This window comes from Mesocricetus auratus, unplaced genomic scaffold (assembly GCF_017639785.1).
Source record: "Mesocricetus auratus isolate SY011 unplaced genomic scaffold, BCM_Maur_2.0 Super-Scaffold_100003, whole genome shotgun sequence".
NCBI lineage: Eukaryota > Metazoa > Chordata > Mammalia > Rodentia > Cricetidae > Mesocricetus > Mesocricetus auratus.
This window is the reverse complement of record NW_024429188.1, coordinates 103,841,644-103,985,822: the sequence shown is the minus strand read 5'-3', so window position 1 is coordinate 103,985,822 and position 144,179 is coordinate 103,841,644. Positions and strand designations below refer to the sequence as shown.

The 144,179-nt window shown below is 41.3% G+C and overlaps 2 protein-coding genes and 1 non-coding gene across 3 annotated transcripts; 2 read left to right on the top strand and 1 right to left on the bottom strand.

Moving 5' to 3' along the window:
• The first annotated feature begins 74,057 nt into the window (after positions 1-74,057).
• Gpr101 (G protein-coupled receptor 101) lies at positions 74,058-82,119 on the top strand. The gene is made up of 2 exons (XM_013123985.3): positions 74,058-74,242; positions 75,994-82,119. The coding sequence occupies exon 2, from the start codon at positions 76,069-76,071 to the stop codon at positions 77,578-77,580; it is 1,512 nt and encodes a 503-aa protein (XP_012979439.1). The 5' UTR covers positions 74,058-74,242; positions 75,994-76,068; the 3' UTR covers positions 77,581-82,119.
• Positions 82,120-86,626: 4,507 nt separating this feature from the next.
• On the bottom strand, positions 86,627-143,385 carry LOC101835978 (transmembrane 9 superfamily member 2-like). The gene is made up of 17 exons (XM_040743911.1): positions 143,089-143,385; positions 132,886-132,953; positions 131,559-131,652; positions 129,752-129,876; positions 129,459-129,588; positions 128,078-128,205; positions 126,935-127,043; positions 119,652-119,728; positions 115,471-115,579; positions 114,468-114,600; positions 112,262-112,381; positions 111,827-111,884; positions 99,906-100,065; positions 97,852-98,000; positions 93,030-93,141; positions 89,838-90,009; positions 86,627-86,818 (listed from the first exon to the last, which is right to left on the bottom strand). The coding sequence occupies exons 1-17, from the start codon at positions 143,284-143,286 to the stop codon at positions 86,751-86,753; spliced, it is 2,010 nt and encodes a 669-aa protein (XP_040599845.1). The 5' UTR covers positions 143,287-143,385; the 3' UTR covers positions 86,627-86,750.
• LOC121140141 lies at positions 122,465-122,571 on the top strand. Its single transcript, XR_005876960.1, has one exon. It is a non-coding gene; the product is annotated as a U6 spliceosomal RNA (small nuclear RNA).
• Positions 143,386-144,179: the final 794 nt, after the last annotated feature.

Below are 144,179 nucleotides of genomic sequence, written 5' to 3'. Positions count from 1 at the left end.
CTGCCATGATGGTCATTGACTTTAAGCCTCTGAAACTGTAAACTCTTGCTTCTATATGTTGCCTTGGTCATTGTGTCTTATCACAGCAATAGAAATGTAATTAAGACAGTTTACATATGTATATGCAAGAAAACAGTCAAATACATAAAATAAATACATCCTTTAAAAGAGTTGATAAATAGGACTTCATAAAAATTATCAACTTACTTCTACAAAAGAAACTCCTAACAAAAGATAGAATGAGATGGGAGAGGAGTGCATGTACCACATATAGACATGCATGACTATAAAAATCCCAGCACTCAGGAAGTAGAGGCAGGAGGATTGCCATGAGTTCAAGGCCTGTCTAAGCTACAAGACAAGACCTTACTACAAAAAAATTAAGTAAAAGTAGAGAAAGAATAAAAATATTCATAGATTGGATTTTGGAAACCATACACCTGACAAAGGGCTTTTACTAGAGTCTACAAAGAACCTTTAAAAATCAATGATAGGGACTGAAGAGATGGCTCCGTTTGCTACAAATCATGAATACCAAAATTCAGATCCTAGTACCCACATAATGAGCCCAGTGACCAATGTAAACATGTGAATATCCCTAAACACATGTTGGACAGGAAGGTCACTAGAGCTTACAAACCCCCCAAAAGACATGAACCTTAGGTTCTGACTCAGCAGGACACTCACACCATGTGGGTGTAGAGGAACACACATCCAAATATGCTCACCCCAACACACAAGTGTACACATACTCACACAAATGAAAATTTTAAATTCCTCAGCAATAGAGTTTGGTATGCAGTTCAGTGGCACGCACAAGGTCCTGTGTTCCATCACCAGTACCACAAAAGAATAAGAACACTCAACCTTAAGAAAATTTACAATATTTGTGACAGTTATTTAATTTTATGTGTATGAGGCTCTATCTATCTATTTATATCTCTCTTGCATGTATGTATGTACAACATGTACATGCCTGGTGCCCAGAATAGGGCACTGAACTCTTTGGAACCAGAGTTATGGACAGTTGTGAGTCACCATAGGGGTACAGGAAATCAAACCTGTGTACTCTGAAAGAACAAGTACTCTTAACCACTGAGTCATCTGTCCAGCCCTGAAAATTAAAAATTTTAATGGGTAAAATAGTTGAAAATACATTTCACCAAACATTTACTATCAATGACTACAACAAAACATGAAAATATGTTCAAAACTATGAGTCAATAGGGGAAAACACGAACACTACAGTGAGACATCACCACATATTTAATCAGGCTAAAATCAATAATACTGAAAATATTTGATGAAGATGCAGAGCAACCAAACTTCTGTCCATTGCTCTCGGTAATGTCAAATGGTACAGATGCTTTAACAATAATAAAAAAAATACTTGTCAGTTTCTTACAAAAAGAAACATGCACTATATAGCCTAGAAATTCCACTCTAGAGTATTCACTCAGATGAAATAAAATCTCCTTTTTCAACCAGAAAACATTTGCTAAATGTATGGCTTGATGAATGCAAAAATGAATGAATCTACCAAAACACAGAATGACTAAAAAAAGCCTGTGTTAGTCAGCTTTCCATTGCTGTCACAGAAATCTCTAAAAGAACCAATTAAGTGAAATGAATTGTTTGGATTTGTTTATGCAGTGTCCAGGCGACGGTAGGTGGCCACATTGTTTTGAAACCCATGACAAGGCAGAATATCATAGAGAGATGCCTGCAAATGAGACCGGCTTCTTCTTCCTCATGGTGGTCATGAGGCAAAGAGTGAGAAGAGGAAAAAGGTGTCCATACCCCCTTTAGGGGCGTGCCCCAGTGGCCCAACTTCTTCCCTTAAGGCCTACTTCCTAAAGGTTCCCACAGCTCCTGAAGGCACCACAGCCTGCAAGGCAACCCTTTAACACATGGGGTTTAGAAAATAATCAAGATTCAATATATAACAATGTTTCAAACCAAATTTTCTAAGCAAAACCCAACAGTATAAACCAACTTAGGAACAAGGAAGTAACTACCACAATGAGTAGTTAAGGGTTAAAACAGATCAACTCCCTCAGGGGCAGGGCTGATTTGTGGGAACCATTAGAAAGGACTGTTGTTTTTCATTATAAAACCTTCCAGGACTATTGGCTTTTTAACTATGTAAATATATTCCTTTCATAAAAATTTTAAAAGTAAAGCCATGCTGCGTGATTCTATTTCTATGGAGCACCAGAACTGGCTAAACTAATCTACGGTTATGTGCTGTTACTCTCAAATGACTCAGAAAAATATTCTGCATACCCAGAGGAAGCAAGTGTCAAATGAAATGAGTTAAATGGTGAGGAGAGGCGAACCTGGGTGAAATGCAGCTATAGAGTCATCATAGTGTTATGTTGTCTGCACATATTTGATCAGATTGAAAACAATCTCCAAATAAAAGCTAGTAAAATAAGCAGACGATGGTAGAAAATTTCAAATAATGGTTACCTATGGAGTGGTAATTGACTAGAAAGGAGGATGAGAACATTTCTGGGGTACTGACAGTGTTCTGAATCTTGATAAGGGTTGGGGTTATGTGGTGTGTGCATTTATAAAACCCCATGAAGGTTATGATTTATGTTCATGGATTTAGTTCAATAGAAATTAACAAATATTGAGCCCAACAATATTCATGTTAGAGGTTTCATAGGCAAAACTACAGATACTTGCAACTTACTTTCATATTCATAAGAAATACTTAAGATGAACTAATGGATGGAAACAGCATGGATACAAAGGGCAGATGTGTCAAAAAAGTAAAAACAGAAAAAAACTGTTTGTTGTAAAGTCAATGGACTGCTCATTGTAACTGTCTTTTAATTTTGCTATATAATTGAAGTTTTATAATAAAATATTAGGAAAAAAGAAAAGCAATATAAAGCGGTAGCAAGGGAGATATAAGATTTAAAAGTTTATGAAAATGGAACAAGTCTTTTAAAAGACTCTAAAGTACTGATAAGAAGAACATATGAGGTAAGGAGACTGGGTCACAGTGGTCCATATGGGAAGTAGCAGGAAAAGTTGGAGAACGTAAGCCTGTATAACATAAAACATGTAAAAAGTTTCTTGGGAGCAGTCCCCAGACATCCAGTATCACTGCCACATGACCAACCGTCCTTTGTTCAGCCCGCAATGTGCACAGGTAGATTGCATAAGAATAGGGGGGGCACATTTCCTTCGGTTTTGATCAAACTTCTACTCAAAGGGTTTTGCAAAGATCAAGATCTGGTCTTCATTTGTCAACTGAGGATTTTAAATTTCCCTTAGGACAGCTTGGAGCATGAAAGTTTCATTTCAGCCTGCCGTATGCCTATGGGGCACCACTTTCTCATCATTTTTGAGTCAGACACAAATATTATAGTTAAGTAAACACCCTGGAGAGAACTAGCCTTGCCTGCATCAATCTTGCTGGATCAGATTGCACATTTGAAAACACAAATAACCTAATGTCCATTACCAGGAGAAGAAATGAGGAAACTGTGGTGCAATCGTATAAGAAATTATTTGGATGATTAAAATTAATGCATTATATGACTAGCACAGAAAATGAATAAACTCCAGAGACAAAATGCTCAACAAAGCAAGTTGAAGATTACATAAAACAACACTATGCATTGTTTGAGGATGTAAAATGCATAAAATGGAAAAATAAAATTCAAAACAGTTCCCTCTTAGGAGAGAAGGGTTTTTTTTTATATTAGTGTTCTCTCTAGAGGAACTGAACGAATAGGATAAATAGACAGACAGATAGACAGACAGGGCACTTATTAAAATGGCTTAGAGGCTGTGGTCCAGCTAGTCCAACAATGGTTTTCTACCAATGGAAGGTCCAAGAAGCCAGTCGTTGTTCAGTCCATGATGCTGGATGTCTCAGCTGCTCTTCAGTATATGCTGGAATCTCAGAGAAGAGGGCTCTAATGCTAGTGAAGGAATGGACTTGCTGTCAAGAGCAAGAGAAAGCTGGCAAAGAGACCAAGTCTCCTTCTTCCAAGTCCTTCACAGAAGCTGCCAGCAGAAGGTGTGGCCCAGATTAAAGGTGGATTTTCCCATCCCAAAAGATCTGGATTAGAAATGGGTCTAGTCCTCACAGATGTGCCAAGATGCTTTGGTTTTAGTTGATTCCAGATGTGGCCATCACAATGAGGATTATATGGGCAGCTTCTGGGCCTCCTTGTTTTAGAGCTGAGACTAAATAGGTTTCCTTTCCCATCACTGCAGAAAAGACAAGTCAGAATCACTCTCCTCCCAAAGGAAACAATACAGAAAGAACTATTTTAAAGGACACATTCCCATAATTATTGATGAAGCAATTGAAAGGATATAGAATTATCATACTTAGACAGAAGCTTAGATCAGGAAACCCAGATAGGGCTTGGGCTCCCCATCTCCTCACTCTGTTTTTAAAGTGGAGCAGATGTACATGTAATAGGGAACAGTAAGAACAAACTTCGCAGAGTAGGAGGGGCTCCAGGAAAGGGATGACCTTGGTCCAGTTCTGTGATTAACCTTCAGAGTAGCTTTCTGACAGTGCCAGGGGGACACTGGCTGGGAGACCTGTATGCTGTCATTATATAGGGCACCTCAAAGGACTGAATGCTGATGAGTATCTGAATATGCAGAAAAGAAATCATACTTAACATGCATTTAACCCCTCCTTTGTTTCATCTGAATGATCCAGAATATCTCAAGGCCTAACATTAGAGCGAGGCAATACCAAGTAACTAACCTGGAGTTGAGAAGCTATTGAATTAATGAATCCCATAAGAGCTCTTAACTTCTGATCTCAATTGATGTAGCACATTTTATTACTTTCCAAGCTACTTTTTGTTAGATGTTCAGCTATTTGAAACCAGAGGTATCCTAACAGAAATAGTGAGTGATAGTTGACACAGTCCCTTCTCCACAGAGATCACAGGTAGGAAACTGAAGGAGTCAGTGTGTTAATATTCTAGGTCTTATTTACTTTTTAGCATGTCCATTTTTCCATTTTATTAAACAATAGATTATTTTCTCATATAATATAATCTCTGAATACAGTTTCCTCTCTCCCTCTACTCTTCCCAGTTCCTCACTGCCCCCTCTCCCATCAGGATCCACTCCCTGGTATACACTAGGTCCTCTGACTATACCATAGCTTTCAGCTTAGTATTTTTATAGGACTCCTGAGTGTGTGAAAGAGTGGGCCTCTGATTCTTGTACCTGCGTATGGGTTCTTTTTCTTCTGTTGGTGTGTCTTTGCCAACTGTGACATGATAGTTTTTGTTTTGGTATATTTTATTTTGTAATGTTTTGTTATCCCTTAGAAGGCTGTTCTTTTCTAATGAGAGACTTCACACTTTTACTCTGTTTTAACCTGTTCCTGAAATGCTTCTCGGTCTCCACCACTGAAAATCTTGGGCAGAAATCTGCTGCTCAACACCCTGAGATGCAGACAAGAATGATGGTCACTTACAAGGGAGACTGCCAGGTGTATGTGTGGAAGGAAAGAGAAGGAATCAGGAATGAGCTGGGCTGTAATACATTCCCAATAAAGACTTAGATCAACAGGGGGATTAACCCTCGGATGGCCTGTCACAGTTGTAGATAGTTGGGACAAGGGTACCAGATCTCTATAATACTCTTGTAGCAAAGAACTCTAGAACCTGTCTGACTTGTTCCTAATTATGTAATGTTATGTAATACTGTGACTTGCTACCACACTCATTGTAGAAATTCTCCTTAATGGTGTGACAAGGTGACTATGTTGGGATGCTAGACTCCAGGAACTAAAGGCAGATCCCCAACCATCAAATAGTTAAGTTTTTAAACTAGAGGACAGGGTTCCAGTTCTGCCTTCAACAGCAAGGGAATGAATTCTGCTGACCACCTGGCTGCAGAAATGGATCATTCCCCAATCTAATCTCTAAATGAGAATAAAGTCCGCCTGCACCTGTGAATATACCCTGGAAAGTTCCTAAAAGACATGAAAACAGTGTCACCACACAGTGCCCACCTCAATCCTAGCCATCCTTCAAATCATGGTGAGCAGTTTGCTGAGGTTGCCCAGACATATCACCACAGAGCTGGTGACTGAAATAAATGGACCCTGATCTGCTTGCCTTTCTGGGTGGCAGAAGTCTGAACTCACAGAGTAGGTAGGACTACATCAATGCTGCTGGGAGAAAATCTGTCCCAGTTTCTGGTACTCCTTGAGTTTTCTTAAACTGTGGCTTCAGTAATCTATTCTCTGCTTCTGTCTCCACATTGCCTTCTTCTTTGTGTCCCTAGTATTTTTCCTCTTTTGCCTCATAAAGATATGTCTTCTCCATCAATGAATCCTTGGTTGGCACCTCCAGGATGCAACCTCCCCTCCCATTGAACACTTTGCATTACAGTGTTAAACTTGCCAACCCTCACTCAACCTTATCCCATAAGCTCTAATCAGGTAACAGATTCAATTGTCTAATATGTCCACTGCTAAAGTCTCCCACTTGCTGGTGTTTATGACCTTGGGAAAAATCATTTATTTACTTACACACACTGAGTGTCTGCTATATTCCAGACACAGATGGGCAAAATCCCTCTTGGGGCTCACATTTTAAGAAGACAGACAATAAGCAATGCAAACGAGTAAATTATATTTTATATACTCACATATTTTGTGCTAAGGATTGGATGAATGAACTTAGGAAGTTTGGGCTGAGATGCAGTTTCAAATAGTTATTATTATGAGCCTTACTGAAAGGGCATCTAGTGAGCTAAAAGTCTTTGTGGTTTTTTTTGTTTTTTTGGTTTTTCCAGACAGGGTTTCTCTGTATAGTTTTGGAGGCTATCCTGGAACTAGCTCTGTAGACCAGGCTGGTCTCGAACTCACAGAGATCTGCCTGCCTCTGCCTCCTGAGTGCTGGGATTAAAGGCATGCGCCACCAACACCCAGCTTGTGAGCTAAGACCTTAACGGAGTGGTGAAAAGTTTTATTCAGGAGAAATGCCATCTCAAGTTAGCAGAACACTATGTGTGAAGGCCTGTGTTAGGGCCATGCTGGAAGTATTCAAGCATGGCTGGATGGAGAGGCAGTAAAGAGGAAGGAGAAAGGACAAATTAGCAAATGAAATAAGAATGGAAAAGGGAAGTATTGAAGCCTGTGGGGAATCGCAAGGACCATGGTTTTTCCTGAGTGATATGGGCAGCCCCTGGGAGGTACAGGGTCACACTGGCTGTTGAGCAGAGAAGAGACTGCCCAAAGATGTGGTTAAGTTCAATTCTAAATGTGTGCCCCTTCATTGCTCCCAAAGTTTCTGTCCTCTGCTTATTTAACAAAATACTACTCTATAACAGATGTGGCAAAAGTTTGTAAGTTCCAAGTCAGCAGAACTTAAGACAGAGGTGATGTAGATGGGCTAGACCCAATCAAGTGCATCTTTCCAAAGCAGAGGGTTTCCTTGTGATGGTAGAACTCTCATGCTGCTTTGGAAAATGGAGAGAATCACATGAGGAGGGAATGTATATAGCCTTGGAGAATCCAAGAGTGACTGAACCCTGGTCAGCAAGCAACCACTAGAAAATGGAACCTCAAACCTAGAGACACAAGCATCTGAACTCTGCCAACACCCTGAGTGAGCTTGGAAGAAGATCCTTCCCCACTGGAACCCTCCAGGTAAGATCTCAGCCCTCCTGGTACCTTCATTTCAGCCTGGTGAAATTCTAAGTAGAAAACTCACTCTACTGCTCCAGTCTTCTGATTTATAGAACCATGAGATAATACATGAGTGTTATTTCAAGTAGCTAAGTTTGTGGTAATTTATTAGGCAGCAATAGGCACCAAGAGAGGAAGCTGAGAGACCAATTAAAAAGATAAGGTAGTAATTCAAACAATAGAAGACAGCAACTTGGTCCAAAATAGTAGCCATGGAGACGTTTGAAAGATGTGAGAATATCAAATAAGAACATGAAGATGAAATTGCTTATCAGTTCATTCTGAGACTACAAGGGAAGCATTTGAGGATATGGAGGGGGGAGTTGGAAACTAACTTGGATGTGTCATTCTGGAGGTACCTATTTAATTGACAAAGTTGTTTCTAAATGCAGGAAACTAAATGAAACCACAGAGGAGGAAGAATATTATGACAAATAAATCCAGAAACAAAGCCTGAGGCATTCCAGAGTTAGGTGATCTATGAGATGATCTTGACAGAGGATGAAAGGGAACAGCAGTCACTGACTGTCTGGGCTTTGGTTTCCTTATTTGTATAATGGATATGCCAAGTCCACTTACTGATATAATTATTGAATTCAGCAATGATTACTTAGGTATATGATTATTTAGATTCAATAAATACCAGCTCTTACAGGAAAGAGGCCATTTCTTGCCTAGCTCCTCATTCTTGGTCCTCTACCACCCTGCCTCTCCCTCCTCAGCCTTTGCAAAACCAAGTGCAAGGGTTTTGCACACAATCATTGCTAGTTCAAGATCTGTTCATGTGAATTTAACAATCTAGCTTAGCCTTCTGAAGCTAGGATTACTCTGTCATGCTGAGCAAAATGAGCATATCTATATCTTTTTAGTCAATTGCAACTCCTCATTTGTGGATCCAAGGAAAAGGGGAAGGGGTGTTAGGAAATGAATTCCTTCATTCCAGCAGCCATTGAGACCTCCTCGCACATCCATCTTCTCGGTAGGTTTCCACTCTGAAGCAGCCATAAGTAGGAACAACATAATAACAGAGAATAATCTAATTTTTTTGACAAAGACAAGGTTGCATATACTTAATTTTCAGATGTAGTACCCTGCATGGAGTCATTTCTTTAGACTCTTAAGATATTTATAAACTCCTAACTCTGACAAACACTGCCTATAGCAAGTCATAATTCTTTCCCAAGTGTCTTCCTTGCAGTACCAAACAATGACCTGGACAGTGGCTACTGAGAATGTTAGGACATTTTCCTCCTAACGTCTCTTCTGAGACATATTTACTGAAATACTTTATTGCCTCTGCATTGAGAATAATTTTAAACTGCAGTTAAACCTGTAGCAGTTAAGTAAAAACATGCATCATTTGGATCAAATTGGTTAAGAAAGAATCAACTGATCACTATCTGCCATGAAATTTTGAAAATTCTGGGAATTTAGCTCCTTGAAAGGAAAAAACTGTTCTAATTTGCCCAGCTTCACAGAAATGCACTCATAAGGGCTATTCAAAACTTCAATTTTGGATGCCTGTGTAACTATTCAATATCACAAAATGTGTGAATTTAATTAATGGTACCCAAACAAAAGAAGCATTTCTAAGATTCTCTTAGTCTTTGCAAGACCAATATGTTGATTTGTGATGTGGATTTAATTAGTGCCTTCAAGATAACACCAAAAGCCCATTTTATCTAACCACCACATCTATATAAACCATTAGCACATAGTACTTGGTTTGAAATGGTTTTGCCACATGGTGTAAGCTTCTGTCCTACCCTGGGAGAGTGTCTAACCCCAGTATGTTTCCATAGAGAAACTTTTGTATCTACCATAAGTGCCTTTAAGCTCAATAGCTCCATGGAAAGTGACATAAAATTTGTTAAGAAATTAGAATGTGATGCTCTGACCAGTCTCAGGAAGTGCCCCCAATGAGTGACCAAAATGAGTTCCAGAGCTCCACATTGTAGGGAATAACATTGACTAAAGAAGCTAATTTGTTGGGCAACATTAGTTTGACAGCTTCAGGCTAAGAAATATTGTTCTGGGTGTCCTAAGAATGAGTTCCTAGTAATGAGAGCATCTATCTCTCAGATACTCCCAGTGAAAATAGTTCTTAAAAGGTCATTTCAATATGGTGTTCAAAGCTACTGTATTTCTATGAAGTTCTCAAACTCAAGTATGTTTGGGTGGTGATTCAACTCTTCAGGAAAAAGTAGTTATATGCCAAGTTTTTGTGAGTTTGGTAACAGGACAGTAGACACCAGGCTGTGAGGTCAGAAAGAATTGAATTCCAACCCCATAAAAGTTCCTGTTTATTTTATGACTACACACACACTCGTAGCTCAGTTTACTCATCTGTACTTTGGAGAAAATGTAATATTATCTTGGGTTAGTGTGCTAAAATTGCTATAAATACTGAAAGAGGATTAGTTCTTCTTCCTCCTCCTCCTCTTCCTTTTTCTCTTCATCTTCTGCCTCCTCCTGTTTTAAATTCTCTTTAATGGATTTGAACCTACTTTAACATATCAAGTACTTTTTATTTTTAAAACTCATTCAAAATGCTACTAAATGAGAAAAATTGATAAAACCAATTGTGCACACAGAAAATTTCCCCAGAATAAAATTATATATTTATATGGAAACTAATGATTTCAATGGTATCTTCTTTATTTTGAGATTTCATTTTAATTACAATATTTCTCCCTTCTCTTTCCTCCCTCCAAACCCTCCCATGTACCCTTCCCCATTCTTCAAATTCACGGGCTCCATTTTCGTCAATTGTTATTTTATGTATAAATGTATTTGTGTATACATATATGATGTATAATATATTACAATAATATATTACTAAATGTAACCTGTTGAGCCCATATAATGTTCCTTGTATGTACATTTCCCAGGAATTCTTAAAAAACACAACATACTACCTCCCAGTTCTAAAAGTTAGAAGTATGAAATCTAGCTATTAGCAAGTGTGTCTCCTGAGAGAAAACGAGGCAAGAATCTATTCAAGACCAACCCCTTGCCCTAAAGATGCAGGTCTTCATTCTCTCATGGTCTTCTCCTCAAGATATGTCTATTATCAAATTCTTCAATTTTATAAGGACAGTATTCCTGTTGAATTAAGGCTTAATTCAATTCAACAAATTCATCTTTATCTTGATTACCTCTTATGCTAGTTACTTTCTAATTGCTTCAATAAACATCTGAGCAAAGCAAATTAAAGAAATAGGGTTTATTTGTGCTCATAGTCTGAGGTTAAGTCCATCATGGCAATGAAAGCATGCATGATGATAGAGACATAAAACAGGTAATCATAGTCAGGAGGCAGAGAGAAGTTGGCAGTGTTGCTTAGCTACCTTTGACTTTTTATGCAGCCTAGGATCCCACCTGTAGTTGAATGGTTTTCTCTGTCCCTCTGGTACCCCTGGGCTGATTTCTCTCCTGCTCACCAGACCCTGAAGCTGCTTATGAAATAATCATTCAGATGCTAATATTAAATATAATTGTTTGGCCAATGGCCAGGCTTATTACTGGCTAGCTCTCTTACAAATTAACCAATTTTTAAGAATCTGTGTATTACCACATGACTATGGCTTACAAATAATATTCTGGCATCTTACTCCTTCAGTGCCTACATGGTATCTCCTTGACTCTGCCTTCTTTCTCTCCATATCTCTTTTTAGATTTCCCACCTAACTATATTATGCTTGGTCATTGGCCAAAACAGCTTTATTTATCAACCAATAAATGCAACACACATTCACAGCATACAGGACATCCCATATCATCTCCCCTTTCTAATTAAAAATAGAGATTTTAACTTTAACATAGTAAAAATATATGTAATAAACATTTATCAAGCAGGAATTACAGTTACAATTTTTAGTCTATTTGCATGGCAAAATTAAAGAAAATATTCTATCATCCTATCTTTGTGAATCAAAAATTGTATACCTAATTTATCTTTTTATCACAACTAAGGAAAACTGTAACTATCTTTCTTCAACTGCATCAAAGACCCAAGAAGGATATAATATTACCTATGTAAATATGAAGTACATTGTAAGAAACTTCCAAAACTCTAGAAATGACAGAGATATCTGGCTTCCTGGAGAGTCACCCAACAATCTTCGGTAACATTTGGGCATCCATCTTCAGCCTACAGGCCCATAGTATCTGGCAGACTTTTCAGTGAAGCAGGAAATTTGAAAATCTGTTCTGCCTTGTACTGGCAAAGTTCATCAGTTGCTTTCTTCTGTGTCCTGTAGAATATCTGGTAGTTTCCTCTGTGAAACAAAAACCTTGAGGGACCATCCTATCTTGTCTTGGCATGTTCAGCAGTCACTTTCGTGAGTGTCCTGCATGTCCAGTTTATAAAACATACTATCAAGCAGTCCAGGCAAGAGCAGTTTCTTGTCCAAATGGCTAGCCTTGCCACACTGAAGGCAAACTCCATAATACGTTTCTTCAATGACCATCATCTTCTCTGAAGTAATTAGTGCTGCCAGGAGCAGATGTGTCTCACTGTCAAGAAAAGTCTTGCCAAAATGTAGGTGAATCCATGAGAGCTTGTTCAAATGGATAATAAGGATTTATTAGAAAACACGCACAGATACACAGCAAGGTAGATAGCTGCTATGTTCTTCTGTTCTGCTCAGTGGTGAGTGGAACCAGCAGTCCTATCTCTGAGAGAGAGACAGAGAGAGAGAGAGAGAAAGAGGAAGAGAGAGAGAAAGAGGAAGAGAGAGAGAAAGAGGAAGAGACAGACAGACAGAGAGTGAGTGAGAGAGAGAGAGAGAGACTGCCCCCTTTTTCCTTTAAAGGGTCACATTGGCAGACGAAAAGCTCCACCCTAAGGCTCGTACCCCAAGTCTATTGGAAGAATGAATTACTACAATACCCATCTCAGAGATTGCTGCTGTCCCACTTTAGGGAATAGGATCTCCTCATCACTGTTAACCTAATCAAAATAATCAATCCTCATGGATATCTCCAGAGATCTGTCTCCAAGGTGATTCTAAATCTTATGAAGTTGATAATTAATGTTAACCATCACACCTCTATAAAGACTCTATCTCCTAATAAGGTCATACTCTGAGGCACTAGAATTAACTTTCCAAGATACAAATGGAGAAACAAACTTCAATACATCACAAGCTATGCATTAGTGATTGCTTTGAGCAGGTGATGAGCTGATCTGTGCAAACCCCTTAGCCTACTGTTTGGTTGATATAAGCACTCAGCTATAGGTAAGTAGTGCCAGGCACCGTGGATACTTATACTTCCTGATCCTTATGGAATTCAAAAACTTTGTATACCTGGAATTGGGTCTGTCCACACTATCCTTAATGTCCATTTCCTTAAAAATGTGCAGATGGTGAAAGTGAGAAAAGGTAAACCACTGTAGATAAAGTAGCAAAAGGGCCAAATAATGACACTAAAACACCATGAAAGTAGACTTTCCTAGAGGTTGTATGAAATAGCTTAACAATTGCTCATCTGCCTATGATAGAGTAGGAATCTATTGTCAGGTCACCAAACAATCTTGGAATCGAGGGAAAAACTTTAAAGGCAACTTCAATTCTTATAAAAGGGAAGTGTTTTAATATTCCACTGACCAAAATTCCAGGATACTAATTTTAAAGACTACATTTAGTATTTTAATATTGGACTGCCAGAAGATAGTGCAAGAATGGATTGGAGTAAGGGGAATTCTGAGTGCTTGTGAGAAAACTCCAAGAAAACAGTCTTGTGACCTCAGTTTCTTCAAAACGACAGAATTGATCTTGGAATGTGCTTTTGTGCTCCTCCCAGGTGTAATAGAGGGGAGTGAGTTTACTTCAGCTTTTGTTACTCTTATGCCTCTATGGAAAAACATGTTTTTGCCATATGTGGCTTGTCCTTGTGATTGCAGGATTTAGTCAGGTGACTCTTTTTTTGTTTTGTTTTGTTTTGTTTTAAACAACAGGTTTCATTATGAATCCTCACATGGGAATGCAGTGTGCTGTATGAGGTTTTTGATCTGCTACCTCACAGACTCATGATCAAGCAATCCATTCTGTATGCATGCTCTATTGAGCACTGCTGTGGGTCAGGAACTGAGGAAACTAGAAATGTATTCAAAACAGCATTGAATAGATGTGAAAAATTGTGTGTATGTACTAAACAACTCATGTACACATATAGGAGCTAGCACAGATTAGTAAGGTGACTTTTTTTTATTAATATTTTTTTTATTTTCCATTTTAAATTTAGATAAGAAACAAGGTTGCTTCACAAGTCAGTACGAGGTCCCTCTCCCTTTCCCTCCCCTCCTCCCGTGCCCTCCCCCCCATCCCCCCCTTATCCCCTCATTCCCCCAGGGAGGGTAAGGCCCTCCATGGGGGTGTCCATAGTCTGTCATTTCATATAGGGCAGGGCCTAGACCCTTCCCCAAGAGTTCAGGGTGAGAGTGCACCTCACATTGTTCAATGGGAGTAGTAAGGTGACTCTTAACCCTCAGCGTATACATTGTCTGATGCTCTGCATAAATTTGGCTGTTGCATGTGACTTTAGTCTGCCCCATTTTTAGGCTCCACTTTCCCTGGTTCATACTACTAATTAGAGTGGCCGACACTGGACCAACCAAAATCCCAGAATAATAATGTTAGAGACTATATTTGGGAAATTGAGGGCTCAAGTGCATCATGAAACACTCCCTATAGCTAAAGCAATGAATGCTTTTGTAAGGACAAATCTATCAAGTCACACCTCCTGACAAACATGCATTGAATATGCCTTTGGGGGTTAGAAAACAGCTATGAGTGGTGGCTCATGCTCATCATTCTGGAATTCAGCATCCTCAAGGAGGAGGATCAGAAGTCCATTATTATCTACATAGTGAATTGGAGGATGGCCTTAGGCTATGTGAAACTATCTCAGGAAAAAAAGAAGTTAGGAAAAGAAAGAGCAGTGATTAAATAACATACTATTGAATACTGGGTTATTGCAGAAATCAAGAAGGAATTTTTAAAGATCTCAACTATAATAATAATGAAATAGTCCTAATGGAGAAGTTTATAACTCTAAATGTCTACATTAAAACATCAGCAATATCTCAAATAAGAAAGCTAATGATGAACCACAATTTATTAAAAAAAAACAAGAACAAATCAAATCTAAAAAAGTAGTTGGAAACAATCACTAAAGACCAGGGTGGAAAATAATGGAGTTGAAAACAATAAAACAAATCAATAAAATGAAGAGTTGGTTCTTTGAACAGATAAAACTAAAAAACCCTTAGCCAAATTAACCAAAATAAGAAGTCCCAAATTCATAAAATTAGATATGACAAGGGAGACTCAAGAGAAGACTTACAAAATGTCTATTTCTCAGGCAATCATGTTGGTGAGACATTGTGATGACTATTCCTGGTTGTCACCTTGATTACATCTGGAATTAACTAAAACCCAAATGGCTGGGCACACCTGTGAGGGATTTTTTCCTTAATTAAATGATTTGAAGTGGGAAGACCCACTTTTAGTCAAGATCTTTTAATGTTGGATGATACAAATTTCATCAAGCCCACATCTTCTGGTGGCAACCTATATAAACGACATGGAAAGAAGCTTTTTCTCTTTGCCTGCTTGTTCTCACTGACAAGCCCATTACTTCACTGGCTTTAGAGCCTGTTTCTTTTGGGTTCTGGTATATACTGAAGATAAGCTGAGACATCTAGCCTTGTGGAATATGAGTACACAGTGGGTCGCTATGGGTGATAGAGACTATAATTATTACATTTGGACCCACAGATCCTAGCTATGGGAAAAACCACCATATATTGGATTGGATGCTGATTCAAAGCATATACTGCCTTCTGAAGAGTCGTGATCCAGCCCTGCAGACTGCTGCCACCTAACCAGCACTGTAAATGTGTCTTCAAAAGGCCAGATGCTTCAGGGTGGTGGGGAACATGGTAGGACCAGTGGATAACATGATCATGAGACTGCTGTCATACTTCTCAGGCTGTGAAGTGAGTTCATATAGATACAGCAACAACATGGCTGTCCAAATAAAACCTGAATAAGCACACTAATAGACATGCTAACATGGACAAGAGAAATTTCAAGGGTCCTACCCATAGGGGAAAAAAACACAAGCAACTAAGGAATGTTGAAAGTGGGAGAAATAGTCCTTCCCAGGGATAAGCTTTCTGCTTGGTCATCCAATCCCAAGTGTTCAGCCCTAAACTCATATACATGCAAAGTAACTATAGATGATAAATATAATCTAGTTATTATAAAGATATTAATATTGTAAATGTATTATATATTTATGTATTTTGGCATACACACATCAATAATAACTAAAGACTAAAAGAGTCCATGATTTGAAGAGGAAACAAGAAAGGGGGTACATGGTAGGGGTTGGAGGCAGGAAAAGGAAAATAAAAGTTAATAAACTTTTTAAAAAGAAAATAAAGGACTTGAAATTGAAGAAATTTTTCAGAAGAATAAATACAAATGGCAAAGAAATGATTTCAAGAGTGTTCACCATCCTTAATCATAAGGGAAATGCAAATTTAAGTTGCCATGAGATTTCATCTTATCTTAGTCAAAATAGCGAAGATTAAGAAAATTGACAACAAATTAGAGAGAAAATGTGAGGAACAGGAAACCATCATGCACTGTTGTTTGGAATACAAATTGGTGAAGCTACTATGAAAATCAGTGTTGCAGTGCTTCAAAAACCACATTTACTGTACGACCCATCTACACCATTCTTAGCTATATACCCAAAGCATTTTATATCTAACACAGAGGAACTTTCTAGATGTTTTAGTAGGGCTTCTATTGCTGTGAAGAGATGCCATAAGCACAGCAACTCTTATTAAAAAAAGCATTTAATTGGGGTTTGCTTACAGTTTCAGAGATTTAATCCAATATTGTCATGGAAGGAAGCATGGTAGCCTGTAGGAAAACATAATGTTGGAGAGGAAGCTGAGAATTCTACATCTGGATCTGTAGGCAGCAGGAAAAGTATGCCACACTGGGCATGGCTTGAGCATCTGAGACTTCAATTCCCACCCCCAGTGACTTACTTCCTTCAGCAAGATCACACCTCCTAAGAGTGCCACTCCCTATGGGCCCATGGGGACCATTTTTATTCAAGCAACCACATTAGGCAATGATAATTGCTGCTCTGTTCACACTAAGGAAATTGAAGCTCCCTAGATAGTTATCAACTATCAACTAATTAAAGTGTGGTAAAGCATGGAGTTTCACTTAGCTATAAAGAAAAATGAAATTTTTAGAATTTCTAGAAAGCATTTTAGTGATGGAGATAGTCCAGACTCAGAAAGATCAATGGCACATGTTCTCACTCATCTATGGATCTCAGTATCAAACCTTTATATGTGTGTTTAATGTATAATACCCGAAGAATCAAGAAAACTAGAAAGTGACTGTTGATGGTTAAGAGGAAGAAAGATCTTAAAGTGGCATGATTGGTAGAGCACGGTGTTATGAAGGTAGAGAGGAGAATAATGAGGAAGGAGGTATAAATAAGGAGAGGGATCGGAAGGGTAGGACAGAGGAAGGGCTGAGGGAGGCATAAGTAGTATCCCCTGCATTGTTGGTCAGATGTCCCAGGGACCCCCCCAAAAAAACACAAATCAAGAAAGAGGAAGACACAAAGGAAACTTAGAATACAGAGTAAACATACACAGAATGAGGGAAACTATCTGCTGTGTGTAAATTTTGTTTTCTAAGATAATATTTTTACTGATCTAAATACTTTTAATAGTTTCAAAGTTAAATTCTTAAGAGGCCATAGACTATTTTAATGTCATATATTCATAAATAAAAGATAAATGACCTGGTTATAAAGGAATAAGATGGAAGTTCTCATGCTTGTGCTTATGCAGAGTCCACAGGTCCAAGAAAAAGAGTAAAAGGCCAAGAACATAGCCAACTTTGATTCTATGATCCAGGAAAAACAGACAAGAAAGCTGTGAGTTAAAGACACCTACCTTTTATTTCTTGACTTACTACAAACCATAGCCATGGAAATCACATCCCCTCTTCAGGCTTCAATAAAAATAGCAATTTAAGAAATAAAAAAAATGACTCAGAGGATTCCTATGCTGCCATGTTTTGTATAACAGTTAATGCTTTTAGACAATAGAATACTAAATAATACACTGAAAAGCATTTGTGGTAGTTATGGGAACTGATGGCTGTGTGGTATACTTTTTCTGTAACCTCTCTGCATGACCAAAGACCAGGGAAATGTACATTGAGTTCCAGAGAAGTGAGATGAGCTGCAAATCAATTAACAGATCACTTGTCTAGGATATGTGAGTCCCCGGGCTCAATCTCTAGTACTGTAAAGAAAGTAAATACACAAAGGTATATGCTGATAAAAATCATTGCCAGCTACCATTTTCTTTCATGTGGTAGATCTCCCCTTTCTTCCTATGTGTCCTACCTCAGTCAATGTTCCTACCCTCTATCTCATTCTTTTACTCTATTTTATTCTTTCCCTGTTATAACCCCCTTAACCAGTCAATTGAAATTTCCTAAAAATTATGTTTCCTGTTTCCCAAGTCCATTTACTTCTACCAACTCTACTGCCACCAACTTACTCCAAGTCGTACCATCAAGAGTGTGGCAATAGTCTTCACCTCCCTACTTCTATCCATGCCCAAACTTTTATGCTCAATCCATCTTCCTGTAACGGCTCAAGAGATGTTCTAAGGAGGTACCAGCAGAAGATCGATTCCAGCTCCATAGCCTATGTCCCACAGTCACACATGACAAACTCTGTGGATGCTCAAGTCCCTCATACAAAATGACATAGGACTTGCATATAGACTACATGCATCCTCCTTTATTCTTTAAATCACTATCGACTCTTTACAATAAATACCTAATACAATGTAAATCCTACGTAACTAGTTACAGTGTATTGTTTACAGAATAATGCCATGAAAAAAATCTGTACCTGCTTAGTACAGATGCCATTTATCCTTATATAATACATTTACTCTGTGGGAATTTCATACAGTGTATTTTGAACATGTTTACCCCTACCTCTCCCCTTAACTTGTCTTAGAATCACTCTACACCTCCCAACTCTATGTCCTATTGTTCTTTGAATAACCCTTACAATTTTTCTCTTCAGGTATTTTTGATTCAAGCCTGGTTGAACCCATGAATAGGTGGGATAGACTGTATACATATATTTCAGACTACATTAACACATAGTACAATGTATTGTACAATTCATTAAAGCATTATGTACATAAATTATGATATTTGGTGTATTCTACTTAAATTACATACATATGTATATATCTCCCACTAAAGAGAAAGCTCTTCCAGGCAGAGACTATTTTTGCATTTTATCTCACAAGTTGAACTTAATTCTTATTTTTATTTTATTTTACATTTATTTATTTTCATGTAGAGGGATGAATGGGTGACTGAGAGAATGCCAATGTGACACAGCATACATATGCATATCAGAGAACAACTTGCAGAAACTGGTTGGACCCAGTTCTTAATATTTGTTTATACACATAGTATCTAACAAAATACACCAAACTATGGCTACTTCATAGATATATGTTCAATTAATAATTAATCAAGTATGGTATTTAACTTTCAGTTAAACAGACATAGATTCAAATTATAGTTAAGAAAGTTATTGACAAGCAATGGGAGGTACTATCTTCAGTTGCATGCCCATTGGTGTGCCTACCAGATTCCAGTGGAGACTTTAATCTCATGGTAGCACAGAAGGACTTCATCAAATCCAGAAGCAACAAACAAAAGACAGGAATCAAGGAAAGAGAATAAGAGGCAAATTGTGCATAAACAAGGGAGGGGGGCAGATGAGAGATGATGCAGATATGAGCAATTGAAATACATTAGATACACGTCTGAAACTGTCAATGAAAATTTTAATTAATAAAAAGAGATATGGAATCATCTCATATCAACTATTTTTTCACAGCTTAAGTTCAGAACAGTAATTGAACATGTGCTACTTAATGGGATGTAGCAAGAATTATTAAAGGACTATTCAAGTAGCAAATTCTTTAAGTCTCCTTATTGTTTTCTATACTACAAACAAAATAAGAGATAATAATGTCAATAAAAAAGTAAGTTATATACAAGCTACTTGGCTTCTCTGAACCTCTATTCTCATCTAGCAACTATAATAGTAATGCCTTCTTCCCTGGATGAAAGAAAGTAGTACATATAAAAGTAATCACTGACCTAAAAAGCTTTCTACACATATACACATAAGATCTTAAACATCACCACATATACAATAGGACATAAGGCATGAGAAATGCTAAGCACATGGGAAGTGTTCCTTGACAGTGAGCCACCTTGCAGATGGGCCTTCTGGCATTCCCCCAGTGTATGAGAAGTAGCTGATGAATGACCAGCCAGTACTGCCTAAGCATCAGATTGTCTTCATGTCCCAGTCCCATAGCTGTATGACTCTGTTGCTTACAAAATGCTTATACATTTATCCAACTATTCTAATTTTCTACTGCAATTTATGAGGCATGTTAAACCACTCCTTACTGCTGGATTTCAGGATTCAAGAGAGCCCCATAGCTTATCTAAGATGATAGTCAAGGCTAGAGAAACCCAACACCCCAAATTGCTTGGGAGAGTTCCAAGTTATGTTTTAGGGTCCACATAATTAAGAGTGTTATGTGTTACTTTTAAGTGGATCATGGTTTGGGCAGTAAGTTATGTGGTCATTCTAGTCAAGAATATTTGTTTTCAATGGGGAGAAGAAAAATTCTGAGAACCATCTTAATGCTCTTTCAATAAAAGCCTCTCTGTTTTGGTTGGAAAAGACATAAGTTATGCTTTTTTACCTTTCTCTCTGTGTATGTGGCTCCACATAGTGCACAAGAGTAAACCACTGGGGAAATTAAGAGTGGTACCAGCTGTCTCGCCTCACAGCCTCTAGGTTCATTTACATGAGGAGCTGGTCTGTTTCAGCATCTGCTCCTATAATTGCGTAAGCATGATGTCCTCCTAGACTCAGAGGCCATTCTTCCTGTAACTCTACCCCAACACTCTTTTTGGGCACATGGCAGGGCAATGCTTGCAGTTACAATATAGACAGATGTTCCCTATCACAGTTCTATCCTAGATTGCAGTTTTAAGGAGGTCAATTCATTCTACAGCTACTGCCCTTAACTAGTATACATACCAAGTCTTTCAGGCAAGACTGTCATTACTGCTAGCACCCTTGGGGTTTTCTAGGGTCACAGATAAGAACTGAAGGCCACAAACAATCATAATGAAGACGATTGAGCCTGGATTTGCCAATACTTTGATAAGACACATTAAGTATTCTGTTGGTCAGCCTAGACCATTAATATTTGCATCTACTGATTTAGCCTTCCCAATAGGTTTTGCCATTGTGCATTATAGGCAAAACCTCCTATCAACTGGTTCCAGTGAGAAGAAAGATAATTGTGTCATTGTGTGTGGGGATCCCAACCATCATTAATGATGCTTGGTTTATGTCTACAATGTCCATCAAGGAACAGGTGACAGAGTTAGAAATCTTGGCTTTTGTTCTATAAATCACAAGTTTCCATTGTGCAAAGCACAACACAAACATATGGTAGAAGAACTTACTCAGATGAGTGGAAAGTTGTGCTTATTCACCAAATCCATAGACTACCCATAGTGGACACGAAGAACAGACTGATACCCAAGATGAGCACTGTCCCTGCCTTTCTAGGACTTAAACATGAGAAAGAGGGAGACATCAAAGCTATTATTTTAAAATACACTTTGTTAGGAGAATGATAGCAAAAGGACTACATAAAAGAGGGAGTGAAGGGGGAGCTGAAGGGACTAATTCCTATAGTGAGTGACAGCTAACTCACCAGTCAGAAATGTGAATAGACATTTGCAATATAGGAGCTAGCCATTTTCACTCATTTTAAAATTTGGTGGGACTTTTTGTGTGCTAACTGTAGTACCAAGTTCTGTATGGAATACCAAGGAAACTGGAAATAAGACAGAAGGCATATTATGCCTCTACTTTTGAGGATGGAATACTAGAATAAAAATCTTTTGTGTCTTTCTACTTTCATTTGACATAGTTTTGAGATTTACCCACATCACCATATATCTATAGTTCATTAATGCTGTTATTTCTGACTTTGAAAGTATATGAAATATATGACTACCATTCTACAAATGCTAGAATTCCATTGCCTTACAAAGATTTCTCTGGGTTCTCAGGAAAGAGCCCATTGCCAGTGGCATCCATCACCCGAGGTCTGAAATATAGACAGACTTGAAAGTATGTTAGAGAATGGACCCAAAGAACCCAGAGACCAGGTGGGTAGAGCAGAAATACCAAGAAGAGAACCCAGAACAGGCAAAAGCAGGCAGTATAGAGACAAGGCAGGACCTTGGGGATAAACTTTGAGACTGCTCAAATCCAACAGTGTTTCCCCTTCCTCTCGCATTTGAAAACTACTGCAAGATTCTGATCAAACTCTGCCAATCAAACCCAGGGGCTGAGGCCAGTCAATCATGTGCGATTTTCAATCCTGGGCGGCAGCTTTGGTTTTAAATGAATATTAAAAAGATCATCTTACTTCTTACCCATTCACTTTAAATTCTATAAACCTCATCTTTTGTCAACGACATATTTGATGACTCTTGGCATTTTTACAGGGGTGCATAAAATAATTATCAATGTGCCATTTGCAGAACAAAGTCAGTATCTTTGGGGGAAATTGTAATTTGCTGTAATAATTATCCTGAGTTTAAGGATCTGAAGTACGTGATTGTAATGCACAAAAAGCTAAGAAAAATATTGAAGTCCAAAAACAAGGACTTTGGTACTAAATTAGACAACTTTCTGCCAAGGTTTTAATAACTGAATACTCTCCCTTGGCTTTGCCCCCTGTCCAACCCTGCTTCCACTACATTGAGAAGCCTTCCTTGAATTATCGGGAAAGATTTCTCAGTGTGACTACTTCTTGCCCAGAAATAAGAGGGATCTGTTTGTCTGAGGCCATACCAAGGCCTTTGTACATGCTAGGTAAGAGTGTCAAGACTGAGGTGACTCCTCAGCCAAGGAAGAGAGACCTTTAATTCTTTATCTCAAGGACAACTCTAAGCCAGAAGATCGAAGCAACACCCCCCCATCTTATCCTTGTGTCTCTCTTCTCTCACACCTCATAGGCCCAGGCAGTTTTATGAGGGGATAAATGACAAGTCCAGATACTTGTTGAGTCTAGACTAGTGGTTCTAGAGTTTCCTAATACCGTGATCCTTTAATACAGTTCATCATGTATTTTAGGCATAAAATTATTTTTGTTGCTACTTCATAAGTATAATTTGGCTACTGTTATGAATCATAATGTAAATATCTGATATGCGACCCCTGTGAAAGTGGTCCTGACACACGGGTTGAGAGACACTTGTCTAGACTGTTTTTTGTTCACTCAGGTGGAGTTGCTAGGTAAATACTGTGATTTCTAGATTTGTTGCTAAAGATGAGGGATGAGCCAGAAACTTGGCACTCATCTTAAACTCAAACTGCTAGAATATTTATGGCAGGAAAAATCTCAAGTCCCAGATGTTGTGTTTGTGTGACTGAATGGACAGTGTTGCTTTCACTGTGATACAAAACAGAAAATAGTTTTCAAAGTGATGGGTATGGGGAGCTAGAGAGCCCACAAGATATCCAGAGGAAATCATTAAATGAGCAATAGCCTATATAGCTTTGGAATTCAAGAGATCATAGCAGAGGATAAAGCCCTAGGCACCATTGACATTTACAGAATTAATCAAGAAAAGGGAAGAGTCCCTTCCCGGGATAATGTAACAGACCCTGAAAATCCCTCATGGAGGCCCTTGCCCTCCCTGGGGAGCAGGGGGAGGTGGAGTGGGGGTGATGGGCTGGGAGGACTGGAGGGTGGAGGAGGAGGGGAGGGAGAGGAAACTGAAAGTGACATGCGTAAAAAGTTAAATAAAAAAATATATGGAAAAAAAAGAAAAGGGAAGAGTAAGATAGGCCCAAGGAAAGTAACCCAATCTTCTGGAATCCAAGACATACTACAGGCAATTATAAAAAAACACAGCAGCTTCCAAGTCTTGGTGATTTTCTAACTTTCAACTCTTAGATTTATGGTTTGCATCCTCAAAGAAGCTAAACGAATACAATTAACCAGACCTTGGAGACCAGCTGATCCATAATATGGGAGTAAAGTTCTCAGACATTGGAGCCAGAGTGCCTGTTGGACCTTAGACCGGAAGCTTGTCCATCAATATACTTACCTGTAACATGGATAGTACAGTTTTCACAGCACTTTAATAAGAATTAAACAACTTAATATTTGTAAAGCGCTTAAAACTTAAGCACTGACATGCACACAGGCGACCACTGTTGGGGAGATTCTGGATTAGGAGAAATTGACTGGCATTGGGTATCAGTGTTTATCCCAAATCCTGGGTTATTCTAATGTGTGAGCAGAATTAAGACCTATGGTCTTAATGGTTCTTAAACCTTTGTGAAGAACTGTGCTTTCAGAGCTCAATTACTTAAAATGGGCTGTATCAGTCATTTTGGCAGTCCTACACTATTGTAATCAAAGTAGATGTGTGAGTATCAAACCCCAGCAAGGTGTGGAAGAGCAGATCCTTACTCCTCTTTGCTAGAAACCTCTAGAAGGCTCAAGTTTCTCCTATGGGCCATGTCCCCACCTTTCCCAGAGGTCTTGTACCCCACCATCTGCTCTACCAGCTATTTGATATTTTAAGTATCAAACCAGCTGTATCGATTAGCATTGGTCTCACCATCCAGAGCCTGAAAATAAATGAGGAGAAAATATAAAAGGATAAAGAGGCCCTTACAAAGTCACCTCCACTCCTATCCTGTCCACTCCTCCAGATTCCTGCTCTTCTATATCTTTAAGGTAAACAGGCTCTTTCCTAGTATTCAGTGGTAAAGACAAGGGCAATACATGTGTAACAGAAGGCAAATGAGGCCAGAAAAGACCTTAGTGAGATGCTCTTTTCAGGTTCTGTTGGGAAACCTTATGACATCTGATATGGCATTCACATGGTATTGGGGACTGGCAATAGAAAGCAACTTGATTGCTTGTATAGATTCATCATATATATCAAACAAAAATGTTGATGATAACGTCCAAATAACCCTTGGATTCTATTACAGATACAAGAAGTCACTCAGATTTCCTGTGGTGGCCATTATGCACCTCTATTTTCAGGAACTGGGTCAAACGGCTGCTTTATGACAGAAAAGAGTCTATACCATAAGTGTTTCAACTGAGGCAAATTGGTAATGCCATGCCAATGCAGCAAAATGGGGAGTGTAATTAACACAGTTACTTTGAACTCCAGTTCTTCAAAGCTCAGAAACACAGTCCACACCTCTTTTGGCCCTCCACCTTAATGAAGAACTCTTTACTCTGCCGCCAGATCTTCTCACCTCTAACAGCGGTGCTTAAGAGACAAAGAAATGCCCCCAGAATAAATTCTAGCAGTATGCTTGAGCAGACAGAGCTCAGGGATCTTGAAAAAAAGCAGAAAGATCATTGCACGTGATCTACCAGTGTGCAACTCACTAACGTCTTTGGCAATGCTTCAGTCTGTTTCCTCGTGAGTCTAATAAAGGGAGTAAATACATCCAGTTGAAAATCGCTTCCAGACTGTACCTGTGAAGGTTTCTCCATATCCCGTTTTCTTTCTCTCAGCTATTGCTGTTCAGCAAGATTCCTGCTTTCTACTAAAGGGCCAACGTCTCCAAGGCTTGAGATTGGTAAGCAGTTTTTAATTTGTTTCAGCCTTTTCAAAGCAACTCCCTGAAGGTCTCCAGCACTTCTGTTGTAATCATGCTTACAAGACCAAACCTTCCCTTAGCTTCACTAAGCAGATGTTAGTACACAACATGAAGATTAGAATCTGTGACAGAGAAAACATCATATTACTTCTATCTCAGACACTGTTCTATAGCTATGAGGAGATACCAGGACCACAGCAACTCTTATAAAGGAAAATACTTCATTGGAAGCTGGCTTACAGTTTCAGACACTTAGTCCATTATCATCATGGTGGGGAACATTGTAGCACACAGGCAGACATGATGCTGGAGAAGTAGCTCAGAGTTCTATATCCAGATCCCCAGGCAGCAGGATAAGAGAGAGACTCGGCCTGACTTGGGCTTTTAAAACCTCAAAGCCCCCACACCGTGACATACTTCCTGCAGCAGGCCATGCCTCCTACTCTTTCTCAAATAGTGCCACTCCCAGGTGATTCAGATATATGAGCATATGGAGGCCATTCTCATTCAAATTAGAGCAAAATCTAATAGAGCCAGCAGACCTGGACTTGGTTTCCATGACCCATGCCATCCTAGCTCTGTAACTTTGAGAATGTTGTTTAATCTCTTAGAGTCCTGGATTACCCTTCTAAAAATGAATATATTAATACTAGTACCTACCACATATGGTTCTGCTGAGGATTAAGACATAAATTGTATGCCCTTCTCAATGCATAGAGAACACATAACAGACAACTGATGATAAGGATTTTCATTTCGCCCTGCACCTGTACTAGGTGGAAGGCAGATGTCTCCCTGTCTTTCTGAGATTCTTATCCATTCATTTATTATCATAGGTCTCTCACACAGTAATGCTGGCAGATGCTCAGGAAAGGCCAGTGAACCACTTGTTTTGTGATTGTGGTTATCACTGTGCCTATGGTGGTTATCACTGTGCCTGTGATTGTTTCCCAGGAGGAAACTATTTACTTTTTTATTTTTCTTTCCAAGGGATGTTTGCAGAAAATGCTTGAGAGATGCCCTTTAGGTGAGAGCGAAAAAAGAACAATTGACTTTTCCTTTTCAGCACCTGTTAGAATCCATAGCACTTAGTCCAAAGAATACAGAAGGAAAAAAAATGTTTTGGGCATCCCACTGCCTATTTCCTGGGCTTTATGGCCCTATCATATTCCCTTTTCTGTTGCTATAATAAAAGTATCTGAAATCATGAAATTTAACTTTTATAAAGAGGTTTATTTGGGCTGCTGCATCTGCTTGGCTTTCTGATGAGAACATCGACTGCATCATGTTATAGGGGAGAAACAGAAAATGGAAACAGGCACCTAAAAAAGAAGGTTGTCTATGACATAAAGGGCAGATGCCGAGCTTGTTTGATATCCACTCTTTCTCCCAGGGTGCAATCCAGCCTCAAGAGACTTAACTTATTTCGAGAGACCCAATAGTCTTGGGAAATTGATTCAATGCTTGGAAGGATATTACTCCATTCAGCAAGGTAAGGTTGTACCCTATTAACCAATTATAACCTCAAAGACCTGCCTCTTGAAAAGTTTCATGAGGGGAAATTATACCACAAAATGAATGTTTACAAGGACAAACCATGTTCAAGTCATAGTGATGACTAAACTGAATTTAACAGAATGTACTTAGTGTGAAGTATTTGCCTTCTCACCCATCCAATTCTAAATCAAAACCACTTAAGTCAACCTTGCTTAAACGTCTGGGATGAGAACCACCCCCTCTCTTCCTTCACTTGCCCATCAAGGATTTTCTTAATCTCTTGTTGGGACTTCTCAGAAATGACAGTGCAGATTATTTATGCAAAGAAGCATTTTGTTCTGCAATTGTTTTCATTTTCCCGTTAAGTCAAATTATCTTAAAAGAAAAAAGTGCATGACCAAACTTAAAAAAAAAACAGAAATCACAAAATGTTCCCTTTTTTACTGAGAAAAACAAATCTATTATTTCTTTTCTTGGTGTCCCAAAGGCCTATACAGCACATGAAGTTAGAGCAGTTAACAAATAATTATGTAATAAGATGATGAAGATGATTTTAATGAGAAGAGCAAAATTCCCCAAGTATTTTCACCATCCTTTCTATAAAAGACAGCATCATTCTTTTCCTATTTTCTCTCGGTAAATGGCCTTTTCCAGGGAATGTTGTAGATGGGTTCAGATCAAGGGATTCATGGCCTGACTCTGCTGCTTACCATTTGTGTGTCTTTAGACACATTATATAACCTGTCTATGCTGCAGCTTTCTTCTGTCAAAAACGAAAATAGTACCCCTCTTTGTCACTTGAGCTGTGGTGATTAGATTGACTTAACTTGTGCAAGGAACCCGATGCATATATAAAGTACTTGAGAGCAGCCTCCCATGGTGACTTTCCATGCCAAGGACCATAATAACAGTTTGACCACAAAAACACAACCCAGCAGCTAACCACATTATGTGCTCTTAACATTTGATGATCTTTACTCTTTTCTTTTTTTAAATTTAGTTTAAGTTAGAAACAAGTGTGCTTCGCATGTCAATCCCAGCTCCCTGTCCCTCCCTTCCTCTCCTGCCTTCCTTCAACCCTCCCCCAATCCCCACTCCACTCTCCAAGGAGGGGGAAGCCCTTGTTAGGGGATCTCGAAAGTCTGTCATACGATCCGGGGCAGGGCCTAGGCCCTCCCCCAAATGTCCAGGTAGAGACAGCATCCTTCCACGTGGAATGGGCTCCCAAAGTCCATCTGGATAACAGGACTAAATGCTGGTCTATTGCCCAAGGCCCAAAGAATGCTGAGGCCTCCTCACTGAGCCCTCAGTGGGTCTGGATAAGCCCCATGATAGCCTCTCAGCTATCAGTCTGGGGTCTATGAGCTCTTCCTTGTTCAGGTCAGCTGATTCTGTTGGTTTCACCAGTCTGGTCTTGACCCCTTTGCTCATCACTCCTCTCTCTCTGCAACTGGGTTCCAGGAGTTCAGTTCAGTGTTTAGCTGTGGGTGTCTGCATCTGCTTCCATCTGTCACTGGATGAAGGCTCTAGGATGGCATACAGGTAGTCATCAATCTCATTATAGACGAGGGCATTTAAGGTAGCCTCTCCAGTATTGGTTAGATTGCCAGTTGGTGTCATCCTTGTAGGCCTCTGGACATCTCACTAGTACCAGATCTCTCTTCAGATCTTTACTCTTTGTAAACAGGCCCAAATTTCTTGTTTGTCACCATGCCACCAACACCATACACTGCCAGATAAACCTGAAAACCAGTTACAAAATTCTTTACCCCAACCTTCCTAGTCTGGGGGCATATTTGCAAATTGGAGGCAATCTGTGTGTTTTTTTCTTAATTAACTATAATGTACTAGCATTCCTTTCACAACCCTGCTGTAACAGTAGTGATAGCTACAGGTTTGTGAGTAAACAGCCTTTGTTCATTTTTCCTCAAATTTTTGTTTCTGACAGGAACAATAAATGGTGATTATATTGATTCATTGTTGTATTCCTTCCTCCAACTTGCAGACACTACTGAGTTTCTTTAGGGCCTTGCACATAGGAGGCATGCAATTAGTATGTATTGCATGGAATAATTAATTGTACACTAACTAGTATTTGTCCACTATTTAGTGAGCCTCTTATAGCCACTATGTTATATTTTACAACATAGGTTCTTTGTTTTTATCAAAATATTTATCAACTATGTCTCTACATATGTAGAAAGATCCTGCATTGTTTTATAGAATCAGTGTTAAAGAGAAAAGGGGGCTTGGTATCTGTGAAAAGTATACTTGGAGCAAACTCTGGGCCTACAACATTTCTGACTTATACTTCCGTTGATTAAGTTTCTGTCATTATAGTTTCTGTCATTATACAGGGATCAAAGTAAATTAAATAAAGAATGTTTTTTCTCTCTTTTCTTTCATTTTTTCAATCTTTAAAATGCACCTCACCTAACTTTGTTCAGCATCTTCTCTCTTTTTGACATGTAGGACTGTGTAGGAATGTAAGGCAGGAACAGTGAAAGAATATACATCTAAATGTCCACTAATGGATAAATGAATAAACAAAATGTGGCACATCTGTATAATGAAATACTATTCAGCCATGGGAAATTATTCTTTTTCTAGGAAATAACATCACAAGTTACAACATGGCTGAACCTTGATGACATTGTGCTAAGTGAAGTAAACTAGTCACAAAAGACAAAGGACTTCATTAATCCACTTCTGTACTGTACTTAAAACAGTTAAATTTACAGAGACAGAAAACAGAGTGGTGGTTATCAGGATCAGGGCTGAGGGGGACCGGAGTTGGTGTTTACAGATTTTGAGTTCTGGTTTTGTAAGATGGAAAGAGTTGTGAAAATGTCTTGTACCGCTGTGTCAATATATTTGACACAACTGAACTGTACATTTAACATCATCATTACGGAAAGCTTAACTTTGGGAGCCATAATTAAAAGGTTAAGAGATGCAGATTCCATGGGAACTCATGCATATACTGGGTAGCCCAGATGCAGCAGGTGCAATCCTCTCCCAGGTTGCAGCTCATTTCAGATGCAGGCATTACCCAACATGCATGCTTCGATTTCATTAGCATGATCTCTGTATTTTCTTATTTATGATCCTGCTAGTGAGCTTTGCTTCAGGGTAGGAGGCTAAGGAGGCAGAAGAGCATGAAACAAGCATTTCCCCCACCAATTGCCTGCCAATTGGTATTTAGAAATTTTCCACTCCCTCTAAGGAATGGCATACAGTAATTTGCAGCTGCTCATCTCAACCGTATCCTCTGATTACCGGAAGCGCTCTCAAAGTCATTCCACGTGAGCTTTTGGCTAAGCTCATAGATCAACTGAGTCACTCTACGCATATGAAACATATTCATAATACATATTCAAAACCCCAGAGCCTACCTTTAAATATCCTCATTACCGTAAAACTCATCAGACAAAAGGAGAGACTCAAAGGCAGAAGTGACCTAACAGCAGAGTAGATGGGGATGGAGTACCTTGGCGAGAACAGAAACCTCTGCTCTGACAAATATTCTCTTTGTTGAAGCTAGGATTTTGTTAGCTTGTTTGTTTTTGTGTACCGTTTCCTGGCCCATCTGTGGTGTTTTAATTTATCAAAGTGTTCATACACACATGACAATTAGTTGCTAACTGTTTTATATATTCCCTGCCTAATTGAGTAGAGCACCAATATGGCTTTGTAACCCCTGATCATTTGCATTAATAAACTTTAAATCAATCTCTCATTACTAACTTCCCTAACAAAATCAATCATAATCTGCTAAAAATTGAAAGACTAAAATACAGATAAAGCTGAGGGAGCTCAAATCACCTTTATTCTGTCCACAATGTCCTTAGTCTCATTGTATGCCAGTGACCTTTCCTGATTGTGCTCCATACACCCCCACACACACACACACTTTCAACTGTCAAGGCTTTAGTAATCTCATCTTTCTTGATCAGCCACTTAGTAATTGCAGTGATAGTGATAATGTGGTGGTAGAGGCTTCATTTTATTAAGTATCTAGCATATATTAGATGGACCTATTTTTTGTGTTTCAATTTCACATATAGCTCACTCTGACTATTCTCACCTCTACCTTCACTTATTTCCCTTCCATCCCTGTCGTAGTTCAATCCTCCCTACAGGTCCCTTCCCCACATTCATATTATTTTGTTTTGTGACCCACTAATTTTAACCAGGATTGTCTTATGTCCACAGAATTGGAGCTACCCATTGGATCCTGAAGGACTCACCACTGGGGCATACAACTGAACATTTCCTGCCCAAGAATCCTTCAGTACCTAATAATTCATCAGGAATGAGTAGGTCTCCATAAGCTGTCCCAAATCCATCATTTACTGCTGGCAAATGCAATCTCCATGCAGGACCAATGCAGACAATCTCAGCTGTTGTGAAATCATTTTTTCAATGGCTGCCTCCTGTCCTGAAGCCAACCTTTCATGGCCTTTCCCCTCTCTTCCAGCTGGCTCTTACATTCTTCCTGCTCTCTCTTCGGCAATGTTCCATGAGCCTTATGGTATAAATGTTCTGCTTATGACTTATCACTTAACTATCACTCACTCTTAGCGCCTAGAGCAGCCAGAAGTCTCTGTATTCATCACCATTCACTGCAAAGAGATTCTCTGATGAAGGATGTGATCACTATTTGTCAATGTGTATAAACATGAATATTTAGAATGTAGTTTGGCGTCATATCTGTTTAGCTAAATGACAGTAATGAGCTCTCCTCTAAGCTCTATAGCTTCACCAGTCATGGGTTGTTAACTGAGTTTACAGTACTAGCATAGATCCCCCCGCCCTTGTGGATTGGGCCTCAAATTCAAACTGCTATTGTCATACTGCTATTGCACCAGTGGGCATATCTTGCTTTGTAGATTGGCATTATAGTTCATAGAGTTCACAGCTGGGTAAGATCATTGATACTTTATTTTCCCTAGCAACCTGAATAGAACCATCAAGCATTCTGAAGCTAGCCAGCAGGAAGAAGGATTCCAGCTCAGTTCCAGCTTGATTTCTCTGTATCTGGCTACCAGGGTGTGTGCTGTCTTCAGTAGTACTATCTGATCACCTAATTACTGTAGGCAAGCAAGAGGAATGGAAATAGCCTACATTGTTTTGGAAGTCTCCAGCGTCTCCATGATCCTAGGCTTAGAGAGGTAAATGTCACATGTGCTTTCTCGTTTGTAAATACTATATTTGAATCTATAGGTAGGTGTGTGTGTGTGTGTGTGTGTGTGTGTGTGTGTGTGTGTGTGTATGTTTGACTCAAAGGATCTATAGACGCCAAGAAACTAGACAGAGGCCATTTGGGGAAAATGCTTACCAGGAAAGTGTCTTAGTACAACATAGGTGATATGAAAGTAGAGAAGCCTTTGTCCCACCTGGTCCCATGGCCCTTGAGCCCCAAATGGACACATGGAAACTATATTAATTATGAATCTGTTGGCCAATTCTTATTGGCTAGCTGTATCTTTTTACATAGATTTTATTTAAATTAGAAACAATCTTATTTTACATTATCAATCCCAGTTCCCTCTCCCTCCCATCCTCCCCTGCCCTCCACCAACCCCCATCCCATCCCTCACTCACTCCCCAGGGAGGGTGAAGCCTTCCATGAGGGATCATCAAAATCTGTCACATCATTTGGGGCAGGGCCTAGAGCCTCCCCTGTGTATCCCTCCATGGGGAATGGGTTCCCAAAGTCTGTTTGTGCACTAGGGACACATCCTGGTTCCACTGCCAGAGGCCCTATAGACTGCCCAGTGCTCTTAGCTGACACCCATGTTCAGGGGACCTGGTTTGGTCCTCTGGTGGCTCCCCAGCTGTCAGACTGTGGTCCATGAGTTCCCACTTGCTCGGGTCAGCTGTTTCTATGGGTTTTCTCAGCATGGTCTTGACCCCTTTGTTCATCATTCCTCCCTCTCTGAAACTGGATTCCAGGAGTTTGTCTCAGTGCTTAGCTGTGGATCTCTGCTTCTGCTTCCATCATGGCTAGCACTATCTCAATTATTAACCAATTTCTATTAATCTAAGTATTTCCATGTGGTCTTATTTTACTAGAGAAGGGTCTGGACCTGCTATTCCTTTGGCAGGCTACATTGTAACTGACCCTCACAGGCTCTCCTACCTACCTTTCTCAGACTTCTCCTCCCCTAGTCCCACCTATATCACTGCCTCATTGGTCATTGGACCAACAGTGTTTTATTCATCAACCAATAAGAGAAACATATACAAAAGGACATCCCCCCTCAAAGCAAAACACTAGGGGTGGGGAGGTTTAAGTAAATTGGTAGTGATGTGGAACAGGGAAGACAAGGAGGCAGAGAGGATTGTTAACCTAAATGAAGAATCTATTAAAAAGCATATGGAAACCTACTACTTTGTAAACTAGATTTTTTAAGTTAAAAAATAATAGGAGAAAAGAAGCCTGAACAGCTGAACAATGCTGCACCTAGAAGCCATTGTTTCCCAAACAAAAATGCTAGTGTCAGATGGGTGATGCCTCCCCATGTGTTGGTTGCACTATTTTTTATTGTACATGGTGTGCTTCGATGCTCATAAAAATATTGTCAAGCAGTTTACTATTGTTAGCCTACTTCACAGATGAAGAAAATTCAATCAAAATGTAATACACAGAGCAATTTGGCTTAAACATAATGGCATAGAGCTAGATATGTCTGAGTCTTTCTAATTTCCTGTGCCACCCCTATAAACTGTGCTTTCAGAATCAAGCAAATATCATAAGGAGCTCTGGTTGTTATAGGCCATATCCATGCAGTACATAGCTACAAAGTAAAATGCACATGCTATTCTTCAACCAATGACCAGAACTTTTGTATCTGAATGAATGATGCTACTATCAGTTGTACCCATGAGAAGATACAACACTGATTCCAGGACATAAATCTTGCCCCAAAGTTTCTGCTTCTCCTTTTGTCAGGCCTGCCTCCAGAACTCACCTGTAATCTGTTCAGGCAAATTTGTGTCCTTAGCAGAGAGACACAGCTCATTTCTAACCCCAAACATTCATTGCCAAACATGATCACCCACCTTATTCACCAGTGTGGGCTCTAATGGCTTCTAGCTGCTTGAGCAGAGATAGCCTGTTCTCAGAGGACAGAGATTTGTCACCACTGAGAAGATTCAAGGGAACATGCGACAGGCTTTGAATTTAATTTAACAATTGAGCTTCTCCCTCCAGCCCAACACCTAGCATCTGGCTTGTCTTTTCAAAATTTCATGAACAGGCGGCAAGGAATAAAAAAGTTCCTTTCTGGGCTAGAAAAAAAAAACCTTTACCCTGAAGAATCCCTCTGAATGCAAGGACTAGTCACAAAATATTTTCATGTTCAGTCAGATGTCCCTAGACCCTCAAAGGGAAATCAATAGCAACCAGTTACTGTTTGCCCTTTCGTTTGGAGTGGTCAGAATCCAACTGGCCTCCAAGGAGTTGCTCACAGTGAAACAGGAAATAACTACTTTTCACCACAATGCTCCTAGGAACGATTTTCTCCAGCAGTAAGTTAATTGCTAGCATAAAATCTATTCCTATTCTCTGTGTTGTGTGTCTATGAGAAGAGAGAGCAAGCCCCTCTGCCATGTGGCCTCTTAGGGACAAATGGGCCCTGGCAAACTAACTGCCAATTTGGTCATCCTTGCCACCACCTATAAATGCATATTTCAAGCTGTCTTTTCTGCTTCTCCTGATAAAACATTCTAGCATATTTATTGCGCAGGAAGTAATCATCTCAACATAAGCTGGCTGTGCTGAGCCACATTGCTAAGGAAGAAATATGTTCTATGGATCAATTACCTTCATGCAAATAGCCCATCACAGTAATTTAACACTCCCATTAAGTGGCAAACATTTTGCATTGGAGTGTCTCAAAGGCCATGGAGAGGAATTGCTATTTGGAGGCTGAGGGTATTGTAGCAACCTAACAGGCCTGGGCCAAAAAATGTGGAACTCTGTAAATGTTGAACTTGGGGCTTAGGAGAGGCAAGGGTAGGAAGGACTTCAAATGGTTTGAACAAGGGACGACCGACCAAACTATGGCTCACCCAAGAGCAAATGTGAAAGAGACCCAAAAGCCATTCTGAGTGGGGCTGATGCTATAACTGAATGCTGTGTTCCACCCATGGACTATATACTTCCTTTGAAATGCCTGGGGGCACTGTAATCAATACATAATGGAGCCAAAGGCTTTCAGGATCTTGTTTTCAAACAATAGAAGTAGTGAGTTGAACATGTATCAGAAGCATTAGCAAAGTCTGTCACCCAGAACTGTACAAGGGAGCACTAGTTGTGGCAATTTATTGGATCCTCTTGAGGCTTTTGAAACGTTCTACCACCGTTCTCTTTTGGCCTTTCACTCCCAGCCTTCCCCGTTTCTCCCTGTCTTCTAATAGCTATCCCAAGTAACACTCACAAAGCTCAGAAAGCCACTCTCAGATGCAACCCGGGAACAACTTAATTCTGTGAGATAGAAGACTTAAGAGAAACCCATCTGAGATACACAACGAATGACCTGATATGAAAAGAACACCCTATACTAAACATGTCTGTAAGATCATCATTTGTGAATATAATTCACATCCCTGCATGAGCTAGAGGTAGTTATTTCCCCTGCAGAGTTGCTTGTACCAAAATCAAAGCACAGCAAAACACCTTTTGCTTCATCTGTGCTTGTGAGTGTGCAAGCCTCCAGCAGTTATTCAGTAATTCTCCTCCTCTAGCCCACTACTAACATTCCTCAAGGGAACAAATTTGTCTGGCCTGCAACCTGAACACAAGATAATGCCCAGGTAATTTTGTGAACTGGTGAAGTAGTGTAATAGGAGCTCCTACAAAGCACTGTCTGCAAATGCTACCTGTACTTGCTGCACGTTCGGCCTATGAATAGAATCAATCGGCGTTAAGAAATGGTTGAGCCATCGCTAAGAGGGCATTATGACCTTACATGCCTTTTGCTTTCCTTGACATAGGTTATAACACCCAGTGAATCTTTCTTCTTCTGCCCCATTGCTTCATTCCACAGAACCATCTGGCTCTCAGTGAGTAAGCCTCTTGTTAGGCTGTAAGGTAAATCAACTTGATAATGAAGAATTCATGACTTCCCCGGCTCTCTGGAGCTGATCATCTCCAGAGAAAACATTCTCAATTTGTCATTTTTTAACATGGCATGTTGCCAGCCACTGATGGATCAGGGACCATGAACATAATTTCTCTCAAAGGCTGGTGTGGGGCTGCTGAAGTTGGTAGAAACATCAGTTTTGATAAAAAGTAATTTCATTTGAGATCAGAAACATTTTATGTCTGTGTATATCTTCAAAATGTCACATATTTGTTTCAACATCTGAGTTGTGAGACAGCTTCTAATGACACCTCAAACCTTTCAACAATTTCCAAGTCCTAAAAAGTACTTCTGAAACCTCCTGAAGCACTCTCCAACTTAGCAAGACAGTCTTTTCCCCTTTTAGGACAATGGAGAACTATTCACCATTTAGAACAATTGTTCTGCCAGTTCAGTACCTGATGGGGAAAGTTCTTCTGTGTATATGTTTGTCTTATTGGCTGATGAATAAGGCAATGTTGGCCAATAGGGAAGCAAGATAGGTGGGACTAGGAGTCGAGGAGGATTCTGGGAAACAGAGACACAGTCAGTCACCAGGCAGGACGAGAGACGAGAGACCCGGACCCTTTGCAGACAAAGACCATGTGGAAATGGTCTTAGACTAGCAGTTATGGGATAAAAATTAAGTCAGAGCTAGCCAATGAGAAATCATAGCAAACAGCAAACAGCTTCATAATATAGTGTCTCATATGTTATTTTGGGGCTGAAACAGCAGAGGGACCCAGGAAGCTGGTGGGAAAAAGTACACATTACAAATATCCTATGTTGATATTGCTGCAAATTCTGTGTATGCCATTTCTTCAAGGGAGCAGTCTAAATATTGGATTATGTGAGTAACGGTGACAAGAAAATCCCTGAGAAGGCTGAGGGCGCATTATAAGTTGAAATTTTAATGATTATAAGACAAATTGGAAATCCGTTCCTATCCTGCAAGCTATTGAGAACCACTAGCAAGTATATGTACAAGTTGAGAAAAGTCAATACAAACCAGAGTCCTGCTCTTATCATTAGCCACATGCCATCACTAAGACTACTATTCATTATTTCTCTTTCACAGAAGACATTTAACTACACATTGATGATAGAACTTACTGATCAAAGGAAGCCAAATGGAGGGACAGTCCCAAATGCTTCATGGACCAGTATAAGCAACTGCCTGCAGCTTTACACAGCTTTTCTTTAATGACAGGTGACAGGACTGAGCATGGAGGCCCACATGGAGAAAGGGAGCAGAGCTGGGGTGACTGAGCTTATCACCATGTGGTAGTTATGCTGTAAAACCTGGAAACTTAGCTTAATCTCTTGGAATAGCAATATCGATGCCCCTTCAAGTCCAAATATTAGCTCAAATGTCAAAAACACAAAACAATTATTTCTCCTATTCTTCAAGAAAATACTGTGTTCATTTAAAACACTGAACTTGGGGCTGGAGAGATGGCTCAGTGGTTAAGAACACCGACTGCTCTTTCAGAGAACTCAGGTTCAATTCCCAGCACCCACATGGCAGGTCATAACTGTCTGTAATTCTAGTTTCAGGAGACCTGACACCCATGACAAAACAGCAATGCACATAAAATAAAAATAAATTAAAAACACTGAAACTACTTTTCTATCACCTGTGGAAAGATGGCTGATGTTGGTTTGTACTCCACACTAACTCCCTGGGACTCTTGTCACTGCCACATCATCTGGATCAAAGGCCAGTTCCTTCTCTTTCTAGTTGTACCAACCAAAGGCAAACCACTTTAGTTATCTGAAGTATTTCTTGCCAGTTGAACAGAGAAAGTCACAGTACCTGTTGTATGGGGCTACTAAAATTTTCACAATCAAATTGAGAAAGTCTTATGCTAGAATATACCCCACACTGCATGCAGATTCTAAAGTATTTTGTAAATTTGAGGTGGTTTTACATATAACATAAGGATCATCTACGTTCATATGGTTGCTAAAAAAGTCTGAGTTCTCAAAGTGCTATTCAAACTAACAAAGGTACATCTGATTATATAGTTTGCTGTATTCTCGTGCCTTTAAGCATGTGTCATACATGTGGTATCTATTAGACAAAGTAGTCATTAACTACAAACCCACCCCGAACCAGGCTGAATAAAAGAGATAACCAAGTCTTTTGATTCAGATCACATCTTAATCTCTCCAAGAATCAACTGCCTACAGTTTGACATATAGACTTCTGAATGTGGTTTCTACTTCCCAGGAGGAAAGTGCATCTTTACCAACAAGTACAAGGCAAATAAAGTGGAAGATGATGGAGAATGACTTCTTTACTACCTGCAAACAACCAATTGGCAGTCACTTGTCTGTTGATCATTCAAGTCCTATAGCCCATCTGAGGATGGAGCTGCTTTTGCCTCCGCTGGGGCTCGCAGATGCATACGAGATGACAATTAGCTCTCAAATCATGGCTAAACAATTTCATCCCAGCTATTCTCCTTACAAATATTTATGCCTAATTCTAATACAAATAAATAATAACTTGTCACTGGATATTCTTAAACATACTGTGTATAAGGCAAACATTTCATGAATATACTAACTTCTATTTGTTTTATAGCCTCAAGAAGTTATTTGCTGTTTATTGTTCCATGTGTTTCTTCCCAACGACTCTAAGACAAGGTAGAGGAAATTTCTGTTACCCTCTTCTTTCTCTAAACAATGACAGGGTTACACATTTTACCTTGTCTAGGACCAGGCCTGGAACTCCCACTCACTCAGATACTTGACATGTTAATATTTGTTCCATTACTAAAGAAGAAAGGGAGCTGGAGTCGGTATAGGTGATAAGAGACAAAGGAGCTATGGGAATGATCACATCAGAGCCACCATATTCATGGGCTCACCGACATGCAGCAGCACTGCCACAACAAGTTCTTTGATCTTCTCAGTGTAAGCACAGACTTCCCTTTGCTGCAAGGAATAGGCAAGTTCAAAACTACTGGTATTTACCCAGGACCTCTTCCTCCACACACATTTAGCTTCTGCTGACTCTTGCCTGAAATTCAGCAGCCTAACTTCCAGAATTGTGCTTGCATCACCTCTACAACATCTCGTGACATCACCTAAGTCTTCAGAATCAGGAACAAGCAGGAAAAAAATCAGTGCAAAAAGAATATTAAGGTCCATTCATTAGAGCAGTAGTGGCTCTATTGCACTATTGCACTATTTCCCCTGAACTGCATCTTTTTGGGATCTGCCTATGCACCTATTGGTCAGAAAAATGTTTGTTGTTTTCACGTCAGTGCACAGGCGACACTATGAACTTTTGCACTAGAGAGAGGTTGCCAATAAGGCAGCTGTGCTATAAAAAAACACTGGAAGTGATTTTCATACTCCTCAGCCCTCCCAATTACTGAAAATAATTATGCAATGTTAAGAGCTTTTTCCCTGTTGTGTTTGGACTGATCATAATAAAAAGTCCTTAGGCAAATTTGCAAATGTGAAGTCTAACAACTGCTTTGTTCCAAATGGAGGGGAGCTGTAAGCTGCTAGGAAGAGAGCACTGGAGCAGAGCTGTGAACTGGAGGGATCTGCGTTCCCTTGAGAAGTGCCCCACCTCCCAAATACAGCCATGGTCCTAAAGGCCCTCCCTGTATCTTAAGAGGAAAGCAAAAAGAGGAAGAGAAAAAAGGGGGAGGGGATCTCTTGTGCTTCAACAGAACCTTAAGTTCCCTCTAAGTTGGAATAGGTAGCTCTTTTGGTCAGATCAATAAAGGCAACTTCTATTAACGAGTCTCAGAGGTCTGTTGGAGCCAGTGAATCCAAGCTCCTGCTCTCTGTAAAAGACTGTCTTAGCCTCCATTCACTGCATTACTCATGGTGGTACCTGCACCTCATCTGCTGTTTGCTATCATATGATTGGAAGACTTATTTGGCCCACAGTTTGAGGGTTGAGTACATCACGGTAGGGATGCAGCAATGGAGCAATGGCTCTTATGGTGGTCTGTACTGGCTGGCTTTCTCTTTTCCTCCATCTAGGTTCACATCCTGTGAGACAGTGTGCCACCCACATTCAAGATAAGTCTTGCACCCCTTTACAGACATTTCCAAATGTAATTTTAAAAACTCATCTCTTAGGCATCTCTCAGTCTAACCAAGTTATCAGTCGAGATTAGCTATCACATCTAGTTTACAATATTCTTTCTTTCATAATTTTGCTTTCTGTGTCCTAAGAATATGATTCATGTGTAAGACCTCATGACTCACCTCTTTAATTGCTCTTGAATCTGAACCATCTTCTCTTCTCTCTCTTTTGTAAATGGCCAACATCAAGCCATCATCAACTTTCTCAAGACTACTGCAAGAGCTCCTCCGAGGAGCTTACAACTGACTTCCTTTCATCTCAATTCCTTCTTGTTCATCCTTCAGTCTTTCTTATTTTTTGAAGGCACTACTATATAAGGCAGTCATTCAAACTAAAGCTTAGCCATCTTAAACTTCTTCACATCCTCAACAGATCACTAAGTCCTTTGGGCTTAACTTCCTACCTCTCTCAAATGTATATGCTTTTCTCTGCCCTATCTTCCACAGCCTTAACCCAGGTCACTCTCACTATACTAACAGCTCTCTATTTCAACTCTTGTACCCCCTATCCATTCTCCATGCAGAAGCTAGATTGACTTTTCCAACGATCCACTGCTGCAAACAAAACACCCCCCAAATATTTAGCAGTATAAAAACCTCAACATTTTGCTGTGTCCATAGAATCTAGTGATCAGGATTTGGAGAAAGTATAGCAAGGAAAGCTCTTCCCTGTTCCTTTGGTATCGGATGGTGGTTTGAGACTTAACACAAGCTGAGAACTAGCATCACCTGAAGGCTTCTTTGTTCATGTCTGGTACCTGGTGCAGAATGACTTAAAAGCTGGGTTTAACTGAAACTGTCCACCAGAGAGCTTGCTTATATGTTACTTCTGCATTTTGTGTTGGCTTCCTCACCATCTGGTAGCATCACAGTAGCCATCTGACTTAAATATTAAGTATGTCTTACATATCATTTCTGTTTACAGTAATGAGTATCTAAATGAACACAGAGGATTAGCCAATTGATTCTAAATGGCCCTGTATACCTACCCTTGGAAGTGACATACATGTTTTTAGAATTTATCATGAGTTACCACACACACAGGTGAGAACAATGATTGCCACACCTCAGTTGGAAGTGGGTCAAACAATTTGGAGTCATACGTTAAAACGACAGAATGGTCATCTGGACACAAAACCAATCATGAAATTGTCTGATGAAGACTTTCAGTCACCTCAGCAGTGACTCTCACATGGAACCACCCCATCATAGAGAGGCAGTCAAGCCCTCCAGCAAGTTGTGTTCTCCAGAAGCCATGAACTTATCTTTATGAGCCCCCTTTCACTAGGCTCACCCAGGACCAATACTATCTCATACAGCACCATCTCATACAGCACCAAGCTCACAGAGGACCAATACTATCTCATACAGCACCATCTCATACAGCACCAAGCTCACAGAGGACCAATACTATCTCATACAGCACCATCTCATACAGCACCAAGCTCACAGAGGACCAATACTATCTCATACAGTACCAGGCTCACCCAGGACCAATACTATCTCATACAGCACTATCTCATACAGCACCAGGATCACACAATACTATCTCATACATACAGTACTCTTTCGCACATTTAAAAGGTATCCATTGACCCTTCTTATACATACGAGAGTTATGGCAGGAGGCATTACATTTTGGGTTTTACACAGACCCTACTTAGCACCTTTGAAGGAGCATCCTTATCTCAATAAGTAGCACTTTTATTCTCAAACTGCTCAGATAAAAAATTTCGTCGTATCCTTAAGTGTTTTCATGCTTTGTAACTTTGCATGCAGTCTTCCAGGAAACCATACAAGATATCTCTTCATGCATGTATCTTAGTCTACCCAAAGCAGTTATGGGTCTTAACTGATCCAGGTGGACAGCTTAGTGGGTAAAGGCAATTGCTGGCAAGCCTTATGACATGAGTTCAATCTCTAGGATCCACATGAAAGAAGAGGAGAACTGATTGTGAAAAGTTGTCCTCTGCCCTCCACACATCAAATACATAAGCACATATGCATGTACACATTCTACATATGTGTGCATATATATTCATATATATGCACACATATGAAAATATATACTGTTTGTATATACATCTATACATAAAAAGCCTTCTAAGTTGCAAGCTCCTAGAAATACAGATAATACCCCATTCATTCTTGTCAGTGAGACTCCTTTCCATCATGGTGTCCAAACATTAACTTTAGAAACACCTGTGTCTAGATTCCTGAGTCTATTTTAAATGGCAACAATTCTCACAATTTCAACTCATTCACAATATGGTATTAGTGGTGTATCATAAGTCATTCCTTCATGTGAATACATTAGGCCCATAAGAAAGGAGAGGATAAGCCATGAAAGAAAAGAGCAATGGAAAGAAAAGCCCATTGTACAATTTCACCTTCCTCATGCCCTATGCACTGCCAACACCACACTGTGGTGAGCAGGTCTTGATTTGCCAATACTAGAAAATGATTTATCCTCTGAATGTCCAGACTGTGTCCTTTCCCCACAGATTATACTCCACTAGAAAACACTCAGATGAGGCTCACCAATATCTATATCTATATATCTATATCTATTAGAAACAATATTGTTTTATGTATCAATCCCAGTTCCCTCTCCCTCCCATCCTCCCATGCCCTCCACCAGCCCCCATCCCACTTCTGCTCCATAGAAAGAGTGAGGCCTTCCATGGGGGATCATCAAAGTCTGTCATATCATTTGGGGCAGGGCCTAGGTCCTCCCCTATGTGTCTAGGCTGAGAAAGTATCCTTCTATGTGGAATGGGCTCCCAAAGTCCATTTGTATATTAGGGATATTACTGATCCACTACCAGAGGCCCCATAGTTTGCCCAGGCCTCCTGGCTCACACTCACATTAAGGGGGTCTGAGTCGGTCCTATGCTGATTTCCCAGCTATCAGTTTGGAGTCCTTGAGCTCCCCCTTGTTCAGGTCAGCTGTTTCTTTGCGCTTCTCCAGCCTGGTCTTGGCCCCTTTGCTCATCACCCCCCCCTTCTCTTCAACTGGATTCCAGAGTTCAGCTCAGTTTTTGGCTGGGGTGTCTGCTTCTGCTTCCATCAGCTACTGGATGAAGGCTCTAGGATGACATATAAGGTAGTCATCAATCTCATTATTGGAAAAGGATGTTTAAGGTAGCCTCTCCACTATTGCTTAGATTGTTAGTTGGTGTCATCCTTGTAGATCTCTGGACATTTCCCTAGTGCCAGATTTCTCCTTAAACCTATAATGGTTCCCTCTATTATGGTACCTTTTCTTGCTCTCCTCTATTCTTCCTTCAACTCAACCTTCCTGCTCCCTCATGTCCTCCTCTACCCTCCTCTTCTCCCCTTCTCTTTCTCCTAACTCCCTCTCCCCTCCCTCCATGCTCCCAATTTGCTCAGAAGATCTTGTCCCTTTCCCCTTCTCCAGGGGAAAATGTCTGTCTCTCTTAGGGTCCTTCTTGTTTCCTAGCTTCTCTGGCAGTGTGGATTGTAGGCTGGTAATCCTTTGCTCTATGTCTAAAATCCACATATGAGTGAGTACATACCATGTTTGTCTTTTCATGACTGGGTTACCTCACTCACAAATAGTTTCATCCATTTGCCTTTGAATTTCAAGATTCCATTATTTTTTTCCGCTGAGTAGTAATCCATTGTGTAAATATACCACATTTTCTCCATCCATTCTTCAGTTGAGAGGCATCTAAGTTGCTTCCAGGTTCTGGTTATTACAAATCATGCTTCTATGAACATAATTGAACAGACATCCTTGTTGTATGAATGTGCATCTTTTGGATATATGTCTGAGAGTGGGATTGCTGGATCTTGTTGTACCCCACTTTTTAATTGTATTGTTTGGTGTTCTGGTGACTAGCTTCTTGAGTTCTTTGCAAATTTTGCAAATGAACCCTCTGTCAGATGTGGGGTTAGTGAATATCTTTTCCCAGTCTGTGGGCTGCCTTTTTTGTCTTGTTGACTATGTCCTTTGCCTTACAGAAGCTTCTCAGTTTCAGGAGGTCCCATTTATTAATTGTCAATCTCAGTGTCTATGTTACTGATGTTTCACCAATATCTTAAAAGCAGTTAAGAGGAGGAGACAGGGATAGACAGACCTTGATTAAATCTTTCTGAAAAGCATTCTAGCCTTTCACATCATAAGCCTTTTTGATTCAGAACCCTTCTAAAAATCATACCTAGGGAGCAAGGGAATACAAAATCCAAAAAAGAAAAGGAAGGAAAGAAAGAGACAATCGCTTCCAAAAATTTAGGTGTGAGCAATTGGAGAATAAAAGTGCTACTTAATGAGAGGAGGATGCTCTTTTGTAGGTGCTGAGTAGGGACTGTGTTAAAGCCAGAAAAGGATACTCACCTATAAAGATAAAAATGTCCAATAATCAGGCACTTGGTAAGTAATATAAAGGAATATGATATACTTGGGGATTGCTGTAATTTCAAGGAATAGTTAGCAACACAGAGAAATGATCATGATATTCAAATTGACAAAGAAAACACAAAAATCATAAATGTACTTTGCATCAATTTTGAGTTCTTTATTACAGTATGAAAGTGCCTAGAAAGGTATGTAATATGAAAAAATAAAAGACCCAGAGACTGATATTGGGATTCAAACTTCAAGTTGAATATCAGAAAAGCAAAGCAGCTGGCCACTAGCTTCCTACCTCTAGCTCAGGGTTAATGGGCTGATCCTGTCTCCATGAGCTCTCACCAGACCTCAGACTGAAACCTCTCCTTAGTGTGGCTGGAGAAGGAATGCCTGCTACATTCAGAGTGGCTCAAGAATGAAGTCCTCATACTGACTACTTGCTCCTGTCTTTTATATCCCTCTAGTGCTGGGATTAAAGGTGTGAGCTATAATTCTCTTTTAGACTGATTCATTCTTTTGAAATCTGGGTGGCCTTGTACTCACAGAGATCTGTCTATCTCTTAATCCTGAGTCCTAGGATTAAAGGTGTGTACCACCACCTCCTTGCTTCTGGCTGCTGGAATTAAAGTGTATAGCACTACTATCTGATCTCTATAGCAAGAGGCTGACTTTGCTTTTCTGATTCCTCAGTCAAGCTTTAATAGGTCATAAATAATATATCACTATAAAGGTGCACGGTACACAGTAGTACCTAGTTCAATATATTATATATGTGTGCATTCTGCTCAATAAAACCGTTAGGCATTGACAGTGTTATCAAGCTGGATGTTAAGGCTTTCCATGGACTACATAACTTATTTAGTCTTTTCCATAATTCTTGTGAGCCAGCCAGTTACTGGCATGGTCCCAATTTTTCCATGTTAGAAGATTGAAAACCGGAAAGGATAGGTGACTTTGCTCAAAGACACACCATAGTTACTAAATGGCAGATCAAGGATTCAAACCCAAATCGTCCATTCCAGAGTCAGAACTTTTTAACAATACCTATTGTGCAATTTATGCATACATTAGTAGCGAAAGACCAAGAGGAAAAACACCAGAATGTTACCAGTGCCTTATCTCTAGGTGGTAGGACAGGAGGAAATTAACATTCTAGTCTTTTGCTTTTCTTCATTTTCTAAATCCCTTGCAATAATTACACATTGCTTTCATATTCAGATTTTAATGAGTCATTTTGCTTTTAGCAGACCAAAGATTTGGGAGATCAATGGTCAAATCCAATCCTTAGTCATGACCTCACATTTGCCTGTTGGGACCACCCACTCTCATTTTCCCTTGATAGTCCCACTCCTCCTCCAAACTGCTGTATGAACAGCACTTCGGGGAGTAGGTTAGAGTTAAATTCTTGTCCCTTTGCAGTCGCTTTGCCCAGGCTCTGGCTTTCTGCTCTATTTTGGCATAAGCCCTTCTCTGTTTTTGCCACTCAGGCTCTCTGCTTCCAGGCAAGCCCCCTGTTCCCAAGCCCCATCCCTACTTTTCACTCTCTCAAAGCCTATAGGCCCAGTATGACATCATTGCAACACTCAAATGTGACAGTTGGTGGGGAGAGTCTGTGTGCAGAGTGCTTGCAGCACAGGATTCAGGAACAAGCAAAAACAGCCCTCTCTTTCCTCTGTGACTTTTTCATATCCCTCTTCAATTACAGACCCCAAGCTGATCACACTGCTCTAATAAGGCTCTGATCAATGCTAAGAAGTTATTTTATGATTCCTGCAGGTTGCACTCCTGTTATTATTACACATCACAGCATCACATTAGCTTCCAAAAAAACAAACCAGCATTGATTTGCTGACTCACTCTGTGGTCTCCTATGACGCCCAGATCCTTCCATTATGCTTTGCATCTCCAGGCAAGGAGAGAATTGATTTCCTCTCCAAGCCTCCATAAGAGGTTCCTGTTCACCCGCCTGCCGCTCTGAGTCTCCCCCTCCTCCTCCTCAGAACTGAAATCAGACAAGTGTAGAAAACAACAAAACCCCAAGGTACATCTGTAAAGCTCCCGAAATTAAAACGCTCACCAGTAAACTATAGGCTTCCACTTCCCTTCCACCAGATCTCTAATTTTTGTTTTTAAAGTTTAAATAGCCCCAAACACAGTTCATTTTTGTAGGCTGTAAGTGAGACACTTAAAATCTTAAAGCAGGGAGTTGGAGAGATCTAGATTCAAGTACCAAGTTTTAAATTAAATAAATAATAAGCCCTAGCTCTGTCATTTCAGAGTAGTTAACTTTGTCTCTTAAGTCCACATTCTTACTACCTGCAAAATGGAAACAATTATGGCACAGTCGGTTTTGCTGTATTGTGGTATATGTGTCCCTAGAAACCAACACACTATGCAAAAGTATGTGTTCAAGACTGTGAATCTATGTGCCTAAGGAGGTAGTACTACAAAATTTCATACTAAAAAATAAGAGGTGATAAACGCAACAACACAGTTTTACATTAAATGTCCCATTTCTGAAGGACTGGGAGTTTGCTCGTGGAAGTGGGGGTAATGAAGAGTAGCAGTTGGTAAGCACTTAGCAAAGCAGCAGGAGGAGCGACCCCAGCAAGGCTGACAAGGTATGGTGTAACGGGCAGCCAGCGATGGACACATTTTGGTGAACTGAGAGACTGGATCATGAGCATGTGTGCTTGTGCACATGTGTCTCCATGTACTTCCTGTGTTTATGATTCACTTTAGCACAATTTATGTGTTCATCCCTACTGCTTCTAGTAGAAGAGACAGCACATAAGCAAACCTGATGTTCGTGTGTTGTGCCCAAATTGTTCCCTAATCCATCAACTGCATTCGAGTGAATTCCCAATTTTCAAAACAACACTGTACTAGCCTCGCAACTTGGGAAGATTACACAAAACAGTACCATGGATAATGTCTTCAGCAAAAAGGCCTGGCATGTGATATGCTCTCCATAAATGATGGATGCAGTTACCAAAACATTAATGGTAGTTCCAAATCCATGCAAGTCTGCCATGCTTGCAGATGGAACCTGGCACTGTCTCAATAGGCGTTTCCACTCACACATCTGATGAGAGATAATGAAAGCCCCTTTAAGTTCAGTTTTGTTTCCACTAGCCCCTCTCCCAATACCCCACCATAACCATACCCAGATGCCTGTGACATTTCAATGGAGTTCATGACTCTCTCTTATGGCCTTAGAGTACAGACAGGGCTAGACAATGACAGCTCTTCGAGGGGAGCCAAGGGGGAAGCCCCTAGCCACAAAGAGTGAGAGTGAGGCACATGGGAACTGGGGTGGGATGGCTGGAGAGCTCCCATTATGCCATGGGGAGACTCTGGGTTCCAGAGCACAATAGTGACAGGATGAAAACAATGCTTTAGAACAGATGTCAGCCAACTTTCGCCGCACATAGCCAGACTGTAAGATTCTAGGCTTCACGGGCCATATGATGGCTGTTAAAAGCAATCAGTGTTCCATTGCAGCATGGAAGCAGCCATAGGCAATCTCCACACTAATGAACATGGCTGTGCTCCAGTAAAACTTCATTTACAACAGTGGCAGTGGGCCGGATTTGGTGTGCGGGCCTTACATTGCCAACACTTGTTTTAGAGATGTCTTATCTAATAGAAGTACAATTTGTGACACAATTGTAAACCACACAGGTAATTTAGTTTTTTCTAAGAGCCACATTGTAAACAGTCAATAGAAACAAGTGTAATTAATTTTAATAATATGTTTATGCAACCTGATAATAGCTAAAAACAAAGTTCTGATTTCTATGTGTAACCAGCAGCACATAATGAGATATTTTGCCATTACTTTTTATTGGACTAGGTCTTTCAAATATGTGTTGAACTGTATTACTCCAGAGATGCTGAAGCGCTAACCCCAGTGACTGAACATGACCCTAAAACATAGGAACTGTGTAGATGCCCCGGCTAAGACGGGTCTTTACAGTGGATTCTAGTCCGGTGCCTGCTCTGCTATGCCAAGAGAGCCTTACAATGTAAACATGCCTTTTCATACTGTCTTGGTACACACACAATATCATCAACTTCCAGTTCCAAAAGGATTTGGAGTATGAAGCTGATCCCCCACTTCTTGGAGGCATCCAAAAGAGGGAGAACCTGTCAATTAATAAGTAATAGGGAACATACCATCATGCCTCTCATGAAAGCTAATACCACTTCTGGAAGAAATGAACTTTTAGTCACAGGGGATTTTCTCAATTGTATCTGTGAAGAAAGACGAGGTTTTTAGGAGCTTATATAACATGTCACATGCCTCCCTCACTCCCACTTAGCTACAGATTAATTTCCCCTCAAATGTGTTTGCAAAAGCTGACTTTTTCAGCCAGGCAGAAAAGAATGCAACATTCAAAGTCGTCATCTATACAGAACTCCTGATAAAGAGTTTTAAAGAACTGCAGTGTCACAGCTACCATGGCATTGTTAATCCTTGAAAAGGAGGGAGGGGGCGCATTGCTGGGGAAAGCTTTGTAAATGCTACAACTGTCACACATTTGGGGCGGGGGGGGAATAACAGCAGGAGGATTGAAGTCCTGTGCAGGTTTTATAGAAAAGAAAGCTCCAGAAGAGCTTCTATAGAAAACAATGCTGACAGATACCATAGCAACCTGAACTGCTTGTGGCCTGGTAAAAATCAAAAATGTTCCAATGGCATGTGCTGCGTGTCAGGAAATGAGTTTATGAATAGAAAGGTTCTCTCAATAAAAATCAATTTTAGGGATAAAACTGATCAAGAAAGGGGACTTGGTCTCTGAAAGTATCTTGTTCAGTCTGCTTCTTCAGAGAAGACATCCATTTCAACTCCCACTGAAAACACAGAGCTGTGTGTTTAAAAGAAGAAAGGCCTGTCCAGAGGCACCACCCACCACTCCACGGCTCCCATCAACAGGGCTGCTCTCCTGGATGCAGCTCTTTGGAAATGATTTGCTTTCTGCAGCATGAGCCTCTTTCTGATTTTTCCCTTTACCAGAAACTCACAGTTCTTTCCAGTGGGCCTTCTATTCCCCTCCTTCTTGGTTCATTGTAGTATAGACTTGATGATAGCTTGCCCCAATCCAGGATAAATCCTCTGTTCTCTAATCCAGCCGTGCCCATTGGTTTATAGACTGAAATATTTTCATTCAGTCATGATGTCCCCTTGAACATGAATGAACCTCTGCCTTTCCTCATAGTCATTGTACTTCATTATCCCTGTGTGAAAGGACTTCTAACTGACAGACTTCCTTTTCCTCCATGCCCCCAATCCCATAGAGAACTCACTGTGTACAATTTCAGTACAGCACAGAGAACAATGACACAGATTAGTTCTGTGAGCTTTGAGTTTCATCAGCCTCTGATCCTCTCTCAATCTCCAGGTTATTGTTCTCCATGCCCATGCAAGGAAACTAAAGCTCAGAGTGAGAGAGAAACCCTGAAAGAACCAAGATCCTGCGTTTGAACTCCTAGACACCTCCAAGACCTCAGATGCCCCAGGCTTGCCCAGATCCTCACTATTTTGCCTGGAGTTCAAGGACCTTGATCAAAGTGATGGTTGTCACCTTCGAAACCAAAAGGGACACTGTAGTCCTTTCTGTGAACCCAGTCTGAAATTCACCTATTAAGTTGATCTTCAAAAGAGGCTGACAAACACAAAACAAACCAATCAAGCAGTTATGGCTCTCCAGCCTTTCTTACTTCACCCAGGCACCCTATCTACATCCCCCAAAGTATACAAGCTTGTCAATAGTCAGCCTGGTAATCTTTGCCATCCACTTTCTTGCAAGAAGTTTGCACAGTTGTCCATGAAACATTCAGAGGCTGGCAGAAAAAATCCAGTTTGCACCTTGAACTTCACACATACACAACAATAAAATTTAAAATGTGGAGGAAATATGAGGAAATCAATGACAGAGAAAGGGAAAACAAAAAAGCCTCCCAGCAAAGACTGAAGAGATGGCTCAGTAGTCAAGAGCTCAGACTCCCCAGAGTTTGGTTCCCAGCACCCATGTTAGGCAGTTCACAAGCACCTGTAACTCCAGCCTCTAGGGGAATCTCACTCCCTCTTCTGGACTCTACGGTCATCTGCATGTACACATACAGAGAAACACAAAACATATACACACATAATTAAAAATAAATAAATCTTTAAAAAACGAAAATCTCCCTACCATATAAGTGATTCTAAAAGCTTTGGGGGTTTTGAAGGTGACATTCAGTTGTTATTTGCAACTGTATTTCCCTTAGCATCTTTCCTTCCAATCTCTTACAGATCTGACTTTAAATAAACAAACAATACCCCCACCACATTTAGTGATGAGGGCTGAATTAGGATGTTCAACTTGTTGGGTTTATATAAAGGGAATACTCTCCGGTTGAGTTTACAGAAAAGGAAAGGGGAGGGGAACTCATATAAGAGAAGATAAAGCTGTAATTGAGATGGTAATAACTCTCACTGTTGAAGTTAAAAACATTCTAACATTTCAAGGTATGAATACACCTCCTCACAGCCTCTGCTATTCAATCCCACATTTCATTAGGAGCCGACAGGGCCATTAAGAACGGGAGCAAGGGAAAATGAGGGCTGGTGGTACAAGCCCCAGGGCCAAAGTCAGAAATGAATGACAATTAGATTGCCATTCAAACCACTTCGGCGATCCAGACACCCATTTTGAATCCCATCCACATTTGCAGAAGAGAAAGGTAGATGACGCCTGGAATGTTGTCTTTCAGAAGTATTAATGATGCACTATAAATTTTGTCCACGTTTTAATGATAATTCAGTCCTCGTTAAGCGCTGGTGCTGATAGCAAGCCACATTTCGGCACAGCGGGTCCTCGCAAATTTATTTTCCCTTTGTTAAATCCAGTTTACTTTAATAGTTTGCTGAGCAGTAGACAGAAGCTGAGCGGGGGTGGAAATCGATGTCTGCGTCTGATCAGATACCAGCTTTTTCTAAAGCAGCAGCACCGGAACTCCAGAGGCAGCAAAATATCTTTGAAAGAGATGGGGCTGTGCTTGGGGCTACAGGGTCGTTTGCTTATAGATAGTTTGCCCCTTCCCCTTTGGACTATTTCCCCCAAGTAAAACAACGATGGCAAGGGCAGCAAATGAGAGCCGCAAAGGCCCTAAGAGACAAGAGGCTGGGAGGGAGGCTCCATAGCCCTCCCCGCAGCCCTGACTGCGGGTAACCTCAGCTGAACTGTGAGCAATCGCTACTGTGAGAAGGAGCCCCTGGGGGCATAGGGACAGCAAAATGAAGAGCCTAGGTTTACGTGCAGTTTTGCTAAAGAAATAAAGGAGACAAGTGACCCTAAATCCACATCCTATAAGCCTGGGGAGGTGTATATCCCAACTACGCCAATACTTTCAGTAAATCCTCCTTAGAGGGTCCTGGCTGACTGGGACCACCGGAACCCACGCAGTGACGACTATGAAGCACCAGAGGGCGCCTTGAGCTCGGCTTGCTGTTGCCACGAGGAGGGTGAGGGCGGGGAGTCAGGGGCTTGTAGAGGGTGGGGACAGATAGGAGTCTTGACTAACCCACCGGAACCTCAGTTCGTTGCCCACACCGCCCCCAGACCTCTCTGATAGGCACACCGGGAACATCTGACCAGGTATTAGAGTAACAGACAAGGCAGCAAACACAATGAAGGAGGGGAGGCATCTGCAGCTTGTACAGAAACGGAATCAAATGCCGTTTTTAAATTGCCTAGGATGAGCATTTGCCATCATCAGACCCTCCCTCTCCTTTGGCACATTCCAGCCTCCCAGAGATGGCTGTGTCCTAAAGTACACTCCGTCTCACCCATGTGACAGCCTTAACATACCCAGGAGGCTTTAGAATGGATCCGTTCACAATCAGGACGCATTATCCAGGGCTCTGAGCACTTGCACTCTGTCTCTCGTTTCATTCCCCAAAACACCTCAGGGGACATTCTTAGTTACCAGTTGCCACAGAGAAACTGAGGCTTAAACAGGTTACCAATTCTGCCCAAGTTCACAGAAACGCCCTGTTCTTTTTTTCACTTATGGCACTGCTTCCCTGGGGAGAAATGCAGTTGTCCAGATGGCTGCTTGCACCCTTCTTCAAACTGTCAGGAAATGCTGGAGCTAAAAGGACGCCTATGGCTCAAAGTATCGTCTATAAGTCTAATCTGTTTCCATTTGGAAATGGACATACAGTAGCCTCGGATGCTCTTTGTCTGCTGGATCTCAGGCTACTTGAGGAGAGCCTCCTGACCTACGCGGTACAGGCACATGTATGAGAAGCCTTGCAGCACAGAAGGGAATGGAAAAGTGTCTTTGCCTCACAAGCCTCCCCAACCACACTAACAAACGGCCAAGGTCTCACATCTTCATAGAAGTCTTCAGCCCCCACTAGCTTCTTTTGCCTCTGACTTCCTCCCAGCACTCAATTTATGAAGCCTTGAGCAGCGACTTGCTTGTTTCCAACTCTTCTCTGACTGTGTCTCGTGTCTCTAGCTCACCAGCGAGCTGACAGGAACTGCAGGAGCAGAGGCCATGTCATCACTGGGCTGGCAGCAGTTCTCAGAGTTGTGAAATTGAATTATGACTACATCCCTGCACACAACATCTACCACTTTCCATCAGCTAAACAAGATGGACGGATTGGCTTTTTCTTCTGGCTTTTGGTTTACGTCTTTAAAACAGTGAGGTCAAGAGACAGGTATAGTTTAGTTTTAAAAACTACTAAAACTCCAGGAATTATCAAAATCTGAACTGTTTCCTTTGTACAAGCAGGGTGTAGCTCATCTTATCCCTTCACTTGGGTCCCTATTTCATCTCCCTTTTGCAACTTTGAATTTGATTAGAGGTGTTCATTTATAATACAGATACAGGTTGACCTTAAGTAGAAATACTTCCATACAGCAGATCTGTCTGCATTGCTAGCTATGTAGACTGTGATCATTGAAGTAGGTGCCTTCCACTCCTCTATAAGACAGTATCCAGGCTGGCTGCTGGCAGGGAGAAATGGAAGATGTGCAGTGCAGGTGAGTAATTGAGGAATGACAGAGATACATGATGAAAAGAGGCAGAATGGACTGGAGAATTAACTTGAAAAGTGGAGAGGAAGGGCAGTTTGAATGTCATAGAAGCTAATAGCTGGGCCTCCAGAAACTAAAGGTATGGGGGGCATCTAGCTAGACCATGAAAAGTACCCGAGTAATCCCATCCAAAGTGCACACATTTGCAGAGGCTGCAGAGTTTCCAGATTGACCACTTCAGGCTGAGCTGCTACCGAGGCTTAAATGTGAGGTCCTCAGGCTAGTTAGCTGCTTTGGGTTGAATGGCACAGCAAGAGTCCCATTCAGGCTGCATTCAGAAAAGAGTCCACCTCGAAAATGAATGAATCTAGTCAATGAACCCCAGTGGGTGCTGACATCACAGAAAGAGACAATCAGACATCATCAGCCTCCTGATGGAAGCACCATGCCATCTATGAAGAAGTCTCCCGGAAGGCAAATGTGAATCCGATCAAGCTCCAATCAAACCATCAATGTCAGGGAAATACAAAGAAAGGACAGAGGAACATGTCAAAAATACATTGCAGGAATGCAATCAACCATAGACATCTAAATTTTAGGAAACTCTTCCAGAACAAATGATCTCAGTATTCCAACAGATTGGGAGGGAATCTAATAAAAATGGTTTAAAGCCCATATCAACCAATCATAATATGTAGAAGCTCACTTAAATCCCAACTCCAAACAATTGCAAAATGAAAACTCAATGGCATTTAAAAGACAATTCAACATTTATTTGAGAGTTTGTGATGTTTTCCATTATTTTAAATGTGATGATGGTGTGCTTTTTTTTAAAAAAAAAGGCTCCTGTAACCTGCCTGACAATGTGTGCCCATTGGGGTATTAGTCACATGAAGATGATAGGGGCAACCAAATGCTTTCTGATTGGATTGGACACCTACTAACAGAAATTCATATCCAATAGTAAAAACCTGGTCAAAAGCCCAGGGGCTGGGAGGTCATAACTGCTAAAAAGAAACTTATTACTGTTGATTTGCTACATGGACATGCCAATCTGCTGCTATCTGTTTGTGTTTATACCCAAGTAGAATGATCTAACCTTGTCCAGGGAAGCTTCTTTCTGCAATGGGAAGCAGTCGATTCAGGAACACGTGACTGGTCAAAGTGTTGTGAATAAATGACTGTTGAGTATTTATCCCTAAGAGGCACATATATATTAGTGCCCTCCATTCATGTTTCAAGAATAGCACAGAAGGGGGGTAGAAAGAATATAAGTGCCAAAGTTTAGGGAAGGGTGCTATGAAGTGCAGGCTTCTGGATATGACATGACCATTGCACTTATGAACTCACAGTGATGGTTACCTGCACAAAACCTGAACACAATCAAGAGCTGGCACTACTAAATGAACTCTGTGGGTTACACAAATGGTAAAGGCCAGGAAGGATAGGACGTTAAATATATTATATGTATGTATGTGTGTGTATGTATGAACTTCAAAAGGATAAATAGAAAGAAAAAGTGGAAAATTGAGCTCAGCACTAACATACATGAAATCTTTGCCTTCTGATTATGGGTTGGATATATAATTAATTCCCTGAAGCACCTGATGTTATGGCTTTCATGTTATGCTAGACTATAGCCAGAAACTGTGAAACAAAACAAGCCCTTCCTCCCCCCACAATAACCACTCCTTTGTTTAATTTACACATGCACACACACACACGCACACACACACACACATACACTGAAATGCATGTAGAGAAGATGATGTATCTGGAGTTTGCTTCAGAATATTCTAAAAGTGAATATTTTCAACAACACTACTCATAATAGCCCAAACTAGAAACAAATATTCACCTACTAGTGAATAGAAAAAGAAAATATGGTATATCGATACAGTTGAACATTATTTAGCTATAAAATGCATGCAGTATTGATTGAGGAAACAGTTATTGGTATGTCAGCTTTAAAAACATTGCACGATGTATAGAAACCTACATATTTTGCATGTAGGCTTAGATAATAGCATATTGTCGTTATTCATCAGTAGATGAACATTTTGGTCATTTCTGCCTTTGACTATTGTAACTATTTTAAAGTAGTGCTGTCGTTAAATCTGTAGGAACAAAGTAAAGTAGTTGCCAGGTAAGAGTGGAAAAAAAGCTAAGGATGATGGGTTCAAACAATTTTCTTGGACAAATCATCTTCTAAGACTGGATTGTGAGGGGGGCTCTTAAAATTTTTTACATCATGTTTATTTTGTGGGGGAGGAGGCATGTGCCATGTGTTCCACAGGACACATGTGGATGTCAGAAATCAGTTGTCATTCTACCATGTGGGTCTCAGGGATTGACCTCAGGTCCTTAGGCTTGGCCAAAAGCAACTTTACCTTCTAAGCCATCTTGCTGGCCTGATTGTGGTGATATTGTTGCATAAAGTCATTGGATTTTATTCTCCCAATGAGTGAATTTTATAGAATGTAAATGATGTCTCAATAAAGCTGTTATGCTTTTAATGCTATAGACGATGGGAGGAATGAATGGGTAGGAATTAAATGAAACAAGATTGGCTGTGAAATGGTAATTGCTTAGTCTGGGTGATGGATACATGGGATTTATTAGGATACCATCTTTAGCTTTATGCTTGAAAATTTCCACAATTAAGAAAACCTTAAAAGTGAAGGAATTAGATGTTAAAAGTCACAAGGACAGAGACTTTCCCAAGGACCTGCTCCTCTCACAATCAGTTCTACATTGTCATTTACAGGACCTCTGCATCTCTTGCCTTCTCTCTTCTTCACGTATCTGTGTTTCTTGTCTGCTCTCCTCTCAAAACCAGTTGACCCAGCTTCTTGGCACTCTCTAGTCCAAACCCTATGGAGTAGAGAGTATATGGCATGGTCGAGGCTACTTTTAGGCAAAACCCTTGGTACCAGTCTGGGCAGTGATTATCGATCTTGGGCCAGTTACCCATTTCTTGCCCAAATAGTACGCATCAGTATCAAAACCATATCAAAACACACAAAATGATATGACCATTATTCTCTGGGTAAAGGATTTTAGAACAAACCATTTGAGTTTGAAATGAACACACAGAATCTATTAGCATGTTCCACACCCCATTTTAGCATCTACAGAGCTTGAAACAAACTGACTCCACTTCTGGAATGGTTTCTGTTGGATGTGGCTCTAGTTGTTGAGTCTGAAAAGTGGGAGCAAAGTGACCCAGTCTAGCCCTGGAGAGCAAGGCAAACTTTTCAGAAGTGTGAACTAAAAAGACTCAAGGAGCTCTCATTAAGCTGGAGAATTCACTATTTAACCAGGCTTGCCAACAGTCCTTTGCACTTTCACCATGGTCACCAAATCCTGGCCAAAATGATACTGAGAAAGGGTAAAGATGGGGGAAAGGGAGGAAAGGAAAGAGTTTGGAGGACGAAGCCTGTCTCTCCCTACTTGAGGTACTTGAGGTGAGTAAGTTATGGTAAGTGGCTCATTAGTAGTTCATGCCTGCTGCCTCTGAAATGCTTGATTATAAACACTTCCTGGGTTATTACCCTATGAGTGTATGCACAACCACCTACAGATATGGCATGTTGCCTTAGGCAGAGAAAGCTCTCCATTTGAGCAAAGAAAGCTATTCAAACTCTAAGCCCCACTGGCTTGATCCACTTGGATACACCAAAAGGAAAGTAGGACTCTCCTCCAGTTATAGTTACTCTCTAGCCACCACTCTAGCTTTTGGGATGGTTCAACACTGACATAGTTCACAATTCAATGCAGATACCCTAAGTGACACAACCAACTCCAATTAGCAGGTGTCTTTTTTCTCTAATCATTGACTCCAAAAGAACTTGTCTCTGCTAGTTCCAAACTAACTATACCCTTGTTAATATTTATAATTATTCACCATTGGTGGGCTACAGCACCAATAGTCAACCCAGCATGGTGTTTGGAAAAGATACTCTGCCTCATAGCTGGACAAAATCCAGTTATAGCAAAGATGGACCTGCATATTCTACACAGTTCCTCCTTCAGTGGCCTTTGCCCCGCTTCTTCAAATGTGAGCTGGACAGACACACCTTTTGATTGTGAACTGTCATCTACTCTCCAGATCCTAACATTTCCCATATATTTCTCACAGTTCCATGCCACAGATGAGGAAACAAGCTCTCTCAGAGGGCGTCATGACATCTCCATTGAGAAACAAGAAATCAGAGTGAGAGAAACTCTTGAGCATATTCAATCACCTCTACTACATACTTTTTCTTAGGCTTTCTTTTTAAAGTTTCTTGCTTTCAAGGTTTATTCATTTTGCACAGTCATTAACCTTATTTTTTAGTGGGTTGATTTTTTTTAAGTAGATTTGTGATTTGTAGTCAGATTTTTCTATCCAGTCTGCCAGCTCCCAAATAACTACAGGGAGACTTCTTATTTGTTATGAAAGCTTGGCCAATATTTTAGGCTTGTTTCTAACTGGTTCTTATAACTTAAATTAACCCATATATTTTAATGTACATTCTTTTATGTAGCTCAATTACCTTTACTTTGTAATTCCCGTGCTGCTTGCTCTACACACCTTGTGTCTCCTCATGACTCCACCCTTATTTCCAGCATCCTCTGTGCCTGGAAATTCTACCTAATTATTGGATGTTCAGGTCCTTATTAAACAAAAATGAGTGAGACATCTTCACAGTGTACAAAAAGATTGTTCCACAACCGTGATTGTTTAGTTTAATAGACAGTTTGTTTTCTCAGAAAAGCATTTCCTGGCCATTCCACATACATAATCAACCTTTCACCATTTTCACCAAGGAAAGCTCCTTGACCCTAAGGTATAATGAGAATCTGCCCACACAACACTCATTTGGTCCCCTTACAGTGTACAATTTCTTAGCTATGAAATTTCTAAGAGCGAATGACTCCTTCTAGAATCAGAAAATGCTCTGCAGCAGTTCTGGTGGTTTGTTGAACATCCACATTTGTCCTAGTCTATAAGAACATAACCAAGCTGCAAGCAAGAACATTGAGCTCAGAGCATGCCAGCAGCTATCTTTCACCAGCAGCTATCTTTCGCAGAAGGACTTCCTAACCATAGATAACTGCCTATGGCTTTATACTCCCAGAAATATCCTTGAAATGTGTTGAAATGACTCTGTATGAGAGTACATGTGTGTTCATGTACAAAAGTGTGTACACTTTGATAGACCAGAGCTCTTAGCTTTTCTCAATTTCTTAAAGGAGACCTTAATCTAAAAGGAAACTAGAGTTTTCAGGTGTGTTCTTAAGTTGCTCATATGAGATCTCTCCAAGTTCTTCATGAAGATACTTACTGCTGTGAACTTTCCTCTTAGCACCACTTTCATTGTGTCCCATAAGTCTGGGTATGTTGTACATTCATTTTCACTGGATTCTAGGAAGTCTTAATTTCTTTCTTTCTTCCTTGACCCAGTTGTGGTTCACCTGAGAGTTGTTCAGTTTCCATGAGTTTATAGGCTCTCTGTAGTTTGTGTTGTTGAAATCCAGCTTTAGTTCATAGTGGACTGATAAGATACAGATTATCTCATGTTTTTATATCTGTTGAGACTTGCTTTGTGGCTGAGTATATGGTCAATTTTGTAGAAGGTTCCATGAGGTACTGAGAAGGTATATTCTTTTGTGTTTGTGTGAAATGTTCTATAGCTATTGGCCAGGTCCATTTGAGTAATAATGTCTGTCAGTTCCATTATTTCTCTGTCTAGTTTCTGTCCGGATAACCTGTCCATTGGTGAGAGTGGGGTGTTAAAGTCTCCCACTATTGAGGCTCTCTCAGCCAGGACTCTTGAGGGAGGGCCTAGGCCCTGTCTTGGATGAAATGACAGTCACTGGAGATCCACCACAGAGGGCCGCAACCTCCCTGGGGATCGGAGTGGAGATTGGGTGGGGGGTTGGGGGACCTGGTGGGGAGGACAGGGGAGGAGGGGAGGAAGAGGGACCTGGGATTGACATGTGAAACAAGGTTGTTTCTAACCTGAATTTAAAAAATTATAAAAAAGTCTCCCACTATTATTGTGTGGGGTTCTATTGTGATTTAAGCTTTAGTAATGTTTCTTTTATATATGTGGGTGACGTTACATTTGGGGCATATATGTTCAGAATTGAGATATGGTCTTGGTGAATTTTTCCTTTGATAAATATGAAATGCAATCCCCAAAAGGAAGCTATAAAGGTAAGATTCATTTTTCTCAAAGATAATAAATTTTATCAGTAGAGATTATTGTGTAACAGCTTCCTCTTAAAACATTCTATCCTGCGAAGAAGCTTATAAAGAAAGAAAGTAAATAATTCAGAATAGCTTCAGGAAGTACCCGAAACTGACAAGGTTCACTTAGGCCCCTCCTTCTGCAAAAGTATATAAACAGAAAAGACTGCTGAAAGTTACTTTTTTATATATTTTTTTCATTTTTATTTAAATTAGAAACAAGCTGGCTTCACATGTCAATCCTAGCTCCCTCTCCCTCCCCTCCTCCCCCACCACTCCCATCAAGCCCCCCAGCCCCGTCTAATCCCCACTCTGATCCTTAAGGGAGGGTGAGGCCCTTCATACTTTTAAACAAACAAGTCCCCTGGAAGAAGCAGAGAGCAGCTGAGCTATAGAAGAAACAAAGACTAGCCAAATTGGCTAGAACCAGCTCAGATGAACTGAGGCACCTGGAAATGGCACTTTCCATCCTGTTGAGTTGCCTGCAGGCTCTGCAGTATGTTCCAGGTGTCCAGCCTTGTGAGCTGACACCTGTGCTGGGGAGGACTTTGGTGATGCAGCTGTCTTTGAGTCATTTCTTCTCCTGTAAGTGACCTATATTCCTATAAGTAACCCCAATAAAACTCATTCGTAAAACTAATTGGGCTTTGGTGGTATCTGTACTTTGATCTGTTTCAAGTATTTGGTGAAAAGGTATGTGCTGCCTCTCCCCAGGAAAAGTGTCACACAAATGTGTGTTACAGCCCACTTCAGGAAAATTACAGTAGACAGAGTACAGGGCTAGCTTGATAGAATTGAGATTGTTATTTTAAGATCCTTTCTCCAGAACCAAACAACTCAGTCTCAGTGACCACCCATAATTGAATCCAGAGCTTAACAGAGAGATACTAAAGAGATCCACAGAGTTTTTCCAGGGCTGTGTCATTCTTTTCATTCCTTACTTATAGATATTAATGCACACTGGAAAGTAATGTGAATGGAAACATTGGGACAAATATGAACACATCTCTGATGTCCCTGTGGGCTAGTTGCCTCATTCAAATGAAGAAATTGTACATAGAAGGGAAAAGGTCTGTTTACCATGAAAGAGATTAAATGTTGATGTTCCTTTAAAAGTTAAGCATTGACACTTTCTATCCTTCCCCAAATGTGACTATATTAGGAAGCAGGGACTTTGAGAGCTGCAATGGTCATGAGAGCTCCACTCTTATGAAATGGATTAGGGACCTCATAAAAGGAACTTCTGAGAGCATGTAAGGTCACAGTAAGAAGACAGTGGCCTATGACCCATCATAAGTAAATCATGCTAACAACCTGGTCTCAGCTTTTCAGCTTCTAGATTAGGAGAAATAAGCATCTGTTGTTTGTAGTCCACCAGTATATGATACTTTGTTATGGTACCCTGAGCTAATATACTAATTATTAGGACTCAGATTGTCTAAGCTTTCAAATAAGCACATAATATCCCATGGCTTTTTCAATCTTCTTCCTCAACTCTAGACACCTATGGAAGGCCTATCATCAGTAACAAATACACATCAAGCAAATAGTGGGTGACGGCTGGCAAAACCAAAGCCCATAGTCCACATACTTACTTCATTATAGCAGAAGGAACCCTGAACAAGTGTGAACAGTAGTCTTAGAAAAAAGAGTTAAGTCAATAACCACAAGCAGTTTTTGATAGTTCCTTTTTAAAAATACATATTGAAAATCCATAGTGTGCCAACAACTTTGAAAAGCCAGAAACTGGAAAAGAAACAAATGACTAAGTATCTAAGTTAAAAAGATAAGTGGCGTTAAAAAAAAACCCTCCATATGGAATGATGCATCAAGCAAAGAAGCAGACACTTCCCATAAGCTGGAGGACAGAAACTAAAAATCACAGGAGACAAAAGGGAGTGGAGAGAAACCAGACAAGGAAATTGAAAGTCAAATTAAAAGGCTATTATGGCATTGCCTATTGGAAATGCCAGCAAGACAAATCAGTAAGAATAGCCCTCAGTTGAGAAAATGGCCATACTTGGGAAACCAGAAAGTAACATATACCAAAGTGAATATCACATACATGTCTAATCTGTTCCAGCTGTCATTAGGAGTATTCAAGTCATTGGCCTAGATATTGACAAACGTTGTCACCACTGAAGGCTTAAAATAAAGGCTAGCCTAAGTAGGTACTTTTCACTAAGACTCAGATAAAATATTCCCCATGAACTTGGGCCAGAGATGAGCCCTGTTCTAACTAGAGGATTTCTATTCATATGGTATGGACCTAAAACACCACACACACACCATAATTAATATGGAGTGAATGACCACTTGAACAAACATTTTCACAAGAGGAAATCAGGTGTGATAAACAAGTTTCAAGTAGGATAATCACACATAGATTTTTAAAAAGAGAGAGAGTGTGTAAAAAGAGAAGCTTTTGACAAAGTTCAATCACTCTGAGATTGGGGGTACAGTAGTATGGCCATATATATGTACAGTCTTTACAATAGCCAACTTTACAAAGTTGTCATCATCTCAAAAAGAAACAGAAACCCTCTAAACTTTATTTATCTAAGTTTTCTAGCTGCCTATACCTCCAAGTCCCTGGAAACTGCTTATCTAATTTCTGTCTCTAAATTAACTTATTCTGGGTATTTCATAGAAACGAAACAACAGGCATAGGAACAGGAAACAGGCACAAACATGACTTTCCTTATGGAGATGCTGTGACCTCCTCCCATATAGTAGTAGACCGATGTGTCTTATTTGGCATACTCAAAATCTATGTGGAAACAGAGTCTGCCTAGTAAAAATTTCAGGTTTCTAGGCAACACCCATATTACTTCTGGGTAGTAATATGTTAAGCTTTTTAGATTAAACTGCAGGAAGATGCTGAGAGGCTGGGTGAGTGGGCTGAAAGTAGCAGGTGAGCATCAGTGTAGGCAAGTATAGCATAATTCACTGAGAAGAAGAATCCCACTAACCATTCAAAATAACACACCAGGCAATCAAGCCTCCTTTGTATAACTCCTTGGGATTCTTGCACCCCAAATGAAAGGGCCAAATATGCTATTAAACCAACGGAGTAACACAAAGGTCATCTCACTTAAAGTCTTCCTTTGAGAAATGAGGCTATAAAGGGCCAGGGACAAGCGGAGGAGTAGAACCTAGACCTGAGCACTTTATCCAGAATGTCAGCCACTGGCTGAGCAAATTAGTCTTTAAGTATCAACTGTAAGATCAAGTGTCTTGTAAGCTGTGTAGTGTATTGGATAGAGCATAACTACCCAAGGTAGATACATTCCACTCTAGTTCAATTTCTAGTTTCATACAAGTTGAACAAGTACCCTAATTTCTTGTGTGTAAGTTGCCTCATCTGTAAGATGGAAACCACCATACATATTTTGCAAAGTTATTATGAGAGTAGAAACATTTTTAAAGTATTCAACAAGGATCTTAATAGACATTTCTCCATGAAATATGCACAAATGGCAATGAACATGTGAAAAGATGTTTGACACATTAATTAGTAGGGGAGTGCCAATCAAAACCACAATAAGCTATCACTTCACATTCCCTAAAATCGCTATAATTTTATAAGAAGAAACTAACACATTTTAAAGAGGATGTAACACCCTCACACATTGCAAAGGAGCACACAAATTGACACCCTTGTTATGGTAAACAATTTGGCATATCTTTGATAAATAAAACATGACCCAGAAATTCCATTCTTGGATCAATACCCAAGAGAAGTAGAAGTGTATATTGGAAAACACTTTTATAGGAATGTTCTCAGAAGTAGTCTTTACAATATCCAAAAGTTGAAAAGAACCAGAGTGGACACCAATTACTTAAATAATAAACCAGAGAGGTACAGATTTAAAATAAAATACTCTTTAGCCATAGAAACAAATGAAGGACTGAGATGTGTCAACATTGGCTGAATCTTGAAAATACTACACTGTGTGAAAGTAACCATCAGAAACAAACTACATATAATATGATTTCATTTATGTCTTAGGGTTTCTATTGAAGCAATGAAACACCATGACCAAAAGGCAAGTTTGGGAGGAAAGGGTTTAACTTAACTTACAATCCAGCATTGCTCTTCATCACTGAAGGAAGACAGGACATTGGAACAGGAACTCAAACAGGGCAGGATCCCGGAGGCAGAAGCTGATGCAGAGGCCATAGAGGGGAGCTGCTTACTGGCTTACTCTCCATGGCTTGCTCAGCCTGATTTCTTATAGAACCCAGGACCACCTACCCAGTGACAGCACCACCCATAATAGGCTGGGCCCTCACCTGTTGATCACTAATTGAGAAAATGCCTTACAGCTGGATCTCATGGAGGTATTTCCTCAACTGAGGCTCTTTGCTCTCTGATGACTCTAGTTTGTGTCAAGTTGACACACAAAACCAGCCAGTACAACTGACTCCTTGTCAGCTTGACACACAAACATATCACTGTTAAGCCACAACCCTTCCTTTCTTATTCATCCCTAAGATCTTAAAAAACTTTAAAAGTCCCCCAGTCTTTATAAATTCAAATGCATTAAAATTTTAGTGACCAGTATCTTAAAATACAAGGTCTTTCAAAATTCAAAGTCTCTCAACTGAGGGCTCCAGTAAAATACTTTCTTAGTTCAAGAGGGAAAAATCAGGGCATAGTCACAATCAAAGCAAAACAAACTTCCAACTGTCCAGTACCTGGGGTCCACTCACGACCTTCTCGACTCCTCCAAAGGGCTTGGTTCACTTCTCCCACTCTGCCCTCAGCAGTGCACACAGTTTGTCTTCATTGCTGCTGCTACTAGTGCTCTTCCCATAGTATTGGCATCTCCACTATACCGGGTCTCTACCACAACTGGGCTGCAGTTTCACTAACAGCCTCTTCATGGTGCCACACCTGAATTTCATTACATGACTCCTTCAGTCCTGGGCCTTCAACTGCCACTGAGGTTGCACCTTCATCAGTGGCCTATCATAGCCTCTCATAGTGCCAAACCTCAGCTGCTCTCAATGACCCTTTCATGCCTTCAAAACCAGTACCACCTGGGCGACTCTTAGACATTACCAAGTCCAGCTGCCAGAAGGAGGTACAACCTTGGTAGCCTCTAGCACACAGCTTCTCTGTGCTATCAGAAAACACTTCCAGAAAATTTCACCAGTGATGCTAGTCTCAATCACCACTAATTTCTTAGCTTCCGCTGGCCAGCATCGAGTATCCCAGTAAAGTAAAATTTTGCTTTAGTAGTTCTGGTATCTTGTTGATCACAGCTGATTCTTCAGCCCCAGCTAAACAGACACCACATGATCTTAATTCAAAACAAGTGGCCCTGATAGAGTCTTTAAATTTCTCTCTGAAACTTGGCAAGTCAGGCCTCCATATTCTGCACTGTTCTCAATATTCTTCCAAGTTTGCACAGAACATCCTACTGTTGTCTCAACACTCAGCGGCTTTTTTAGATCAAAGTTCCAAAGTCCTTCCACAATCCTCACAAAAACATGGTCAAGTCTGTCACAATAATACCCCACTATGCTGTTAGGGTTTTTTATTGCTGTGAAGAGGCACCATGGCCATGGCAACTCTTAGAAATAAAAACATTTAATTGAAGTGGCTTACCTACAGTTTCCGAGGTTCAGTTCATTATAATCAGGATGGAGAGTATGGCGGCATGCAGGCAGCTGTGGTGATGGAGCTGAGAGTCCTACATCTTGACTCAAAGGCAACAGGAAGTTGACTGACTGTCACACTAAATGATGCTTGAGAAGAGACTTCAGAGCCTGCCTCTATTGTGACATACTTCCTCCAACAAGGACACAGCTCCTAAACATGCCACTCCGTTTGGGGGCATTTTTTCAAACCACCACAATTTATGCACAACTTCCAGAATAAGCTATTAATAGAAAGTAGGACTGGGAGGTATGGACAGACAGAAAACTAATAGCTAAAAGTTACAGAGTTTCAAAAGTTGACTGTGGTAATGATTGTACATGTATGTAAATAAGTTTAAATGGGTGTATAGTACTACATTGCATAGCAATAAGTTAAAGAAAATAAAAGTGAGGTGTCATATATAGGCAGAATTGTATTTGTCAGTAAACGTTTTTATTTCTGGTTCTCAGAGGGGGAAATGTCTTGGCCTGGAGTGTCCAGTGTTTCCATGAGGGACAATATCCCCCTGGTTGTTTTCAAGCAGCCAGTTCTCTATTGGTAAATGTGGGAGCGGGAAGAAGCATAGAGCTGCTTCATATCAGAGTATTGAAACCATCCATACACAATAAACCAAATACGCCAAGGAGAATAATGTAAGATGATAGAATAATAAGAAAATTACATGCTGACTATTTCCATTGTTTTAAATATAATACATTTAACTATAATTTTCCATTTGATTTTAACTATTATTTGTAAAAGTCATGAAGATTGAACACTAACTTCCCATAAACAAGATCAGACTGATTCTGGGCACTATACTGTGATTCAAAAACCCTCCTTTTGAAGGATTTTGTGTAAAGATCTAGGACAGTGTCACCATTTCCATTACTCTGATAAGGATTCAAATGCTTGCATGGCCTAAGAAGTTCCTATTTCTTTCTCTGTCACTGATAACTGAGCCTAGCAGAAATATTTTTCCTTGTTGTAGCAGCATAATCTTATTTTCTATAGACAGTTTTGAGGCATTTGGATACTATTTCTCAACCCAACAAGGCACACCAACAGCTCAAAAAAAAATCACACCTGAACGCATGGGATGAATGATCTTTCGGCAGTTAAGGCCATGAGCTCTTTAGATTCCTAACTGTCATCAATCTCAGTGCTTGTACTGTTTCATGAAGTCAAACTTCACGTGACTTCATGAAATCACAAACAAAATATCAACTAGTCTTTGAAAATCTCCACAAGTCTTGCTATTTAATGCAGTCATAAATTTGATGTAGTTGATACTTTGAGTATTTAGTAACTCTGCAGTTTCTGATCACAAAAGACTTCCTCTGCAGAGAGAGAGAGAGAGAGAGAGAGAGAGAGAGAGAGAGAGAGAGAGAGAGAGAGAGAGAGAGAGAGAGAGAGAGAGAGAGAGAGAGAAGGAAGCCAGGTGGCACACGCCTTTAATCCCAGCACTTGAGAGGTAGAGGCAAGCAGATCTCTGTGAGTTCAAGACCAGCCTGGTCTACAAGAGCTATTCCAGGACAACCTCCAAAGCCACAGAGAAACCCTGTCTCAAAAAAACCAAGCCTGGAGGAATACAGATTTTGGAATGGGGTATGCTCATCATGGCACCTGATACTTACTGTACTTAGGTCTTGAACACTGCTACCTGTGGGCAGATGGATTAAAAAAGATTAGGTCTAATTCCTAGCTTAGTGGAGCTAAACCTTGCCTTTCGCAGCATGATGATAAGCCAATCAGCTATAGACAGTAGGCTCTACTGTTATTCACCTGTTGTTGGAATAGCTAAAAGTGAATTATATGCTTTCTTTGTGCTCTGTTTTTTATACCTGAAGAATAAAGAGTATTAAGACATTTCACAATTGTTAAAGAATAGATGAGACATTCCTTACACACCAGTGAGACATCCAAAAACCCTTAGGATATAGAAGCAAAATAATATAGCACGTAAGTGTCTGGGCTTTAAAGTCAATCAGTCCTAAATTTAGCTACCAGTCCCACATACTCCCTAGTAACTACTTTTAAGTCAGTCCTGGCTTCTTTCTTAGCTTTTGGTTTCCCATTCATAATCATAGCAACTACCTCAACAGCAGTTATGAAATTAAGCTGACAGAGGTCAAGTGCAATCCTCAATAACTGGGGGCTGTTAGGCAGTTCCAAGAGAGTGGGTACTATTCTGCAAGCATTTGGACACAGCTCACATTGGAAAGACAGGGGGAAAATGCTGATTTCTAGAACACAGGGGCAGACAGATGAGACCCAAGATGGAGGTGCTAGAAGGCTTGATTGCTTCCATTTGGGAAAGCCAGTCAGTGTTCTCACACTGGAGGTAAAAACATTGGCAGGCAAACCATTGGCTTTGGGTTTTATTTTTCATAATCTTTTTAAAATGTTATTTCAGTGTAATATATGTAAATTAGACTGTACATATCTAACGAGTACAATTTGATGAATGTTGATAGGAGTATATTCTTATAAAACTATCATCACAATCAAGATGATGAACATTTGTGTCACCACCAAAAGATTCTCTGTGAGCCTTTTTAAATGAGTCTCCCTCCTTTGTTCTATTCTCTCCTCCCAAGGCAATCATTGATGTACTTTTTGTCATTTTAGCTAGAATTTTACATAAATGGAATCATACAATATATAATCTTTTGGTTCTGGTTTCTTTCATTCGGCATCATTATTTTGATAGTCATCCACTGTTGCACATACTAAAAATTCATTCTCTTTATTGACTGAGTGGTATCTTCATGTATGTATATATCATCTGCCTATTGGCATATATTAAGAATCCATCCAGGGTTTAGTCTTTACAAATGAAGGTATTATAAGCTTTTATCTGTATGTTTGTAGATGGCGAGTATTTTTATTTCTTTTTAACATTGTTTAAACTAACCAGATTACTTTCCAATATCCTTGTACTATTTTCCATTCCAAAAGCAGTGTGGAGGTGTAGAGTTTCTCTGAATCCTCACTAACTATATGAAGAGTGCTTAGGGAGAAACTAAGCATTATGATTTGCCTTAGCTCGGTTTTCTCCAAATTATTTACACTTGAGTATTGTTGGGGTTCTTGGAGCTTTGAGTTTAGAACTCTGATTAAATTTAGGAAAGCTTCAGTCATTACTTTTTAACATAATGTTTTTGGATACCTATGTCTGGGGCTCCAATTACATGTGCATTAAAGCCACATCTTGCTGTTGCTCTGCTCATTTTTTCTATCTTGTTTCTCTCTGTGTTTGACTTTGAACAGTTTCTATTGCTGAGCCTTTGAAGGTCACTAGTGTTGTTGTCTACAATGTATAGCATAATAATATTATTCAGTGTGTTCTTATATCTGGCATTTTAGTTTTTATCTGTGGACATAAGAATTGAATCTAGGATGCATGCTTGGTAAGAAACTATTGTAATGCAATTGCTTGCCAATTATCTTATCTATGTTACTTACCACTAAAAGGATCTTTGCACTATGAGACACATTTTTTTATTTTCTACACCTTATGATACTTTCCTAGATTTCAGATTTGAGGAATTGTAATGTTGAGTGCTGGATACTCCTCTAAGTATGGATGAGCCTTGCTCTAAGTTATGGCAAAGCCTTTTGGAAATATTTTGATCCTTTCAATGCTTAATTTCAGCTTTCTCATGTTGGACTAGATAAACTACACTAAGGCTCATTGGCCTCTATCACCGAGGCAGTCTCCTTCAGAGCACTCAGCCTGATGCCTTGGATATTATGAGGGTTGTTTTTCTGCCTCAGTACTGAGAAATTAAGCACCTCAGAACCTTGTGAGAGCCCTAGAAATTTCTTCCCTACTTCTTCTGAAGGGTTCTTCTCCCAGCCTTGTACAGATTCTTCATGTGATTGTGATCAATATACAGCCAAAGTCTTGTGGGGAACATATTACAGATACATCTCCAGAGCTTTCTTTTGGGCCACCCTTACATCCTGGGTTCTTAAAACCTGTGTCTTCAACTCGGGGATGTGTAGGTTCATCCTGGGCTTCGTGGAAACTCTCTCTAGGTTACACAGGAGAACAACTGCACAACTACCACCTCCCCAAGGATCACAATCTTGTACAGCATGTTTTCCAAATGTCTGACAACCATTCTTTCATGCATTTTGCACATTTTTAAGCTAGCTTGAGGTAAAAGGGCTAAATGCAGTTCCTGTTACTATTCTACAGCTAGAAGCAGAGTGTAGCTCTCCATTTTTTTCAAATATTTTGTTTAGACTTGGTTTTGGATTTCTAGTAATAACAGATTAAAAAGTAAGAATTCTGAGTCATAAACTGATAGGACTCTTAAAGATGACCTTGGATACTCCTCTCCACTCATCTCCCCTAGGGTTTCATTTGATGGATTACAGAACAGAGATCAAGAAATGCAGACTCTTTCCAAAGTCACATTGCAAGCTAAACACAAAAATAAGACAAAAATCAAGCCTTCTACTCATTAGTTTTAATTCCTACAGTGATTTTTCTACTCATTTTCTCTTACAACACTGTTTATTTGGATAGATTATAGCTTTGAAATCCAAACTTCATGCTTCCCCAGGCTACAGAATTATTAGCTCCCACCTGGATGCTATTTCATTTTGATTGAGTTTTGCAGACACAACTCCTAGGGGTTGGCTGAAAGTAAATGCTACCAGAATTAACTAAAAGCATTGAAAAATTAAAACACATCCATGGCAGTCACTCCAGGACAAAACTATATATATTCCCCCCATTGGTTTATTGTGAACTTCCTAAGTAGGGAGGCATGTGACTTCGAACTTAGATTGGTTCTCTACAAAAATACCACTTTTTTCATAATTGCATGTGTGCTCCCACTAGTCCAGTAACTCCTAGTGCCTTTTCACCTGAACTCAGAAAAACGGCTTGGCTAAGTCTCCAGAAAGCCTGCTGTCTTAGCCCTCTTTAAAGCAGTCTAGGAAACGCTGGTTTCAAAGTCAACTAGAACAGGTTTTAACAATTATCTTCAAAACTTACTGTATCACTTGATACAGTAAGGGTCATGCTGGCATTTTAGTACATCATCATTATAATTAATTATAATCACATTATATAATTAACTACTAATCTCGCCTTATAGCACCTTTCAAAGAGTACATAACTTCACATTTTTTCTCTTTTTTAGATTTAGTTTATCTTTGTTCTATGTGTATAATGTTCTGCCTGCACATGTGTCTGTACACCACGTGCATGCAGCACCCTCAGAGAACAGAAGAGGGCATCACATCCCATTGAAACTGTTACGTGGGTGCTGGGAATCAAACTCATATCCTCTGGAAGAGCAGTCAGTGATCTTATTCATTGAACAATCTCTCCAGCCTCTTTTTTCCCCTTTAATGGTATATAAGTTATTGTGGCATTTAAAACTACAGTATTAATCCCTAACAGCAGAATTTCTTCAGTGTTTAAATACAACAAAGTAAGTACAGTGCCTGGTACAGGGTAGGCATTCATAGACCTCTTGGTAATTATTATTGTTGTTGTTGTCACCATCATCATCATCATCACCACCAACAACAACAATGATAAGAAGCAATACCTGGTCAGTTCTTAAGCCTCCCAACTTGCCTCTTCTGGTTGTCAGTACACAGTTGGTGCTGCTTGTCTGGCAAGTTGGAGACTATCATGCTGCTCACCAGGGTCACAACTTGTCACTGTAGTTCAGCCCTAGGGATTTCTTGCTAGTAGGATTTGCCCTCGACTCTTATAAATACCATTATGTCAATATAGTTGTTGCTACTATTGAAAATGGGTTCTGTGATTTCTTGAGTCATCTTTCCAAACTCTTTCTACTTCCTTTCAAATACCCTCCCCATAATCTGAGGAAGCATTCTAGTTGTAGTGATCTTTATGCCATCACAATCAGAGCTGCCAAGGCTGAAAATCAAATCTGCTTTCCTCAGTACACTTCCAGTTCCCCGTGTTAGGGAACTGATACTTGTATGTCTTTGAAATTCAAGGATACCAAGTCTGCTCAGGTGTGAAGAGGAAGGAGTCACCTGATGGTGAAGTGCCTGCCTACAGCTCCCCATACAGAAAAACGGCCTGCATTTCTCTCCAGCTTTTCCCTGCTTTTGTTAGTAAGTGATGCAGACAAGACAGGCTGCTTGCATTGCAAGGCCCTACCCCTCCCAGAATTCTCCCACAACACACACACACACACACACACACACACACACACACACACACACACACCATCCCAACAGCCCTTACTGTGCCCCTCAATATAGCTGTAGACTACATGAGCTGGTCTTGGAACACCAACATTTGACATGTAAGCAGAGGTTAGCTCTCTGTTTATTTCAGGTTCTCAGAAATCTAGGACACACTGGAGAACCCCAGTAAACAGCAAGAAAGGTCAGGAAAGAATGGACTTTGTCTCTGGCCATTTGGAGCAAGCGGCTTGACTGCTTCCCAAGCAATTGTAAAATAATCGAATCTGAACCAACTGATGCTTGACAGTGCATGCCACCCAGGGTTCTGCACCATGGCCAGTGTGAGGCCGGGAATTAATCACAGTGAGTGATTATCATAGAAACTGTCTCCAGGAAAAACGACCAGGTTTTCCACCATTCAACCTTGGGGAGATAAAATCAGGCTTAGAAGAAAAAGACAAATGATCTAAGAGCAAAAGCAGAACTTGAAATCCAAAAAGCACCCTGACTATGCACTAGCCTTATCTCTCTGTTCCAGAGGCAGGTGATAGGAAGAAAAGAGAATTCCTAATACCTGCTGGCCCTTGTTTTTCTGGATGCTAATTTCTTCTTTCTTGAAGAGTCTGCTAGACCCTTCTGTGTGGCCTATTGAACCCTTCTTGTACTTCCTATGGCAGTATCCTTTCTGGCCTTTCTCCATCCAGTGTCCCATCTGCCCCTACACAAGCAGTGCTTCTGCGAGAGCATGGAAAAGCAGAAATCTCATCACGTTGTCCTACTTTTTAAAAAAACCAATGAACAAGAATGGTTTAGCATGTCAGTATTCATGTTGAGTGAGAAGAACATAATGGCTTATTTAATTATTCTCAATATATTTATGTATCCTCTAAATTACTCATAATAACACAGATCTTCAACAGCTCTTCAGGGATGTCAAGTTAAAGCCCAAAGTCCCCAGGTTTGCCTTCAAGATCTCTCAGGCTGTCTATAAAATACCATAGCACACAGCCTTCTGTATTACCCAACTTTGGCATGCTGCCCTATCTTGGACTTCTTTGTAACAGAGAATCTGCCTCCTCTCCTGTCTACAAAGTGTTGCTTCCTCTCTTGGAAGCAGTCAAATGAAAATGATACATGATTCATCAAAGACACCTTCCCAAATTCTCCCCCATCCTAAGGAGGTAGGGATAGGGGAGGGTCTTCCTCTGGACTGATATGCATATATGTTGAAAACATTTTCAAGAGCGCAGATTCTTTTGTTAATCAAATAGGTGCGATATTTACTTGAACTTGGGCAAATCGAGTAATCTATCTTGGCTTCTGCTCCGTTTCTAGGAAATGAAAGTAATAGCAGTACTTGTCTCCAGTTCTGCTTTGTCCTCTAGGAAAACAAAGGAAGATGGTATAGGAGAGATGGGAGAGGAAAAAGGAGAGGGGAGAGGGGGACAGAGAGAGGGAGAGCAGAAGGAAAGGAGATAGAGGCAAGGAGGGAGAGAGATGGCAAGAGGGAAAGAAAGAGAGCAAGAGAGAGCGACAGAGAGAGAGAGAGCAAGAGAGAGCGACAGAGAGAGCAAGAGAGAGCAACAGAGAGAGAGAGCAAGAGAGAGCAACAGAGAGAGAGCAAGAGAGAGCGACAGAGAGAGAGAGAGAGAGAGAGAGAGAGAGAGAGAGAGAGAGAGAGAGAGAGAGAGAGAGAGAGAGAGAGACTGGAGAGCAGACTTTAAGCAAATAATGTGGATAAATAATTACCCAACTTGTCTAAGATGAAACGGTGAAATGGTCCTGAAACCTACAGGTAAGACGCTGCTGTTTATGGGAGCAAGGGAAAAATTATTGACATCAAAGCTGCGATTCCTCTCTGGGAACTGAGGACAGTTCGTATTTGGAAGGAGGTCTCCAGAAGTCAAGGCCAGAGTCTCCCACTGGCTCTTTATAAAGACCCTGAAAGTAAGTCAGTGGCAGTGATCCTGCCCAAAATCCAGGGGCTAAGGACTAGGAGCTAGGGTTTGCTTGAGAATTCGCTCTGGTGACAGCTCCAATCTGTGAGCCTCAGAGTGCTTGTGACTGGATGCAGGGTGACAAAATCTGTGTGGGTCCATTGCGAGTCATCCCCCCTCCTTCCTTCCCTCCCCACTGCTGCTGCCACCAGCCCAGCTCCTCTGGGTTCGGTGGCCTAGTGCGTCACCGGCGCGGGCGGGGACAGAGAGGAGGGGGGGCGCCGCAAGGTGAGGGCACCGCGCTGCTTTAAGAAGCCTCGCGCCCCCGCCACAGCTCAGAGCTTGTGGCGCTGCGCGCTGGCCGGACGTGCGGGCACAAACTCAGTGCCCCGCTCCCGCTGCGCCCGCTGCTCCTCCACTCGGTCGAGCTCACAGCTGTCTGTGCCCCGAAAGGTGGCCAGACTAGCGCGGCGAGCCCCGAGGGATCGGTCCTCAGCTCCTGCTGCGCAACGCCTTCAACAGCAACAGGTAAGCTGCAGAGCTCTGCTCCGGTCGCCGCGGGTCCCCCAGCCCAACCGGTCCCCTAGCCCAAGTGCTGAGACACCCCTTAGCCAAGGTTAGAAGGTTACTGAGGCCGCCCAGGGGGTCAGCAAAGGCTCTCCAGGAGCCCTTGCATATCCCGAGCACTTTCTCTCCTGCATCCTCTCTCTTTCTCTCTCCCTAATTTTCTTGTTTCCTCCCTGCGTCCTCTGCTTCTCTATCTCTGTTTAAAATTCTGCTTAACTTGGTCTTTCTCCTACTGCCCCTGTCTCCTACTGCCCCCCTGCTCTCTCGTTATTCATCTTTTTTCTCTCTCTCCCACTCTTAGGCTCCTATTTGTTATTTCTTGATTCTCCTTCCAAACCGCTCTCTCACTTTCTCTGTCTCTCATTTCCCTTCTGCCTCTCTGTACCTTTCCGAGTATCTCATGCTGTCCCTCTCAGACGCCCACCCCCATCCTAGCGTACCCCCTGACTCCTTCTCCACTCTTCTCAGCTCCTTCCGCTCACCCCCACCCTTCCACCATACAGACTCCTAGCCGGCTGGAGAATATAGGGAGAATGGCGAATTTGGGGACATAAGGCAGTGTAGTGGGTATCCCCCTTGCACGCTCCAGTCACCACTGCGCTATTGAGAAGCTATGCATTCCATCCAATAAAGCCCTGGCGGCCAGGGGGAGCAGCTGGTTTCCATGGAAAGACAAAGTGGGCAAAGAGGTACAAGAGACAAAGATTCAGCTACAGGAAAACTAAGGTGGGGGGGTGCTCTCAGAGAAGGATGCTGGGTGATAATGTTGTATGCATATTCAAAGAGGCAGAGAGAGATTGGCAATGGTACTAGGATGGTGGGAATGAGAAGCAGGGATGAACTAGAGTACACATCTAGAGACATCACTTGAGAAACAGAGACACCAGAGTGTTAGGGGCCAAGAAGAAAGACAGACAGGTGAGACAAGACATACAATGTAGGTCCTTAGAAAAACAGTAAAGGAAGACAGGAAGAGATACAGAGAATTGTGAGAAAGAGCAGGCACACAGGTGCTTGGTGAGACTTGAGACACAAATCTGAGAGAGACACAGACAAGACAGTCAGAGACAACACACAGGCGTGTTAGGAGCCCAAAGGGACAGTTAGGGAAATCCATTGAGAGAGGAAGAAAGACCCAAGGAGAAGAGGAACATACAGAGCTACAGAGTGAGTTCACTCGTGAAAAAACACGCAGAGACTGAGACAGAGAACTGAGAGTGGGGGCGGGGGGGGGAGACAGCATTATCAGACAGAGGACAGTGACAGCCAGACATAGGCAGACTATGTACATGCTAGTGGGAAACTGAAAAAAAAAAGACTACAGAGTGAAGGATGAGACAGTGTCTGTGGAAATAGAGGAAAAGTACCCCCAGTAAAACACTGGAGACAGAAATCTAGACTCCTAAGCAGGCAGGTACAGAGTGTAAGTGCATACGTCATCGAGATAGAACAAATCTCCAAGAGACACGGAGGAGACAGGCTGAGGGAGTGCCCACTGCACCAGCAGGATGGACAAGCAAGAGGAAGAGAATGCAAGACAGACTGCCAGCGAGAGCCCAAGAGTTAGAAAAGGAGCCAGAGCAACTGCTCTGATTGGGGTTGAGATTGAGCAGGGGTCTAAGGGAGTAGGGGTCCTGTATCCATGCTGCTGGGCTCAGAGGCTTGTCTCTGCAAGGCACTAACCCTGCCCACATGTTTCTCTCTCCCGTCAGTATAGTGTGCAGTGTGCACATCTCTTTGCCCACTGGTGCAGACACTGAGCTGCACCTTGCCTGCCTCCCATCACCATGACATCCACCTGCATCAACAACACTCGAGAGAACAACAGCAGCCAAGCGTGCATGCCCCTCTCCAAGATGCCTATTAGTCTAGCTCATGGCATCATCCGAGCCACTGTGCTGTTCGCCTTCCTCAGTGTATCCTTTGTGGGCAACGTAGTGCTGGGTTATGTATTGCACCGTAAGCCACAGTTGCTGCAGGTGACCAACCGGTTCATCTTCAACCTCCTCGTCACTGACCTGCTGCAGATTACTCTCGTGGCCCCCTGGGTGATGGCCACCTCCATTCCTATCTTTTGGCCTCTCAATATCCACTTCTGCACAGCCCTAGTTAGCCTCACCCACTTATTTGCTTTTGCTAGTGTCAATACCATTGTGGTGGTGTCGATAGATCGCTATCTGTGCATCATCCACCCTCTTTCCTACCCATCCAAGATGACCAGCCGACGTGGTTATGCACTCCTCTATGGCACCTGGATTTTGGCTGTCCTGCAGAGCACACCTCCTCTCTATGGCTGGGGCCAGGCTGCTTTTGATGATCGTAATGCTCTCTGTTCCATGATCTGGGGAGCCAGCCCCAGCTATACCATTGTCAGTGTGGTGTCGTTCATTGTTGTTCCACTGGTTGTTATGATTGCCTGCTACTCTGTAGTGTTTGGTGCAGCCCGTCGGCAGCATGCTCTGCTGTACAATGTCAGGAGCCGCAGCTTAGGGGTGATAGCCAAGGACTCTGTAAAGACTGAGAATGGGCAGAGAATAAAGAAGAGGGATGAGTGCCAGGATGAGAATGAGTTGCAGTACGAAGATGAAAGTCAGGCCAAGACCATGGAAAGCGGCATCCAGGTGGAAGAGGATCCCATTGAAGCCATCATCAGGAAGGCCAGAGGAAGAAGCCTAGATTTTAGGGCAGGTATTTCTGAGTCCAAAGGCAGTGAAGATGACAGTAATGGCAGCATGGATGGTCTGGAAGTCAGCAGCGAAGGGCAGGTGAGCAGCACAGAGGTCAATCAGTGCAACATCGACTTGGGTGAAGATGACATAGAGGATGGCATGGATGACATCCATTTCAGTGAGGACGATGTCGAGGCAGTGAACATCCCCATGACCCGCTCACGGAGTCGTCGAAACAGCAGCAGCAACCCACCTTTGCCCAGGTGCTATGAGTGCAAAGCTGCCAGAGTGATCTTCCTCATCATTTTCTCCTATGTGCTGTCTCTGGGGCCCTACTGCTTTCTAGCTGTGCTGGCTGTGTGGGTGGATGTGGAAACCCAGGTGCCCCAGTGGGTGATCACCATAATCATCTGGCTTTTCTTCCTGCAGTGCTGCATTCACCCTTACATCTATGGTTACATGCACAAGACCATCAAGAAAGAAATCCGGGAGGTACTGAAGAAGTTGTTCTGTATGAAAAAGTCCTCTGTAGAAGACAGCCACCCCAACCTGCATGACACCGAAGCTGGCACAGATGGAGGGTCTGAAGGCAGGGTTGTCCCCTTCCATGATTCTGCCACTTCACCTTAAAGTTAGTTCTAAAGCACACTTCTAACTGTCCATACAACAAAACAAGAGCAGCTTCTTTCAGTGCACCACCCACAATCTCATTAGTGCCGCTCCTCACCATTTCAGGCAAAGGTGTTGCACATGCGTCCCTTCCCACCACAAGGCAGATAATGTAAGGAAAAAGTAGAGACTTGGATCTTTTCTGAAAGGTAAAGCCCATCAAAGAATGGACCTGAGGATTCCTACCAAATATATATACATATATTAGGCTCCAAATTTCCTAAAACAAGGGCTATCTGGTTTGGAACTGTTCTTGGTGTTTTGCCTGCCTCCCCAAAGCTACAACATGGCAGCTTTAGCTCTGAGTAAAAGGGAAAGTGATGCCTGTGAACATAAGAACTCTTTGGCCTTCAGGTCAGGAACTCATGGGCTGGGGCTATAGACTGTGTTCAACTGAAAGAAAAGCAACTGACCAAATAACTTTTGGAGCCCCCAAAGCAGAGCAAGGTGGACTGATCATCGTATGAGTCTGTACTGAAGAGCCCCACCATATGGTGCAAAGGCTATAATGCAAACTTCGACAAAGGGGAACCACACAGTTAGACTATATATAAAGCTTCTAGGTTCTCTAAAGGAATAGAAAAAAGGGCATACACGAAATGGGGAGCTAGTTCAAAGGAAGACATGGAGAAATAAGACGTATCCATGGAGCTAAACAATCGTGTTTCTTTATCTTTCCCTCTCCTCTCTTTCTCCATCCTCCCCCACCCTGGGTTTCCACATGGGCTAGGACTGACCTCTGCGCAAATGGAAAATTGTCAATTGACACAATCATTTTCTGTTTCCTATTTGAGTAACAACAGGAAAGAAATGTCCAGTTCATTTATATTTTATCTCTTCCTCCTCACAGATTCCAGCATGAGCTTCTCAAGGGGGAGAGGTAAACGACTGTGATAATCTCAGACAAGGCATGGTATCTAAAGTTAACCCTCACATCACCCTTTATTTTTCCATCAACATTGATATAGCAAATTAATCATCAAAAACTGATTATACTGATTTATTGCTGAAGTTATGTTGGCCCATCCTTAAGAGATACCTGGGTGAATCGGTTTATTTGATGAGTTTCCTTGAGGGGGCAGGGGTATTGCCTTACAGGTTTGAAACGGATGCGTTCAAAAGTGGCGATGCCTATCCTATTAGTAGAAATGCTTATATACTTACATGGAAAACAGAATTTCAAATGTGTTCCCAACATTTTGTTGAAACTGAACTTCTTATTTTATTTTTAAAGCTCAACCCCTTCAAAGTGTAACAAAGAAAATTGTTTGCCAAAATTCAAAATCCAAATGGAACCAGAACCTGTCCAAGTGTGGTAAGTTCATTCAACAACACACACAACATTTTCCAGGGTGTGGAGACTCACCTGCTCCTAGCATAGTCCAACTTTCCCTCTTTTATTCACTGTCCATTCTTGGGCAAATTGGATCTTTTAAAGATGATGATCTTTTGAAAACAGGATGGAAAGGACAGCCCTTCAATTAAAGGCATTCTGTCTTGATGACAGTTTCTTTTAATGAACAATAGGGCTTCTAGATAGCATGGAGACAGCAACTGCTTCAAGTTTGGTGCTGTTTGAATGAAGAGTTTTTACTACACACACTGTTTTGCCATTTAAAATATGAAATCACTCAAAAAGTCATCATTACCCTCACAGATCATCATGTACAGTCACTTTCCCAAAATGTTTTAAAGGGTGTATTCTTTTATCAAATCATCATATATGTGCAGTAAAAAAGAGATTCCATTAGATTATGGGGTCCAGGAAAGCCAGACTTTGAAATTAAGTGTTTTAAATTTAATAATTTTCTTATGTAAGAATAATAGAGGAGTCACGGGTGCTTTCACATACCAATTTAAGCAAGTTTTAGAAGGCAGTAATAAAGAGAAAGCATTGGATTTCTGTGACATCTGTGATGTGAGAAATCTTTCCTGAGATATTGCAAACATTAGCCATTAAAAACTTCCATATCCCTGCCTAACTCTTGCTACCATGCCCCCTGCCCTTGCCTGACTCACTCCACTTCCCCCTGCCGTTTGGGCCCTTCTAGAAGAGCCCACGCTTGAAGATGTATACTCATCCACTCCTCATCCATCCTTTCTAAACCTAGATTCATAGGAACCTGGGGTCCATGGATGAAGCAAGGAAAGAAAATCATAGGCATGATCAGAAATTAAAGGTATTTTTCTGTCACCTGTCCAACTCCAATATGATTTAGAAGTGATGAGCTATCTACTTCAAATCCAGCTGGTGAGGAATGATGTAATTTTAGGGTTTACAAGAAAGTAGGCACCTCATTTCTTAACAATAAAACCACCAAGAATATTTTGAAAGCACATTCAGTATTGTAAATACTGCCCAATTATTTCAGCAAAGCTAAGGCTGCAAGCTAAGGGCCAAGCTAAGAATTCTGGTCAGTCAGGGCTTTAAACACTCTCCCTGCTTAACTATGTCTCCATTTTTTTTTATTCCTCTGGGTCCCTGAAGGCCCCAAACCACTCCAAAGCTTAAGCAGGAGGAGGCAGAAGCATGATCTGGAAACAACAGACTAGAGCCTAAAGCCCTGGAAGAACAGACATCTTTCCAATTAAATAAGATATCTTCCTCTATGTAAAATGTTTAACATGGGCATTAGCACACTTGGGCTATAAGCAGCAAAATTGGTTAGAGGAAGAAATAGGAGAACTCAAATATGCTGAACTTGGCTACTGCCAGATCACTGGCAAGTTCACAGCTTTTTGGCAAGTAGGGTAAGAATCCTCAAGGAGCATGAAGTTTGACCATAGGAGTTAGGTTTCCATCATTGCCTCCCAAAGCGTCCATATCTTAATAGTATACACACTAAGGGGAAACCACAGCAACTTGTACATGTAAGGAGGTTTTCTGTGTGAAGATTAATTGCTGTATCTCTTTTGCTTTAAAAGAGACAAAAAAAAAACAAGATTGATTTTAGTTCGGTGCTTCAAACTTGAGTGGATTTCCCGTCTTCATCTGTTACAACTTCGCTGAAAATTGGTACTTTTCTCTTGTGTCAGTGCTGTGTTCTCTTGTGGTATTTCTTCTAAATGTAAGCTCTAACTGTATATAAAATGTGTTATTGGAGATAAGGTGCTAGATAGTAGATTGTATGTGTTCATAGCTAGTGTCATCAGTAAAAAGTGAGTGATGTGTACATGTAAAATTAGTTAACAAAATGCATGCAGTACTCTATATGTGACCCACAATTTTAGAAGTAGAACATAGTACATATATTTACCTTTAAAAGTGTATACTACAGGATATGTAAGACGGCTCCAAGGTGGTGTGGCATACAGAGGTGCCCTTCATTCCTTAAATCCCTGGTAGGTGACAAACAAGAACTTATTCTGGTATAACTGGTAATCAATGTGAACTAACTTATCGTCTTGGCTGAAGTCCTTGCTGGCAGTTATCCACACTACACCTGGCACTGGTTATACCTGTTGTCTTCGATGTGTAGAGTGAAAATCAGAGAAGACAGTCCTTTCCCCATACAAGAGCAAGAACCCCAGGACAGGCTATTGGAGTCCTGATAGCAGGATGAAAAAGAACACTGAAGTTTCAAGACCTAAACAGGAGCCAGTACCTGATTGGGACGTTATTGGACTTGCATCTAGCTGATTCATATTGTGACCATCCCTGCCCTCCTAGAGAAGTGCCAAAACCCAGAAAAAGGCTGCTCTGGTTTTTTTCCCCTTTGGTTGTCTCACACAAGATGCAGTATTGATAAAGAGACAGTGAGAATTCTCGGGGTTGGGGGGGTGGAGGGTAGGGGTTGCAGCTCAGGTGTTTGAAGAGTTACAGTTATAGATCAAATATATTTGCAAAAGAAATCAGATTATTTTATTATATTTTGAGAACAAAAGCATTACAAGAGGATATATATAAATATATATGTACTCATTAAATCATTCTAAAACTGCCTTTACTAGCAAATTTCATGTGCTATTTTGAGACTGAGAACAATAGGAAAACTGCACTCAGTCAATAAAACAGTTCTCTTTAATACTTTCCATTTTAAATTTAAACATTTCCTTTAAAAAAAGGTTTGTAATTTAAAAGTGCCTTTTCAAAGGATTTTCAAAACTACAGTCCTGGGGCCAAGTTCCCATTGGCACAACTTACCTTCAGGTGCACAAATGGGGTGGAATTTATTGTCCACCTTTCAGCAAGAAGAGAAATCCCCTCACATTCCAATCAAATTTATGAATTGATACTGTTACATGGGTCAGTAGTCCCAGAGACGCTGCCCAAAGTCAAAGTTTCATATATTGGATGCTTTAATTGAATGCTTTCTAAACTGGTTACGATGCATTTATTACTGGACAGGAATAACAGACTCCTGCTTGGGGAATGCAGAGAGGTTAACATTGTGATTTAACTATTATTAACTAATGTTTGTGTTTCTTAAATAGGTGCTGTTAATCTGTCCTTGGTATATTCTTCTGAAACATCCTAAATAAAGTCTGATTTTATGTGTGTATCTGGTTCCTATATTGTGCTCTATGGTAACACAGGGAGACACATGACATTCCACGCCTCCTCTTTGTGGAGACAAAATAAGAAACTCACAGTATCAAGTGCCCTCCATGGGCAACTACTGCACTCATGTGCACACACATATCCTGTTTTCAAGATAAAAACAAAATTGAAGTAGTATGCAATAGTGTGGAGTAGTACTTATCAGAAAGGCTTTGTTGGGAGAGGCACATTAATTTGGTACTTCATGAATAAAGAAAAATTCAAAATGCAATGGGGTGAGCAGAGAGGAAACATGGATGGAGCTAGATGCCTAAGGTTCTCGAGTGTCAAGTTCCTTCTAAAGGCAATGAGGTTTGAACAGATGGGGGATTTTTAATGTAAAAACATATGTGTTCGAGTGCTCTGCCTGCATGTCTGTGTGCTATGTGTGTGTGGTGCCCTGAGAGGTCAGAAGAGTACATCAGACCCACTGGAACTGGAGTTTATGGGCAGGCATAACCTGACATATGGGTACAGGACCTCGCACTCAGGTCTTCTGCAAGAGCAACAAGTTCTCTTAACCACAGAGCCATCTCTCCAAGTGGAATTTCTTTAAAAAAAAAACCTGTACCTTGTCAGGACACACAACAGAGCCAACCCTGTTAGTGCAGATGTACTTGAACCAGCTCTGAAGCTCTGAAAATGTGAGCATAGGAGAACTGTCCCCATTATCCATCTGTCTTGGGGTGGGGTGGCATGGGCAGGGGAGAGCTGTCCCCCACACCCTACTTCGCTGCTCATCAACATCTGAGGCAGGTAGGAAAGCTGGCCTTGTGGTCATAGGAGTGGGAGAGCTGTCCCAGACACCCACCAGCTGCACCTCACCAGGACAGCACAATAGAACCATCCCTGTTAGGTCAGGTGTGGGTGAGCCAGCCCCAAAATTGTGAGCATGGGAGAGCTGTCCCCATTACCCATCTGTCTTGTGGTAGCATGGTCTGTGGGAGATAGGAGAGCTGGTCCTAAGGTCATCAGAGTGGGAGAGCTATCCTGACACCTACCAGCTGCAACAATCAGGAGATCAGGCCCTGCACCTCTCCAGGGCAGCACAATATAGCCGACCCTGTTAGCTCAGGTGTGGGTGAGCCAGCCCTGAAGTTGTGAGCACGGGAGAGCTATTCCCATTTCACATCTGGCGGACCAACCATACAGCTGCCTAGGCCCAGAACCAGGGTTATGACTTTGCCTGCCCTATCATGCACCCCATTTATGATCTGCTGGAGCACATGAAGGGACCTGACCCCCGACCCAAAGCTGCAGGATCTCCACAACACAGGGAAACAACAGGAAACCCAGGAGGAGCCCTAGTGAAGGCCCAGCATCAATAGTGTACCAGAAACCAGAGGCCTAGAACCAGACCAATGACTCTTTGCTATGAACATGTGCAAGTAAAGCTAAATGGACAAAGGGGTTTACATTGTGACCCACTGTGTCACAGTGCAGCTTCCATGACTAGATTTTTGATTGTTTTCCTTTTTCTCTTAAATTTTATTTGGAGGTGTGTAGGGGTGGAAGGCAGATGTGAAGGGATGAGGAAATGAATGGGATCAAGATACATGATTTAAAAGACACATTAAATAAATAAATGTTATAAATAAATAAACTAAATTACCCAATACCTCAGTCACCTCCACTACGCTCAAGCCCCTTTTTTCTTATTTCAGCTCAGAGAAATTCCTTCAGCACTTCTCAGTCTAACCTGGACTAATTCCTCACACTCATATTCAATTAAACCCCAATTCACAGGGGTCTATTATAGGACAGGAGAGCAAAAGCATGCGCGTCCAATCCGCAGCCTCATAAAGCAGTAATAACTCTGATGCAACCATCACATATGAAAAGAGTACACAGATAAGGTGGGTTAATATTTCTAATATTTAAGAACCCCTCATTTCTCTTGAGACAAAGTATTTGGCCTACAATTAGCGTCTCTCCTGTACTCCCATTAGTAGTGGTATAAGGAACTGCAGAGCTCATACTGCTGAAGTTATTTACTCATGAACCCCTCCAAGGAGCTCAGGATACTACTCAACCCCATTTCAATAAAATTAAAGAGCTCTTCTCCACTTAATTACAAAACCAAGCTAATACTGACTTACACACTTTCAAGATATTCAAAGATGGTTGTCATGAGACCTGCCTTTATCTTAATCTATGAACACCATTCAGGCAACAACACTGTTTTGCTTAAGGAATAAATTTTCCTTCCTAGAAAACTATCTTCAATGCAAAAATGGAAACCTATGTAAAACTATAAGGCTGCTAACCTGGTGGTAAAAGTGCTCCCTGAAGCTCAATATAACCCCATTTAGTTTAGACTATTTGGATAGTGAAATAAGTTCCAATGAGTTTCATAAAACAGAGTTTCCTCTTAGGCAGACCTAAGGCCTAGCCCTAGATTATGAGGAATCTGAATATGCCAGTCAGGAGACTTTTGTGGCCTCTGTGCCCACTCTAACAATTTTATAATAGACACAGGCTCATTTGCCATCAGCCACAGTGTAGACCCTTCTAATTTAGATAAAGGCAGGCTATGTTACCCAGTTAGTGACTTATTTTCTTCCAAGGGTCAACCAATCAACTTCAAATTGTCCTCTCATTCTCTCAGAATGAAACTCTCTCATGTATCCCTTCCCCATTCCAGTCTAGCCCCACTTCCCCTGAAAGGTAATGTGACCTCTTTGAGCCCTTGAGACAAGCACGCAAGAACAACTGTTAAACTTTAGAAGAGCTTGGGAATGTTCATAAATTGCAGGGTATGTGTGAATTTTTCAAATATTTTCATACTTTAGACATTTATCAATAAAATTTACCACATGAAATAGATAATTTCTGTGACTGCCCCCCAAAACTACAAATGAGTTTGAGAAATATTTGAGATACAAGTGTCCAATATTCAGAGTTAATAATCTATTGCTTAGTCAAAACCAGTCAATGCCTAAGGACTCAGTGGATAAAGGCCTTGCCACCAAGCCTGAGGACCTGGGTTTGATCCCTAGAATCCACATAGTGGAAGAAGAAAACTCAATCTCACAAGTTGTTCTCTGTCTTCCCCTTGTATGCCATGTCAAGCACATACCCCCACACACACACACATATACACATGCTCAAAAAATAAGTAAGATATAATAATAGTAGTACTAATAATAAGCCTGGACAACAGAGGCTGATGAGATGGCTTAGTCAATAAGGGCACCTGACAAAATCCCTGATGACATAAATTCAATCCCTGGAACCCACATGTTAGAAGAAGTTCACTGACTCCTGTGGTTGTCCTCTGTCCTCCACATATGCTCCATAACACTCATACACCCATCTCTCACATGAACAGAAAATTATAAAGGCAATTTTTAAAATCTTAACTCCAAAGTTTGTTATCTATATAAAACTAAATCAAAATTGGCTTCCAAAGGACAGTAAACAGAAATAGATTAACAAAATGTTTTTAAGTTAAAGGAGACAGACTACAAATAACTGGAAATGTGTAAGACTGAGCAATAAGACAGTAATATCCAATGTTTTTATAAATTCTGTTGTTTAACTACTGTACTGGCTAGTTTTATGTCAACTTGACACAAGCTAGAGTGATCAGAAAAGAGGAAGCCTCAAATGAGAGAATTCCTCCCACATGATCTGATATAGAAAAACCTGTAGGGCATTTTCTTAATTAGTGATTGATGGGGGAGGCACCAACCTATTATGGGCTTGTGGTCCTGGGAAGAAAGCAGGCTGAGCAAGCCATGAGAAGCAAGTCTGTAGCAGCACCCTTCCATGGCCTTTGCATCAAATCCTGCCTCCAGGTTCCTTCCCTGTTTGAGTTCCTGTCCTGACTTCTTTTGATAAGAAACTGTGATGTGGAAGTCGAAGCTGAATAAACCCTTTCCTCCACAACTTGCTTTTGGTTATGGTGTTCATTATAGCAACAGTAAGCCAAACAAAGACACATATTTTTTTAACAACCATGCAGGTATAAAAGTATAATATAGCTTATATCATCAACTTCAGATACAAAAACATCATTTTACCTAGAAGTTGTTGGATAGTGCCAATGAAACTATTTGTTCTGACAGAGAGACTAGGCACAGCATCAGGAAACACAATTGGGGAAAATAAACTTCATGTGAAAAAATCAATGTATATGAACTTTTAAAAATGTGCCTCCTTTGCTCTTGATTGTTTTAAATGAAATCATTTTATCTTTTCAAGAAACTATGACTGAGGATCAATATTTTTATTTTTATTTTTATTTTTTGGTTTTTACGAGACAGGGTTTCTCTGTATTGTTTCGGAGGCTATCGGTCCAGCCCGGCCTCGAACTCACAGAGATCCGCCTGCCTCTGCCTCCCAAGTGCTGGGATTAAAGGCATGCGCCACCACCGCCCGGCAAGGATCAATATTTTTAACAATCTATTTTCTTTCGCTAATGAGTATTGTGTGTCAAAGAAACTGAGGCTAGACACAGTGAGATTTTGCATTTATGAACATTTTATCTGAATGTAACTTAGAGCATACAAATATATGTATCTCAGCAGATATTTGCATAGATACAAAAAGCGAGGATCGTATGCTTTGGAACAGCTGGGGAAATTCATTAATCCACTTTTAGCACATTGTAGATAGTGTTAATAAAGTAGAAGCAAGAAAAAAATCCAATAGTTCCTGAAACAAAACATAAAAGATCTTTGTTACCCAGGTATCATAATAAGTCAAAGAAGCTTTCTTAAAAACACAAACATGGCTGCTTCAAGGCATACTACTGGATCTTTAAATTTCAAGATTTAGACATTATAAAATAAAAGTCATCAGGTTTATCTGTCATAGTGGCACACACCAGTATTCCCAAAATCTGGAATGCTAAAGAAGGAAAATCAAATTAATTCAAGGCCATCATAGACTACATAGTGAAACCCTGTATCAAAACATGATAAATCATCAGGCTCTTTTGCTAAGCAATCAGGGTAAGCAGCGAGGCCAGAAGCAGTCACCTATAAAAAAGCGAGAGAGTCCTTCTGATTGAATTCTGTAAGTCTATAACCAGAGCCAAAAATAAAACAAAAATGATCAACTTATGTTCTCCATTTCAAAGAGGCTCAAGGCTACTTTCTGATAGAAACTCTTGTAATTTGCTTCAGGGTTTAGAAAAGGTAAGTAACCAGTCTACGGAGATGGCTCGGTTGGCAAAGCATGCCACGCAAAAATGAGGAGCTGAGTTCAGATCACCAACACCCCCATAAATCCTGAATGTTATGATGCATGCCTATTATCCCACCATTGGGGAGACAGAAACATGTGGACTCTGGGAGTTCATCAGCCAACAAGTATGGCCAATTGGTTAGCCCCAAGTTCAGAGGGAGGAGGACTGAGAATTCAAGGTCACCTTGAACTAAATAGCAAGTTCTATGCCAAGCTGGGTACATAGTAAGACCCTGCCTCTGGAAACAAAACAAAGATAAATAAGGATTATGAAATACGGTAGAAATTTCCCAGTGTTGTCACAAATGCATATTTACAAAAGAGTTCTGAGAAGCTAGCTAAATAACACAGTTGGAAAGTCTACCATTCAATATTCAATATAAACAAACCTTTAAGGAGTCTTTCTCCAGTCAATGAGGAGATTAATATCCAAGACACTTTAATTACAGAACTTGAAACATGGAATTAAGACATGCAAGAAAAACAGAAACTGTAGGATTTCACAGTGAGGTAAAGGAAAATCCTATTTAGAAAAGAGAATTTGGGGAGCCCTAATTTCCTGCTACCACATTTGAGTCCATGTTTATGAAGCACTTTCTCTAGTCATGGAAATGCCCAGATAGATAAAGCAACTTGCTTTAGAATACACAGTCAATAAACAGCAGAGATGGAATGCAAGACGAGTTCTTTCCTTGACTGCTCTGAGTTGGAGGTTTGATGTCTACCACTTTGTACAGAAAGATAGCAAAGAACTAACAGCAGGTAGACAGGGAAAACTAGAGGCAGTAGTGGGCATAAGCCATCACTGGTGTGAGTTTCAGAGTGTGAACAACACAACAGTCTAAGAATGCCAGCACATATACACACTTTGGGACTAGCAGAATGTTTCCTTAAGTTCAACCTTTTCAGTATCACAGTAAAAACCAGAATACTGGACAGTATGAGTGCGAGAATTAGAGTAGGGACGTAACTATTTACATTGACAGAAATAACATGATCTAAATATTTTCCATACTCTTGAGAATACAGACATCTGTGTCTTGGCCTATAAAACCTAACACTTTCTTTGGTTCATAAATATAAACAGAAATCAAACTAGTCTGGAATTGAAGATTTTATGCAATTATTTGAGGTTCATCCTAGTCTTCATGGACCCTATCCTAGAATAATGTGGAAAATGTAAATAATCTACCTTTGTTTTTAATTTTATGTGCATGGGTGTTTTAGTTGCATGCATGCCTGCATACAATATGCATGCATTGCCCACAGAGGCAAGAAGAGGGCATCAAATCCCTTGAAACTGGAATTACACATAGTTATAAATCACCATGTGGGTACTGGGAATCAATTCCAGATCCTCTGAAAGAATAGTCAGTACTCTTAAACATGGAGTCATGTCTCCTGCCTACATTTTTTGAGACAGGGTACCTCTGTGTAGCCCTGGCTGTCCCAGAACTTACTCTGTAGACCAGACTGGTCTCAAACTCACAGAGATCTTCCTGCCTCTGCCTCCCAAGTGCTGAAATTAAAGATGTTCACTACCACTGCCCAGTTTCCTACCTCCATTTTATATGATGTGTTCATTTGAATAGCATGGAAAAACTTGAGATATGCCATTGTTATCATATAGCCTTAAGGGTGATACCCATGTGGCTTTATATGTACCAGGACTTAGTTCTTACATTAAGGAGTAGTCCACATGGTCCAATGAAAGACCATAAAGTAAATTACAAAAACATTCTTTGATTGCTTACTTGTCTTCCACATTGAAGAGCATGCCTCTTTCTTGAAGAGGACATAGAGTTGTATTATGAAAGAATAATATCTGGAATCAAACCAATCAATGTTTGAGTGAATTGTGTTTCCATCATGTACTAATAAATAGCCTTGAACACATCACTCCCTGAATGCTAACTCTGAGAAAATACTTAACTTTTCCAATCTGTCTTATACAAATGATATGATCTAAGCTACTAAAACCCAAACTTAGTGAGGCAAGCTAAAACATACTTTTGTGTCCAGAAGGCCTAATGCCTCTACAACTTCACTGTATCTTCAACTAGGCCATTTTATAAAACATTTCATTTTTTCACCTGATTCAAGCACTAAGCATGAAAAATGTTTCCACCACATTTGAACCAAGATAATAACCATCAATTTGCTTACCCTTACAAGTATGTGCATCTTGTCATTGACATAAAATTGCTTATATGACCAATTAATTAATCTAATTTTAACATTTCAAAAGGTATTTAAATCTGTTAATTTTTATACTTGAAATCTATTCTAAGTTGATTACATTGAACTCATTCTGTGGTTTGGAACACATCCCTGCTGATTAAAAATATCCACAAGGAAAAATCTTACAATTAAGTATGTAAGCTACATCCAACTCCCTAGGCTTCACACAGTCTTTAATACCAATTACAAATGTTTGACTCTTCAGAGAATCAAAAACATCCTACATAATTCTGTTGTCACTTACCTGTGAAAAGGAAGAAAACAAGAACCAGGATAAAGCTGTACCCAAAGTACATAAAGATATTTCCGATGCCAGTGACATTAAGTTTGGTAAAGAAGTAATGAATTGCAAAGATGAGAACATAAATAGATGTAAAACTACTGGTCAAAAAGGCTCTCCACCACCAATCACAATTCTGTGAAGACAGAAAAAATACTATGTAGGTGAAATCTTAACTATAAATGGACTAGCAATTTTTTAAATTCGAGACAGGGTTTCTCTGTGTAGCATTGTAAACCAGGCTGGCCTGGAACTCACAGAGATCCACCTGACTCTGCCTCCCAAGTACTGGGATTAAAGGCATGCACCACCACTGCCTGGCAGCAATTATTTTTATAACACAGATGGACTCTATAACTCTATTATTAATTAAAAGTAATAAAATGTAGTGGCTGGAGAAATGGTTGAGTGGTGAAGGACACTGGTTGACCTTCCAGAGGACCCAGGTTTGATTCCCAGCACCCACATGGTAGCTCACAGTTCTACCTAACTCCAGTTCTAGAAAATCTGATGCCCTCTTCTCACCTCTGCAGAAACTGCGCCCACATGGTACACAGGCATACATGCAGACAACAAAGCCCACACACATAAATAACAGAATAAAAAATGTTAAGAACATAAAAAATTTGAAGCTTCATAAGCAATGTAAACAAAGCCCATAATTATGTCATGTTTGAGATGCTCTAGCTACTGTAAACTGTTTCCAGCGATAGCATATGTGTCCTCTTAAGCATCAAGTTACAATTCATGAATGCTATTTTAAGACTGCCTCGGCCTTGGAGGCATTCAGATCAGGTTCCTTTACTGACATGAGTTATGCTTTGTCCAGTTTGGAGTCTCTGTAGTAGCCACTATCTACTGCAAAAACTAAGTCTCTCTGACCAAAGCTGGCAGTAAGACCAATCAATTGTAATAAAAATATTCAGGAGGAAATAAGTCAAGAACATTTTACCCACTAAGGAAAACAATGGCAATGGTTTCCCCACTAGGGCCAATGATATGACCAAATTGGATGTTGACTAAGTTCACTATATCAGGCATGAATTTCCTCCTGTCCAGAATATCTCAAATTCAATAAAAAATTAATTGGTTACCCCAGGAACAGACTTGCTACTATTGCACCAATGGGCATATGCCCTGCTTGGCTATTTGGTATTATAACATGAAGGGTCCATAGATTGCTGATGACAAATCTCCTTTGACAGTCTCCCTATCCTCTTTCACTACTATAAGAACCATACAACAGGGAGGGAGGTTCCAGGTCAGTTTCAGTTTGATTTATCTATGTCCTATGACCAAATGATGATCTAATAATAGTGGAAAACCAATAATAGAAGCAAGGATATATATTGTTTAGCCCTAATGTGACACCTGTATGACCACCTCTGAGTCTCAGGGGACTTGGGAATAGGGAGTAGAACAAAAAAATAACAGTCAGAGGAAGAAGCAGAGTATTGTAGAATACTTTCTACTATGCACGACATGGTCACTGGACTCTTGAACTCTCAGAAAGTGTGATTCTCAGCACCAGCCATGCATAAGACTAGGCCTACTAACATTCTATCACAGAAGGGAAGGGATCACAAGGCCCCACCCTCACCAACTATATAAACAAAGTTAATTATTGCTAGAAAAGAGAGAGGTATTTTCTTCAGTGGTATAGCCACTGGTATATCACCCATGTTCCTATAAATAACCCCTCACCCATGTTCCTCTAAGAAACCCTAACTAAACTCCATGGGTTACCAGAAAGAAAAGATATGACAGTGAAAGGAGAACTAGTTGGGAGGAAAAGTTATGACATAATATGACCAAATACATCATATAGATATAGGAAAAGTTCATAATTGGGCAGTTGTGTTGATGAGGCTTTATAATCTAAAGATTAAATATATGAGAAAAGTTCATAATGAAACTCGTTATTTAAAAAATGTTATATTATCCCTAGTGATTCCTTAGGTTAGATACAAGAAAAAGTACTACATAAATTTAAGATGGACCTTATAGCTAATGGGATTTTCTTTCACTGGCTAAATTCAGGATCTATGGTAGACATGACTGAGATCAATACGCAGCCTGGTCTTGCCATGACCCATGAACAGTGCCTTTTTCCATTGCTCACTGTGAAGTGTGTCTTTACTCTGTGATGAACTCTAGTCACACGTATATTCATGCTTGGTACCATGAGTTCTTCTGGTTAATATTTGATGTTTAAGATGCCCCAAATATTTTCTAAGAAATAAAAATATACCTATGTTATGCTTGTTTCTTTGGGCTCATTAATGATTGTTATACATTCTCTTTATGATAAAATTCACCAGAGAATTCATCAGTAGCTAAGTATAATGCATATTTAATTATATATTTACACCTATAGCTCAAGAACAAAATGTTGCAAAGCAAGAAATATTATAATCATTGTGTTAACTCTTCATTGTCACCTTCAGATAGTGACATTTAACTACAATAAGATGATGACTTATGAGATTTAACCTAACTCTAGTGCTAACCCTGAAACAATATGAGACTAAAGAGATAGCTTAGCAATTAAAAGGATGTGCACACATACACACAAATAAATAAATAAATAGGATAAATAATTTTTAAAGAGAGACAGTAAACAAACAACAATTTACTACACTACCAGTCATTCAGGTGATATCAAGGAGAAAACACTGGGGATGAAATGAAAAGTACTACTTATGGTAAGATGTTAGAAGAAGAGGACCTGCTGCAGGGACCTCAATCCCACAAAATACAATCCTGGCCGATACTGCAAAGAAACATTTAATTATATTTTTAAATCACTATACTAGATCTTTTACATGTCTAAGCTCAAATTAATCATCTACCATCATATTTTTAAACTCAAACCAGCCCCCCACTGCCATATTTTTCAATATTAAGTGAATAACAAGCAGAAATTATAGTAACCACTCAAGAGAGATTGCTTCCTTTTTAAATCTTGCCTCAAAAGTAACACTCAGTAGCTACATCAAAGTCAAAATATATCATTACAAAAGCATAATATAAAACTTATTCCAAGTAGTAAAAATCATGAAGTTACAATTTTTTCAATACACTTTTGAGCACATACTATAATTCCAATAATGTAAGTTTAGAATACTTAAGTGCCATTAATATCTATGTTTTTACCTCAGCAGACAGTCGAAAATAGCATAGCAGAACCGTAACTTCTGAACAGGAAATAACAAGAATTAAAAAGACCAGGAAAAGGAAGGCAAATATGTAGTACATATGAGGAGACCTAAAAACAAGCACAAGTTTTTAAATTTTTAAATTACATAGATAAAGATTAGTCCAAATCTATACAAAAGACTATCACACAACTCTCTGATTTTTCTTCTCTCTATCTCCTTCCCCCTCCCCTCTTCCCATTCTTTGAAATATGGTCTCTCTACATAACTCTGGCTGTCCTGGAACTTACTATGTGGGCTAGATCACAGAGATCCACCTGCTTCTGCCTCCCAAGCGCTGGGATTAAAGGTATGCACCATCATGGCTGCCCAGCCTTTAAACTATTTATTTCAAGCCTCCATCCATCCATATAGCATGAAAGAAATCTCTTGCTAACATAGTTTTATATTTGAGCCAAATCTTCTCTAGTTACAAGTACAGTCACTTATTATCCATGTTTATCTGTTTACATAACTAAGTTCTCACTTGGGACACATCATTATCTCATTATCTCTATACACATTTAAACTGTCATTTTAGAAATGAACGATTTTTTTTTTGGTTTTTTACGAGACAGGGTTTCTCTGTATTGTTTCGGAGGCTATTGGTCCAGCCTGGCCTCGAACGCACAAAGATCCGCCTGCCTCTGCCTCCCGAGTGCTGGGATTAAAGGCGTGCGCCACCACCGCCCAGCTAGAAATGAACGATTTTTAAATGCCATAAATATATTATATTCCAGAAAATGACACTCAAATATGCCTTTGCTTTTGAAGCTCTAAAGAGGCCTCTCTAACTATGTCTTCATAGTGTGGCACAGAAAATTCTATTAACTAATCTTTCAAGCATGCATTTTTTATCAAATTTTTAAAATTTATTTTACGTACCAAGCAGTTTCCTCTCCCTCCTCTCCTCCCATTCCCTCCCCCACCTCCTTTCTTCTGCCCCCTCCATCAACTCTTCAAAAAGGGTAAGTACTCCCATGGGAGTCAACAAAGATCCTCCTGCATAGTGGAGAGGGTGCCTAAACTTGCCTTTCCCTGTAGTCACAGAATCGTCACCTAGTAACTATTGGAAATTGATGCAGAGATCCACAGCCAAGCACTGGGCTGAGCTATGGGAGTCCAGTCGAAGGGAAGGAGGAGGGATTATATGAGCATGGGGAGGGAGGGTGTCAAGATCATGCCAGGGGAACCCACAGTGCAAACATGCATCTCTTAAAATATGTATGTGGGTTGTATTTAGGGCAAACTAAAAGAAATAAATGACTCCCTTTCTTATTATAAAGCTGAGCTGATTACATTTTTAAAGCCCCTGAAGCCAAGCATCATGGTACATGCCTGGAATCTCAATCGCTCAGGAAGCTAAGATATGAGGATGGCAAACTCAAGACCAGTTTATGTAACTTAGTAAGGCTGACTCAAAAGTAAAAAATAGCGGACTATGGATAAAATTCAGTGACGGAGCTCCTGCATTGAACACATAAAGTCCTAGTTCCAGTATCCAGTACAATTAAATTAATTTTTAAAACTGAGAATATTGAAAAAATATTAAATTAATAAATAATTTTAAGTATAATATGAAGTATATATTTGGGTATGAGGATAAGGAGCAGAGTTAAGGAGAAATGTTCTATAATTAACAAACATGTACAAATTGTACATATTCCTTTTTCAACATACAAAGTACTGATTCTCATTTTGACACCTTCTTTGACAAATTTTTTTTTCTGAAGTTGAACTTAGGGTCTTGGAAATGTTAAGCAGACACTCTCCCACTGAACCATATAAGCAATCTGACAGCCTCGGATTTTACTGTTTCCCTTTCAAACCAATTTGTCACAATACTAATTCAAAAGTAAGTCCTTATCATGGACATGACTAAATCCAAGTTTTGAGGACTTAAAAGATTTGTTTGAGCTGACCAGACAAAGGTTAACTCTTGAATCCCAGGCATCAGCCTGGGAATCCAGCATGGGACTGATCAAGACCCCCTGAATCTGGGTGTCAGTGAGGAGGCCTAGGTAAACTATTGAGCCTTGGACAGCAGATCAGTACCCATCCCAAGTATACACACGGACTTTGGACTCCCATAGAACAATGTGAGGTGCACTCTCACCCTGAACTCTTGGGGAAGGGTCTAGGCCCTGCCCTATATGAAATGACAGACTATGGACACCCCCATGGAGGACCTCACCCTCCCTGGGGGAATGAGGGGATAACGGGGGGGGGGTTGGGGGAAGGGCACGGGAGGAGGGGAGGGAAAGGGAGAGGGACCTGGAACTGACTTGTGAAGCAACCTCGTTTCTTATCTAAATTTAAACTGGAAAATAAAATTTGAAAAAAATGAAGAAAAAAAAAGGATTTGTTTGAGCCAGGCATGGTGGCACACACCTTTGATTCCAGCTATTGAGAGGCAGAGACAGGAGGATCTATGAGTTCTGTGCCAGTATGGTCTACAGCTGGTATACAGATTGAGTTCAAGGACAGATTTGTTTGAAAGACTACTATGGTAAAAGAAAAATATAAAAAACAGTACAGTAACTGGACTTTACTTCTTTTTTAAAGCTAATGTTTTAAAAATATTACTCTGTGTGGGGGGTGTGGGTGTGGGTGTATGTGTGTGGGTGTATGTGTGTGGGTGTATGTGTGTGGGTGTGGGTGTGTACACCTAGGCACAGACAAAAAGCGGCTGTTAGAGCCAGTGTAGCTGGAACTATGAGCTGTCTAATGTGGGTGCTGGAAACAAAATCCAGGACCTCGGGAAGAGTAAGCACCCACAACCACTGCCACTCCAGTACTGGCTTTTTACTTCTTATTGCCTTTGTCCATCTCCAAACTTCTCCATAGCAATAAGACAGCTAAGAACCAGAAAGTAAGAAAGGGGCAAAGCCAGTGTGACGCACGCCTTTAATCCCAGCACTCAGGAGGCAGAGGCAGGCAGATCTCTGTGAGTTCCTACAGAACAGCTAATACTACACAAAGAAAAGCTACCTTGAAAAAAGGAAGGGGAGATACAGAACAAATGTAAGTGTTAACATAGCACTAAAGGCCTTGCATGTATTTTTGGAGGCAGGGTCTTTCTAGATGTAGCCCAGGCTGGACTTGTCCCAAGCTCTTCCTGCCTCAGCCTCATGAATCATTGGATTGGCAGGGTTTCCAGGCAGTTGCCATCACACAGTATAGAATCCAGGGCTTTGTGCATCCTAAGCAAGCACTCTACTACTAAGCTACGGCCCCAGCTGCAGCTATCATGCTTTTAAACAGAAAGCACAATTACTTATTTTGCAAATACATACAAAAATCACATTATTATAATCCTTAAATCACAACAGATTAAAAGTAGCAAATAAAACCGTATAAAAAGCAGGCATTCTGATGCAAGAACTGACAGGCAGAAAACAGAAAGGGACTATGTACAGGTCAGTACACATGAAAACTCAAAACCCAATAAAGTTCATAGTCTTCACATCAATTTTAGCAGAAGAACTCTAAATAAATATTGCTTTGGCAGGCCAACATAAAAACATAAAAATCATGTCTCTCCTTTCATTATTTAGGTACCTCCCACCTTAGGGTCTCCACACCCCCAACCTCCCACAAGGTTCAGTTACAGCCATGCTTCTCTGAGTCATGTAAAACAGCTTACCAAGAGGGTAATTTTAAATTATAACTTATTGTGTGTGTGTCTATATGTGTGGGTACATGCACGCCACTGCACATGTATGGAGGTCATAGGATTATTTGTAGGAGTCAATTCCTCCTTCCACACTGTGAGTTCCATGGATCAAACTGAGGTGGTCAAGCATGGCAGCAATACTCACATTCACTGAGCAATCTCAGTGGCCTCTATTATTTTTTATGCATGTGGTATTCGTTTAAGTATATGCTGTGTGTGTGTGTGTGTGTGTGCGCGCGCATGTGCGCGCGCCCATGCCCACAAAGGCTAGAAGTGTGTGTCAGATTTACTGAAAGGGGAGTTACAGGAAGTTGTGAGTCACCTGACATAGGTACTGGGGATTGAATTAGATCCTTTTGAAGAGCAGCAAGTACTCTTTTTTTTTTTTTTCGTTTTTCGAGACAGGGTTTCTCTGTATAGTTTTGGAGCCTGTCCTGGAACTCGCTCGGTAGACCAGGCTTGGTCTCGAACTCACAGAGATCCGCCTGCCTCTGCCTCCCGAGTGCTGGGATTAAAGGCGTGTGCCACACCGCCCGAAGGCAGCAAGTACTCTTAACTGTTGATCCATCATTACAGATCCCAATCCCTGGTTATTAATTTTTAAGTAGTCTTTATAAAGAATTTCATAGAGTCATATTGTTTTGCTTTCTTTTTGTTTTTCAAGATAGGGTTTTTCTGTGTAGCTTTGGAGGCTGTCCTGGAACTAACTAGGTCTTGTAGACCAAGCTGGTCTCGAACTCACAGAGATCTGCCTGCCTCTGCCTCCCAAGTGCTGGGATTAAAGGCATGTGTCACCACCACCTGGCTACCGTCAACAATTTTACTTGGCATGAATAAAGTCCTATGTTCAATCCTACCAACATAAAATTTCTAGTCTATAAAATATGTATATTACTATAAACTAAAGACACTTTACTGTACTGTAGAACATTAGAACTTATTTTTAATTTAATTTTGGTACCCATTATCCATATACCTTGATTTTATCTTTGAAAATTGCATACAAGTACTGAGCTATTATACTATTACTGAACTGTTACTATATAAATATGCACTGTTATTGTGTATTAAACTACACTTTAGTTTATTGATATGTGATACTCACCAAATATGGTTTAGAATGTAAGAAAGTTGCAAAAAAATACAGCCAAAGGGTACAAGACTGCCAAATATAACTGTAATTGTTGATTTTGCAAAGAAACTTCTTTGGGGACTCACACGAGGGGTCTGCCGTGCATGAACCGGAAACTCAAACTGTTAAAAAAATATATATGAAGCAACATGATTGGATGAAACAAATCCACAGTCATAATGACAATTCAATACAGAATCCTGAATCGGAACAACACATAAATATCATGTGGGCTAGGACGAGATCACCACCACGCAATAAAAGTATGATGTAAACAGGGATATGATTCCCTCTCTCTCTCTCTCTCTCTCTCTCTCTCTCTCTCTCTCTCTCACACACACACACACACACACACACACACAGTTTTTATGGATTTTAGTAGTTACAGTAACTTTTTAGTAATTTTTTATAAAAAGTAACTGGTAAAATAATTTTAATAGTATATTTTATTTTATATAAGAATATTATCAATTGAAGTCAGGTGTGGTGATTTACACACAGGCATGGTGCCACCAAACCCCATTTTTGCTAGAAATTGAACCCAGGACTTCCTGCATGGTAGCCAAACACTCTATCAACTGGTCTGCAGACCTGAGTATTTACCTTCCCAAGTACGTTCTAAAGGATATTTTTAAAAAGATTTGCTTGTGACTATTCGAACATGAAATAGACATGTTTAAAAGCTTCCTCCAGATACCATAATAAAGGGAGTCATTCTAGGTTTGAGGGGAGATATGGCACTAGTGAGGTTTCCAGAGATCTACAAGGATTACACCAACTGGCAAACTAAGCAATAGTGGAGAGACTACCTTAAATGCCCCTCCCTGATAATGAGTTTGATAACTAACTTATATACCATCCTAGAGCCTCCATCCAGTGACTGATGGAAGCAGAGGCAGACACCCACAGCTAAACACTGAACTGAACTCCTGGAACCCAGTGACAGAGAGGGAGGAGCAATGAGCAAAGGGGTCAAGACTGGTGAAACCCACAGAGACAGCTGACTTGACAAGGGGGAGTTCATGGACCCCAGACTGACAGCTAAGAGGCCAGCATGGGACTGATGCAGACCCTCCGAATGTGGGTGTCAGTAAGGAGGCCTCGGCAATCTATGAGGCTTTGGGTAGTAGATCAGTATTTATCCCTGGCACACAAACGAACTTTGGGCACTCATCCCACAATGAGAGATGCTCTCTCAATCTGGACACTTGGGGGAGGGCCTAGGCCCTCCTGGGAACGAAAAGACAGACTCTAGAGACCCCCCATGGAGGGCCTTACCCTTGCTGGGGAACAGAGTGGGGACTGGATAGGGGGCTGGGGGTTGGTGGGGGGAAGCAGGCATGGAGGGGAGGGAGAGGGAGCTGGGACTAACATGGGAAGCAAGCTTGTTTCTAATTTAAATATATAATAAAAATTGTAAAAGCTCCCTCCAAATTTACCAAAACATTGATATTTTAGATAAATTTATCAATGAATTTGTCAACGTTGCTCATTTTTTTCTTTTTCCTCCTTTCTATAGAAGTCCATTTCCCATTTCATTGGGATTTTTGCTGTTTGTTTGGTTATTTTACTTTCCCCCTGCAATCTCAAACTAGTTTTGTACAGTCCTCTTGCAGAATAGTCACACTTAGTCTTTTGAGGGCATTTGTTCCTTTTCTCCTATACATAGGATTAGGCTAACTTCAAATCTGTAACTGAACATCCCATTTGCCAATTGTATCTTTGCTCTCTTCTCCCACTGTAAAAATATTTACTTTCCGCGGTAGTTGATGTAGGCTTTTATATAATATCCACTTTTTATTTTGTCCATTAGAGATAAAAAGAAATGCAGATACCCTATGGTGTGGGAAGTATATTAAACAGCATCTTTTAAAGTGTCACTGTCTTTTACTTACTTATTTTTATAACTCCAATTCAAAAATGATTATACTGTTTTCAGTGGTATTTTGTATTTTATTTATAGCATATACACAGTAAGATATACCAGGCATCATTCAAAAGTCAAAAGCAGTATTCTGAAAGTTTACCTTTTGCTTTTTCCCAAAGTATATTCCCAAATATGTTAATGGTGTTGAAACTCCAAAGGAAAATGCAAACAGACTTGCCAATATATTAAAAGACACTGCAGCTGATGACCCTTCCATCCAAAGAATTAGATTCATAATAAGGATAACAGTGAAGAAAATTCTGAGGAAGGGGGTAAAGAATACCATTACACAATATACTTCCAGGAAAATATCATAGACTCATGTAATGCAAATGTCAGCATGCCCTTTTGGTGAGAATAATTAGTTACAATGTTAAACCATAGAAACATTATATCACAGTGCACAAATTGGTCCTTGAGCTGAGATTTAAACATGGTATCATGTAACAGCATTTGTTATAGGATATGATTTACAAATCCTCTCATCTTTACATCTTCAAAATCTAGCAGAAACTAAGTAGGGTATGGATTAATATACCAATATACAATATAACGAACCCAATGAAGAAACAACATATATGGAAAAACAGATTTTTGGAACCTAGACTGAAATGAACTAGTTACATTACTGGGCAATACTAGCTATGTCTCTACTTGTTCTAGATAAATTTGTGTAAGTGTCAGTGTGGGAATGACTATGATTGTTTTAGAATACCTAAAATACAAAGTTGGAAAAACGTAAACAGAGACAAACGGAAGTCTCTGAACGTTAAGGAAAACAGACTTTATTCCATCAAAATCAAGGATTAATTCAAAACATATTAATTCCATGTAAATATTCTCCTACTTTCAAGAGTTCTTTCTTACTTCTCTTTAATCTATGTTTGCCCTGCTCAAAAATAAAAAAAAAATAAAAATGAGCTGAAGAGGTTTAAATTCCAATTTGTTATAATTAAATGCAATTTCTCTGGGAGGGGTCAACCTATGGGAAAATGAAAAAAGAAAGGAGTCAAAACTAGAATGAGTCTGTATAATGTGGTCGTTAAAACATAAAAGGAATTGTCATAAACAATATAAAGGCCTAGCTAACAGGAGTCTGACTAAAGGTGGCATATTTAACTCATGCATTTGGATCTGCTTCCTTTTCAAAACCCTGATAAAATTATAGTAAAGGGATTATAATAAAACACAATTGAAAAAGTTTAGATGATATAGGGAAGAAAAACTTTGAAACAAATTTTAACTCTAGATAGTGGCTGGATAGATAGTAACTAAGTCAATATATCTGAGAAAGCTGCCTTCCAAACCTCACAGCAGGGAAAGCTGAAAGGCAACTGAATTTCTATTGAGGGTTCCAAAAAGGCTAAGGAATGTTCAGAGGCCAAGTCCATCTGTAAGTATGCGAAGAAAGGAGACCTATGAAAGTTAGCCTAAGAAGCTAAGAAGCCTACAAATTCCCATCCCCACCAGTCATAGTCCAGTAACTTCTGTCCCCTACCTCAGCAAAAGACTGTCTACTATCTCAGGAAGAATCCTTCAAACTCAAACTTTAAAATCTATCAGAAGGCATCCTTGGAGCAATTAGCAGAGAGATTACAACCATAAAACAAGAAGAGGAGCCGGGTGTTGGTATTGCACACCTTTAATCCCAGCACTCGGGAGGCAGAGGCAGGCGGATCTCTGTGAGTTCGAGGCCAGCCTGGTCTACAGAGCTAGTTCCAGGACAGCCTCCAAAACAATACAGAGAAACCCTGTCTCTAAAAACAAAAAAAAAACAAGAAGAGGAAATTGTAAAGACTTTTGAGGTAATAAACGCACTTTTGGGAGTTAAAAATATGGCAAGAGGAATTAAAACCTCAATAAAATGGTTGAGATAGATCTGATAAAAAGTCTTAAAAGCAGCACAGAAGAACAGCAAAAAACATAACAAGAGGACAATACCACAAACAAAACATGAGATGAGTAAGCAAGAGTGATGGGATTAAAAGTGTGTGCCACCAAGCCAGGCTCATAACAGGCTCTTTCTACGGACCTTGGCTGAAATAAATGTCTGCCTTTGACTAGCCTTTGAAAATATCTCTATAACAAGGTAACTATGCCTGAACTCTCCTAGCAATCACATGTATCACCAGAGAGAGGGAACATGTTAACAGTCACCCCATGATACATGGCCAGTTAAACACTGATTCTACTTTTCAGGAAATAACTCTTCCATTTTATGTTCTCTCAAGGTCCATTCCAAAATTAGAATTCTAATGTTGCCTTCCCATTTGCTATGTCTTTTCAATGCCTAATTCAGGAACACTGCACTCTTCTTCAATTATAAGTTACTTGGACATTTTAAAACCAATTTACACTAGTCTAAGGATGCAGTTTAGGTAGTAAGAGCCTGAGGTTTGGTGGAAAGAGAAGCAGTCTGGAGATGCAGTCTGAGGACAGGATGTCCCCTTTGGTCTGAGCATTGGTAGATGTGAGAACTCTTAAGTGGCTGGCCGCTTTGCTTCTCTATCTTCAGTTTTAACCTCAATATCTGTCTCTGCATTTATATTATTAAGACCAACAAAAATTTGTGTTACAAGCGACAGTCTGTAGAATGGAACAAAATCTTTTCCAAATATTCAACTGACAGGAATATATATATATGCATATATATATTATAAAAATTAAATCAAAAGACCAGATAATCCTTCTAACAATGACAATGGAGATCTTCATATACTTTTATTTTCTCCTTTTTTTTATAAAAGCATTTTAGGGTTACAGTTTTGCTAGGCAGCCATATGCATAGTAACCAAAGTATACAATAATCCCAAGTGCCCATAAGCAGATGAATGAGCATAACTGTAGTATTTTATCCAGACATAAAGAAAAATAAAATTATATTGTCAGGATGAAGATCAACATGTTAAGTGAAAAAGTCTGTTCCACAAAGACAAGTATGTTTTCTTTCATATAAGGAAGGGAAGGAACAGAGATGAATATACAAGATACATAGACAGAAAATAAAAGTGACAAGTGTAAATCCTGATTAATACTATGTTAAATGTATACTAATACCATAACTTAAAGAGAGACTATGTCAAGAGTAGAGGAGGAACAATAGGAGGAGAACATTTTGAAGAAGAGAAAGGAAGGGGACCAAGAAGCAAAGACTTAACTAAGGGACAGGTTCATATTCAGTCACCAGGAGGAAAAAAGAAGGAAGTTAAGAGAATGTTTCACCAATGGAACCAGTATTTATCCCTGGTGCACAAATGGACTTTGGGAGCCCATTCCCTATGGAGGGATACTATTTCAGCCTAGATACACAGAGGAGGGCCTAGGCCCTCCCCCAAATGATATGACAGACTTTGATGATCCCTCATGTAAGGCCTCACTATCCTTGGGGAGTGGGAGGGGTTGGGTTGGGGGAGGTCCGTGGGGGGCATGGGAAGATGGGAGGGAGACAGACTGGGGGAATGGATATGTAAAATAAGAGTTATTCTAAATAAAAAATATAAAAAAGAGAAAATGTTTTACAAGATGGAGCTGCATCTTAGGGATAGAGTATCTGCCTCACATACCCAAGGGTTTGAGTTACATTCCCAACATTAAAAAACAAACAAACAGGAGGCCTAGGCAATCTATGGGGTCTTGGGTAGTAGATCAGTATTTATCCCTGCATACAAATGGATTTTGGGTGCCCATCCCACAAAGAGGGATGATCTCTCAGCCTGGACTCTTGGGGAAGGGCCTAGGCACTGTCCTGGATGAAACTGACAGACTCTGGAGATCCCTCATGGAGAGCCTCACCCTCCCTAGGGAACAGAGTGGGGACTGGGTGGACTGGGGGAGCGGGGTAAGAGGGGAGGGCGAGGGAGCTGGGATTGACATGGGAAGCAAGTTTGATTCTAATTTAAATTTAAAAAAATATGTTTGAAAAAAAATGAAAACTGTCTTTCTGAAAAGAGACAAAACCTGCAAATACTAAAGGGAATTGAATATAAAAAAATAAAAATGCAGGGTTGGAGAGATAGCTTGGAGTTTAAGAGCACTGACTTCTCTTCCAGAGGACCTAGGTTTGATGCCCAGCACCTACGTGGCAGCTAACAACCAGCTGCAATTCTGGTTCCAAGGGATCTGACACCCTTTTCTGCCCTCCTTAGGCAGGACACACCTGTAGTGCACAGGGTTATATGTTGTAAAACATACACACACATATAAAATAACAAAAATGCTTGCGAAGGGAAGATTAGTAAGACAGGAATATAAAAAGTGGGCAAGGAAAAGAACAAACAGGAGTTCAAAAATATCTATTTTAAAGAAATATGCTAAAAAGCTAACATGAAGTGATATTTGGCAAAACATAATTTATAATTATTATAAAATGTTTAACAATGTAGTGACCACACATGTATAAGTAGCATTGTGTGGTGTAGTGACTTTTCAGCAGTACTGCTTGGGCATAAATTCTGTCCATGCTCCCATAGATGGCCCTACACTAAGACACATACATTCAACACTAATTGTAATCAGTGGGTAATAAAGAAAAAGAGAAAGTATGACCTTGGGAGGGTGACATAAAAAATATGGGAGAAGTTGGAAGGAGGAAAGGAATGGATATCATCCAAATACATTGTATCCATGCATGAAATTCTTGATAGACACATAAGATAGAAATTTGAAACCATTTGTTTGGGGGATGCACAGATGCTTAGCAGTTAGTAGTGCTTCCTGAGCTGGGTTGTGGTGCTGTATACCTGTAAGCCCACCAGTTGGGAGGCAGAGACATGAAGATATTTTCAAGCTTGAGGCCAACCTGGTTCACATAAGCGAGTTCTGTGCCGGCCAAGGCTATAAAGCGAGACTCTGTCTCACTAATGCTAAGGAGCTCCAAACAAACCTGTCTGTATAGAGTGAGCACTAGGTAAGTCATGGTAAGACCTTGTCTCAAAATCTAAAAATAAAAAATAAAGGGCCAATGGCCTGACTCCTCCAGTAAAAGTGACTGCTGCACAAACCTGATGACCCAAGTTCATTCCCTGGATTCCACACTGGAAAGAGAGAACCAACTCCCAAAAGTTTTCCTCTGACCACACTCACGCTGTAACACAAGCATACCCACACTTACACACACACACACACACACACACACATTTACACAGTTGTGTGGTGGGTACATATACTCACATGCATATGTATGCAACCACAAATAATTTAAAATTAAAGAAATAAAAATGTAAAAATAGAACAGATAAAAAGGAGTGATTCCTGTTCTTCAGGAGGACCCAACTTTGGTTCTCATCGTCTATATCCATCTGGCAGCTCACAACTACCTAGAACCCCAGCATTTGTTTTTAAAAATTTACACAACTAAAAAGAACAGGAAAGCAGGTATTGGAAAATAAAAAAGATGTGAGAAGCCATGCAGGTAGTAGGAAATGTGAGAAAAAACAATTCACACTATGGAGCCCATGAAAGAGTCAGATACTGATAACAGCAGGTTTTCTATGAGTAATGGGAAGAGGTGAGAAGTGACTGAAGGAAGAGAATTTTGTAAAAACTTTTTGAGAAGTAGATACTTCTATCACCTCCCTCCCTCAGAGAAGATACCTGGAGGCTTCTTCTCTGGGCTGGAGGACACAAGACATGGCAAAGGAACTGGCTACTATACTCAGAAGTATTTAAGGAGTCAAATGCACACTAAATTTTGCAGGTTTAAACACTATTTTTTCTCCCACATGCATATAACAGAGAGAGAGAGAGAGAGAGAGAGAGAGAGAGAGAGAGAGAGAGAGAGAGAGAGGGAGGGAGAGAGAGAGGGAGGGAGAGAGAGAGGGAGGGAGAGAGAGGGGGAGGGAGAGAGAGAGGGGAGGGAGGGAGAGAGGGAGGGAGAGAGAGAGGGAGGGAGAGAGAGGGGGGAGGGAGAGAGGGGGAGGGGGAGAGAGAGGGAGGGGGAGAGAGGGAGAGAGGGAGGGAGGGAGAGAGAGGGAGAGAGGGAGAGGGAGGGAGGGAGAGAGAGAGGGAGAGAGAGAGAGGGAGAGAGAGAGAAAGGGAGAGAGAGAGAGAGAGAGAGAGGGAGGGAGAGAGAGAGGGAGGGAGAGAGAGAGGGAGGGAGAGAGAGGGGGGAGGGAGAGAGGGGGAGGGGGAGAGAGGGAGAGAGGGAGGGAGGGAGAGAGAGGGAGAGAGGGAGAGGGAGGGAGGGAGAGAGAGAGGGAGAGAGAGAGAGGGAGAGAGAGAGAAAGGGAGAGAGAGAGAGAGGGAGAGAGAGAGAGAGGGAGAGAGAGAGAGAGAGTGTGTGTCTGGTCAACCTACAGTGAAGCTCCGAGATTTCATATGTCTTACATATAGATGGTATATAGATGGTGCTTATTATTTTATTCCCACACATTTATCTGGGTCTCCTTATGTAGCTCAGCCTGGCCTAGAACTCCTTATAATAGATTATGCTGGCCTCAAACTTGGGGTGATCCTCCTGTCTCAGCTGCCCAAGTGCTGGGATTGTGGCATGCACCACCATGCCTGAATATTGCCCCACACACATAATATTCCCCCACACACATAAATATCAGCCGTTGTCAGTTCTTTGAAGAAGACATGAAAAATAGAAGCTAAAAACAACTCTCAAAATGGGAAAGTAAACTTAAAAGAAATGATACTATCCATCAAAAAGGAATATGTAGTTAGCTCATTAATATCTTAACCCATGAGACACAGACAAGAGGTTTTAGTGTGTGTGAGAGAGAAATGTCCCCTGTAGGATGAGGTGTTTTCACACTTGGTCCCCAATTGTTGGTGATGTCTGGGGATGTTATAGCACTTTTAAGAGGTATGGCCTTGCTACAATGCATGCCACTGGAGAGTGCTTTGAGAATTTATCACCTTAGACCACTTCCAGTTTGTTCTCTCTGTGCTTTTGTGCTTTTGGTTGAAGACGTGATCCCTCAGAGTCCTGTTCATGCACCTGTTTCCATTCCTTCTTATCACTGTGGACTTCCCCTGGGGGGGACCATAAACAAAAAGAAAACAAAAGCAAACAAAACCCTGTCCTTTCTATAAGTTACCTTGTTCATGCTGTTTTATGACAGCAACAGAAAAGTAACAAAATATACATGCTAAGCAATTTCTATGTCAGTAGTACACCTCTCTGTCCACAGCAAGCTATATTTTAAAGGAATAGTCAGATAACAAAAGATGCCCAGTGTGGTGATGCACACATATAATTTCAGTCCTTGGAAAACTGAGACAGGAAGACTGACTCAAGTTTGAGCCTGACCAGGGTAGCATAGCCAGCAAAAAATAAAGACATTTTTAAAAATCAATGGTGATAATGCAAAAGAAACAGTAAAACTTCAAACTCAAGAAAGCAGAAAAAAGCTGGGTGGGGTGCTTCAAATCTCAGTACTTGGGAGACAGAGGCAGGGGTTGCTACAAACATGAGACCAATCGGACATACAGAGCAACTTCCAGCCCAGCAAGGACCATACAGCAGTAAGACCCTGTCTCAACAAAACAAAATGAAATTCAAATCAGCCTGGGGAAAGATCCCAATAGAAAAGTTCCTTCTTTGCATGTGCAAGGCTTTGGTTTTAATCCCTAGTGAGTGCTGCAACAAAATAAAAGTAATATAACTCATACAAAACAAAACAGGAAATATCCTTGTTCACATCTTTTGCTATACAAAAGACAAGCACTACAAGAAACGATCATAATTTCTATGTCAGAGAAAGTACTTATATACATAAAACCTCTAAAATTTTGACAAGAAGGAAACAAAGTAGGACTGGATGTGGATATCAATTATTAGAGTACTTGCCTAGCAAGCACAAAAGCCTTTTTGAGTCCCAGCACTGCATAAAGCCTAGTGTGCTAGTGAATACCTGTAACCCTAGCACTTGGGAAGTGAAGGCAGAAGCGCAAGAAATTCAAGGTCATCCTTGGATACATGGCAAGTTCAAGGCTAGCCTGGGTGACAAGAGACCATACCTCAGGGGAAAAAAGGTAAATAACAGAAAAGAGAAAACAAAAGAAACTAGTAGACTGGCATGATGGCACATGCATTAGGGGGCGGTCTCAGGTAGGGTTTCTATTGTGAAGAGACACCACGACAAGGCAACTCTTATAAAGGAAAACATTTAATTGGAATGGCTTACAGTTCACAGGTTCAATCCATTACCAGCATAGCAGGAAACATGGCAGTGTGCAGGCAGACATGGTGCTGGAGAAGGAGCTCAGAATAATATATTTGATACAAAGGAAACATAAGCAACTGTCTTTCTTACACTGGGTGTAGCATGAGCATGAGACCTCAAAGTCGGCCTCCACAGTGACACACTTCCTCCAGCAACGTCACACCTACTCCAACAAGGCCACTACCTAATATTGCCATTCCCTATGGTCCAAGTATTTAAAAACATGAGTCTATGGGGGCCATTCCCATTCTAACCACCACAGGGACTAAGAATGGAAGATTATAGGCAAGGAGTAGAGACAAGGACCAATTAACAGTCAGTAAAGATTTGGGCCTGGGAGATGGCTCATGGATAAAGGCACTTTCTTTGAAGTCTGGCAGCCTGAGTTTGATCCAGAACTCACATGATGGAAGGATAGAACTAGTCCCTGCCTATTGTCTTCCGACCTCCACATGCTTACCCTTGAACACACGAAAGAAAGAAAAAAACATAAAATCACACACACACACACACACACACACACACACACACACACAGACACACACACATACATACCTACTTGTAATGAAGTTTAAAAACAAGTAAAGGTTTAAATAGACATTTCACATGCCTAGCATGTGTAGTGTTCTGGGTAGCACTAGAAGTGAGAGGGGAAAAGGGAAGAAAAGGGAGAGAAGGATGAAAAGAAGGAGGAATGGAGGGAAAGTGATTTTCTTAGGAATAGAAAGGAAGATCTGAGTCATTTATGAGCAAGAAAAAGAATGGCTTCAGGAAGAGGTAAAATATATGTCCAAGAGAAGAACCACAACTGATTGAGCCAGGCTGTAAAAGAAATGAGAAGGAACAGAAAGGATCACAGTAACGGTAAAGTATCCTTCAAATCATAGTTTAAGTGTTATTGCCTTTGTAAAGCCTTCCCGGGTGTGCCAAACTAAAGCAGCCTTTTCCTCCACTGTACCTCCACTACGTTTAAGACATACTCTTGTAACCCCTAGTCTTTGTCACCAAGTAGAATTGTTACCAGTCACTATCTTACAGACCTTTTCATTCCCTTCTCCTATCTCAACAATTCATTAGTTTCTAAATTATCTAAAAGCAGAATTTCAAGATCATTTTCTAGTTATTTCATACAAGATGCTTACTAAATATGGTAAAACAGTAGCAACAACAAAATTCCTGCAGGAGTAAAGATCAATGAATAATGATCTGGTATGGTGACTGATTCTTTTCGTAAAGCATTTATTTTTATATGTGTTTGCATGGATGAACACCTGACATGCATATACATGCCACAGCACACATGTGGAAATCAGAAAACGAACGTGCAGGAGTTGGTTCTCCGTCATGTGGGTTCCTGGACTGGAACTCAAGTTGTCAGGCGTGGTTGGCAGCAAGCATTACTACCTGCTTAGCCATTTTCCTAGACCCCAGAAACTGTGTGTGCATGTGTTATCCCTAGGATTACAATTACATATACTGGCATTTGCATTGGCACTTTGTTACCAAAACTATTCGGTTTCAGATTCATCTGAGACTTGAACCTAAAGTGAAATATATCTGAAAAATTGTCAAGGGCATGTCTTTCCTACATAAATGCATTCAACCCTTCAGCTTGGAAAAGACCACCTATGCTGAATCAAGTGTATATTACAGAAAACCAAATGACTCTATTCAAGAAGCATGGAAGCAATTCATTTTGCTAATTTAAGTCAGTTAAAAATTCTGAGGACTATAGATCTGATGTGCAATTTTATGACATTTAAAGTTGCAATGATATTAACATTTTGAGTTTAGAGTAAACAAGCTCCATATAGATGAAAATGAGTATCCATCTACTGAAGGCATTACTGAAGCATATTGTCTATGGTACTATACTAAGTCATAGCATTATTACAGTGTTTGCTGTCATTCTACCACTAGTCAGAACATACTTCACTCCTATCTGCTCTATACTAGTTTCAGTATAGGAGCTCTTCCTCTGTTGCAAACATACCTGTATCTTTAAAGACAAGTTTTCTTTAAGTAAATAGGAATTATAGAACCATAATACAATTAAGACATAACCCAATACTATTTTCCTTACAAATAAAAGATCATCTTTGAGAAACACATCAAGGATTTTTTTCCTTGGCATTAAGAACATGATGTGCACTAAATTTTGTTCTCTAAATCATATGTTAAAGTAAGTCCTAACCATGTGGAGAAAGGGGAACACTCTTCCACTGCTGGTGGGAGTGCCAACTCCTACAGCCACAATGGAAATCAGTATGAAGATTCCTCAGAAAAATGGGAATCAGTCTACCACAAGATCCAGCAATTCCACTCTTAGGCATATACCCAAAAGATGCACATTCACACAACAAGGACATCTGTTCCATTATATTCATAGCAGCATTATTTGTAATAGCCAGAACCTGGAAGCAACCTAGATGCCCCTCAACTGAAGAGTGGATAGAGAAAATGTGGTACATTTACACAGTGGAGTACTATTCAGCGGGAAAAAAAAACAATGGAATCTTGAAATTTTCAGGCAAATGAACGGCACTAGAAGAAACCATCCTGAGTGAGGTAACCCAGTCACAAAAAAGAGAAACATGGTATATATTTACTCATATATGGATTTTAGGCAATCTATGGATGCTTGGGCATTTATCCCTGGCATACAAGTGGATTTAGGGTGCCCATCCCACAATGAGGGATGCTGTCTCAGCCTGGACTCTTGGGGGAGCGCCTAGGCACTGTCCTGGATGAAATGACAGACTCTGGAGATCCCCCATGGAGGACCTCACCCTCCATTGGGATCAGAGTGGGGATTGGGAGGGGCTGGGGAGGCCTATTGGGGGGGCAGGGGAGGAAGGGAGGGAGAGGTAGCTGGGATTGACATGTGAAGCAAGCTTGTTTCTAATTTAAATAAAAAAATAAGTCCTAACCACCAACCTTCTATTTGTAGATGGGCCCTTTGAGACATAATTGGGTTTAGATATGGTAGTGACTGGAACTCCAGGAGATTAGCACCATGAGCTTAAAAGAAGAGACCTCATAGAACAGCCCCGCTTCCTTCCCCTCCCCTAATCTTCTTTCCTAATCTCTCTGACTTGGGGAAAATTGGCTACTTGAAAGCCAGAAAGACAGCACTCAGTAGAACACAACTACACCAGAACTCTCGGGCTCGTTTGCCTGCAGAACTGTGTAAAGTGTATCTCTGTTTCTCAAATTATCCTGTTTATGGTATTTTATTGTGGTAGCCCAAACTAAGCCAAAAACTTCATGAAATATCGAGGCAAAATTCTAACAATCTCCAACTTTATCAGTGAAGTACTATGAGAAAAGAACTGGCTAATAAAGACATAAAGGAACACTCAACTACACACACACAGAGTCATTAAGAGACTCAACTATTCTCACAGCCACTCCATAGTTGAAACCCCACTTCCATATTTACTATGAATGTACCTACAACTGTCACTAATTATGCTGCAGTGACAAGGAGAGACAGGAAAAATAATCACTGAAGGCAGCAACAGGGAGAACAACCAAGTGTCATGTATAAATTGTTATTACAGTGTGATGTGTAATGCAAGATGCTTAACTATGATAAGCATTGACAGACTCTGCTTCAAAAACCAATATCAAAATGGGACATGTAACGGTACAATTGCCATCTCTTTGTACTAGAGTGAAAAAGTAAAAGAAAGAATGCAGACACAAAAGTAAGGGAATACGATAGCTACAGAAAAACGTAGCAGTCATTCAACTCCCTCCTAGTCTTCATTATAACATACATTTTTTCCAAGATGAAACCTAAGAAAGAACCTAATTGTACATAGAGAAGAGAATATGAGATACTAACCCAGGAAACAGCAGTGTCATCAACAAAAAATGCATCTTCCACTTTCCACCCTTAAATGCTGAGGAAGTAAAAAACAGAATAGTTACTGAAATGTCTTGATTTAGACCATTTTACAAATACTGTAGTGTAGCCTGGTGATGGTGGCACATGCCTTTAATACCAGCACTCAAGAGACAGAGGCAGGTGGATCTCTATGAGTTAGAGGCCAGCCTTGTTTGTCTACATACCTGACTCAAAAAATTAAAATTAAATAAAAAATTACTCTAGTGTAACTGGTACATTACAATTGTACTGTAGTGTAATCAGTACGGAATTACAATTGAGTATGTCAGCTGAAAATCCTTGTAATTTTTCTAATCTTTTTCTTGAAGTCCTTTTAATTTCTACATTTAATATATACTAACTTTCCAGAGTAATAACAGTAGTAATGCTTACTCTTGTACAATTTGGCAGCCACATATCCAGCAGGGATTCCCAGTAAGAACCACAGCACAACAGCATAGTTCACTAAATCAGTTGGATCAACAGGGGTAAGAAAACCAAGGCCAACCAGAACTGAAGGCAGAAAAACAAAATGGGAGCTGCATGAGAATAACCTCTAGATTATTTAGGAATTTAAATATGCCCCATTAACAAATTATGGGAAAAACACAAGGAAATGTTTTAAGGGAAGTACCAAAATCACATTGCAAACAAATCTACTTCTATGACAATTTCTTAAGTGGAAAGATTTTTTAGTTAAAGGTATTTGGAAGTTTTATATTTGAATTAGTCTTTAATTTCATTACATCAAAATCATGCACTGTTTCCCCTTCCCATAATCCAACAGTCATCCCAAGAATAGCAAATTATTTTTCCCTCAAAAATTTCTTTTCTCAGCCAGGAGGTGGTGGCACATGCCTTTAGTCTCTGAACTCTAGTGGCAGAGGCAGGTGGATCTCTATGAGTTTGTGGTCAGCCTAGTGTACAGAGTGAGCTATAATACAGTCAGGACTGTTACACAGAGAAACTCTGTCTCAAAAAACAAACAAAAATAATCTCTTTTCTCTGTATTTTATCAAAATGAGGAATAAAAAAAGTTCAAAGTGAGGGAGTTTTAGGAGGAAAAAGTGCCTTCCAATTGGACTTTTAAAATTATCATTGACCTTTGAAACATTGAATAAGCCATTTTCTGTGCAATTTTGTCTATTAAGTCATTGCCCTGGCTATCAAACAGTGACAAGCTCCATTTTGAGCTCATAAATTAAGACAACATATGTTCATAGGTCACTGTTAGACTAACTACTAAGGATGCAGTTCCAGAGCTGGGTGTGGTAGCACACACCTGGAATTCCAGAATTTGGGAAGTAAAGGCAAGGGGATCAGAACAGAGCCTTGGCCATATAGAGACATCTAGACCAGTGAGTGCTGCATAAGACTCTGCCTCAAAAAACAAACAAAACAAAAAAAGAAGCCTGCAGATTATAGCTCAGTATTGCACTTGCCTAGAAGGCACTAAGCCCTGAACTTAAAGATCTGTACTTGTAGACTGAGGCCATAGTTCTATCTGCAAAGTGCTTACCTTGCAAGTACAAAGACCCAAGTTCAATACCAAGAATCTGTGCTAAAATATCTGGACATGAGCTGGGAGAGATGGTTCAGCGGTTAAGAGCACTGGCTGCTCTTCCAAAGGACCCAGGTTCAATTCCCAGTACATACATGGCAGCTTGCATATATCTGTAACTGTAATTGCAGGGCTTCTGATACCCTCACACAGACATACATGCAGGCAGAACACCAATGAACATAAAATAAAAATAAATTACTTTTTAAAAAGGCAGGCCGTGGTGGTGTATGCCTTTAATCCCAGCACTTGGGAGGCAGAGGTGGGTAGATCTTTATGAGCTCAAGGTAAGTCTAGTCTACAGAGTAAGTTCCAGGACAGCCAAGGCTACACGGAGAAACCCTGTCTCAAAAAAAAAATATTGCACATTGTATTGTGGTACACTTCTAATCCCAGCTCTTAAAAGGTAGACAGATGGTTCTCTGGGGCTTATTGGCTGGTCAGCCTACTTTAGTTAGAAAGTTCCAGGCCAGTGAAAAACCCTGTCTTAAGAAAAAAAAAAAACAGATCAAAACCTTGCACTTAAGCTTGTCATGGTATTTCAAAATGTTAGCCTTTGTTTTGGGTGTTCCCTCAGTCCACTGAAAATATTCTACTTGTACCAATATTCAATAATGCATCTACCTTATAAGGTAAGACGTATGTGTGGAGTTTTTATTTTTTGTTTGTTTTATTTTGTTTGTTTGTAGACGGGGACTCACTATGGAGTTCCGACTGTCCTAGAACTCACTCTATAAACCAGGCTAGCCTGAAACTCACAAAGATCTGCCTGTCTCTGCCTCCTGAGTACTGGGGTTAAAGTCACATGCCACCACTCCCGGTGTGCTGAAGCTTTAAACAAATGATTTAGAACTTACATAGGAACATTCTCAAACTCACATGCATAATTCAAAAAGACAGGAATATAAGTACTAAAAGACATAAATTCTCTTAAAATTGAAGCTATGTTTTTCAAAATCATTTTGTACTTATGAAACAAAACTTAACACATGTCAGCAGTTCTTTACAAATGTTAAAGCTATACTTGAATGTACTCACTTAAAGAAAAAAATGTCATTATGAAAATTTGTGTTCCTTGACCAAGAAAGACTGACAGCAACATCCTATGTTCTGGGAGCCTGAATACACTCTTATAAATCATCAGCCATCCAAACTGCCTCCGTTCATATTCCTGCATGTGAGAAATTCTTTAATAAACATGTAAGTAAATATGACAAGTTATATAAAATGGAATTTTCCACTGAAGAGAAAATAACTGGAAAGCAGTGTCTATGGATTCAGCATGTTTCTGGATGCTATGTAAGCCTGCTACATGAATAAATCACTCTCTTAAATTATGTTTTACATTAGAGGGGGTTGTTAATTATATAAAGCACACAGTTTTCTGTATTTTGTCAAAGAAAGAAAAATTATTTAACCTAAGGAACTCAACAGACTCATAGGAATTTAAAATTCATCAATATGTAAACATTTACAAGAACCAAAACAGTAAGTATAGTACAAAATAAATTATACTTTGTAACATTTGGTATTTATATCTCATGTTTGAAGGCAATTAAGAGTTTCTTAAAATAATATTTTTAGTCATCAGAAACACATACAAAATATAACCAAAGTTGATGGCAAACAAGTGTCTAAATAAAGTTACAATGTTAAACAAACCTATACAACTCTATACTTTCTGACTATATAATTTAGTGGTTCTCAGCCTGTGGGTTGCAATCCCTTCAAAATCAAAGGGCACTTTCACAGGGACCATTGGAAAACACAGATATTTACATTATGATTTATAACAGTACCAAAATTATAGTTATGAAGTAGCTGTGAAAATAATATTATGGTTGGGAGTCACTACAACAGAAGGAACTGTATTAAAGGGTCATAGTATTAGAAAGGTTGAGAACCACTAGCATAATGTACAAAATTGCTAGACAGCAGTGAAGTGTTATAGTCAAGGCACTATACTTGAAGTAAAAATTCAATAACTGACAACTAAGCAAAATATATATCAAATTGAATCAAAATATCCAGTTTTACTTACGGAAAGCCTTATACGATTACATTTGGAAATATCTCTACAGATGCTCTTTAAAATGACGATAATCACCAGTCCACACAAGGCAAGTACCACAAAAAAAGAGTTTATAAGTCTAGAAATTTTCAGAAAGAAAAAAAGTTAGAGTTGGCAAAGTGACTCAGCAGGCAAATGTGCCTGCCACCAAGACTGAGCCTGGGTTTGATCCCTGGGACCCATATAGTTGAAGGAGAGAACTGACTCCTTCAAGATGTCCCCTGAGTTCTCTGTCTCTGTCTCTGTCTTTCTCTGTCTCTGTCTCTGTCTCTCTCTCTTCTCTCTCCCTCCCTCGTTTTCTCCCCCCTCCCTCCTTTCCCCTCTCTCTGTGTATCTCCCACTCAACACGCACACTACACAAACAAATAAAAATAAATGCCTGTGATGGTCTGAATGAGACCGGCCCCTGAAGACAAATATATTTGAATGTGTCTTAGTTGAATGTGTGCTCAGTCCTTAGTTGGTGGAAGGATTAGGAAGGAGGTGTGACCTTGTTAGAGGACGTGTATCACTGGGGATAGCCTTTGAAATTTCAAAAGTCCATGCCAGGCCCAGTTGCCCCCTATCAGCCTCCAACTTGCTGATAAGGTCTAAGCTGATCCAGTGCCATGTCTATCTGCCCACCATGATGGTCATGGACTAACTTCTGAAACTGGAAGCAAGGCCCCAATTAAATGCTTGGTTTATAAGTTGCCTTGGTCAGAGTGTGTCTTCACAGCAATAGAAAAGAAACTAAGACAAGTGCAATAAAAAATGCAAAGAAAAATGTTAAATTTCTTTTTTATTTTTGATTTATTTGTTTTGTGGGTTTTTTAGAAGTTGAATTTTAAATTTATTTTTCAGGTATATAATGAAATTTTAACATGTTCATCCCATTACACTCTGTTTCCCTTCTACTTTCACTGATCCTCCTTCTCTTTCTACATAGTTTCTCTTTTACATTTATTTGTTTGTTTGTTCATTAATTTGTTCATTCATTTGTGAATTTCATGTTGCTTATAGGATCCAGGGTAAGGGATACAGAGACCTGGGAGTATGGTCTCCTTACCGTTGGCTACACACTGAAAAAAAAATGTCTCTCCTTCCCCAGCAACCATTAATTGCCTACAGAGACGCATGGAAGGGCAGGGCTCCATGAGCTATCACTATTTGCCAATAGATGGTGGTAGGTGTGGGGGGGGGGGTCTGCTCATGAGCCCTTCCCTGCCTGTGACAAGATGTTGGCAGGCCCAGTTGTATGAGGGACTTGTGACAGTAATCAAAATTGATTTCAAATTGTTTAATTGAACATTAAATAGAAAATATGTGAGCTATAAAGAAAGACATACCAAATTATCACTCAACTATCTATTTCTAACGTTAAATTTAAACCAAATACTAAATGCAACCAGGACAGACATATTTGTACACTCCTGTGGTTCCAACATATAGAAGGCTAAGACAGAGAGAATCACAAGTTTGAGACCAGCCTGGGCATGCTTGTGAAGTGCTAGATTTGTAGGCATGACTCACCACACTTGGCTTTATTTTTTAAATTTTTTCAGTTGTTTCTTGATTTTTTTGTTTTTAAGATTTATTTTTCATTTTACATACCAACCCCAGTTCCCTCTCCCTCCCCTTGTACAACCTCCTCTGTCCTCCCCCCCCCCCAGCTTCCTGCCTCCATCCACTCCTCAGAGGTGGTAAAGCCTTACTCAAAGAAGTCTGGCATGCCAAGTTGAGTCAGGAACAAGCTGCTCCCCACTCCCTGTGTCAAGGCTGAGCAAGGTATCCCAGAATTTCAGAATTTTTTAAAAGGTCAGGACATCAAGATGCCTCAGTGGGTAAAGACTCTTGCTGTGAAGGCTTGAGACCCAAATTAGATCCCTACAACCCCATGCTGAAACAAAGAGCTGACTCTCACAAGTTGCCCACTGATACCCACATGCATGCATGCTAACTAAATGATTTTTTATTTTTTGTTAAACTGGGGTTGATGGAGTCCTCCTGCCTCCCTGTTCCCTGCCCAATTTCCTCCCCTATGTCCCCCACCACTTTCTTTCCCAGCTTCATGTGATCTTTTTCTTTAATGCCACAGAGTCCACTCAGTGCTGCCTATATGTACATCTACCAGAGCACTGGCAGTCTCTCTAAAGAAAACTGACTCTGCCTCCCTCAGGAGCCACTAATCTCAATAGCTCCTCAAAAAGAGGGAGTCTCTCCCTCATCTGTGCTGGCTTGATCTCCTGCAGGAATTTCGGCAAAACTAATAAAGAATTAAAACAATCTATCACCAAGCAGAAATAAGAGGTAAAATCGGGATCACAAACTTCGTTTTGAAGCATGGCACTGTAAGCTAAAGTCCAGGAGTTACAGGCTTACTGACGTTTTAGCCAATAGACTTTCATATTTGTGAGAGTCAGAGCAAAAACTCCAATGACTCCCTATCTATTAACTATTACTGCTTCAAAAATTAAAACTTTTTTTAAATCCTAAAATCAAAACCAATGTCTTCTGCCATCTCAATCACCAGCCAAATCTACACATGATTTAAAAATTACTGGTTAATAAAAAGGCTAGCCCTATTTTACTGAGATACCAAAAGGAATAACAGTAAAATATGTATGGTTCACAACAGTTATTGTATATTTCAAATTCAGGAGATGATTTTGAATGCTTTCAAGAAAATAAAGCAACATGTATCTGAAGTAAGAAGTATTCCAATTACCACACTGTACATGCACTTAAATGTCACACTGTTCTTGTAAATAAGTATAATTACTATGTGTAGATTTAAAATAAAACATATAAGCCAGGAACAGTGATACAGGTCTATGATTTCAGTATGCAGGAGGGTTGAAACTTTCAAGACCAGCTTACACTACACAGTGAGACACTATCTCAAAAGAAGACAGGCATGGATATGCATACCTGTAACCCCAGCATTTGTGGGTAGAAGCAAGATTGCAAGTTCAAAGACAGTCTAATCTAAGAGATTCAGTCTATTAGAAAGCAGAAAATCTCCCTGTGTCTCTGTCTCTGTATGTCTCTTTCTGTCTCTCTCTCTCTGAATCTCTCTGTGTGTCTCTGTCTCTCTCTCTCTCTTTGTGTGTGTGTGTGTGTGTGTGTGTGTGTGTGTGAAAATAAAGCATAATAAATAAATCTTTTTTCAAGGAGACTTCTGGGTATGTGATTTCTAAACAAAAGATACTTCTAGAAGTGTACTGTTTGGTAGAGGAAGGTAAAGAATATGACTAAAGATAAAACCATATTCATTCTCTCTCTCCCTCAGTCACTTTCTCCTATAACAGGAAGTATCTTGCTTTGAAGCTCACGCTGATCTCAAAACCATGAGCCAACTGCCTTAGTGCTAGGATCTCAATGTGTGCAACCATTCTCAGGTTAAGAGGCTAGTCTCCTTTTAAAGGCAATGAGGACATGAGAAGAATCACCACCTTGAAAACACTGTCATAGTATCACACCTTTCACACCTTTCTTGAATTTCAGTTTACTTTTACAGCTTTCTTCTGCCCTCAGTTGCATTTTTTAATGGTGGGTAGGGGTTGGAGACAGGGTTTCTCCTGGAACTCACTCCGTAGACCAATGTGGTGATATTTTGTTTATGATGTAACAATTAAAGCTTTTCCAAAGATCAGCGTGCAAATGTAGCCACTCTAGTTAGCCATAGAGGCCAGGCAGTGGTGGTACACACCTTTAATCCCAGAACTCAGGAGACAGAGGTAAAATTGAATCTATCTAAAAAGAGAAACAGCTCACACAAAGGTGATCCCAGCACTTGGGATGACACACTTTTAATCCCAGCACTAGGGAGGTGGAGACAAGAGTGATACAGCTGGAGAGAGAGAGAGAGAAGACTATAAGGCAGGGGAGACAAGGGAGAGGGGCAGTCTGAGGATTTGTAGAGATGGATGCAGTCTAGGCAGTCAGTCTAAGCATTCAGTCTGAGGATTGGTGGAGACAGGATGGCCCATTCAGTCTGAGGTTGAGGTAAGAGCTAGTGGCTAGCTGCTTTGCTTCTCTGATCCTTCATCTTCCCCCCTCCACCCAAGGCTCAATCCTCAGTGCCCACCCCCACCTAAAAATCTGAGAAAACCTATCGTTTATGTTTGCTATCCTGGAGTTACTTTGTCTTTGTTTTATGAAGTGCTTACCTAATCCAAAGAATGTTGGACTCGGCTGTAGTCCTGACATCATAATCCCATTCAGAAGACCATTTAGCTTTGCTTTCCTAAAATAAGAACAGAAAATCGAATGACTAAACTTTACCTGACCTTTGTGATTTATTACTCAGATGCATATAGAAGCCGATTCTGCACAGCCTTTGCCCTTTCACTTCCAGCTTCATGGAATCACTTAGTAACATTTGACCTCATTACAAAAAAACCAGGAAGGAGGCAAAAGCAGGTGGATCTCTGTGAGTTCAATGCCACTGTGGTGACTTCCAGGGCAGCCAGGGTCACATAGAAAGACTGCCTCAAAAACAAAAAGGAAAAGGTAAAAGAAAGAACTAGAAAGAAAATTGTTGCTATCCAACAAAAACAGCACCTTCCCACTATTATTTTCTATGTAGTCCCAAAGCCATCAGACCCTCTCTTTTTCCTTTTTATCATGACATATTTCCATTTAGACTGTAACGTCTTATGATGCTTGCCAAAGTACATAAAATTTTACATAATGAGTCACTGTAATATTTGGAAAATCAAGTATTCACAATCAAAAATGCTCTTCAGGATAAGAATAGATGATAGTGATCTGCACTAGTATTAGAAAGAGTGAAATGTACTACTGACAAGTGTTATGTCTGAGACAGAAATGACCTTAGAAAGGGGCATGCACATATGACAAAACTATATTCTCAAAACCAGTAGGTACTTGCTGCATGAGCAGGCAAAATGAGTTTGATTCCGAGAGCTGAGGTACAGGGAAAGCAGAGAATAGACTCCACAAAGTGGTCCTCTAACCTAACACATTTTTAACTTTTAAAATCTCATTTCCCACACCCCAGAAAGTCATATGCCTATATTACAGATACAACCATTTTTCTGGCAAGATAAATGTAAAAGACTAAAGGTCATGCTTTAAGAAAGAGAAATCAAGGATAAGAGAATAAAGGTAGAGAATTTTCTCACACTTTCCCTAAATACATCATCTGCAAATATACAGCCATTATCAATATTATTTAAGTTAAAATAAAAGACAACTTGTTTTACTATAACCCAACAGCTTTGCTTATTACAAATTCATGGTTATCCCCAAACAAGAGCCCATATTAAAAAAAAAAAAACTGGGGAAAAAAATCAGCCATATCAACAGTGTTTAAGCATCATTTCTGCACCAAACACTGCCATCTGCTGGAAATCATAGGTCATAACATTTATTAGTCATCCCAAGGAAACTTAGAGAACAAAATGACAAATACAAAAAATAACTAAGTAACAGAGAGACTATTTTTTATTTTCAATGTCTTTTTTATTTTCAAATTTAAATTAGAAACAAGGTTGCTTCACATGTCAATCCCAGGTCCCTCTCCCTCTCCTTCCCCTCCTCCCACCAAACCCCCTCTCCCCATCACCACTCCTTTCCCCAGGGAGAGTGAGACCCTCCATGGGGATATCCATAGTCTGTCATTTCATGCAGGGCAGGGTCTAGTCCCTCCCCCAAGAGTCCAGGCTGAGAGAGCATCTCTCATTGTGGGATGGGCACCCAAAGTCCATTTGTATGCGAGGGATAAATACTGATCTACTACCCAAGGCCCCATAGATTGCCTAGGCCTCCTCACTGACACCCACATTCAGGGGGTTGGGTCAGTCCCATGCTGGATTCCAAGCCATCAGTCTGGAGTTCAAGAGCTCCCCCTTGTTCAGGTCACCTGTTTCTGTGGGTTAAACAAGCCCAGTTTTGACCCCTATGCTCATCCGTCCTCCCTCTCTGACACTGGGTTACTTAAGTTCAGTTCAGTATTTAGCTGTGGCTGTCTGCCTCTGCTTCCATCAGTCATTGGTTGAAGGTTCTGTTTCCCAGACTCAGAGAGCCTATTTTTATCTGCTTAAAATTAATGAATTATTCTTGATCCTTCCATCCCAAAGGATGGAAGCTAGCAATACTCATAAAGTAATATGTGGCAAATAAGTCTTTAATGTTAGCAACAGTGACAGCAACAAGGTGGAAACAAAGACTTCTGTATCTATAGTATAGTACCCCATGACGTGTCAGAGTCAATAGAAATTACACAGAGACTCCTAATTTATAGGGAATTTGATCTGTAGTCCAATGGTTCTCAACAGGAAGAGCAGCACCCCCTACAGGGCATAATGGAAACATGTGGCTGTTACTGGCATTCAGAAAGGCAGGTGTCCTGTAGGGCACTTGGAGATCTACATAAAAGAGAACCGAGAAGAATTGTGCTGTGCCCTACACCTTTCAAATATCCCATCCAAAATTCATGTAGGTGAAAAATTACTTGTGATTGCCTACCCTTTGGTTTCAAACTTGCTTTATAATGTTTTATATTATATATATACATATATTTAATATTCCCACTCAAGAAGGCAATTGTTTTATTAAATTAGGGAAAAATCATGCTATACTTGTCTTGGCATGTTACCAAAATTGACTGACATTTAAAAAACTCATAGCATCCTTTGAAAAATAGCAGTATTTGGGCCAATATTTTGCAATATTCTTATCTGCCTATAATCACACTTACAATGACTATACACATAAATACAATCATATAAAATGGATAAAATACATAAAGGGTATATTGATTTTACCAAAAGTTACTACTATTTATCATTTACGTTATCATTAGGATGCTACACAAATATTTGGTAAAAAATACATGCATAGACAGGTTTTGTCTCCTATTAACAATTAGTCATAGGATTAGACTAGCAAAAGGAAAGTTATAAAACCTTTGTTATTAAAGGGACATCAATCTGATAGAGTTGAAAGTCCCTGATCCGTGCTTGCTTTGGCAGCACATATACTAAAATTGGAATAATACAGAAATGATTAGCATGACCCCTGCACAAGGATGACATCAGAATTTGTGAAGCATTCCATATTTTTGAATCCTCAATAGAAGAAACTCAAATGGCCAAAAGGCACTTAAGGAATTGCTCAACATCCTTAGTCACCAGGGAAATGTAACTAAAAATGAATCTGAAATAACATCTTACACCAATCAGAATGGCTAAGATCAAATACATTGATGACAGCTTATTCTGGAGAGGATGTGGAGTCAGGGGAACACTCCTCCACTGCTGGTGGGAGTGCAAACTTGTACAGTCACTATGGAAATCAGTATGGTGGTTTCTCAATCTACCTCAAGACCCATCTATACCACTTTTGGGCATATACACAAAGGATGCACAATCATACTACAAGGACACTTGCTCATCTATGTTCATAGCAGCATTATTCATAATAGCCAGAACATGGAAACAATCTAGATGCCCCTCAACCAAAGAATGGAAAAAGAAAATGTGGTACATTTACACAATAGACTATTACTCAGCTTTTAAACAAACATTGACATCTTGAAATTTGCACGAAAATGGATGGAACTAGAAAAAAATCCTGATTGAGGTTACCCAGACTCAGAAAGACAAACACGATATGTACTCCTATTAGATGTAAAGCAAAGGATAACCAGACTATAATTCACAACCCCAGAGAAGCTATGTAAAAAGGGGACCCTAAGAGGGACATATATGGAGAGTCCCATGAAGGGAAAATGGTTGAGATCTCCTGGGTAAACTGGGAGGGTGGTAGAAGGGAGGGGATGGGGGAAGGGAACATGAGGGATCAAGAAGACCTAGTTGGGAGTGGGACGGAGGGAGACCAATGAAAGGGAGCCATTATGGAATTAGGGAGAAACCTGGAACTAGAAAAATTCTCAGGAATCCACAAGGACGACCCCATTTAAGACTGCTAGCAATAGTGGAGAGGGTGTGTGAACGGGCCTTCCCCTTTAATCAGATTAGTGACTCCCCTAATTGTCATCATGGAACCTACATCCAGTAACTGATGGAAACAGATGCAATGACCCACAGCCAAGCACTGGGCTGAGCTCCTGGAGTTCAGTTGCAGAGAGGATGGAGGAATCATATGAGCAAGGGGGGTCAAGACCATGATGGGAAAACCACAGAGACAGCTGACCTGAGCTAGAGGGGGCTCAGGGACTATGGACCAACAGCTGGGAAACCTGCATGGGACCAAACTAGACCTTCTGAATGTGGGTGACAGTTATATGGCCTGATCTGTTTGGAGGAGGGGGGCCTGGCAGTGGCACCAGGACCTAACCCAGGGGCATGAACTGGCTTTTCGGAGCCCATTCCCTATACTAGGATAACTTGCTCAGTCTTGATACAGAGGGGAGGGACTTGGTCCTGCCTCAGTTTGGTATACCAGACTTTGTTGACCCTCCAAGGAAGGCCTTACTCCCTCTGAGGAGTGGATTGGAGTGGGAAAGGGGTAAGGGGGGGACAGGAGAATGGGAGGGAGGCGGAACCGGAGTTGGTATGTAAAATGAAAAATAAGTTTTAAATAAAAAATAAATTAAAAAAAGAAAGTCCCTGATCCAGTTTAGCCCTCTCATTTTATTAGAAGGAAACTGGTGTCCTAAGGAAAGGAGAGAATGAATGTACTCAGCCATAATATCAGTTGTGCAAGGCCCCAAGTCTTCTGATTTGGAATTAGCTATTGGCTTATGCTGTGTGAAAATCAGAGCTGCACTTTCCAATAAAACAAAACTTTTATGCTAAAAGTATAACTCAGTGTTACAAAACATGCCAAACACATGTAAAGCCCAGAGTTCCATACTCCACACTACAAAAACAAATAAAACATGCAGTGCATAAATATAGTCTCAGGCTAGACCACAAGCAAAGCTTATTTAACTAGAATTTATAACAAAACAATCACTATTATAATGAAACAAACGTCTTAGTTTGATAGTATGAAAACAGTAGGGCTCACATCTGATCACAGAGACAGAAACGACGAGCACAAGGCCTGTATGCATCTGCACCAGGTCCCCTGTGCATGTTACCGCTGCTAGCTTGGTGTTTCTGTGGGACTCTTAATAGTGCAAGTGGATTGTCTCTGATTTTTTTTGTCTACCCTTGAGACTCTTTTCCTCCTGTTGGGTTGCCTTGTCCAGACTTGGTATGAGGGCTTTTGCCTTGTTTTATTGTATCTTGTTTTGTCCTATTTGGCTGTGGTCTCTTGAAGGCCTGATCTTTTCTGAAGAAGAAATAAAGGGGGAGTAGATCTGCGTGTGAGTGGGCTGGAAGGAGTGAAGGAAGGGAAACTGTAGCCAGGTTATATTGGATGAGAGAAGAATCTATTTGCAATAAAAGTTAAGAAAACAATAAGGGTTATTTTTATTTTGGCTGGGTTTTTAATTGTTTTGGGAAGTTAATACATGCTTACAATATATTTCGAGCAAATTCATCCCCTACTATTATCACCCCTCTAACTCTTGCCATATTCCTTACCACTCCCTCCAAACTGAATTTACTTTCCCTCACTAAATGAACCCAGCATTTGCTTTTTTAAAAAAAATAGGGTCTCACTATGCAGCTCAGGCTAGCCTCCAACTCATGATTGTCCTGACTCAGCTTTTTCAGAGCTATAAAACAGCTTATAAAATGACCAGCATCCAATAACTCATAATAAGCATTCAATATCCATAATTCATAATAGTATGTAATAAAGGCAATGACTTCATAATAAGAATTCAAATATTACACTGAACTGAACTCCTGGAATCCACTGACAGAGAGGGAGGGCTGATCAGCAAAGGGGTCAAGACTTGGCTTGTTTAACCCACAGAAACAGTTGACCTGAACAAGGGGGGAGCTCTTGGACCCCAGACTGATGGCTGGGAGGCCAGCATGGGACTGATCCAGACCTCCTGAATATGGTTGTCAGTGAGGAGGCCTAGGTAATCTATGGGGCCTTGGGTAGTATTTATCCTTGGCACACAAATGGACTTTGAGTGCCCATCCCACAATGAGAGATGCTCTCTCAGCCTGGACTCTTGGGGGGAGGGCCTAGGCCCTGCCCTGGATGAAATGACAGACTCTGGAGATCCCCCATGGAGGGCCTCACCCTCCCTGGGGATGGGTGTGGGGACTGGGAGGGGTGCTGGGGGTCCCGGTGAGGGGGCAGGGGAGGAGGGGAGGGAGAGGGAGGTGGGATTGACATGTGAAGCAAACTTGTTTCTAATTTAAATTTAAAAATGAAAAAAAGAATTCAAATATTTGTCATAAAAATAAAGAAGTATTCACTCAACTGGTAATATAATTGAATCTATCTTTCCTTTTGAATAAATGCATTATAAACTAGTTTTGTATTATTTGAGAACATGTATCATTCTCTGAAGACATTAAAGTACATTCACGAAGATTCTTATACACCAGAGTCACATTAAGACTTCCATGGTCACCCAGCGTTGGTGGCACACACCTTTAATCCCAGCACTAGGAAGGCAGAGGCAGGAGGATCTCTGTGAGTTTGATACCAGCCTGGTCTACAGAGTGGGTTCCAGGACAGACTCCAAAACAACACACAAAAACCCTGTCTCAAAAAAAAAACAAACAACAACAACAAAAAAGACTTGCATGGTTCAAAGCAGAAGTAGGATAATACACTGTAGTTCACCCAGTTACAGGGTCTAAATCAACCCATATTACAGGGTGTGACAAAGTTTCCTATACTAGGAGAAGCAGGAAAAAGTATGTTGAAGCCAAAGAGACAGGAACTGCACATGTAAAGGTGCATACAAACACCAAGGGAACAGCCACTAGTCACACGGGGCTCCTGAAGCTTGGCTCATGCTAAGAGAAATAAACCTGAAGTGTTAAATGCACATTAGGTTTCACAAAGGGAAAAATACATCTGTACCCAAAATATATCAAGCAAATATAAATAAAACTATAAAAACAAGCAGTTTACGAAAATATTGGAAAAATGGGAGCATCAGACAGAATATTCACTAGGAAACTTTATATATATATATATATATATATATATATATATATATATATGTCCCAGCCCTATACAATTATCTGCTCTTTTACATATTCTGAAAAGAAGAATTAAATGACATGAGATGTAAACAAGACATGGTGCAGAGCTATAATCCCAGCACTTAAGAGGTAAAGGCAAGAGGATCAGAGATTCAAGATACAGTGGACACTGATGGGGGAAGGGGAAAAAGGGAGAAAAGGTATGGAAGGGGAGGAAAGCAGAAGGGGGAGTGAGAGACAGACAGGCTGACTAAATAAGGAACCATGGACTTATGCATGCTCTAATATTACCCTTACAACTTTAAAGTGATGCAAGTTTCAGTTTTAATATAAACACATGATATTTATGTGTCTGATCTATAAAAAAAACCAAGGTGAGAGCATGGAACACTTGCCTCAAATTTCACAGAATATGTGTAGATCACGTTTAAATTATCTGCATCTTCAGGAATTTCCAAAGGAGGTTCATTGCAAGTTAGGTGATTTTCATCCGTATGTTTATAGCTAGTAAAAGAGAAAAGAGGGGAGCTTTCCATTATGTTCTTCATTTAGAACTCTTTTTAAACTCACTATGCTCCTGCCTCTGTCTCTTGACCTGGAATTGCATGAATGAAAATGATACTCACCTGTAGTTCTTAATTTTTAATACTTTTGCTTTTAAATGTTCCCAACAAATGGGACTCTATATGCTACTTAAAACTATACTTATGAACATTCCATTCACCTGAATAGAAACAAAATATATTCTACCAGAGAATTGCTTTTTTCTTCTTTTGCCTCGCCCCTCTTCAATACAATACCTTGTAACTTTAACTGTAGGGCTAGAATATTAAGTACATGAACAAGAAATCATATTTGTAAACCCAGAGATATATGAGAGCCTGCTATGTATAAAGCATCAAGCTTAAGCAATGAAAGTTATTACAAATATACACCACTAGTGGCAGTTAAATTAGTATAGTCATTATGGAAAGTGAATAGAGGTTTCTATATGATTCACCCATCCATCTTCTGGGTAAATCAGATGGAGAAAAAGGAACAATTCTTTGGGCATTTATTGGGGCTCAAGGTACAAACAGTAGATCTCTAATTGTTCAATCTCTTTAAAAGTGGGTCTCCTACATGTGTGCAGGGACAGAGTACTCAGCACTTTTTGAGGCTCCTTACTTGGCTGTTAAAAGAGCTCTAATCATTAGCAGATTCTTCCCCTAACCTGATGCTTTTCTAATAGAATCTACTGGTACTAAAGCTGTCCTCTAAAGAAAAATCAAAATATATTTCTATTAACATTTGTATAATAAAACAGCAGCTAGAATAATCTCAGTAAACCTATTCTCCTTTTTAATTATTCCTCACATTGTGTAATACTCACATACTTAGCATATGGAAACCAAAGTAAAAGAATAGTTAAGCTTTCAAAATATAGTATGCAATGTATACATAGGTATCCTAAAAGTAAAAAATCAAGTTAAGAATCTCTACATTTAAAGTCCATTTTTAAATCGTTAGAACCAATTAAAAAGTAACTCCATAATTACCTTTTGGGATCGACTCTGGTACTAATCAATTTTGCAACATCTCCGTTTGTGTCACTTGTCATGTGGTATGTAATAGTAATGTCAACATGGTTGAAGAGGTACAAACTATTATTTTTGCTGAATTCCAGCTGTAAAAAGATAAAAGAACTTTGAACTTTTCCTAGAAACCAAAAACTACAAAACCTGATAATGGAATAAAATTTGGATACACTAGTACTTTGCTTCAATGTACCATGGGGCTGGAGAGGTAACTCAGCAGTTAAAAACAGTTGGTCTTGCAGAGAACCTGGCTTTACTCCCCACCATCTACATGGTGTTTTACAACCTGTTGTAACTCCAGTTCCAAGGGAATGATGCCCTTTTCTGATCTTTACATAGTTATTCATGATTGTAAAACTCAACACATGAGAGGCTAAGGCCAGAGAACTGATTCCTGCTCCAGATTGGCCTGGGCTAGAATGAGAGCCTTTCTTTTAAAAAATGTCATCAATGTATAAAGTTTAAGTGCACGATGAGTTTGGCCTTTATCATCAGAGAAGATTCCTCCTGCAGCAGATGGAACAAATAGAGACCCACAGCCAGATATTACATACAGAGAGATGGGAGAGGAAGAGAAGGAAGGAGGGAGGGAGGGAAGGGAGGAAGGGAAGGAGGAAGGATGGGAGGGAGGGAGGGAGGGATTTCCAGGACAGCCAAGGCTACACAGAGAAGCCCTGTCTCAAAAAAACAAAAATGAAAAATAAAAGTTCTGAGTTCAGGTATGACCTTTGCCACTTTGCAGATGATCCTAGTCAAGTCACATGTCTTATCTGAAATTCAGCTTCCTCATCTGTAAAACTGCAGTTCTAGGCTCTAGCAGTGTAACTGTTCTGAGAATCAATAACTACATGTGACATAACCAGCAATACTGATGGCACAATAACTGGCATTCAGTCACATTTTCCTTAGCATATGGCTGGCTTCCGCTTAACTCATTATTATTTATGTAGCTGTAAATCTTAAGCTTATGCCACAGACTTATATTCAGCTACCCATAGACTCCCAGTTACAGTACGCTATTTTGCACTTGCAAATTTTGATCACATTGATTTCTTGACTACAAATGCTTACCCTTACATTTGCCTTCCTCCACTGACCCCACTTCCCTATATATAACATACTGTTGCATTGATTTCTTTACAAGTCTATTTCCTCTACTTAAGACTATAAATATAAAAAGACAGAAACAGAACATAGAACACAGACAAAGTGAATTTGTTCTTCTATCTCCAAACACGGCCTAGATAGTATCCCAATAATGTTTTCTAAATGAGTAAAATATAAAATAAAACATAAATGAAGCAGCATCCTTGTACTCCCATTATAAGTTGGCAATACTTACATTATTCAGGCAAAGGCCTTTGAAATGGTCTCTTGGGGCATTAACGCATCCTATTGGAAATCCTAATATGCAATAGTGTTCTTCATCTTCTGAGTTATAACACCATATCACTCTTGCGTTATCAATAACCCTAGATAAGAATATTTTTAGATATTTTATATTGAGCAACATAAATGTTGTCTTACATATTTTTAAGTTCAATTTTAATCAAACTCAAATCACAAAATAGAACATAATTTATATGTCTATTAAATTACTTTTAGAAAGAGTAAAAAAGAAGATAACACGCCTACCAGCTGTGATAGTAATTCTGTTTTATTCCACCCTTCAAAAAAGCCAGCTTCCTTTGATCTTCATCTTCTGAAGTGTAAGATTTTACACAAACTTTTCTACATGTTTCGTTTTTGTTAAAAGAAAACTACAAAAAGGGAAAACAGTAAGAAATTTGACTGAATTTGATAATGTTACCAAATGTCACCAAAAAAGTTATTTAACTTACAGGCACATTTTTTCCTTCAAAGACAAAATTATATTATCATTCTCAAGTCTATCTCCTCTCAGTTTCAGTTTTTAACTGTTATTACTGTAGTCATGCACACAACATGCTTTTACAACAGAAGAACTTACCTTCCCATATTATAGTGTAAGGTTTAAAAACAATTTGTTCCCAGGAACTACTACAGCATCATTCTTTATCATTAACTTTGACTCCCAAAGTCATACATAGTGATTCTAAGAGGTCAAACATTTACTCTGACTACACAGCCACTTGACTTGAGCCATTAGAGTAAGGTCTTCATAACTGAACCCTAGTGACCTTAAAAGGGAAAACACAAACACACACACACACACACACACACACACACACACCTACCATTTTGTGATACAACTTGGAGGGCCATTTTCAGAACTAGTGTGATGTATTTGAGCCTTATGCCTCCAGAAATGGGAGACTAAGTAAGCCTCGTTTCTTTTTCATTACATTTATTTATTATTTGTGCACACACACAGCACAGCTTATGTGGGGCAGATCAGAGAACAACAAGTAGGAGTGAATTCCCTCCTTCAATTATGTACATCCCAGGAACTGAACTTAAGTTGTTAAGCTTGGTGGCAAGCATTTTACCAGCCAAGCTATCTCTTAATCTCAGTTTTTACTGTTTTTGTTGTTGTTTTGATTTGCTCTTCATAACAATGTTTTGAGATAGTCTTAGTCTTTTGTTTTATTAAGATATTGAAGGTAAGGGCTGGAGAGATGGCTCAGAGGTTAAGAGCACTGACTGCTCTTCCATAGGTCCTGAGTTCAATTCCCAGCAACCACATGGTGGCTTACAACCATCTACAATTCAATCTGGTGCCCTCTTCTGGTAGAACACTGTATATGTAATAAATAAATCTTTAAAAAAAGATATTGAAGGTAAAATAAATGCATATTCAGTATCCAGTTTAATCTCCTTATATCACCCTATCCAAAATATGAACAGTGCAATAAATCACAGGTTTTCTTTGTAAAAACGAAAAACAAACACCTTGAAAATAAACCTTATGTGGGCCAAGAAGTATGGCTTGTACTTGCAATACCAGAACTTGTGATGCTAGGTAGGATTATCATGGATTTCAAGAGGTGTGACACTCTCTTTAGGAGAAAAAAAATCAGGAAGAAGGTTGGACCTGATGGCCACTTCTATAATCTCAGCTATCAAGTGGCTGAAGCAGGAGGAGTCAATTATAAGACAACCTGGGCTACAAAGGATACTCCAAGGCTAACTTGAGCTACACAATAGTACTTGTCTCAGAATAAAAAGGACTACACCAAAGTTCCATGGTAGAGCACCTGCTTATCATATGTGATGCTGAGAGTTCACTCCCAAATAACATTCTCACACACACTTGCTCCCTATCACTGTCTCTACCTCTTCATCTCTGTCTCTGTCTCTCCTTTATATGGATGGACCCAGTTACTGCAGGCACTTTAGCAGATTCCTCTACCAACGTGAGCTCTTTTTCTTTCCCTCCCCTTTAAAACAAAGGTTCAATTTTAAATAGTTTTGAGAACGTTCTTTAAAGACTAAGATATACTAATAAGATCAGCAGAATAACCTTGTAAGGACATGGTATTATTTGTTCTCCAGACAGGATTTTCCAAAGAGTATCATGGGATGTTTTCTTCAAAGCATCTTGGCAGAAGTCAAAGCTAAGAAAGAAGTTCGAATAAGTTTTTTAAAAACTCAGGAAGAAATCAGTCTTAATTATAATACATGCATCCTCTCCATTGTTAACAAGACTGCTGTTAGGTTTCAAACCTGGGACAAATGGCTGAGGTGCCTATTTAACATATCAAAGTGGACACTGACTGTGAGGTTCTCTGTGCATCCCTCAATCCCTACTGGTTACAGGGCCCTATTGGCTGGCATACCTGACCCCCACTGAACTCTTTTTGATTTCCTGCTGTCTCTCTTTGGGCCTCCTGGCGCCCCCTGTTCCTCTCCCCCTTCTTCTTCTTCCTCCCCCCCCCACTTTCCACGACTGCTCAGTCCAGTTCTGTCCACTCTGAACTCTCTCAGATGTCCCTGTCTCTCCTTCTGCCTATGCATTCCCACACATCCACCTCCACCATGCCTAGGAGCAGTCATGTTCATGCTTCTTTTCTTTTTATTTCTTTTTCTTCATTCAACTGCAAATAAAACTATGACCTAGAACTTATGAACTGTGTACCTCACTATACATCTCTTGGTAGAGTATGTAATTGCTGAATGCATTACTTAAGGGCTCTTTTTTGCAGCTCTTGACATTTATTAACACAGGAAATGACAATTCAAAAAAACTCACAATTTTTTGTGTATTTTTTCAAATTACATAAAATAAGGAAAAACAACAATTTCAAGTCCATATTAATTCTGACTCAATATATTCAGAAACTATAAATATTAGTTCTGATCAAAAGGAAATTTAAAGAACAAAGTCCTCTCTATATTCCCACATATTCACAAAAATAGCAGATGAAAAAAATAGAATTTTCTTTCAACTATTGTAAATATAAGATGATTTAAGTAGAAAATAAAGTACATAGGAATCTTGTATGTATTTTAAAAGGCAAAGGATCTGTATAATCTAAAGAGAGGCCAGGACATTTTATATACTTTAAATACTCATGCTACCTTATAGTTATGCCTTCCTTTATAATGAATGTCAGACCTGATTTTAGTAGAAATAAAGTAACACAAAAAGACAACTTGCTCTTTTTTCTATAACATAGATAATTCATTTTTCCAGATGTGAAATCATACTGAAGCTGATCATGTAAAAACAAAACAGCATTACTAAACAAGACAACATTATTCACTAAAAACTTATACATGAACTTTTTTCCTTTTTCAAAATCAAGCTACAACTCTGAAGGTGTTTTTAACTTATATGCTATACTTACCTATTATAGTCATAGGCTGCCATACTTTCCACTGAATACAGTTTATCAGCATATATTTGTATTGATGACTTAAAGAAAGAAAAAAATCATTAATAATACAATGAGCTAGTGTTTCCAAACCACATAATAAAACAACTAAGAGGCAATCTGTCTTATTGCTGCTAACATCAGTTTACAACTGTACAGTCATAAATTCCTCCTGAAGTGGTTCGTGGCCATGGTATTTTATCACAGCAATAGGACCCCCACTAAGACAATTTGTTTCTCTGAATGTATAAAATTAGTATTTCCACCATTCTTTTGGTGAGGGAAGGTGGTGAGACAGAGTCTGTCTAGCTCTGACTGTCCTGGAACTCACTGTGTAGACCAGGCTGGCCTTGAACTCACAGAGATCTGCTTGTCTCTGGCCCCTAAGTACTGGGACTAACGGTGTGAACCACCAAACACAGCCTCTACTATGCCTAACTTTTTTAAAAAATTCATAAAACCCTTTCAGAATATGATAAAAGCACTTGCTTCTCTCCTCAGAAAAACACTCATCAAATTCTCTCCAGCTTTTTGAAACATTGCAATTTTTATTTAACGTATGTGTTTTTTATTTAACATATATGTGTGTATGTCTGTGCACCACTGCATTCAGTGTCCAAGGAAGCCAGAAGAGAGTGTTGGATCTCCTAAAATTTGAGTTAGCATCAAAAGAATAAAAACAGAGAATAAATGAAATTGAAATAAAAAAAAGGAAGTGGTAGAGAATCGGGTACAAAAAGGGGTAGGAGTAGAAAATGCAATAGACACAATAGAAGCAGAAAAGAAGAAAAGAAAAGACAGAGGAAGAGAAGCAATAGAGAAATGCAAAGAAAAAAGGACAGGGGTGAAAGAAACAAACAGGAAGTTTATCCATGAGTTAATCTATGCCAGCCTGGTCTGCAGACAGAGTTTTAGGGACAGCCAGGGCTGTTACATAGAGAAACCCTGTCTAGAAAAAAGGGGGAGGGGCAAAGAAAGAAAGGGGATAAGGGACAACAGAGGATGGAAGATGCGATGACAGGGAAGGTGAAAGAAACCTGGAAAGGGAAAGGAATAGGGAAGGGAAGAGGGAGGGAAAGAAAAGAGGCAGAGGGTAGGGAGAAGAGGGAGAAAGAGGATAGGAAGGAAATGTGATAGGTAGGAGAAGAAGGGAGGAAACAAAAGACAGAATTAGAAAAGACAAAGCAATGGGAGAAAAAAGAAAGAGTTGTTGAATACAAAAAGAAACAGAAAAAAGGAAAATACAGAAACAAAAAGACAGAGAAATGAAGAGTGAGAGAGAAAAAAGAAAAATTAAAAACAAAATGAAAATGAAAAATGAGAAAGACCAAAAAAAGAGGAATAAAGGCAGGAACAGAAAAAAACTGAAAGTGAAAGAAAGGCAGAAGAGGCCAGCAGTATACCTGTACTCTCATCACTTAGGAGGTAGGCACTCCAAGTTTGAAGCCAGTCTGGGATACATGAGAGCCTGTCTCAGACAAACACAAAATGATGAAAGTTTCAAAGAAGGAAAAAACAAAGGAAAGAGTAAGAAAGACATAGAAACACAAAGGCAATTAAAAAGAAAGGATGAAAGAGAGAAGCAAGACAGCATGACAGAAAGAAGAAAAGGGAGTGAAAGGGGGAGGAAAATGAATAGAAAGAGAAACAAAGAGAGAAAAGGGAAAGGTAAAAGGAAAGCATGGAATGAGAAACAAATACAGTGGAGAAGAGGGTGAAAAAAAGAGAAGGAAAAGGCAAAAGAATAGAACAGAAGAGAGAAGAGAAAAAGGAGCAGCTGGGAACGAGAGATAGAGAGGAAGAGAGAAAGAAGAGTCTCTGTGGGAAACAGAAAGGGAAGGAAAATGAGGGAATGAGTGAAACCACAAGAGGGAGAGGACAAAAGATAAAAGGAGGCAGAAATAATTTTTAAAAAGGTAAGACAAAGAAATGCATAAAAAGAATAAAGATGGGAGCAAGAAAAAGAGACAGAAGAAGGGGGCATTGAAAATGAAACAATAGAGCAAAGAAAAATGAGAAGGGGAAGACCAGGGGCTCAGAGAATAAAAGCACTGGTTGCTCTTCCAGAAGTCCTGAGTTCAATTCCCAGCAACCACATGATGGCTCACAACCATCTGTAATGAGATCTGGTGCCCTCTCTGGCATCCAAGCATACATGCATATATTATGTATACAGAACACTGTGTACCAAATAAATAAATAAATAAATAAATAAATAAATAAATACAGATTTTAAAAAAGAAAGGGAGCCGGGCGGTGGTGGCGCACGCCTTTAATCCCAGCACTCGGGAGGCAGAGGCAGGCGGATCTCAGTGAGTTCGAGGCCGGGCTGGACCGATAGCCTCCAAAACAATACAGAGAAACCCTGTCTCGTAAAAAAACAAAAACAAAAACAAAAAAAAACAAAAAAAAGGGAAAGGGAGAGAAGGAGGGATAAAACAAGAAGGAAGAGAAAATGCAGGAGAGAGAAGCTGGAGGACTATACTCTACACCACAATATAAAATAACCTTCAAGCTCTGTTGTTAAAATAAGAAAGGTGCACAAGGGGGCTGGAGAGATGGCTCAGAGTTTAAGAGCAGTGACTGTTCTTCCAGAGGTCCTGAGTTCAATTTCCAGCAACCACATGGTGGCTCACAACCACCTTGAGTGAGATCTGGTGCCCCCTGCTGGCACACAAGCAGAAGACAGTATAATAAATAAATAAATAAAATTTAAAAAAAGAAAGGTGCACGAAGTTGAGTTAATCACAGTTGTTTAAAAAATAAAAAGTGTTTGGCGGTGGTCGTACACAACTTTAATCCCAGCACTAGGGAGGCAGAGTCTCTGTGAGTTTGAAGTCAATCTAGTCTACAGAGTGATCCAACCTGTCTTGAAAAACCAAAAAAAAAAAAAAAAAGCCGGGCGTTGGTGGCGCATGCCTTTAATCCCAGCACTTGGGAGGCAGAGGCAGGCAGATCTCTGTGAGTCTACAGAGCTAGTTCCAGGACAGCCTCCAAAACAATACAGAGAAACCCTGTCTCGAAAAACCAAAAAAAAAAAGAAAAGAAAAGAAAAGAAAAGAAAAAGAAAAACAAAAATAAATTATGATGATGTTGATAAAATAATAAATAAAAAATAAAAGAAAAAGAAGCACGAGTCTAGTGCTGTGGCCCACCCTATAATCCCAGCATATGAGAGGCAGACGCAAATGGATTTTGTGTTGGACACCAGACTCTGTTGAACAAAGACTTTCTCTTTAAAAACAAATGGAATATACAATTTCATACCCTGCAATCCCAACATTCTACAAGCTTGAAGCACTAGGATGGTATACTGTTCTTGGAAGTCAGTCTGAGGTACTCAGCAAAACCAGATCTCAAAAAAAAATTTTTTAAGGTCAGTCATCGCAGACTGTGCTTTTCTGTCTGTCTTCCCGGCAAACGCACTGAAACATGGTGATCACCAATCCAAGGCCTCAAGACCAGTCTGCTGCTGTGAGATCTCATAAAAAAAAACAACAAACAAACAAAGAGCCACGGTGAAACAAGATAACACTGCAAGATTACCTCAGAGACGGCAGATACCAGCCTAGGCTACAGGACACCAAGTCTCCAAAATTTAAAAAAAAAAAAAAAAAAGCTGAGACCAGAGACTCACATCTGCAAAGTCCAAATTTAGAAAGACGTCGAGTTCAAGACTAGCCTGGACTACAAACTGAAAAAGCACTCGGCCCAGGCGGGAGGGGCGGGGAGAAAATGAACGACCAGGGCACAGCTACCACGGTTCCGTTTCCTAAAAGTTGACTAAATGTCCCGCGTGGCAAATTCAGTACCACCAGCCTGAAGAAGTAGAAAACTAATGAGTGGGTTTTTTTTTTTTGGTTTTTACGAGACAGGGTTTCTCTGTATTGTTTTGGAGGCTGTCGGTCCAGCCCAGCCTCGAACTCACAGAGATCCTCCTGCCTCTGCCTCCTGAGTGCTGGGATTAAAGGCGTGTGCCACCACCGAATGAGTGTTCTACATTTTGAAGGACCCGGGAGGCCAGGGGGAGCAACCAAGGACAAGAACGAACGGGAAATGTGTGAAAACCCAGGAGTTAGGGTGGCAGAAAGATGGCGGAAAGCATGGCAGGACCTGGAGGGGAGGGGTGAGTGGGAGAAGAAGGAGGAGAAGCTGCGAGAAAAGTACAGGCTGGAAGGTGGAAGAGGGAGGGGAGGCAGTAGAGGAAGCAGGACTCTGAGGAAGAGAGACAGGAGCGGAGAATAGAGGCGGGGTTAGCCGAGGAGCCTGAGGGAGAGCCCGGCAACCAGAGCTGACACGGCGGGCTCTGACAGGGCGGGCTGGGCACCACCACAGGGGGCTATGGAGGGGGCTGGGAGGCAGGTGTAGACTCCACAAGGACCCCACCCAGGAGGAAGTATGGCGCCACGCCAAGAGGGTGGGTGTAGGACCGCCCCGTGTCCGCCCCGCCCTGACGTGGCCTTTCCTCACTTTGCCCGACCCTGACGCGGCCTTTCCTCACTTTGCCCGACCCTGACGCGGCCTTTCCTCACTTTGCCCTGACCCTGACACGGCCTTTCCTCACTTTGCCCGACCCTGACGCGGCCTTTCCTCACTTTGCCCTGACCCTGACGCGGCCTTTCCTCACTTTGCCCTGACCCTGACGCGGCCTTTCCTCACTTTGCCTGACCCTGACGCGGCCTTTCCTCACTTTGCCCGACCCTGACGCGGCCTTTCCTCACTTTGCCCGACCCTGACGCGGCCTTTCCTCACTTTGCCCGACCCTGACGCGGCCTTTCCTCACTTTGCCCGACCCTGACGCGGCCTTTCCTCACTTTGCCCTGACCCTGACGCGGCCTTTCCTCACTTTGCCCGACCCTGATGCGGCCTTTCCTCACTTTGCCCGACCCTGACGCGGCCTTTCCTCACTTTGCCCGACCCTGACGCGGCCTTTCCTCACTTTGCCCGACCCTGACGCGGCCTTTCCTCACTTTGCCCGACCCTGACGCGGCCTTTCCTCACTTTGCCCGACCCTGACGCGGCCTTTCCTCACTTTGCCCTGACCCTGACACGGCCTTTCCTCACTTTGCCCTGACCCTGACGCGGCCTTTCCTCACTTTGCCCGACCCTGACGCGGCCTTTCCTCACTTTCCCGCCAAGAGGGTGGGTGTAGGACCGCCCCGTGTCCGCCCAGCCCTGAGGCGGCCTTTCCTCACTTTGCCTGACCCTGACGCGGCCTTTCCTCACTTTGCCCGACCCTGACGCGGCCTTTCCTCACTTTGCCCGACCCTGACGCGGCCTTTCCTCACTTTGCCCTGACCCTGACGCGGCCTTTCCTCACTTTGCCTGACCCTGACGCGGCCTTTCCTCACTTTGCCCTGACCCTGACGCGGCCTTTCCTCACTTTGCCCTGACCCTGACGCGGCCTTTCCTCACTTTGCCCTGACCCTGACGCGGCCTTTCCTCACTTTGCCTGACCCTGACGCGGCCTTTCCTCACTTTGCCCTGACCCTGACACGGCCTTTCCTCACTTTGCCCTGACCCTGACGCGGCCTTTCCTCACTTTGCCCTGACCCTGACGCGGCCTTTCCTCACTTTGCCCGACCCTGACGCGGCCTTTCCTCACTTTGCCCTGACCCTGAGGCCTTTCCTCTCTTTGCCCGACCCTGACGCGGCCTTTCCTCACTTTGCCCGACCCTGACGCGGCCTTTCCTCACTTTGCCCTGACCCTGACACGGCCTTTCCTCACTTTGCCCTGACCCTGACGCGGCCTTTCCTCACTTTGCCCTGACCCTGACGCGGCCTTTCCTCACTTTGCCCTGACCCTGATGCGGCCTTTCCTCACTTTCCCGCCAAGAGGGTGGGTGTAGGACCGCCCCGTGTCCGCCCCGCCCTGACGTGGCCTTTCCTCACTTTGCCCGACCCTGACACGGCCTTTCCTCACTTTGCCCGACCCTGACGCGGCCTTTCCTCACTTTGCCCGACCCTGACGCGGCCTTTCCTCACTTTGCCCGACCCTGACGCGGCCTTTCCTCACTTTGCCCTGACCCTGACACGGCCTTTCCTCACTTTGCCCTGACCCTGACACGGCCTTTCCTCACTTTGCCCGACCCTGACGCGGCCTTTCCTCACTTTGCCCGACCCTGACGCGGCCTTTCCTCACTTTGCCCGACCCTGACGCGGCCTTTCCTCACTTTGCCCTGACCCTGACGCGGCCTTTCCTCACTTTGCCTGACCCTGACGCGGCCTTTCCTCACTTTGCCCTGACCCTGACGCGGCCTTTCCTCACTTTGCCCTGACCCTGACGCGGCCTTTCCTCACTTTGCCCGACCCTGACGCGGCCTTTCCTCACTTTGCCCGACCCTGAGGCGGCCTTTCCTCACTTTGCCCGACCCTGACGCGGCCTTTCCTCACTTTGCCCTGACCCTGACACGGCCTTTCCTCACTTTGCCCTGACCCTGACGCGGCCTTTCCTCACTTTGCCCCGCCCTGACGTGGCCTTTCCTCACTTTGCCCGACCCTGACGCGGCCTTTCCTCACTTTCCCGCCAAGAGGGTGGGTGTAGGACCGCCCCGTGTCCGCCCCGCCCTGACGCGGCCTTTCCTCACTTTGCCCGACCCTGACGCGGCCTTTCCTCACTTTGCCCTGACCCTGACACGGCCTTTCCTCACTTTGCCCTGACCCTGACACGGCCTTTCCTCACTTTGCCCGACCCTGACGCGGCCTTTCCTCACTTTGCCCGACCCTGACGCGGCCTTTCCTCACTTTGCCCGACCCTGACGCGGCCTTTCCTCACTTTGCCCTGACCCTGACGCGGCCTTTCCTCACTTTGCCTGACCCTGACGCGGCCTTTCCTCACTTTGCCCTGACCCTGACGCGGCCTTTCCTCACTTTGCCCGACCCTGACGCGGCCTTTCCTCACTTTGCCCGACCCTGAGGCGGCCTTTCCTCACTTTGCCCGACCCTGACGCGGCCTTTCCTCACTTTGCCCTGACCCTGATGCGGCCTTTCCTCACTTTCCCGCCAAGAGGGTGGGTGTAGGACCGCCCCGTGTCCGCCCCGCCCTGACGTGGCCTTTCCTCACTTTGCCCGACCCTGACGCGGCCTTTCCTCACTTTCCCGCCAAGAGGGTGGGTGTAGGACCGCCCCGTGTCCGCCCCGCCCTGACGCGGCCTTTCCTCACTTTGCCCGACCCTGACGCGGCCTTTCCTCACTTTGCCCGACCCTGTCGCGGCCTTTCCTCACTTTGCCCGACCCTGACGCGGCCTTTCCTCACTTTGCCCTGACCCTGACGCGGCCTTTCCTCACTTTGCCCTGACCCTGACGCGGCCTTTCCTCACTTTGCCCTGACCCTGACGCGGCCTTTCCTCACTTTGCCCTGACCCTGACGCGGCCTTTCCTCACTTTCCCGCCAAGAGGGTGGGTGTAGGACCGCCCCATGTCTGCCCCGCCCTGACGTGGCCTTTCCTCACTTTGCCCGACCCTGACGCGGCCTTTCCTCACTTTGCCCGACCCTGACGCGGCCTTTCCTCACTTTGCCCGACCCTGACGCGGCCTTTCCTCACTTTGCCCTGACCCTGACGCGGCCTTTCCTCACTTTGCCCTGACCCTGACGCGGCCTTTCCTCACTTTGCCCTGACCCTGACGCGGCCTTTCCTCACTTTGCCCTGACCCTGACGCGGCCTTTCCTCACTTTGCCCGACCCTGATGCGGCCTTTCCTCACTTTGCCCGACCCTGACGCGGCCTTTCCTCACTTTGCCCTGACCCTGACGTGGCCTTTCCTCACTTTGCCCGACCCTGACGCGGCCTTTCCTCACTTTCCCGCCAAGAGGGTGGGTGTAGGACCGCCCCGTGTCCGCCCCGCCCTGACCCTGAGGCCTTTCCTCACTTTGCCCGACCCTGACGCGGCCTTTCCTCACTTTGCCCGACCCTGTCGCGGCCTTTCCTCACTTTGCCCGACCCTGACGCGGCCTTTCCTCACTTTGCCCTGACCCTGACGCGGCCTTTCCTCACTTTGCCCTGACCCTGACGCGGCCTTTCCTCACTTTGCCCTGACCCTGACGCGGCCTTTCCTCACTTTGCCCTGACCCTGACGCGGCCTTTCCTCACTTTCCCGCCAAGAGGGTGGGTGTAGGACCGCCCCATGTCTGCCCCGCCCTGACGTGGCCTTTCCTCACTTTGCCCGACCCTGACGCGGCCTTTCCTCACTTTGCCCGACCCTGACGCGGCCTTTCCTCACTTTGCCCGACCCTGACGCGGCCTTTCCTCACTTTGCCCTGACCCTGACGCGGCCTTTCCTCACTTTGCCCTGACCCTGACGCGGCCTTTCCTCACTTTGCCCGACCCTGACGCGGCCTTTCCTCACTTTGCCCGACCCTGACGCGGCCTTTCCTCACTTTGCCCGACCCTGACGCGGCCTTTCCTCACTTTGCCCTGACCCTGACACGGCCTTTCCTCACTTTGCCCTGACCCTGACGCGGCCTTTCCTCACTTTGCCCGACCCTGACGCGGCCTTTCCTCACTTTCCCGCCAAGAGGGTGGGTGTAGGACCGCCCCGTGTCCGCCCAGCCCTGAGGCGGCCTTTCCTCACTTTGCCTGACCCTGACGCGGCCTTTCCTCACTTTGCCCGACCCTGACGCGGCCTTTCCTCACTTTGCCCGACCCTGACGCGGCCTTTCCTCACTTTGCCCTGACCCTGACGCGGCCTTTCCTCACTTTGCCTGACCCTGACGCGGCCTTTCCTCACTTTGCCCTGACCCTGACGCGGCCTTTCCTCACTTTGCCCTGACCCTGACGCGGCCTTTCCTCACTTTGCCCTGACCCTGACGCGGCCTTTCCTCACTTTGCCTGACCCTGACGCGGCCTTTCCTCACTTTGCCCGACCCTGACGCGGCCTTTCCTCACTTTGCCCTGACCCTGAGGCCTTTCCTCTCTTTGCCCGACCCTGACGCGGCCTTTCCTCACTTTGCCCGACCCTGATGCGGCCTTTCCTCACTTTCCCGCCAAGAGGGTGGGTGTAGGACCGCCCCGTGTCCGCCCCGCCCTGACGTGGCCTTTCCTCACTTTGCCCGACCCTGACGCGGCCTTTCCTCACTTTCCCGCCAAGAGGGTGGGTGTAGGACCGCCCCGTGTCCGCCCCGCCCTGACGCGGCCTTTCCTCACTTTGCCCGACCCTGACGCGGCCTTTCCTCACTTTGCCCTGACCCTGACACGGCCTTTCCTCACTTTGCCCTGACCCTGACACGGCCTTTCCTCACTTTGCCCGACCCTGACGCGGCCTTTCCTCACTTTGCCCGACCCTGACGCGGCCTTTCCTCACTTTGCCCTGACCCTGACGCGGCCTTTCCTCACTTTGCCTGACCCTGACGCGGCCTTTCCTCACTTTGCCCTGACCCTGACGCGGCCTTTCCTCACTTTGCCCTGACCCTGACGCGGCCTTTCCTCACTTTGCCCGACCCTGACGCGGCCTTTCCTCACTTTGCCCGACCCTGAGGCGGCCTTTCCTCACTTTGCCCGACCCTGAGGCGGCCTTTCCTCACTTTGCCCGACCCTGACGCGGCCTTTCCTCACTTTGCCCTGACCCTGACACGGCCTTTCCTCACTTTGCCCTGACCCTGACGCGGCCTTTCCTCACTTTGCCCCGCCCTGACGTGGCCTTTCCTCACTTTGCCCGACCCTGACGCGGCCTTTCCTCACTTTCCCGCCAAGAGGGTGGGTGTAGGACCGCCCCGTGTCCGCCCCGCCCTGACCCTGAGGCCTTTCCTCACTTTGCCCGACCCTGACGCGGCCTTTCCTCACTTTGCCCGACCCTGTCGCGGCCTTTCCTCACTTTGCCCGACCCTGACGCGGCCTTTCCTCACTTTGCCCTGACCCTGACGCGGCCTTTCCTCACTTTGCCCTGACCCTGACGCGGCCTTTCCTCACTTTCCCGCCAAGAGGGTGGGTGTAGGACCGCCCCATGTCTGCCCCGCCCTGACGTGGCCTTTCCTCACTTTGCCCGACCCTGACGCGGCCTTTCCTCACTTTCCCGCCAAGAGGGTGGGTGTAGGACCGCCCCGTGTCCGACCCGCCCTGACGCGGCCTTTCCTCACTTTCCCGCCAAGAGGGTGGGTGTAGGACCGCCCCGTGTCCGCCCCGCCCTGACGCGGCCTTTCCTCACTTTGCCCACGGGGCCCTTTCCTTCCCCGCCTCCTTACCTGACAGTGGGGGTTGGGATCGCCCTCCTCACAGTACATGATGGGAACCAACCCCGGGAGGTAGAAGGCATCACCGGTGGGGGCGGCCAACAGCCACAGCCACAGAAGCCACCTTAGCCCAGGGAGGGCCAGGCACACTTTGGTTCCCAAATGGAAGCCGCCAGCACCCATCTTAACTGCTGCCTCAAGGGCAAGCATCCTCAGATGAGACGCCAACGACCAGAGTCCCGACTATTCACCAGTAACTGGGGGGCGCGACTGCTTTGCCAGGAGAACACTCCACAAACAGCCGTTAGCCGCTAGCGCAGGACCTTTGTAACAGATCACGTGGCAGTGGCAGTTAGTGAGCAGACGCACTGCGCATGCGCATGCCCGCGTGGCTCATAGGCTGTCACGCCCAACTTTCCCGCCATTTTAGCCACGTGCCGCGCTCCTTTTAGCCACGTGTTCAGCCACGTGTCAAGCTCTGCCTCGCAGTCAGCTGCACAGAGGCGGCGTGGCAGCGAGGTGGAGCGAGGCTGGGGGCGGTAGTCCATCTTAGGGGTTTCAAGCCTACAAGTGTGGCTTCCGATGTGCTTTCTAAGACGCAAACTATGCTGCGTAAGTGGCTTAGTGAGTGAGGACTGACTGGAGCTTGATGTTCACAACCAACACAGTGGAAGAGGAGAACTAACGCCCCCTCCACGTTCTCACACCCCCAGAAGTGGGCCTTACCATAGCACATATCCCCTACCGAAACAAATAAATAAATGTCATGAAAACGTAAAAAAGAAGCCGGGCAGTGGTGGCGCACGCCTTTAATTCCAGCACTCGGGAGGCAGAGGCAGGCGGATCTCTGTGAGTTCGAGGCCGGGCTGGACCGATAGCCTCCAAAACAATACAGAGAAACCCTGTCTCGTAAAAAAAAAAAAAAAAAAAAAAAAACGCAAAAAAATAATCTTAACAATACTAACATTGCACCCCTATCTTTTCTGGCAGCAGAGCTCGGAGACATGCACAGAGAGGGGGTGTGGGGCTGTGTATGAGGATTTCAGGGCCGTGTGGTCCAAGCATACACGTAGACCTTTACTCCCAGCACTGTGACGACTAAG

Excerpts from the sequence above, each read along its gene's own strand:
- LOC101835978 (XM_040743911.1), bottom strand. The coding sequence starts at position 143,286 with ATGCTTGCCCTTGAGGCAGCAGTTAAGATGGGTGCTGGCGGCTTCCAT. Across the intron at positions 112,382-114,467 it reads AATGACATTTTTTTCTTTAA|TTCTGGTTGGCCTTGGTTTT; the intron begins GTGAGTACATTC and ends TTCTGCCTTCAG. Across the intron at positions 111,885-112,261 it reads GGCTGCCAAATTGTACAAGA|CATTTAAGGGTGGAAAGTGG; the intron begins GTAAGCATTACT and ends TTACTTCCTCAG.
- Gpr101 (XM_013123985.3), top strand. The coding sequence starts at position 76,069 with ATGACATCCACCTGCATCAACAACACTCGAGAGAACAACAGCAGCCAA.